General features: G+C 44.3%; 10 protein-coding genes and 2 long non-coding RNA genes across 19 annotated transcripts; 6 read left to right on the top strand and 6 right to left on the bottom strand.

The window, feature by feature from the left end:
- Positions 1-47,369: 47,369 nt before the first annotated feature.
- LOC132460011 (piggyBac transposable element-derived protein 4-like) lies at positions 47,370-49,308 on the bottom strand. The gene is made up of 3 exons (XM_060054975.1): positions 48,887-49,308; positions 48,185-48,459; positions 47,370-48,058 (listed from the first exon to the last, which is right to left on the bottom strand). The coding sequence occupies exons 1-3, from the start codon at positions 49,306-49,308 to the stop codon at positions 47,370-47,372; spliced, it is 1,386 nt and encodes a 461-aa protein (XP_059910958.1).
- Positions 49,309-54,046: 4,738 nt separating this feature from the next.
- LOC132460001 (uncharacterized) lies at positions 54,047-55,615 on the top strand. The gene is made up of 3 exons (XM_060054964.1): positions 54,047-54,354; positions 54,792-55,227; positions 55,346-55,615. Exons 1-3 carry the CDS (start codon positions 54,047-54,049, stop codon positions 55,613-55,615), a joined length of 1,014 nt encoding a protein of 337 aa, XP_059910947.1.
- Positions 55,616-55,812: 197 nt separating this feature from the next.
- LOC132465006 (protein PRRC2A-like) lies at positions 55,813-89,332 on the bottom strand. Its single transcript, XM_060061670.1, has 3 exons — positions 88,829-89,332; positions 88,608-88,715; positions 55,813-56,207 (listed from the first exon to the last, which is right to left on the bottom strand). The coding sequence occupies exons 1-3, from the start codon at positions 89,130-89,132 to the stop codon at positions 55,960-55,962; spliced, it is 660 nt and encodes a 219-aa protein (XP_059917653.1). The 5' UTR covers positions 89,133-89,332; the 3' UTR covers positions 55,813-55,959.
- Positions 57,386-61,340, top strand: LOC132464966 (uncharacterized). The gene is made up of 9 exons (XM_060061602.1): positions 57,386-57,799; positions 58,253-58,411; positions 58,928-59,522; positions 59,644-59,720; positions 59,863-60,052; positions 60,223-60,344; positions 60,439-60,667; positions 60,755-60,901; positions 60,976-61,340. Exons 1-9 carry the CDS (start codon positions 57,491-57,493, stop codon positions 61,224-61,226), a joined length of 2,079 nt encoding a protein of 692 aa, XP_059917585.1. The 5' UTR covers positions 57,386-57,490; the 3' UTR covers positions 61,227-61,340.
- LOC132464976 (P2X purinoceptor 7-like) lies at positions 61,488-62,783 on the bottom strand. Its single transcript, XM_060061611.1, has 2 exons — positions 61,948-62,783; positions 61,488-61,792 (listed from the first exon to the last, which is right to left on the bottom strand). Exons 1-2 carry the CDS (start codon positions 62,373-62,375, stop codon positions 61,612-61,614), a joined length of 609 nt encoding a protein of 202 aa, XP_059917594.1. The 5' UTR covers positions 62,376-62,783; the 3' UTR covers positions 61,488-61,611.
- Positions 66,211-87,270, bottom strand: LOC132464981 (uncharacterized). Of its 7 annotated transcripts, XR_009527398.1 has the most exons (9): positions 83,797-83,925; positions 72,737-72,815; positions 72,541-72,652; positions 72,064-72,451; positions 71,550-71,941; positions 71,266-71,456; positions 70,862-71,021; positions 69,229-69,332; positions 66,211-66,245 (listed from the first exon to the last, which is right to left on the bottom strand). XR_009527398.1 is itself a non-coding variant. In XM_060061638.1 (7 exons), exons 1-7 carry the CDS (start codon positions 87,195-87,197, stop codon positions 71,862-71,864), a joined length of 636 nt encoding a protein of 211 aa, XP_059917621.1. In that variant the 5' UTR covers positions 87,198-87,270; the 3' UTR covers positions 71,681-71,861. The 7 variants fall into 7 exon arrangements, 4 of the variants coding, with proteins under 4 accessions (XP_059917621.1, XP_059917613.1, XP_059917639.1 ...); XM_060061638.1 differs by lacking the exons at positions 66,211-66,245; positions 69,229-69,332; positions 70,862-71,021; positions 71,266-71,456 and adding an exon at positions 87,139-87,270 and having other exon boundaries at positions 71,681-71,941; positions 72,064-72,210; positions 72,332-72,451; positions 83,797-83,835; XM_060061630.1 differs by lacking the exons at positions 66,211-66,245; positions 69,229-69,332; positions 70,862-71,021; positions 71,266-71,456 and adding an exon at positions 87,139-87,270 and having other exon boundaries at positions 71,681-71,941; positions 72,064-72,210; positions 72,332-72,451; positions 72,541-72,815; positions 83,797-83,835.
- On the top strand, positions 82,643-87,296 carry LOC132465008 (uncharacterized). Its single transcript, XR_009527430.1, has 4 exons — positions 82,643-82,784; positions 82,946-84,570; positions 84,654-85,143; positions 87,156-87,296. It is a non-coding gene; the product is annotated as an uncharacterized LOC132465008 (long non-coding RNA).
- Positions 89,333-103,231: 13,899 nt separating the features above from the next.
- On the top strand, positions 103,232-105,381 carry LOC132464948 (putative nuclease HARBI1). The gene is made up of 4 exons (XM_060061585.1): positions 103,232-103,886; positions 104,092-104,207; positions 104,324-104,435; positions 104,519-105,381. Exons 1-4 carry the CDS (start codon positions 103,454-103,456, stop codon positions 104,887-104,889), a joined length of 1,032 nt encoding a protein of 343 aa, XP_059917568.1. The 5' UTR covers positions 103,232-103,453; the 3' UTR covers positions 104,890-105,381.
- Positions 105,382-113,262: 7,881 nt separating this feature from the next.
- Positions 113,263-114,809, bottom strand: LOC132464940 (uncharacterized). Of its 2 annotated transcripts, XR_009527395.1 has the most exons (4): positions 114,715-114,809; positions 114,575-114,622; positions 114,401-114,490; positions 113,263-114,315 (listed from the first exon to the last, which is right to left on the bottom strand). It is a non-coding gene; the product is annotated as an uncharacterized LOC132464940 (long non-coding RNA). The 2 variants fall into 2 exon arrangements; XR_009527394.1 differs by having other exon boundaries at positions 113,263-114,490.
- Positions 114,810-120,777: 5,968 nt separating this feature from the next.
- LOC132464930 (BEN domain-containing protein 6-like) lies at positions 120,778-124,590 on the bottom strand. Its single transcript, XM_060061567.1, has 7 exons — positions 123,800-124,590; positions 123,318-123,481; positions 122,865-122,948; positions 122,550-122,623; positions 121,985-122,204; positions 121,627-121,810; positions 120,778-121,393 (listed from the first exon to the last, which is right to left on the bottom strand). The coding sequence occupies exons 1-7, from the start codon at positions 123,969-123,971 to the stop codon at positions 121,275-121,277; spliced, it is 1,017 nt and encodes a 338-aa protein (XP_059917550.1). The 5' UTR covers positions 123,972-124,590; the 3' UTR covers positions 120,778-121,274.
- Positions 124,591-124,646: 56 nt separating this feature from the next.
- LOC132464919 (uncharacterized) lies at positions 124,647-128,763 on the top strand. The gene is made up of 2 exons (XM_060061556.1): positions 124,647-124,942; positions 126,402-128,763. The coding sequence occupies exon 2, from the start codon at positions 126,486-126,488 to the stop codon at positions 128,646-128,648; it is 2,163 nt and encodes a 720-aa protein (XP_059917539.1). The 5' UTR covers positions 124,647-124,942; positions 126,402-126,485; the 3' UTR covers positions 128,649-128,763.
- A 7,908-nt stretch (positions 128,764-136,671) lies between these two features.
- LOC132459998 (merozoite surface protein CMZ-8-like) lies at positions 136,672-137,262 on the top strand. The gene is made up of 2 exons (XM_060054950.1): positions 136,672-136,859; positions 137,005-137,262. The coding sequence occupies exons 1-2, from the start codon at positions 136,833-136,835 to the stop codon at positions 137,260-137,262; spliced, it is 285 nt and encodes a 94-aa protein (XP_059910933.1). The 5' UTR covers positions 136,672-136,832.
- The last annotated feature ends 4,783 nt before the right edge of the window (positions 137,263-142,045 follow it).

Here is a 142,045-nt window from a genome sequence, read left to right as displayed (position 1 = left end):
TCGATCCTAACAGCAGAAAACATTTCATTGAACATATAACGTACTTTTTCTGATATGAAATACCTTCTGTTCGTGTTCTATTTAAATTGGCCTCTATATCATACTCCTGCTGTGTCCGTTCTTCTAAGCAAAATTCAAAATCATATTTAGTATTTACGACATACATTGCATCCTGACGATTTTTGCTACACAAATAACAGCTGTCTGCCTCTATTTGTTTTCCCGTAAATTCGACCCACTTATACCACCTATTTGCTTTAGCTTGTCGGAACAACTGGTCAGAGGTTCTGACCCTGATGCGCCCACTGGGATCAGGTTTATACGGTTTTAGGGTCGCTGTAGAGCGGCGACCAATGCTTCTAGTTTTTTTTTACCCTCCTGAATAGTTGTTCGTTCTACAATAGTCTCTTCAAGAGACATTGACGTCGATGTAAAGATCCTTGTCGCCATAGTTTCTGAATTTGCCATTGATATTGCAGTTGCCAGTGTTTCTATATTATTCTCTTTAGACATTACCATTGTGGTCACCTCTACTTTTGATAGTACTGTTGTCTGTATTATTTCACCCTGAGCAGTCGCTGCTGTACCATTCGTTGTTAGTTTTATTATTAGATCACCCATGACTCCTGTTGAAAAATAAGCCTGTGTATGCCAGTTAGTTGTCCCATATAGCGTCTTAATTCAGTTTCCAATTGTTCCAATGGAGGTCCTTTGTGAGGCCCTCGAATGACAGGTGAAGGCATGGGTCGACCCGTAAGCATTTCATGCGGGGTTAGATGCGTCGTTCTGTTAGTTTTCATGCGATAACTCATTAGTGTCAGTCGTAGTGCATTAGTCCTTTAAGTTAGTACTCTAATTTAATTTTGTTAATCTTTGTCTTAAGCGTCCGATTCCTCTCTCCACCATACCTTGTGGTTTGAGGAATGTAGACACAGCCTAATCTTTGTTTGACATGCAGATGTTAAATCACTTGTTTGAGTGTTTTCTGAATAAACGCTGCTCTGTCGCCTGAGCTAATTTGTGACGGAATTCCAAACCTTGGCATGACTTCTCTAGTCAGAACCTTGATTACCGTAACCGCACTTTGGTCTTCTGATGGGACTGCACTCATTTAGCTGGATGTCAATCATTGTTTGCAAGTATGGTGAAGAAAAACCTTGTTTTCAAAAAAATTCATAATTCTCCTCAATACCTCCCCCCTTGCGCAATGGTCAAAACCATGCACATTAAATGATAAGCAAATCTAAGAACGTCGTTGGTGCAACCAACGTCGAAACGTGTAACCTTAAGCATCAGCAAACTGAAACCAATCTTTTGGGAAGGGAAATCGAAACCAGTATGTCCAAATCCAAAGCCCAATATGGGTGGGTTTACCATCAGCCGCCCGAAACCACGCTGTTCCAAAGTCATGCACTAAACCGAAAAAACAAACATGCATTAGTGGCCTTCTATACCACAAAGGAAAAATAAAATAAAATAAAACGCGACATGCCCCTGCAGAGTTCTTCAAGGGAAGTGATCGAATTCAAAGGAATAGCTTTAAAGAGACTTTATTGGTATAAAGTATTTTCGGTATGGTAAACTGATACTCTGAAGCAAAGAGAGATTGAAGATGTATTCTAAACACGTGCTGAGCGACTCCCAGCTGATCAATAGACCTAACCCCTGTCCAAGAGAGCTACCGGAAGTTTTTGAAGTCAATGTGGGTCTGTAGGCTGTTATGATCTGATCAGCGCGGTCCGGAAGTAGTGGGGGGAGCCGATGTGAGATAATCTTCGGTATTTTCTCGCCTGGTCTGTGATGCTGCCTTCTGTGGCTAAAGTATTTATTACAGTCTTCAGTAAGGTCTTGCTCCCCTTGTGGCTATGTATGGTATTTACGGCTTATATGTTTGGTCCTGCATCATTGGATCTATGTGTAGGTAGCTTAGATTCTTAAAATACGTAACACCCCGTTCCAAGACCACTTCTGCTGCCATAGCTGACATATCTGACTCCTGTTCCCCCTCCACCTTTCATCAGCCGGCTTTTCCTATGATGGTTGCAGTCCGTCACTCCATGATCAAGTGAGCCAGTGCTCACATTGACTCTGCCAAGTAATCGTGACTGTCCCTGATTTAGGTTGTCCCGGGCTTCAAGGTGGGATCTTACCCGTCGTTGGATAACCAGCCTTCCATACTGGCTTATTGCAGGATGCCGTACCTGGGATACGATCAATCCCCACCTATATGGTGGTATAGATCGCAAAGTGGAGGGATGGAGACAGAGTCATCAGCCACATCTGCCTTATGCAGCCATATGTGTGCGTCATGAATACACATCAGGGCGACTATAAAACAAAAGATAATTTATCAGAGTAAAAATTATTAAAGTGTTGCAGCAGTATTAGTGGCATTTGAAGGTAAACCCACTACTTCCGAATCCAATTTGACAACATAGCACGTATGACTCCTTCCCAGCAGATGTGGCGTCAACCCACCTACTGTCCTTTACTAGGGAGATGTGAAAGAAAACAAAAATCACAATATTAAAACTTGCATTTTCAATATTGGGCGACTCACTTTTGTCTTAACCGTTACTCAAAATCACAATTCTCTTCATAATCCTACCCGATTGCCCTACACTATCTATTTAAATTGGACGACCTAATTAAACCTTTTATTCTACCTATTGCTTGCATTTAATGTTCTCCATATTCTGATTCACTACTATACCAAACCCAAACCCTCTATGTTGATCTTAACTAGTTTATTCAAAACTGAATTGATACATTGTTTCTATTTACTAATTAACCATATTGTTTTATCTGAAGTGTGCTTGTGTATCCCCTTGTGTACTCCATCACTCGGAGTAGGAGAGGATTCTCCCCTACCTCGGCAGCCCTGACACGCACACGAGAAGAGGCTCACATACGCATCCTTTCTTATTTTATTTTACTTATTTATTTTGTATGACATGTCATTGTGGATAACCTAAATTAGAAATTTGGATAACGTTTTATCATACTTATTCGGTCTAATTTTTAAGTATTGCCGATTGTTTTTTCTAAATTATAAGATCACTTTTAATAAATTGTCTATTACTTATCATAATCTCGAAGGAAATATTTTATTTGTGTTGTTATCCTGGCACCTAGACCTCGTCAGGTCCAAGCACCAAAATAACATCCACCTATCCACGCAGAGTCCATGGGTTGGGTCTGCTCCTCCTTTGATGAGTCACTTTACCCTGGCGCCATTGAACCCATTGACTCCTGTGGAGTGTGGTGTGCAGACAATTTTTAACGCTAATTGCTCATGTTTTGGAGTCTAAATAATTATTCCTAAATCCTGTAATCACCATGTAACTTGCTCAGGGACACATCAACACTCAGCTAGGAGAGATGGGGATCGAACCAGCAACCCTTTGGTTACTAGACAACTGCTCTACCTCCTGAGCTAAACGACCCCAGCCACCTCTCCGCTGATTTATTACCTCCGGGTCGGTCCGCATCCGCCCTTTTTGCTTTCTATACATTCCTCTCCCTTCTCCAAACACCTTCTCTCTCTGATCCAACCCGTTGTCTCACCAGTGCTCTGTGTACCAAGATGTAATGATATATACCACATGATATTCCGACGCGATGGAGAGTCTCCAAGAACCACAGAATCACCAATCCCAGCGGTGGTTCTAGGTTTTTTCTAAAACAGTGGACATGGGTTACATACAGGAACCAATTACAGAGTACATCCAAACGCACAAATAATCTATTAGGCACAATGCAAATTCAATCTCTTTCTCTCTGTTGTCTCTCTGTCCAGCCCCCACCTGCGGGTTTTTTCATTACTTACGTTCCTTCTCTCTAACTCTCTTTACCTATCTTTATCTACTTCCTTTGCTTTCACAAATCTCCATAACCATTTTCACTTTCAGTCATCCTTTCCTTTCCTTTCTGGTTTATTCATTTTTTGGACACTCTCCAAAACTAGATTTATTAATCTTAAAAAGGCCATCGAAAGATATGAATCTCCCCAAAGAAAATTCTAACCGGAAAGCCTTCTCCAATCTCATCGTCACTTCTCGTTGCCAAATCCACACACTCTTCCTCTTCTCTCTCACTCTTCACAAATCACTTCATCTGACCCCTCTAACTTAACTCAATATAACTCTTTCTCACTCACTCACTCACTCACTCACTCACTCACTCACTCACATATACAACTTAAAATAAGAATGGAGCTATACCTATGACTTGGAGCTGTCATAGGTATTAACTGTGTGTGTCCCGAGAATTCTAAAGTTTTGGTGAATTTTCCTGTCATGGGGAGGTGTGAGGCATAATTTGGACCTACGCAAGTGTTAGTGGCTCCAGTGTGGGCCATCATTGGCATGCCTCTATATTTTATCAGAACCTGCAGTATCGGTTCCTCATCAGCTTGTTTTGTGATTGCTACAAGCTGACCCTCCCCCTGTGGATTCTCTGGGCACCCCTAGTATCCCTGTCCCATAAAGGGACCTGCCTGGTAGCTACCTCCTTGTTCCTGTCTTCCCTGATAGCTGTTGCCCTGCCCTTGCTGTGGTGGATAGGGGTTTGTCAAACAATTCCTCCTAATATGTCCTTCCATATTGCACCCATAACATATTAAAGGACCTCTGCGTTGTCCTTGGGATCCTTGTTGTTGATTGTTTCTAAACTGTCCTTGGTGTCCTTGTTGTAAATTGTTTATATTTAGGGAGTTTAGAAATAACTCCCTCCAAGTCCTGTGAACCCCACGGTTGATAGTGGACATGTTGTCCTTTGACTAGAATAGGATAATTACCTGGGAGGGTGTCGGGTGCCTTTCTTCCCCTTCGTGCTCTCCTTAGTTTCCCCCGTGACTGGAGTACTAGGGGGCTTTGTATTGATGTACTGCAGCCAGACACCTCTGTGCCTGGGTCCCCACTGACCCTCCCTTGTGTGTTACATTTATTATCTCCTTCATCTAGTGTGACTTCCCCTTTAAATTCCACGTTGTCTGTTATCAGTGGATGCATGTTAGTTGGTTTGTACGGCGGTGGCTCAAGCTTCAGAGGCAAAGGTTGAGCCTCTTCTTCCTTTGTGATTATTTTTCTGGCCACTCGTTGTAATGCGCGCCACCTCTCTCCCTCCATTTCAAACAAAGCTAGCACTAACCTTTCCCTGTCTCTCATCTCTAAGGCCTTTTTTCCACTTCTGTTAGGTTTGTAGTTCCTTATTACTACCTCCATGTCCCTACACATTATTGGATCAAAAGTCCCTCCCATGGGCCATATCGTGCTTGTTTTAGCTGTTCCTTTCTCCCATTTCTCAGAGATCCTTGTTATCTCATCTCTGAGCAATGGATTGTTTTTGCTCAAAATCTCTACCGCTGTTGGTGCCATTTTAAATTATTACTATTAATTATTATTAATTTATTTGAGTTTATCCTACTAGTTAGTTTAAATACTTTATTATCTCTAAGCTACAAATGTGAACTCTTCCCAAGCGCTCGTCTCCCTCCCGAAGGTTGGAATGTGGCCCCCACCCTTCACTGTTATCTTTAAGGCTGGCCTGCAGGCTCCTGCTCATCCCCTGTGTGTTTGCTCGTGCACGTGCAGTTAGAGTCAGCGCGATGAAGTTTAAGTCAAAGAAGATTTACACATTTATTCAGTACTTCAACAAATTAACTATTCTCTATCCGTCTAATTTATTTATGATTATCAACTACTTCAAACAAATTAACTATTCTCTGTCCGCCTACTTTATTTATGACAGAATCAACAACAAAAAAATAAACCAGGTCGTAAAAATCTCCGAGGTAACTTAATCCTAACACGACTTAAATACAGACAATAAACCGATTAATACAATTTTAATATTATATTGAAAAATGTCCGAATTGTTTGTAATTAATTGCAAAGAAAAAGGTTGACCGAGCGTAGAAACTGGCCTTTTGGTTTAAACATGAAAAGTCGGATGGATAATCAATCGACCAGAATTTCAAACAAGAACCTATTGCCACACAGCACCAAGATCAGAGTTACAGACTGGCCCTTTCTTTAGATCCAACACTGCAGCGTGATTGGAAGATTAGCGGGTCAAACTCATTCAAACGGAACGTCAAGCGACAAGCCCATTCTTTTAAAATAATGGCTGAATACATAACCATCCGAACAGATCAAGAACAAACAAGAAACTTCTCAAAACACCAAGATCAGGATTAGCTAATCACCTGAAGCGGTATCCCAACCAAGAGACTTATCTATTCAAAAAGTGCGAGAAGCCTGTTTCCTCAAAATAGCAAGATCGGAATCAGAAATTCACCATCATTGGTGCAGGATCTGCAGGTCAACTGCACCAAGATGAGCATTTAAAATTCACTAGTCAGCATCCCAAGAAAGCTCCTCAAATAAAAACGACTGAATTCATTCCCAACTGACAACTCAACTCCAAATAGGATACTGTCACAAAAAATCCTACAGGTCTGTTTCTTTCGACCTGCGGGCCTGCTGGCCCTGTCCTTGTTAGAACTTTCCACTAATTCGTTCCTCCACAAGACAGTCACAGGACTTACAGTAAGCCTATTTAACCAAAACACCAAAACACCAAATAACAACAACTCGTATCAAAATAGGGAGCCACAAAGCGTCTTGGTCATTTAGAACCACAGACGCGCGTATGGCCCATGTGCGCGCGCACGTCAATCTCTCCCGCAGATCCCCCGTATCTCTCACTCGCTCGTTTATCTATAATTTTTGTTTGTTTGATCAAAGAGACACTTTACCTGCTGCTCGGCGTTCAGACGGGGCAAGAACAGATCAAACGACTCTATCCTATATATGGCAAGACAACTTACCCTTGAGCTCTGGTCGTATGATCCGTTCGCGTCCCGTCCTCTGGCCCGGCAGCTGACGAGTCCCTATTTCATCCTGTTCGTGACGCCAATATATGGAAGATTAATCGAGATTTAAAACACTTAGACTAATTTAAGAGAGAGAGTGCAAAATAAATCGAGGGGTCCGGAGCAAGAATTGACAAAAGACTTTATCGTGCAGAAAAACAACAACGACAACAGCCTGAGTGGGTCTGCAGAGTCACTGCTTGAACATCGATCCCAGCCTTACTTTATACACATACAGGAATTTCTTAGCTACAATGGAGGTTCCCTTAATCCCAATGGGGTTTCCGCCCTGCCAATCTTCGTCTCAGCGTGTTATCAACCGTGCCCTGGTCTGAAGTCCGCATAGATTATCCTTGTTAGCCAAGATGACCCAAGGCTGAGAGGCGGAGGTCAACATGACTTGACCCCGCAGTTCCCAGGACATTCCTGTGCTCCTACCATCTGCTCTGAACTCAGACTCTGCAAGCATCATGTGTTTTCCACCATTTAAAATATAAAGCCTATTAATAATCATGGTTTACCATAGAATATACTCACTAATTTCTACCACAGCTGCCGTTTTATTTGCAGCTTTAAATTATTTGCAATGGTTAGGCTACTTGTTTCGTTTTTGTTTTTTTTAAACTGTTACAGGCCTTGGTTCGACGCGATTTAAATTGTGAGACGCATATTTATTTTTGTAAGGAAAATGTGTTTTGAATGTGTTTTGAACGTCTGCAAAAATAAATAATGAATACTCTGACTGTTTTGATGGAGAATAAGCATTACATGTTTGGTTGGTAATATTGCCGTTCATCATCAGGCCTATTCCTGCTGCAGATGCGTTGCATTCTAAAAATAGATTTGATTAAACGAGTACTCGATTGATCCTCGAGGAATTCCTTCGATCACTCGAGTTTGGAATTTACTACTCGTGACCATCCCTAGTGCTGACCTAACCACACAGGCTGGATGGCTGGACAACAAAGTTGGTTGCTGTGTGCTCAGACAGGGCTGCTGTCAACGTCAGTGTGTACAACGGCGTGCCTAAACTCCGGCAACTTGCAGCAGTTGGAGACTCCCTTGTGCACGTTCTGTGTACAGCACATACACTGGAGAATTGCGCGCAATCAGCTGATCGCAACGTTCCTTACTCTGAGAAATTAAATCGCGCTGTGGTCAGGCTGTTGCAGTTTTATTTACAAAAAGGTGGAGCAAAAAAAACTGCTGCACTGAAGAAACTGTGTGAAGAAAGTGAGATTTCCTTTGTGAAACTGGGTTTCATAATATCAGGTGGTCTGCATGGAGGCATGAAATTCTGTTAAAAATATCAAGACTATTGCCAGCCATTAAAATGCAACTGGCTTTGAGTGATAACAGTGACTTGCAGCATATCTGCACAGAGCGTTTTCTATCAGATATTGGCAACATTTTGAAGACCACATCCATTAGGTTTCAGAAGGAAAAGCTGACCATTGGAGAATGTAAGGATGAACTCATGGTGGCCATTGGACAGTTCACACTTCTGCTTGATGGTGAAGGCCACAGCAGGGCACACACTGTTTCTAATGCTGATGCTGACAAGACAAATTTATTCAGGGGGTTAATTGAAGAGTTTGAAATCAGATATGACTCCCTCAAGTCATGTGATCATTTCTTAGTATTTGATCCTAAAAACATGGCCTCAGGAGTTGCAAGACCTCTACAGTTTTGGAAACACTTCAGTTTGCAGCATTCTCAAGAAATATGAAGCCACCTTGCAACTTGACAAAGACACCACTGTGACAGAATGGATGCGCTTAAAGCCGGCAGGAAAACGCCTGGGAGCCTCTTCTGTGTATGACTCAGTCCAAATAGTAAATACAAGTAACCCAGGGCCCTGTACCACGAAGCTCGCTTAGAGGGTTAGCGAGGTATGTTGAGCTCCAAGCCTGGGTTAGTTGTACCACGAAAGTCGATCTCTTTTAGCGTCGCTGTATCACCATGGTGACTTATGCTCGCAACCAAACCTGGTCGGGAGCAGTTTTTCGGTTTAGTCTAGCCGGAGATCGGCTACTTAAATCGGCGTGCGCAGCTTCCTAGCCCCTCCTCTGACAATGGCGTCACCATTTGTGGGTGTTCCCGTGGACCCCGGCGCACTTCTCGTACAGGCGTCTCTCCGGAGACAAGGGTTTTACGGGACAGAACCGACCCCTTGGCATTGTCTGACGATATTCAGATTTCAGACTTTATTGTCATTGTGCAAACAACGAAATTGGGGTTCTACATGAGAGATACAGATTCTCATCAGAGGGTGTTCGTTATTTGATCGTCCTTTTGGACCTTATGTAGACAATGATTACTGTTGCGCATTGTGTCTCAGTGACAGAGTGCTAGAGTGGAGGTAGCGCGTCAGTCTTGAATTTCTGCGCGGGGGGTTCGACTCCCAAGTGACGGGAATTTATGTGAAGCTTAAAAAGACTGCACTTTAAGACTTTAAGGCCACGCTACTTATGAGGTGAGTACCAAACGCCATCTCCTGGTACTCACCTGAGTAACCCACTGAAAAAGTTATGTGCACCCCTGTATATATGGTCATTTCACGGATCCCTGTGAGACCAGCTTGACTCGGCCGTTGAAATGGGGATCTGTGTGTGTGCCATGTCGCTTTTTTTGAAGAAAGAAGTCCAATCCTTGGTCGCTTTTAACTCACTTTATTTGTTAAAGTATTTCGGTTAGGCTATGAAGTAAAAGGGAGGGAATTGTAACCAACATGCGTGTGAGAAAAATACAGAAGAGCTACGTCGAGCCCCAGGCTTAGGCCCGGGTCTCTCTGCGGGTCCGCCTATGTCTCTAAACTCCAATCTCACTGCAGCGCTGGTTAGGGTCAAGTGGGCGTGGCCTATCTGAAGTAGGCGTGGCCGGTGTGACGTATTGGCTACGCCTTCCTCACCTATCGAAAGGTGATGCCATCTGTGGCTGGAGTAATTATTGCAGCTTATGCGTTCGATCCTGCTTCCTAGTGTCTCTTTGAGGGAAATGCAGCTTGTGTGTTCGATCCTGCTTCCTAGTGGCTATGTGGGGGCAGCTTGTGTGCTTAAAATACTTAACAGCCACGGAATACGAGTGTCATTAACTTGCATTGGAGCAAATTCCGTTGCCATATCGCAGACAATTTCAAGGTTGGGTATGGGATTTGCGAAACGCCAGCAGATTTTGAAAACACACAACTCAAATGGTCCTACCCCCTCTCCTTCAACGCTGACTCTACCCATTCCAAGTACCTGGACGCGCAATCATGCACGAGCGCGAACACAGGGGGCCTGCCCGTAATTCCGACGCCTCATTGTTCCGACGTCTCAATGTTCCGAAAAATTTCCCATTAGATCGACATGCCACTATTCCGACGGTTCAATGTTCCGAAAACGAAACCCATTGGTCCGAAGGTCCGTTAGTCCGACTTTTCAAAAAGGAAGCGCATTAGGCCGACGGTTCAATATGCCGAACAGGAAAAAGAGTTTTATACCTCGCTCGCTCCCTATCTCTCTCACTCTCACTCTCACTCTCTCTCTCTCTCTCCAAAATACAACCTAGGCCTACATATCACATTCACGATGAATTTGAGGGCAAAAAGACAACGCTTCACTTCATTTCGACACGGTGTTGCAGCACCATGGACAGAGAGCGGAGGTCTAATTCTCAACACGGGCACACACACACACACACACACACACACACACACACACACACACACACACACACACACACTTGACTAAGTACACGGTATGAGGTATAAGTTTGACTAAATCAATGCCAGCGAAATTATTTAGGCTAAAAGCCGCACTGCAAACAGTAAACAACACCTAGGCCTATAGCCCCACACACAGCTACTAAAGACAAATTGTATTTGTTTTTCACTCACCATTTGACTTCTTTAAGGGAAAAGTATTAGTCCTTGTATAACGTGCGCTTCATAAATTCACCTCTTGTGACAGTTCAAGCCCACAGCAACAGTCTGGCTTGGTGAAGTGCACTGCTGGAACTTAGCCTACATCGTCTTTTATTTTTGGTTTCATAATCCCACATGTGTTTCGTTATCCGTTTGGTTGGGTTGGTCTCTCGGAGTTTCGTGACTCCAGTTATGCTTTATGAGGAATGCCGGGGCGAGAAGCGTGACGGCAAATGCAACATTCAACTGCTCCTCGGAAAATCTTAAATGTAAATTTCCGATTGAGAAATCAGTCAGGCTTTGACATTCAAGAACTGTTAAAGAGAAACTTTCAAATTGATCGTATAACTTGATTCCATTACGAAGAGATGAAATGTACCTGTTGTTGCGTCACTTCCGATCACGGTCCGGTTTTACTCACTATTTCTTTCAATAACATTCTAAATGCACAACTTTAAAGCAACATATTTTTAGCGCATTATTGAATTAGCTATGCAAATATTTACTCCTGAAGGCCTATATTCCCAATGAAACCTGAAGGGGCTGAACCGGAACTTATCACAAATGCAAAGAAGCGTTAACCTTGAAATATAACTTCAGTACAGTTCAGTCGAAAGGCCTAATGGCATCCATACAGCCAGGAAATCGGGGAGGGAAGATTTTAGTTCATGAGGGTTTCCGTTACCAAAAGAACAAAGCAAAGCAAGACAGAATCTACTGGCGTTGTTGGAGAAAAACCTGTAATGCCTTCATCCAAACTGAACCATTTGACATTGATGAAGCAAATGTACGTATCAACATCATACACGTGTCAAATCACAACCACCCAAATGACACAAATCTGATTGAGACCACTGCACTGACTCAAACAATGATTGAGGAAATTGAGACTGACCCTTCCAAACCAATAAAAAGGGTATATAATGAGGTTGTCAGAAATTCCCAGCAGGATGACTATGTCCCTGAATTCAGCTTGGTTCGTTCAAGACTCAACCGGAAACGTGCCTCACTTGTACCTCCAATACCAGATAATGTGTACGAGGTGCTAATTGAGGATGAGTGGGCTGAAACATGGCGTGGAGCCAATTTTCTGTGTCATCAAGACAATGACTGGGGAGTGCTGATGTTTGGCACGGATGAAAATTTTCAAAGCTCAGCAGGTGCCAAGATGTGTACATTGATGGCACATTCAAAAGTTCCCCAAGGCCCTACAAACAATTTGTCACAGTACATGGCAAGTACCTGGGTAGAGTGGTGCCATTAGTAATGTGCTTGTCTACTGGCAAAACGGTCGGCCAGTACAGACAGATACTGACTCACGTCAAGCGCAAGGTGCGGCGTGTGACTGGACACAGGTGGAGACCGCAGCGCGTAATAACGGATTTCGAGAGTTCGCTGCTGCTTGCAATTCAGACGGAACTACCCAACAGTCAGTCAAAAGGCTGTTATTTTCACTTTTGTCAGAGCTTATGGAGGCGAGTCCAGGAACTGGGCCTTTCAAGGCCCATACCAGAGGCATGGCAGTCTACAGAAATGTATTCAGAAATTCATGGCGATGGGATACCTGCCGGTCGCTTTAGTTAGGCAAAATTTCAGGATTCTGTCAACGGAAATAGCTACAGTTCGCCTTGTACAGCGCTTCCCAATGCTGGCTAATTTCATCCAGTATTCTGCGATTCACCATGTGAAAATATGTTATAAATGCTGAGTGTATGTAACTGTATGTAAACCTACAGTTCTATTTAGTAGCAATATTATAAGCTACATGCCATCAAAGGCTTATCAGATTCTCAATTAAAAATGTATGAAGATGATAACATGGCTTTTAGTGGAGGCAGGACCATACATTCCCCCCCTTTTATTCAGGGAGGGTCAGGTAAAAATATTCGTAGCAACAGGGAGCCCACATAAGTAACAAACAGTGTGGTTATCTGACGATCTTGGCATTATTCGTTTAAGGTTTTCACCAACGATGGAATGCTGCACTGCAGAGGAGACACCCATCACTATGGATTTTCCTGCGGCAGCTGAAGGATGAACAGCGTCTGGTGGAAACCACAACTGCAGCTGCTGAACGTGGAGAACCTCGGCCACTACCAAAGAGAAAGTGGAGGCGCCTAGAAGAAAGAATTGTGCGTCTGAAGCGAGAATATAACCAAGGCGTTCGCACACTGGACGAATTTTGGAATGCTGTGCAACATTCAGTGCACAATTTTGTGTGAGTTTCCAATATCGGTAGGCCTATTTGCTACACATTTCATCTAAGCCTAGATTTATAAGTTTATATTTTAATTTTTTTTATTTATAAAGCATCTTTAAGTTCGGTGTTTTATTGGTGCCAAACCTTTCTTTTTATTATGTTGTTGTTGTTTTTTAGCTTTTGTGTCTGAGAATGGGGTCTGGGAGAATAAAAAAGGTAGCTACAGTTCTTAATACATTTAAAGGTTCAGACAAAGAAAGTTGTTGGTTGTTTAGTTCCGATTATCAGAACCATAACCTGGACCATGTTATGTGTCTTTTAAGTGTAAGCTCAGGGTATAAGCATTGACTGGAGAGCAGAAACGATAGTTATGTTATTATAACTCTAGTTCTATGATTGTAGGCGTAGCCGTCTAGGCTTCGCCTTATGGGCTTGTCCCGTGCGCGCGCTGAAAATTCAAACTATGCACCTATCAGCGTGGGCACCGCCCACATTTCCCACGGTATCGTGTATATAGCACGGTGCATACCGTCGCTCATCCTCCACGCTTTTCTTTCAGCATTTGGAGGGTACAGCAGGTGGGAAACTAGACGGCTACGCCTACAATCATAGAACTAGAGTTATAATAACATAACTATCGTTCTATTTCATGTAGGCTACGCCGTCTAGGCTTCGCCTTATGGGCTAAGGTGAAGCTGCGAGCGGAGCCCGATCAATGTACTCCTGCTGGACCCCAGTCAAAACGACCTAAGTCACCAGAACACATTAAGACTCAAAAAAGCCAAGGAAGTGTAAAACACAACAGCTTAATAAAAAACAAATTCCTCCTAGATCAAGCAAGGCAATGATCAAGGGAGAAAAAAGTGAGTCTGTAAAGACTCCGGCTCTAATCCGTGCTTCATGGAACCCCTGAAAAGGAAAAGAAAAACCAGAGCAACATGGTTTCCATTAGGTCCGCTACTACCGGGCGCGGAGCCACAGAATCCGACTCTCCAATAAGGGGACTCTCTCGGCCGTTTTTAGAAGAAAAAACGGCGGGAGAGCCACACTGGCAAACAAAGCCACCTGACAATTGGCGAGCCAATAGAAAAACCTCCCGAGCCTGCTTTTCATTTGAAAAAAAAAGGTGGGAGAGTGAGACTGGTAATCAAGTCCAACTCGCCAGCCGGCGAGAGGAAATCCAACCACGCCGCTTTAAAGAACATGTCTATATTCTTAAGCCGTAAAAGGGGTCCCGGGCTCTAGCACAGAGTTGCCGAGTGAGCCCCTGGACATGTCTAACATGTAAAAACGGACAAAGGGGCCGGGGGAAGACCAAGACGCAGCCGCGCAGATGTCTTCCACCGAAACGCCCTTGAGTAGAGCCGTTGAAGCGGCCACGCTCCGTGTGGAGTGAGCTTTAACGCCCAACGGTGGAGCCAAGCCCTGCCGAGAGTAGGCTAAGCAAACACCCTCGCATACCCAGCGAGAAAACCGCTGCTTAGAGAGAGCGCGGCCCCTGCTAGCGTCGCTATAACACACAAACAACTGTTGTGTGGAGCGGAACGCGGCGGTGCGATTCACGTACATAGCCAACGCCCGAACCGGGCACAGGAGATGCAACTCCGCCTCCGCCTCATCAGAATGAGGCGGGGGGTGAAAACCCTTAAGCACAATATCCCTCGACCGAAAATAACTATTAATGTTCTTCGGGAGGAACGCAGGATTAGGTCTGAGCAACCCGAAGGAGCTGTCCTCGTTTAGCAACAAGCAACTCGGGCTGACAGACAGAGCGGTTAGCTCACCGGCCCGCTTGGCAGAAACCAAGGCCAACAAGAGTGCCGTCTTAAATGACAAGGCATCCAAGGGGGCCTGAGAAAGAGGCTCAAAAGGATCCCTGGACAATCCGCGCAACACGGTGGGGAGATCCCAGTGTGGTGTAAGCACGCGTGAAACAGGCCTAACCCGTCTAGCCCCACGCAAGAATCTCTTGACCAGTGGATGGCTGAAGATCGGTCCACCATCACAGCCTGCATGGCCAGCCGAAACGGCTGCCGCATAGACCTTGATAGTGGAGAAGGCCAAACCTTTTTCCAATACGTTTTGCAGAAACGAAAGCACGCTTCCCACCTCGCATTGAGATGGGACAGCGTGGTTCTTCTCACACCAATTAGAGAAGGCGCACCACTTCGCCGCATAGAGGGAAGAAGTAGAAGGCGCACGAGCGCTCTGAATAGTGTTGATAACCGTCTCAGGCAAACCTTTGCCCTGCAGGATCAACCTCTCAGGAGCCAAACCAACAGCCGTCCCGAGACATCGGGTGGGTGGTGCACCGTCCCGTGGGCCTGTGAAAGCGCATCCGGCCTGAACGGTACTGGCCACGGCGCTGACCGTGAGAGCGCGGCCAGCTCTGGAAACCACAGAGCTGAACGGTTCTCCGGGGCCACTAATATCAGGGACAGACCCTCCTGTCTGACCCGTTCCAGAAGAGGAAGGATCAGCTGGAGCGGGGGAAACGCATACAAGAGAGCCCGCGGCCAAGGTGTGTGTGCCAACGCATCTACCCCCAACGGGGGAAGATCCCGAGGGCTGAGGGAGAACCACCACCTGCAGTGCATGTTCTCCCTGGACGCGAAGAGGTCCACCTGCGCTGTCCCGAACCTCTGCCAGATCAGTCTGACAATGTCAGGATGTAACCGCCACTCATCTCGGCGGGGACCGCCTCGAGACATGAGGTCCGCCCCAAAGTTCTGGGCGCCCGCGATATGCAGGGCTCTCAGACTGAGGAGATACTGATGAGCCCAAAGCCAGAGCTCGACCGCCTTTCGGTGGAGAGCAGGAGACACGGACTCCTCCATGTCTGTTGATGTACGCCGCCGCCGACACGCTGTCTGTCCTGATCAGAACGTGGCGGCCGCGCACCAGGTGAAAGAAATGCAACAGCACTTTCCTCACAGCGTCGAGCTCCAACACATTTATGTGTGCTGTAGGGGGGCGTGCGCCACTCGTCTCCGACCGAGTGAGAGGGGCACGTTCCTCCCCAACCCGTCAACGAGGCGTCCGTGAAGACCACTACGTAGGACGCCACCCTGCCCAGGGGAACACCCTTGAGAAGGGCGGAGGGTCCTTTCCAATATTCCAGGTCTGGCGACACCGAACGGGGGACGAGGAGCACCCTGAGCTTGTGTCGCCTGGGGTCCAACCGTTGGCGACCAAACCACCGCTGGAGTCTGCGCATAAAAAGCAGACCCAGGGGGACCACGGGGTGGGCAGCTGCCATCAGCCCCAACAGGCGCATGGTGGACAGTGCGGTCACGTTTCTGCGAACGTGAAAACGGGAGAGCGCCGACAGGATGGCGTCTCGCCGAGCAGGCGAAAGCATCGCAGTCATGGTGGCTGAGTCTAGGCAAAGCCCCAAGTAGACTGTCTGCCGGCTGGGGAGCGGGGAGCTCTTCTCCCAGTTGATGGCAAAACCCAGGAAGGAGAGATGGTTTATCACCAACATGGTGTCCCTTCTCGCGGTCTCTTCTGAGTTGCTCAGAATAAGCAGATCGTCTAGGTAGAAGAGAATCCTCTTTCCCTGACGCCTGAGCGGTTCCAACGCCGTCTCCACACACTTCGAGAAGGTGCGCGGAGCCAGGGAATAGCCGAACGGCAGACACTGGTACTCGTACGCCATCCCCATAAAGGCAAAGTGGAGAAACTTCCTGTGGGCCTGCCGAACAGGGACGTGGAAGATCCAGGGAGATCCAGGGATCTCCCTGGATCCCTGAGATCCAGGGATGTGAACCAATCGCCCTCTCTCACACACCGGAACAATGCTCGGACCGTGACCATTCTGAACTTCCTCGTGGCAACGAATCTGTTGAACACGCGAAGATCCAGAATAGGTCTCATTTCCCCTGACTTCTTGGAAACCAGGAAGTAGCGGGAATAAAAACCTAGGTGAGACTCGTGGGGGGGAACGACAGTGATGGCCCCCTTTACCAAGAGACGTGCCACCTCTGCTGCCAGAGCCGTGCTCGCAGCCGGGTCCCGTAGCGTGGTCTCCACCAACCCCATAAAGGGTGGGGGACGACGCTTGAACTGTATGGGATGGCCCCATCTCAACGTGGTGTCCAACCACGATGGCAGAACGCACCGCTCTTGCCAACACGCATAGCGGTTGGAGAGAGGGCGAGCCGACAGCTGAGGAAGACCGTCCAGGAATAACCCGTATTCCTCTGCCCCTACCGCCTCCACACTGCGTGTGAACCAAGGGGGGCTTCCCACGAAAGGGAGGAGGCTCAGCGAGCGTAGGAGACGTACCAGAACCAGCCGCTGTAAAAACAACGAGCTGTCTAGACGTTGCGCTCGTGACCGCTGAACAGGGAGCAAGCCGTCCGGCCGCCGCACCTATGCGCATGCGCTGTCCGCAGGCTGTAGCCACAGCGCGCGGACCCGTCTCCTCAATTATAATGTGGGGAACCAGGGGACCGGTACAAGTGGCCGCATCCACGGGCTCGTAGGGCTGGGCGAAATGGAAAAAAACATATCACGATATGGATTATTTTATATCACGATAGCGATATATATCACGATATGCCCTCTTGCTCTACTGGATAGGGGTGTACTTAAAAGTGTGATCCATCACGACCTGTACCACAATTACGCAGATTTCAGTTGTTCTCTTTATTTTCAGCATCACAAGAGAAACATGTTCATTCAATTGCTGCACACAAATCAAAAACATGGAACACAGCAGAACACACTATAACGCACAGTATAATTTACTCTGAAGGGAAAAAAGTGAAGGCTACTGCACCTGTGTGTGTGTGTGTGTGTGTGTGTGTGTGTGTGAACAGACAGACAGACAGACAGACAGACAGATAGAATAAGTAAGAATCACTACAATTGACATAAGACAGCCATAAACACAGATATGCTGTTTTACAATATCTATGAACGATATCTATAAATAATTATGGACCCCTGGCAGTCACGTGACTAGAATTACCTGACGAGACGGAAACCTACAGACATTAGTTCCTAAGTGTATGGAGAGAACTCTAATAGGAAATTCGGAATAACATACTTGTGCTGTACAATCACACAGTTCATTGGTGTAAGCATATTAGTAAAAACAATAATAGTAAAACTTGCGAAAGCATAAAAGTGCATAGCAATGTCAGGCTCATACCTTGGGCGAGTATCACTCCCGTATGGTCGTCAGGAAAGTACACAGTCTGTAGACAGCGGCCGCGGAGGGTCCAGTCCATGAAGTGGATCGTTAAACTCATATAGGGCTGTGTTGCTCTGCTCATCCACATGTCAGTCGTCAAGGCATAAATCGTTGCACTACATACCTCTCTCTCCACTTCTGCCCGAGAACTAGCATACAAGTGAGGCAACTCCACTTTGCTAAAGTGCTTCCGACTGGGCATCACGTACCTCGGATCGAGTGTGTGGATGAGGTCCCGAAAGCCGTCTTTCTCGACAACATAAACGGGAGCCATGCCTTTACAGATGTAGCGGGAAATGGCACCTGTGATCTGCTTGTGTCGCTGAGACGTCTTTTCATATTGCGTGCCTTGGGCGAATGCTTCCTTTAGCTTCGGCTGGCTGTATTTCTTTCCAGAGCCTCCTGCAGTTTCATCCCTTGTTTGTTTTGATCGGAGTAGTTGGAGTTTTCCGTGTTCTTCTTCGTGATTTTTCTTCAGGTGGTAAAAGAGGTTGGAAGTATTCGCATCAGGCGCAGGAACGACTTTATCGCACAGTTTACATATCGGCTGCGTTTGTTCTGTATCAGAGGGCTTAAATCCGAAATGAAGCCAAACCACTGAGCTGCCCCCACTTTTCGGCTAAAGCGGTGTTTGTTGTGTCTGTAAAACCGTTTCGGATTGTATAACAGCGGCTGTGGTAACAGTTACACCTTCCTGCAGCGGGTCCATCATTCATTTTTTTTTAAACCAGAATTAAATTTCGCGGGCTCTCACCGTCAATCATGTCGCAAACGTATGATGCAAAGCAGCGTAACGTAAAAGAGGTGTCGTGTCGCAAAACCACGTTCTCTAAAAATTATCTTAATATTATTTTTTTACAGTTATGTAAACTTAGAGTTTGCATAGTAAGAAAAGCAAAATGTTATATTAGGATGTGAAATTATATTAAAATGTATATTAGCTGTAATAATGAAAAAAAAAGTTTATCACGATAGAAAAGATAGAGGAGAAAGGTCACGATAGACACGTTTCTATCGTCCACACGATATATATCGTCATATCGCCCAGCCCTACGGGCTTGTGCAACGAGTCTCTGATCCGTCCACGAGGCTCCAAGGATCGCCGCTTCTTAGAAGCAGGTGAACCAGAGGCCATGTGAACACGCCGTCCGACCGCCACCCTACAGCCACCGGGCTGAGGGGGGGAAAGAGGCAACATGGAGGAACGCGCCACAAGCGTAGGACGCAGGTGGCCTAAGGAATATCGCTCCTTGGGTACCATGTACTGCCGTTCAGTCTTTAATTTTTTCTTTATTAGGGAAGGAAAAAGTCGGAGCCAGCTTCCGGAACTTCCCGGTCCGTGGCGCTGCTCCACCCGTCCGCGGTGGCGGCGGCCGCGGCTGCTGCGGCACCAGGGCTGGAGTCGGAGGCGGTCCCCTGGAACGCTGGGCCCGGCCTGGACCCCGCTTCCTCCCGGCCTGCTGGTGGGAGGAGCCCGTGAGAATCGCCCCGAACCGGGAACGATTCTCACGGACAGACTGCTGGTGAGCGAGAACCTCGGAGAACCGGGGACCAAATAGGCCATCCGGCGCTAGTGGACCCTGGACCAGGCTGGCCCGCTCCCGTTCCGGCACCGCAGTGTGGGAGAGCCATATGATTCGCTGAATCATAGTTGCCCACGCCATATGCCGGCCGGCCGAAACGGCTATCGGCTGGCATAGCTGGAGGATGGCGCTGGAAATGCGGGAAACCGCCAGCCATCTTGCGGCTTCCTCCGGGCCGTAGGCCTCCCGGTCAGCCGACAAGGAGACCATGGCGGAGAAGAGCATGGCGATGTTGTTGACCGCCGCCGCAGATTGAGAGGCACAAACGAACACCCTGTCCGTTAGGCCGACAATCTGTTTCTGGAGGCGGTCTGGGGGCAGCGGCTTTTCGTTTGGGCGCCATCCGGCGCCCGGAACAGAGAAGCGCTGCCAGGGGAGGCTGAGTATCGGCCCACCCTTCCACGTTGGTGAAATCCGTGTAGGACTTCACCGGGGCCTTCAGTGTAGAAGGGTCCCCACCGGCAGCACTAAAAAAGTGCTGCACAGGCGGGAACAAGGGGCACTGGGTAACCCGTCGGGAAGACGATGGGGTGCGAAAGCACTCGCCCTGCATATCGTCCGATATGGGGGCGAGAGGCGGGGCCGGCATAGGAATTCCTTTGATGGCCGCCGCCTCACCCATGATCTCCCCGAAGAGATCGGCCATCCGGCGCGGTCTCTCTCGTTCCACGGTGGTGGCGGTTGAAACCCGGGAGTGGGAAACACCGGACGCCGAGCCCTGAACAGGTCAATGGCGTCAGCCAGGTCCACCGCAGGGGAGAAGTAGAGGTGCCTGGAGAGGATCCCTTCTTCAGACAGCTCCCGGCATGAGACACAGGAGACGGAGGGCGCCATAGCAGCCGCGGCGTGGTCGGCGCCGAGGCACCGAAAACACGCCACGTGCCCGTCACCCAGTGCCAGGGAGGCGGGACAGGAGGCGCAAAGGAGTCCTGAGAAGGACCTAGCCCCAGGAGCGCTCTCAGGTGGCCCTGAAAAGGGCCGTTTGTCCGAGGCCTCTCCCGGGCCGCTGCCACCGGCTTGGGAGATCCGTTGTTCCGTTGAAGACATCTTCTTTTAGGTAGTTCTCTAATCTGCTGACAAGCACAAGTGCTGAAAGAAAAGGGAGGATGAGCAACGGTATGCACCGTGCTATATACACGATACCGTGGGAAATGTGGGCGGTGCCCACGCTGATAGGTGCATAGTTTGAATTTTCAGCGCGCAATCGCGCGCACGGGACAAGCCCATAAGGCGGAGCCTAGACGGCGTAGCCTACATGAAATAGAACAGTCAGCAGTTCTGTTTATTACTGTTATTTTTTTGTATGGCAGTCATCATATGTATAGTTGAATAATATATCCCATAAAGATTTGACTGAATTGTTATGTCAGACATTAATGTTTTCGTCTTATCTATCTATCCATAATTAAGTAAATAAGTGGAGATAAAAAGGAATCTCATGTAGGTACTAAGATAACATAGCCTACTATTGTGGTAGAAATGAGTGAGTATATTCTATGGTAAACCATGATTATTAATAGGCTTTATATTTTAAATGGTGGAAAGCACATGATGCTTGCAGAGTCTGGGTTCAGAACAGGTGGTGGGACACAGGAAGCTACGGGGTCAAGCCATGTTGACCTCAGCCTTTCAGCCTTGGGTCATCTTGGCTAACGAGGTTAATCCATGCGGACCTCAGACCAGGGCGCGGTTGATAACACGCTGAGACGAAGATTGACTGGGCGGAAACCCCATTGGGACAAAGGGAACCCCCATTGTGGCAAAGAAATTCCTGTATGTGTATAAAGTAAAGCTGGGATCGATGTTCGAGCAGTGACTCTATAGACCTACTCAGGCTGTTATCGTTGTTGTTTTTCTTCACGATAAAGTCTTTTTTCAATTCTTGCTCCGGACCCCTCGATTTATTTTACACTCTCTCTCTTAAATTAGTCTAAGTGTTTTAAATCTCGATTAATCTTCGACATATTGGCGTCGCGACCAGGAGGAAATAGGGACTCGCCAGCTGCCGGGCCAGAGGACGGGACGCGAACGGATCATACGACCAGAGCTCAAGGGTAAGTTGTCTTGCCATATATAGGATAGAGTCGTTTGATCTGTTCTTGCCCCGTCTGAACGCCGAGCAGCAGGTAAAGTGTCTCTTTGATCAAACTAACCAAAATTATAGATAAATGAGCGAGTGAGAGATACGGGGGCTCCGGGAGAGATTGACGTGCGTGCGCACATAGGCCATTCGCGCTCTGTGGTTCTAAATGACCAAGACGCTTTGTGGCTCCCTATTTTGATACGAGTTGTTGTTATTTGGAGTTTTGAGGTTTTGGTCAAATAGACCTATTATAAAGTCCTGTGGCTGTATTCTAGAGGATCGAATTAGTGGGAAAGATCCAATAGGACAGTACAGGTCCGCAGGTCGATAAAAGTGCCTGTTGGATGTTTGAGAGTATCCCAGAGAGCTGGGTTGGAATTCATTGCCGTCGATAAATTCATTTTTATTTGAGAAGGGCTTCCTTGGGATGCTGATTGGTGAATTTTAGGTTCTTAGCTTGGACCAGTTGGACTGCAGTTCCTGCTCCATGCGGGGGGGATTTCTAATTCCGGTTTTGGCATCTTGAGAAAACGGGCTTCTCGCGCTTTTGAATAGATAAGTTTCTTGATTGGAATACCGTTTGAGTTGGTATTTTGAGGAGTCTCTTGTTTGTTCGTGATCTGGTCGAGTGTTTATGTGTTCAGCCATTATTTTGAAGGAATAGGCTAGTTGTTTGAAGCATCGTTTGAATGAGTTTAATGCCCTAAACGTGATTCAATTGAGCTGCAGATATTGGATCTGGAGGTGGGGCCAATCTTTAGTTCTGATCTTGGTGCTTTGTGGCAATGGTTCTTGTTTGAAATTCTGGTTGATTCATTATCCATCCGACTGTTCATGTGTTAACCAAAAGGCCAGTTCATACACTCGGTCAACTTTTTATTTGTAATTAATTACAAACAATTCGGACATTTTTCAATATAAGATAAAGAAATTGTATGAACCGGTTTATTGTCTGTATTTAAGTCGTGTTAGGATTAAGTTACCTCGGAGGTTTTTACGACCCGGTTCATTTTTTTGTTGTTGATTCTGTCATAAATAAATTAGGCGGACAGAGAATAGTTAATTTGTTTAAAGTAGTTGATAATCATGAATAAATTAGACGGATAGATAATAGTTAATTTGTTGAAGTACTGAATAAATGTGTAAATCTTCTTTGACTTAAACATCATCGCGCTGACTCTATCTGCATGTGCACGAGCAAACACACAGGGGACGAGCAGGAGCCTGCAGGCCAGGGTTAAAGATAACAGTAAAGGGTGGGGGCCACATTCCAATCTTCGGGAGGGAGACGAGCGCTTGGGAAGAGTTCACATTTGTAGCTTAGATAGTAAAGTATAGAAAATAACTAGTAGAATAAACTCAAATAAATTTTATTAATAAATAGTGTACTTCAGAATAGATAAATAAAATAAATAAAGTAATAAAGTAATGATTAAAAAATGCCACCAACAGCGGTAGAGATTTTGAGTAGAGACCGTCTATTGCTCAAAGGTGAGATGAAAAAGATCTCTGAGAAATGGGAAGAAAGGACAGAAGGAGCAGGCACTATATGGCCCAGAGGAGGGACTTTTGATCCAATAATGTATAGGGACATGGAGGTAGTAATAAGGAATTACATAGATAACAGAAGTGGAAAAACGGCCTCAGCAAAGAGGGACAGGGAAAAGTTAGTACTAGCTTTGTTCTTAGAGGAAGGAGAGAGATGGCGAACATTACAGAGAGTGGCGGGAGAAATAATAGCTAATAACAACAAGGCTCAACCATTGCCTCTGAAGGTTGAGCCACCGCCGTACAAACCAACTAACATGTATCCGCTGGTAACAGGCAACGTGGAATTTAAAGGGGAAGTCACACTAGATGAAGGAGATAATGAATGTAACACACAAGGGAGGGTCAGTGGGGACCCAGGCACAGAGGTGTCTGGCTGCAGTACATCAATACAAAGCCCCCTAGTACTCCAGTCACGGGGGAAACTAAGGAGAGCACGAAGGGGAAAAAAGGCACCCGACACCCTCCCAGGTAATTATCCCATTCTAGTCAAAGGACAACAGGTCCATTATCAACCGTGGGGTTCACAGGACTTGGAGGGAGTCATTTCTAAACTCCCTAACATAATTAACGGGGCGTCTAAATGGATTAGAACATTTGAGGAGCTCACAGTGGGAAAGCTAATTGCAGTAGGGGACCTAAAAGCTCTGTTGGCAAGAGTATTGGGGTTATCCAAGATGGAGTTTGTACTGAGGAATGGAGGGTTGAATATACTGGATGGAAAGTATGATGAGACTACACTTGATCATTACAGAGGGGTGTTGTGGGCCACACTCAGGAGGGAGTTCCCGGTCCGCATGGATCCTAAAAACATGAGGTCTCCCCATTGGTGACACAGAGAACCCTGCATCCTACCTGCAGGCCCAAGTAGACAGATGGCGGATGGAGACGGATGAGGATCCTGAGATCCATCCGGTGTTCTCTGTCATGTTTAGAAACTCTGTGATAGAGACACTTCCCAGCCAAATCAAAGCCAAGCTAGAGGATGTGGTTGGACTGTCTACATCAGGATCTCATAGAGATTTTAATGACCATTTAGTTCATGCAGTGGATGAATATCGTCAGAATAAACAAAGAATACAGGAACAAAGCAAAGAGGTCCAGAGGAAGCTATATCAGCTTCAGCTGGAAGATCTCACAAGGAAGGAAAGAGATAAGAAGAGACAGGCAGGTGTTTTAGAACCAGCTGCTGTACTATCGCAAGCCGCCCAGCAGGGCGCACTTCAAAACCAATATCCACGATTGGCATTTTCTCTCCCAGTACAACAGCCTCAGAGCCAACTGTCACCTACTCTACCTGTTACACATGTACACATCCATAATTATGGGAAAATAAAAATAGACAGAATCAGGGGCCCCAAGGACAGTTTAGAAACAATCAACAACCAGGATCCCAAGGACAACGCAGAGGTCCTTTAATATGTTTTGGGTGCAATCAGGAAGGACATATTAAGAAAGATTGTTTAACTAACCCTTTTCCACCACAGCAAACACAGGGTAACAGCGACCAGGGACAGGCAGGTCCCTTTATGGGTCAGGGATACTAGGGGTGCCCAGAGAATCCACAGGGGGAGGGTCAGCTTGTAGCAATCACAAAACAAGCTGATGAGGAACCAATACTGCAGGTTCTGATAAATTATAGAGGCACGCCAATGATGGCCCACACTGGAGCCACTTACACTTGCGTAGGTCCTAATTATGCCTCTCACCTCCCCATGGCAGGAAAATTCACCAAAACTTTAGGATTCTCGGAACACACGCAGTTAATACCTCCAAGGATGACAATCTGTGAATTCTTATTTTAAGTTGTATATGTGAGCGAGTGAGTGAGTGAGTGAGTGAGAAAGAGTTAGCATTGAGTTTAGTTAGAAGGGTCAGATGAAGTGATTTGTGAAGAGTGAGACAGAGAAGAGGAAGAGTGTGTGGATTGGCAACGAGAAGTGGCGATGAGATTGGAGAAGGCTTTCCGGTTAGAATTTTCTTTGGGGACATTCATTTCTTTCGATGGCCTTTTAAGATTAATAATCTAGTTTTGGAGTGTGTCCAAAAACGAATAAACCAGAAAGGAAAGGAAAGGATTATTAAAAGTGAAAATGGTTATGGAGATTTGTGAAAGCAAAGGAAGTAGATAAAGAGAAGTAAAGAGAGTTAGAGAGAAGGAACGTAAGTAAGGAAAAACCCGCAGGTGGGGGCTGGACAGAGAGACAACAGAGATTGAATTTGCATTGTGCCTAATAGATTATTTGTGCGTTTGGATGTACTCTGTAATTGGTTCCTGTATGTAACCCATGTCCACTGTTTTGGAAAAAACCTAGAACCACCGCTGGGATTGGTGATTCTGTGGTTCTTGGAGACTCTCCAACGCGTCGGGACACCATGTGGTATATATCATTACATCTTGGTACACAGAGCACTGGTGAGACAACGGGTTGGATCAGAGAGAGAAGGTGTTTGGAGAAGGGAGAGGAATGTATAGAAAGCAAAAAGGGGGGATGCGGACCGACCCGGAGGTAATAAATCAGCGGAGAGGTGGCTGGGGTCGGTTTATCTCAGGAGGTAGAGAAGTTTTCTCGTAACCGAAGGGTTGCTGGTTCGATCCCCATCTCTCCTAGCTGAGTGTTGATGTGTCCCTGAGCAAGTTACATGGTGATTACAGGATTTAGGAATAATTATTTAGACTCCAAAACATGAGCAATTAGCGTTAAAAAATTGTCTGCACACCACACTCCACAGGAGTCAATGGGTTCAATGGCGCCAGGGTAAAGTGACTCATCAAAAGAGGAGCAGACCCAACCCATGGACTCTGCGTGGATAGGTGGATGTTATTTTGGTGCTTGGACCTGACGAGGTCTAGGTGCCAAGATAACAACACAAATAAAATATTTCTTTAGAAATTATGTTAAGTAATAGACAAATTTATTAAAAGTGATCTTATAATTTAGAAAAAACAATCGGCAATACTTAAAAAATTTGACCAAATAAGTATGATAAAACGTTATCCAAATTTCTAATTTAGGTTATCCACAATGACATGTCATTCAAAATAAATAAGTAAAATAAAATAAAGGATGCGTATGTGAGCCTGTTCTCGTGTGTGTGTCAGGGCTGCCAAGGTAGGGGAGAATCCTCTCCTACTCAGAGTGATGGAATACACAAGGGGATAACCAAGCACACTTCTTCACCAACGAACGCCAATGCTGCCTGTCTGTTGCCCAATGTTGCACTTGGCCCCAGGACCATCCCAGTTGTTTCATCTCCTTCTCCACAGATCTTCTCCATGTCTCTTTTGGTCGGCCTTGTTTTCTTGTCCCAGGTGGTGTCCATCTCATGGCCACCCTTGGGATAGCGCTTGGGTCCATTCTGCACACATGTCCGATCCACATCCACCTTCTGTTTTTGATAACATTTGACAGGGGTCTCATGTCTGTTCTACTGTAGAGGTCTTCATTTGAGATTGTCCTAGGCCAAAATATTCCCAGTATCCTCCTAAGGCTTCGAGTCTGGAATACGTCTAGCTTGTGGCAGATGGTCTGTGTCACTTTCCATGATTCTGCTCCATACAGGAGAACCCCGAGGACGTTGCTCTTGAATATCCTCAGCTTTGTCTTTATGCTGATCTTTGAAGTCTTCCATATTTTTCTTAGTGCTGCAAACGCTCCCCTAGCCTTATTGATCCTGCCCTGGACATCTGCCCCTGAATCTCCATCTGTTGTTATTTTACTGCCTAAATAGGTGAATTCCTGCACCTCTTCCACGTTCATGTTATTGATGGTGAGCGGCTGGTTGGATTTTGAGTTTATTTTCATGACTTTAGTCTTGTCACTGTTGATATTTAGCCCAATCTGTTTGCCATATGTTGCTAAGTCTTCTGTTTTGCCTTGGATGTCCTTTTGGCGATGGGCTAACAAAGCAATATCATCTGCAAAATCAATGTCCTCCAGAGTTTCTGTGAATGTCCACGATATTCCTCTTTTGTTGTTTCCCTTTGTTTCTTTCATAAGCCAGTCTATGCAAAGTGAGAAAAGTAGTGGGGATAGCAAACAGCCTTGCTTGACTCCTGTTTTTATAATGAATTCTTCAGTGAGATTGGATCCACAGATAACTTTGGCAGCAAAGTCTCTGTATAGCATCTTGATTATAGAGATGATTTTGTTGGGAATTCCATAATGACTTAGAATTTTCCACAGTGCTGTTCTGTTGATGCTGTCAAATGCTTTAGCAAAGTCAATGAAGTTAATGTAGATGGTTGCCCTCCATTCATTGCTCTGTTCAATTATCTGTCGCAGTGTGAATATATGTTCTGCACAGGATCTTCCCTTTCTGAACCCTGCCTGTTCTTTTCGAAGGTAATGGTCAATTGTGTCACTTAGTCGATTTAGAATGATTCGGCTTAGGACTTTATTGGTGACTGGTAGCAACATGATTCCTCTCCAATTGTTGCAATTTGACAGATCTCCCTTTTTCGGTAATTTGACGATGAGGCCCATTTTCCAGGATTGTGGTGTTTCTTCTGAAGTCCAGATGTCCCTGAGAATTTCCGAAAGGGCTAGTGCTGTTTGATGTTCCTCCGCTTTCAGCAATTCTGCCTGGACTCTGTCTATTCCTGTCTATTCCTGGACTCTGTCTATTCCTCTGTCTATTCCTTTCCATTCTTCAAACCCTTTATGGCAATCTTTACCTCCTCTACATTTGGTGGCTCCGTTTCTATGTCTAAAAGGTCTACTGCTGGCGTGATGTTTGCCTCAGTTGCTGGGTCATCTCTGTTAAGTACCCTCTGAAAGTGTTCTTTCCAGCCCCTTAATTGGTCTTCCTCTTTTGTCATGGTTTTTCCGTTTGAATCTTTAATTGGAATGTCCGTTGCCTGAAATCTATTTATAAGTGATTTTGTTAGCTTGTAGAGTGTGCCCATGTCCTGTTTTGAGGCAGCTGCTTCTGCTTCCTCTGCGATCTTCTCAATATATGCCTTCCTGTCTGCTCTAGCACTCTTTTTTACTCCTTTGTCTAGTGCACTGTATAATGTCTGTAGCTGTGCTTTCTGTCTGTGTGACTTAGTTGTTAGGATTTTCTTCTTCTTTTCTTTTCTCTCATCAATCTTCCTCCATGTTTCGTCTGATATCCAGACCTCCTTTCTTCTCTTTCTAGGTCCTAGCCATTTCTCTCCAGCTTCCAGCAGAGCTTTGTTGAAGTTGTACAGGTCTAGTTCTTGCTGGTTCTGTAAAACTGTAAACCTGTTCTTCCCCTGGGTTTGGAAGGATTTCCTCACGTCTGGATCTTTTAGTTTTGCTACATTCATAGCTGGTTCCCGTTGGTCTATTTTCTTGGTCATTCTGAGTTTTAATCTTATCTTTGCTACGACAAGTGTGTGGTCACTGCCAACATCTGCTCCTCGTTTTGCCACTACATCCTGAAGGCTACTTCTCCATCTGTTGTTGATAATTATATGATCGATCTGGTTTCTGGTATTACCATCTGGGGATGTCCAAGTTAGTTTATGGATGTTTTAATGTTCAAAGATTGTTCCTCCTATCACTAGTCTGTTTTCCTGGCATAATGCTGTTAATCTCTCCATTGTCATTTATCTCTCCCATACCTTGCTTCCCCATGGTGCTCTCTTTACCCTCATTTTTGGATCCAACCTTTGCATTTAGATCACCCATGATGAGGAGTACATCGTGTGAAGGTGTTTCATCTACTAGTTCTTGCAGTTTATCGTAGAAGATGTCTTTTTCCACTTCCGGCGAGTCCTCTGTGGGTGCATAGCAGACTATGACTGTCAACTTTGCGAATGATGAGTTGTACCTGGCTTTAATTATCCGTTCATTAACGGGCTTCCACTCCAACAGGCATTTATGAACCTGTTTTGTTGTGATGATGGCTACTCCTCTACTATGATGGTTGTCTGTTCTTCCAGAATACATTATCTGGTGCCCTGTTGCTAACTGTCTATTTCCACTACCAGTCCATCTTGTTTCACTCACTCCTATTAATTCTAAATTATAGCTTTCCATCTCCTTTATGACTTGAGCTAGTTTCCCTGTCTGGTAGAGTGTTCGCACATTCCAGCAACCTACTCTAAGTGTTACTTTCGGTTTGAGGATATCCGCCCTCGAGATGCCAGCTTCCAGATGGGTTTGGCTGTCATCTGTCATCAAATCAGTTTCCTGAAGTGCATCTATCCTACTTGCCGCATTTGGTTCGTTGGCTAAGATTTCTGTAGCAAGCGTTTTTTTTTTTACATGGCAGGGTTGCTAGCCCTGTGCAAAACCCCCGCCAGGGGGAAGGTGGAGTTGGTTTGTTAAGGCCGATACATACCTCCGGATACGGACAGTTTCGTCCGGTCCCGGAGGTGTTTCGTCCGTAAATGGGTCCGTCGCCTCTGAGCTTACGAATCCGGAGTGCTCCGGGAGAACCGGAGCAATACCACCGGAATTCGAGGCGGCAGTATAGAGTCAAAAGTCAGACAATTTGCGAAAATAGATAGAGTAGTATAATATCTGACGTTTTGTACTTATATTATACTATAGGCCTATACCTGAAATTTTTATTTTATTGTTATTGTTCCCCTGCTTTGGCAATGAGTTGTAGGCTACAATCAAACAGGTGGGGATACCCCCTCACCAACTCGCAGATCCTCTCCTCTAAGTTTTGAGCCATTTTTTTAAATGTCCCGTTCTCTCTTCTTTGTTTGGTTTATATTCGCGATTGGTCTGACTTTTGACCATATACTGCCGCCTCGATTTCCGGTGGTATTGCTCCGGTTCTCCCGGAGCACTCCGGATTCGTAAGCTCAGAGGCGACGGACCCATTTACGGACGAAACACCTCCGGGACCGGACGAAACTGTCCGTATCCGGAGGTATGGATCGGCCTTTAGTCCTCTCCCCAAAAACCTAGAGTCTTCTCGGTAAAGGATTACAGGCTCACACCACATGAGCCCAGACAGGTTTTAGGTCGTGTACAAGCTGCCCCGGCACGTCAAGCCCAACCAACTCCTGCTGCCATGTATGTGGTAGTTTGTTACCAAGTTTGGTGCAAAATTCCCATTACTGGCAGCACAGGACAGATGCAAGTAATAGGTAGAATAAAAGGTTTAATTACGTCGTCCAATTTAAATAGATAGTGAAGGGCAATCGGGTAGGATTATGAAGAGAATTGTGATTTTGAGTAACGGTTAAGACAAAAGTGAGTCGCCCAATATTGAAAATGCAAGTTTTAATATTGTGATTTTTGTTTTCTTTCACATCTCCCTAGTTAAGGACAATAGGTGGATTGACGCCACATCTGCTGGGAAGGAGTCATACATGCTATGTTGTCAAATTGTATTCGGAAGTAGTGGGTTTGCCTTCAAATGCCACTAATGCTGCTGCAACACTAATAATTTTAACTATGATAAATTATATTTTGTTTTATAGTCGCCCTGATGTGTATTCATGACGCACACATATGGCTGCATAAGGCAGATGCGGCTGAAGACTCTGTCTCCATCCCTCCACTTTGCGATCTATACCACCATATAGGTGGGGATTGATCGTATCCCAGGTACGGCATCCTGCAATAAGCCAGTATGGAAGGCTGGTTAGCCAACGACGGGTAAGATCCCACCTTGAAGCCCGGGACAACCTAAAACAGGCACAGTCACGATTACTTGGCAGAGTCACTGTGAGCATTGGCTCACTTGAACATGAAGTGACGAACTGCAACCATCATAGGGAAAGCCGGCTGATGAAAGGTGGAGGGGGAACAGGAGTCAGATATGTCAGCTCTGGCAGCAGAGGTGGTCTTGAAACGGGGCATGTTTTATTTTATTTTACCTTTGTGGTATAGAAGCCCACTAACGCATGTAAGTTTTTCGGTTTAGTGCATGACTTTGGAACAGCGTGGTTTCAGGCGGCTGATGGTAAACCCACCCATATTGGGCTTAGGATTTGGACATACTGGTTTCAATTTCCCTTCCCAAAAGATTGGTTTCAGTTTGCTGATGCTTAAAGGGGTAGTTCGGAATTTTGGACATAGGGCCTGATTCCCAAGTGAGTATTGGTATTCTATATCACTGGAGACAGTTTAACACATTTCATACAGTCCTTCTAGTTGCAGAGTTCGCTCGTGCTAGGCTAGCGCAAGTCAACGGGCAATGCTAGCCTGCTATTAAAAACAGTCTTACCCACTCCACAGTACACCCGAGGTAAATCAATTATAACGACAGACTATAAATCTAAATGTCTGTTTATAGAATAATGTTAGAAATAAAACCAACCTTGCATTGCATTGCATTTTGAGGGAATTGCGGGGTCTCAGCAGCAGTGTTTATATTCCTGTACGTAGGCTACGGCAGCGGCGGACTGATACCTAGGTTACCTGCCGCTGTCATTGCTACAAACGCAGAGTACAGTGAACGAAGGAATTCTATAAGCGTATTCAATTAACAAGATATGCCCACGTTTGGAGGAGTTAGCGATGCATCTGCTTTTGAAGACGATTATGAGGAATTTGTTGTATCCAACGAACCGTACATGTACGAGCCGGTGTTTTGATGTCCAAGCCAGCAGCAACAAGCCACAGTTGAGTCCTTTCTGGATCTCGCACTGGAAATTGGTGGAAACTTTGTGGTGCCCATCTGTACCGTTTATTTCTACAATTTCTAAAAGCACACTGAACCATCATGTTGCCTAGTCGTTCAATTGCGCTTCTGTCCCACGCTTCTCTGTTTACGTTCTTCCGTCGTGATTCGGTTACAAACCTAACCAGCGCATAGTAAAATTCCGCTTCTGCTGAGAGAGTAGTCCCTCGATGATTCATGCGATGCAAGGTTAGTTTTATTTCTAACATTATTCTATCAACACAGACATTTAAATCTATAGTCTGGCGTTATAATTGATTTACCTCGGGTGTACTGTGGAGTGGGTAAGACTGTTTTTAATAGCAGGCTAGCATTGCCCGTTGACTTGCGCTAGCCTAGCACGAGCGAACTCTGCAACTAGAAGGACTGTATGAAATGTGTTGAAAACTGTCTCCAGTGATATAGAATACCAATGCTCACTTGGGAATCAGGCCCTATGTCCAAAATTCCGAACTACCCCTTAGACGTTTCGATGTTGGTTGCACCAACGACGTTCTTAGATTTGCTTATCATTTAATGCGCATGGTTTTGACCATTGCGCAAGGGGGGAGGTATTGAGGAGAATTAGGACATTTTTTGAAAACAAGTTTTTTCTTCACCATACTTGCAAACAATGATTGACATCCAGCTAAATGAGTGTGAAATATTTGAAAAAACAGTGTTCAACAGATGGGTAGAAGCAGTCCCATCAGAAGACCAAAGTGCGGCTACGGTAATCAAGTTTCTGACTAGAGAAGTCATGCCAAGGTTTGAAACTCCGTCACAAATTAGCTCAGGCGATAGGGCAGCGTTTATTCAGAAAACACTCAAACAAGTGATTTAACATCTGCATGTCAAACAAAGATTAGGCTGTGTCTACATTCCTCAAACCACAAGGTATGGTGGAGAGAGGAATCGGACGCTTAAGACAAAGATTAACAAAATTAAATTAGAGTACTAAATTAAAGGACTAATGCATTACGACTGACACTAATGAGTTATCGCATGAAAACTAACAAAACGACGCATCTAACCCCGCATGAAATGCTTACGGGTCGACCCATGCCTTCACCTGTCATTCGAGGGCCTCACAAAGGACCTCCATTGGAACAATTGGAAACTGAGTTAAGACGCTATATGGGACAACTAACTGGCATACACAGGCTTATTTTTCAACAGGAGAAAGACAGAGTTCCAGAGTTGGAGGAGGAGCCACCAAGGGGGGTGGAGCCGGGTGACCACGTGTATCTCAGAGTGTTCAGGAGAAAGTGGAACGAGCCCAGGAGAGAAGGACCATACAAAGTCACCAACGCAACACCAACAGCCATCCAAGTGGAAGGAAGTGCCACGTGGTATCATCTCAACCACTGCACAAAAGCCGCTCAACCCAAAGCCAGGGATGAGCGTGAGGAGGAGGAGCCAGACGCAGACACACCTGGGGCTGACCAGCTGCCCCAGGACCAGATCCAGTCGAGCCTAGAGATACAGCAACATGATGATGCTGAAAACGGGGAGCCTGTTCCTGATCCTTTACGGGTTGTGCCAGATTCCGCTGGCACAAGAACAGACCCCGAGGAGGAATGAAACCATGGAGACAACACAGACCTGGAAGAGCCAGGAATCAGGGGCTGGTACTGAAGGAAGCCTAAGAGAAACACAGGACAATCCGGCCCCAACTCACTCAGGAATAGTCAACAAGAAAGGGAAAATAGTCTTACATGCTCAGATACCACCGCAGAACCAAGTTAATGAATTTGTGTTTGCTGTTATGTCGGATAACCAACCGTTATGTGCATTAACCTTCCGCCAGAATTTTGAACATGCGCATAGGAAAAATCGGTGCGAAGTACATATCCAATTTAATCCAATGAAATGGTGTTTAACAGTAACGCCAGGAAAACATGGGGCTATAACAGAAAGTATAAATTAAATATGAGAGAATATATACTTCTTAAAGCTGTGGCTTGGCAGAACAGACAAGCTTTAGATTGGCTTTTAGCAGAAAAGGGGGGAGTTTGTGCTCTTATAGGTGAAATGTGTTGTACCTTCATTCCAAATAAAACTGCCCCAGATGGATCATTCACACTTGCGATGAACAACCTAGAGGAGTCGGGTGACTGGGAGAGGATGCTCTATGGGGAGATAGATTGGAGTGACACTCGAAAGGAGACCGGAATGTGAGAATCAGACATCAGAAGGAGGTCCTATTCTCTTAACTGGTGACCTATCCATGTGAACCACAACCATTTCAGACCGTGTGAACAAATGGACATTGGACTAATGGGTTCCAGGGCATGGTGGCTGCAAACAGAAGCAACTACGGTGCCCAAACCCCCCACGTTATATAGTATACCAGTACATGACGATAATCAGAGCTATCCAAATCCATGTAAGCTTGTTGACAATTTTAGTTTTAATTTCTATTATTTACTTATTTTTTGAAATATCATTTTTTGAGTTTCATATTTTTATGTCATATATTCTGAAATGCTAATTTTCAATGCATGCTGAAAATACTGTGTTATGTGTGAATTCTAGTTAGACATGTTAGACATTTGATAGATCTTTTTTGTCTTAAACCAGGTTGAGACTCCTGAACATGTTTAAAGGTTTTTTAACGATGATCAAATGTAGTGCAAAATATGACCCAAACGACGTTTGTTGTGATCTTAGTAGTCACAAAAGGGGAGATGTGTGGTAGAAATTAGTGAGTATATTCTATGGTAAACCATGATTATTGTTGGGAAAAATAACCTGCTGAGTACATCACATGTACATTATAAATATAGCTAACTCCTACCCTAGCCTGATGAGCACATCACATGGACACATTATAATATAGTCGACTCTTGCTCTAAACCCAACGAACACATAACACAAACATGATAATATATAGTCAGGTCAAGGCCGGAGCTGAAGGCCCCATCTCCCAGGCAGGCAGATGGTGGACACTCAGACAATGCACCAGTATCATCTCCAGAACGGGAGAGCCACATTAATTTATCACACAGGAGACATTTTGAGAGCTCTTCCCCGTTAGGAGGAACCAAGAGATACCTCTGCCCATACTAGGGGCCTGAGAGCCACATTAAATTATCACACACGAGACACTTCGGGGGGGCACTCCCCCGTTTTAATTTATCACACCAGAGACACGAGGAACTCTCCCCGTTACGAAGCTCTCTCAGGGCCTGGGAGCCAAAACACACAGAACCGCACACACCTCAAACGCACACACCTCATCGAGAGGAGGATACAGCATAAGACTGCATCACACAGGGACTCTTCACCTTCTTCTGAAGCAGACCTTCCACGGAGGCGAAGCTCCAGACGAACCATCAGCGCTGATTAGGGAGTTAGACATATTCGATTTCTCACGCTTTATGACTCTGTATAACCGCTGCCACTTTACTTAATAAATCCAAGGTCCTCGTGCCGATAGACTTTATTACCTCTCCGTCTCATTTTATCTGGTCCAGTAGCTAGACAGACCGTTTTTCCCAACATTATTAATAGGCTTTATATTTTAAATGGTAGAAAGCACATGATGCTTGCAGAGTCTGGGTTCAGAACAGGTGGTGGGACACAGGAAGCTACGGGGTCAAGCCATGTTGACCTCAGCCTTTCAGCCTTGGGTCATCTTGGCTAACGAGGTTAAGCCATGCGGACCTCAGACCAGGGCGCGGTTGATAACACGCTGAGACGAAGATTGACTGGGCGGAAACCCCATTGGGACAAAGGGAACCCCCATTGTGGCAAAGAAATTCCTGTATGTGTATAAACAGGGTTTCCCCAGGTTTGATCAACCCAAATGTAAGACTTTTTTTAGACTTTTTTAAGACCACTTCAATGAAAATTAAGACCTACATCGCACCCATTAAGCAGTCGTAAAACGCGGTCGTGCATATGTTATTCATGTTTTTTTGGAACATATGAAACATTCATGTCAATACATTAATGAATGTGCCAAAGGATAAGTGTGCACTCACCAATCAAAGAGCCAAACGGAGGGCCTAACTCAAAGTCTAGAGGCCTGATGTCTCTTAAGACCATGTACCCAGAAATTATAATAAAAGATTAAAAAAACAATACACAAAGTGATGGTGTGAAAGTGTAGCTGTATTTTTGGTTTAAATATCAAACTTTCAACACACAATATAAAATATAAACAAACAAACTCTTTTCAAATTGCTGTAGTTTCTCAGCATTCAAATTTCCTCAACCATTTCAATGAATCCACCACTTGCCTCGTTGACCTCTTTTACTAACTCCTTCGTAATGTATGGAGCCAGCCCGAACCCTAACCCTAACCCTAACCCGTCCAGACATGGTGACTAATGTATGATAGTAAGCATTATTGGCCCTTAACACTAATATTCGGAAACAACACTGCCTCAAAAGGATATTGGCCTAAGCAACACCAGTAGAGGCTATACTTTTCCCTGAACTTTTAAACGTTGCAAACGTGCAAAAACATAATTATATATTTATGTGGCATTCAGTCCAATGCTTAAAATATATCTGTGGCATTCAGTAGGCCAATGCTGTGGTAAAGTGTGTAAAGTATGACCAAGTGTTTCTTTCTGTTCAATAGATAGAACTTTATCAATCCCCTGTAGGAGAAATTTGATAATGTTTGTCCCTATAAAACAATAATGGCAACAAAAAAAAAAATACAAAACATGACGGTAACTCTAAAGTCAAACCGTCCAATCTGAAGGCTCTACTTAACCACTCCCCCTACTCACTTCCAGCAATGCAAAGCGAACAGAACTGAGGTGGGGAGGGCGTAGCTTAAGTAGTTTGTGACCGACCCAGAGGAACGCAACGCAAATTCAATGTGAACATGTATGAGGCTTTAATAAAATCCCGGACGATTTTGAAATTCCGCCCGGACACATTTATTTTTATAAGTGTCTCAAAAAGAGGGCATGTCTGGGCAAAAGAGGACGTCTGGTCACCCTTCGTAAGGGGAACCCATTTGATTCCTACCTGTTCCACTGTTAAATAGTGGCGCAAGTTGGTGGGCGCTATCCTGGTAATTTCTCTGCGTGAGAAATACGAAGTGTGGCGTGTGAGCGTGTGCATGGGTCGAATTGCGTGTCTCACGCCGAATGCGTGAGACTTGAGAGCCCTGCTTCCCCATGATGTGGCGTCTCCTCTGTGGAGGAGACTTATTATGTTTGTTGAGATTGCCGGCGCGAAAACCCAAAGTATTGTTCGCGCATACTCCAATAAATGAGACGTTCTCTGACGTTACGCAAAACCCCGATACGCAAAACGCCCCCTATTTTCCCCTTGTGTTACAGTCCGGTTGACTACGAAAACATATCCTAGTAGGAAATTTAAGACCATCTTTAAAAAATTAAGACTTGGGTAACGCAATTTAAGACTTTTTAAGGCCTTAATTTAGGAACATGAAATTTAAGATTTTTTTTTGACTTTTAAGACCCCGCGGCTACCCTGATAAAGTAAAGCTGGGATCGATGTTCGAGCAGTGACTCTATAGACCTACTCAGGCTGTTATCGTTGTTGTTTTTCTTCACGATAAAGTCTTTTTTCAATTCTTGCTCCGGACCCCTCGATTTATTTTACACTCTCTCTCTTAAATTAGTCTTAAGTGTTTTAAATCTCGATTAATCTTCGACATTATATGTATGCTTGGCTACATGTTTTCCTTTGGTCGATAATCAGGCTACTTTATCTTATTTGCATTTCACTCAATCAGTAACTTATCTTTAACTAATGATTATTTACCTTTAGCCTACTTGATGATTCATTAATACAGAAGGCCTACCACCCAGTCTGTTTATCAGTATAGGCTTACTAATCATTATTGCTTGAGCAACAGTCACTCTACTTATTAACTTATCCTATAGGCCTACCAATGGTTCCTTAGTAACTATAGCCTACACTTTTTGTGACCCTACATGTTAAGTGTTACGCCCCGTGCCCACTACCTCCGTCAGTTGACCGTTGCCCATTGACTTTGAATGGGGACGGACGCGCAATGCATTGTGGATCCGTCCGTTCAGTTGGAGCGTTCGCCACCGTCAGAAAGTTGAAAAATGTTCAACTTCTTCGGCAGCGACGGTTCCGTCATCCAATCAGATCGCGTATGCAAATTTAAGCACTGTGACGCGACTCGGGCAAAGACTACTCCCCCATCCGTCAGCCACGCCTTCCCACGTCCGTTGACTGACGGTGCAGTGGGCACGAGGCGTTACCAACGTTTCTGATAATTTTCTCAAGATCCAGTTTATCAGGGAACTTTTCGATTGTAACTTGGCCCGACGATGTGTGCAAATCTCTCAATAACAACACTTTTGAAATCAGATATTTCTCAATAACAGCTGTTTAAATCAGGTATGAAATCAGGTATACAATTTTAATACAGTCTGCCGAACTAGAATCGCCACCATCAATTTGATATCAACAGACCAAAAATAGTCGGAAAGCCTACAGAAACTATAGATAGTAAATGTGACAATCACATTATTAAAAATTAACTTGGAGCAATGATTTACTGAGGAACAATTTTTTTTGGGAGCATATGCTTTTGCAGGGAGTTCGCCGCCCCACCTGCCCATATGGACGGCACGCGCCTGGTTGAGTCGTATTGTGGTCATAGCCTAAGCAGGACACCTGAGACATGCTGCTAGTGGATTTTAAAGGTCCCATGACATGAAAATCTCAATTTATGAGGTTTTCTAACATAAATATGAGTTCCCCTAGCCTGCCTATGGTCCCCCAGTGGCTAAAACTTGCGTTTGGTGTAAAACGAGCACTAGCTGTTCTGCTCGCCTTTGAAAAAACGGAGGCTCAAGCGCGCTGATTTGGAAATCTGTGCTCATGACGTCATGAGGAATCTGAGCTCCTCCCCTTACTCTGCCTGGCCCGCCCAGAGACGTTGGCCCGCCAATGAGACTCGACCGTGCGAGCGCCACATGTGTGTGTGTGAATACACACACTGTAACGCAAGTGTTTCTTGTCGGTTCTTTGACGTGTCTTGTATTTCCACAACAGACTGTCGTGGGGGTTATCTAAGCCATGGTTGAGAAGGAATTGGGGGAAAGGAACTTTGGTTTGACTCGCTGAAGTACATGAACTGCGACATGCCGCCGGTTGCCGCGAGGCACCATCGCCCGGCAGCGGGCAGCCGGCCGCGGGCAGCGCGCGGTTCAGTCGACTTCAGGTTGATGTGAAAGTGGAAGAACCAGAGACGTCGCAGAACCCGACAAAGTCGTTTGTGATTCATAATATCGTCTGGAGGCGCACACAATATGTTATATGATATAGATATCTATGTATTATATGATATTATTTAGATATAGAGCTCCAGGACTGTAACGCAAGTGTTGTACACTTCCTTGTTATTTGGATAACCGTTCTGCTGTTGGTGTGATGGCTCATAACACGTCGGACTCTCGTCTCTGGTATTTCTACAACGAGACTCGTATTGGGGGTTATCTCAGCCAAGGTTGAGAATGAATTGGGGGGAAGGAACTTTGGCTTTGACTCCCTCAAGAACATGAACCACGACAAGGAGGAGAAAGGGATCTTTGCCGGGCAGCGCTTATGCACCTCCGCCTCCGGCGGTGGTCCCTCAGCGGGGCTCAAGCGGGAGACATTCGCCGCCAACAATCCCTTTCTCCTCCATGTCGTGGTTCATGTTCTTGAGGGAGTCAAAGCCAAAGTTCCTTCCCCCCAATTCATTCTCAACCATGGCTCAGATAACCCCCACGACAGTCTCGTTGTGGAAATACAAGACACGTCAAAGAACCGACAAGAAACACTTGCGTTACAGTGTGTGTATTCACACACACACATGTGGCGCTCAGTGTGAGCGCCACGTTACAGTGTGTGTATTCACATTGATGTGGACGTTGAAGAACCAGGAACGTCGGAGAACCCAACGCGGTCGTTTGAGATTCATAATATCGGCTCACACAGCTTTTGGCCGTGATAATATATATTATATGATATAGATATGTGTAGGCTATATGATAATATTTAGATATAGAGCTCCAGGACTCCCGTGTGTTCTAGAATATTTACAGAACACGGCTAAAGGCTGTGTGCGGCTCGCCATTGCGATACATCCACTGTAAACAGAGCGCATGGTGGCTGCAAGCTGCTCAGGGCCACACCCCCACCCTCCTCCTTGACACGCCCACCGAAACAGCGCATTTGGGGGAAGCTCAATGTGCGACTGGCTCGGAGTGGCTGTAACTCTGCACCACGGCTGAATTTAGGGAACGTCTTTGAATACTGTGTTAGTTGCCCACTAATACCTATATTAAAGAATACATAAAATAGCATGTCATGGGACCTTTAAAGAACCACATTATACAAAGGTTATCTTGATTTAACAGCAGCAGCTATTGCCATTTACGTAAGAAAATTTGGGCAACTATAGAGAAAAAAGCAGCCGCAGGACGCAGTTTCTTTAAACAAAGTTTTCCGAGGAGTTGTATGTTGCATTTGCTGTCGCGCATCTCGCCCCGGCCTTCCTCATAAAGTAGCATAACTGGAATCACGAAACTCCGAGAGACCAACCCAACCAAACGGATAACGAAACACTTGTGGGATTATGAAACCAAATATAAAAGACGATGTATAGGCTAAGTTCCAGCAGTGCACTTCACCAAGCCAGACTGTTGCTGTGGGCTTGAACTGTCACAAGAGGTGAATTTATGAAGCGCACGTTATACAAGGACTAATACTTTTCCCTTAAAGAAGTCAAATGGTGAGTGAAAAACAAATACAATTTTTGTCTTTAGTAGCTGTGTGTGGGGCTATAGGCCTATGTGTTGTTTACTGTGTTTGCAGTGCGGCTTTTAGCCTAAATAATTTCGCTGGCATTGATTTAGTCAAACTTATACCTCATACCGTGTACTTAGTCAAGTGTGTGTGTGTGTGTGTGTGTGTGTGTGTGTGTGTGTGTGTGTGTGTGTGTGTGTGTGTGTGTGTGTGTGTGTGTGTGTGTGTGTGTGTGTGTGTGTGTGTGTGTGTGTGTGTGTGTGCCCGTGTTGAGAATTGGACCTCCGCTCTCTGTCCATGGTGCTGCAACACCGTGTCGAAATGAAGTGAAGCGTTGTCTTTTTGCCCTCCAAAATTCATCGTGAACGTGATATGTAGGCCTAGGTTGTATTTTGGAGAGAGAGAGAGAGAGTGAGAGTGAGAGTGAGAGTGAGAGTGAGAGGGAGCGAGCGAGGTATAAAACTCTTTTTCCTATTCGGCATATTGAACCGTCGGCCTAATGCGCCTCCTTTTTGAAAAGTCGGACTAACGGACCTTCAGACCAATGGGTTTCGTTTTCGGAACATTGAACCGTCGGAATAGTGGCAAGTCGATCTAATGGGAAATTTTTCGGAACATTGAGACGTCGGAACAATGAGGCGTCGGAATTACGGCATGGCACCGAACACAGATGCGCGAGAGCGAGCCAGGCTAGCGTAGGTTTTCGTTAAACAACATGGCACTACATTCAGCTGTAAGTTGCACCAGATATTATAAACATTAAACGGTCACATAAATCATTACTATTTTTAGAAAATGTATGTTTGTTTCATATAATTGTATTGGAAGTCCTGGTTTTCACTAGGGTTGCCGCGGTGTGGACATATTCACACCAAGTAATACACTCGTCTCAACACCGGTATTACCGAGTATAAACGGTATAAACTTTGAAACTAGGTCAACCGCCATCTTCTCCGTCAACTCTCCTCTCACACTGTGACAGCGTCTGGCAGCGCGCCAATTCTCGATGACAGCGTCTTATAACGTTATTTATATAATATCACGGCAAAAAGCTCTGCGCCTCCGGATGGCCGTAGCGCGGTGAGCTCTCGTAAGGATTGGGCTTTGAAGGTTTGTTTACCAGCGTTGCTATGGTTAATAATAAATCGCTGTCTAATCAATACTTCATTCACTGCCTCTTCCCACTTACACCGGTAACACGGTATACCGCAGCAACCCTAGTTTTCACCCAAGTTTATGGCAAAATATCATAGCCTGTCAAAATTAGCTAGATGGCCTTAGCCTGGTCATCATAGCAATGCTTTGGCCAACACTAGGTAAGCATAGTTTACTTTGCTCCATGGCTATTTTGTTTAACAAAAGAAAAAGAGTTTTCCTTCTCTTTGCTGGTGGTGGTGGGGATGGTGGCGTCTTGTCTGCCATGGAAATTGTCTTCTACTGCGAGGTCCAAATGTGGATTAACTAGTTCTAGTAGCTACCGCAGGATAACAACAAACAGGAGCTTGCTCTGGGTCACGAGCTCTGGGTCACGAGTAATGCACGAAGGGGTCGTGCGCGGGGCGAGGGGGAGTGCAGTACGACCGTTGATTGACGTACTTACTGTCCAATGCAACTCGGTGGCTCTGGAAATCATTGGCTGGAGTTTTTCGAGCCCTGCCCGTTCCACAGATGATTGACTTGTTTAATTTTCATGTCAGTACTTCTAACTCAGTGGCTGTAAGTGGGTTATGACAAGGATTTCAAGTAATTTTGCAAAAATTGTCAAAAAAGCGAATTCCATACCCAACCTTTAAGTGATTCCGTGAAGCCACCACAGATTTTGAATTAAGCGCCCGTGGTCGACTCGATCGTTGAGACAGGGATCTGTGTGTGTGCCACGGAATATGAGTGTCACTAACTTGCATTGGAGCAAAATCCATGGCCATATCACGGAAATTGGCGTGTTTCCGTGAGGATTCCACGGATTTTGAGTTAAGTGTCCGTGGTCATTTCACGGATACCTGTGAGAGTTTGCTGCCAACCTTAATGCATTTTTCCGAGCAGATACACATTTAGACATCATACTACGCTGCTATGATTTGTCACTTCAAAATACGCGAAAAGCCATGGATGGATTTGAGTTCAGCTGTCTGTACATTCGCCGAACACTAGGCAACACGCGCGCTGGGTGTAAGGGCATTGGGCAGCAACCTGTTGGGAAAAAAAGACTTTGACGAATCATAGCGCTAGTTTTAAAATCTTCAAATATGCTATGTTGCGTTTTTTGAAGAAAGTTCCTTGGTCGCTTTTAACTCACTTTATTTGTTAAAGTAGGCCTATTTCGGTATGGTAACTATGAAGCAAAAGGGAGGGAATTGTATATAACACGTATGAGAATAATATCGTGCACTACATCGGGCTTAGGCACGGTCCTCTCGGCGGGGCTACCAATTCGTTCTGCCCTAAATCTGAACTCTGCGCTGTCTTCTATCAAGTGGGCGTGGCCTATGTGAAGTCGGCGGGGCCGGAGTGACGTAATGGCTCCACACTCCTCACCTGTCTAAAGGTGCTGCCATCTGTGGCTGGAGTAGTTATTGCAGCTTATGTGTTCGATCCTGCTTCCTAGTGGCTATGTTAGGGTAATGCAGCTTGTGTGTTCGATCCTGCTTCCTAGTGGCTATGTGGGGGCAGCTTATGTGCTTAAAATACGTAACAATCCCTCCTTGGTCATCTCAGATGGCTATTCTGCAGACATGGGGGACTCGAGTCACATGACTTGACTCGAGTCAGACTCGAGTCGCAAATTTGAGGACTTGAGACTTGCTTGACCTACACTGATAAAAGACTCGACTTGGAATGTTTTGAATAGTTTGAGTTATTGTTATTGTTAAGACATTGTTATTGTTAATGTTGAAATAACTTATGAACCACTCTCTTTACCGATTTTTAAATGTGGAAACTGGGTTAGATCATCAGATTTTTGTATGACTTGACTTGTGACTTGCTTGACCTGAGCAATGACTTGACTTGTGACTTGCTTGATTCTAACCACAGTGACTTGGGACTTGCTTGAGACTTGAAGGTTATGACTTGAGACTTGCTTGTGACTTGCACATGGATGACTTACCCCCACCTCTGCTATTCTGTACGATTTTTAAGCCATATGCACCATTTACCACACCGAAAACATAGTCAAAGTAGGAAAATCATCAACACCACCGACCGAAGTGGAAAAACTCCATAGGGGAGATAAACCACACCTCGTCCCCCCAACACTGAAACAGCATTCGCCTGGGTGGGTCTTGTTACGTATTTTAAGTACATAAGCTGCTCCCACATAGCCATTAGGAAGCAGGATCGAACACACAAGCTGCATTACCCTCACATAGCCACTTGGAAGCAGGATCGAACACTTAAAGCCCATGATGCAGGTTAACCGGAAGTTTCGATTAATGGGTACATAAAGCACTCAAAATATGTATAGCATTCATCAAATGTCTCCAAAATGGTGTTAAAGTCCAGTTTGTCGTTTTATGTAGTAACAGGTGTTTTCTAACGTTGTTCGGTGGTGACGTCACGGTGGGGAGTCGTGGTGGAAGGTAGCCTCAGCCTAGTACTAGAACTATGGCGTCTAACTGGGATGAGGAAGAGGTGGCAAGAACCACAAATGACATTTATGATGGCCCGCAGCCGTATAATTTCGAGCCTGTTAGACGTGAGAGGGCGAATGAGGAATTGCCGAGGACTGATGGCCGTCAAAGCCAATTAAATTCATGGTCAGAGGAGAATAGGTGGAGAGTTGGTGAGGTGTCCTGGTGGGTTGCTATCATTTAGCAATGCAGCAACGAGCGGTTGAGCTAGCCCCCCCCCCCCCCCAGATAACCCCTACGATTAGTTATCCCACATTTTGATGGTTGCCTACTAGCTCCACTAACAACATATTTTGCCTAGTGTTTATTTCTAAGCTTTTACCTATTCCTCCGGTGAAAGTGTTGTTGCAAACGTACCCGGTAGCCGCCGGTCACGTAGGCTGGTCATGAATTCAGCGTGATTATTTTCGATTCTACTCCTCGTGATTGATTGTCATTGACACCGTCAGGGTACCGCTTACCGAGAGAGGGAGAGTAGTAAGCGTGTCTGTGTCGCGGTGTTTGGCAGGTGTTTGTGTGGGCGGTGCCATCCCATGGAATCTGTGGTGGAGAGCTTGTGCTGTAGGGAAGTGAGTGCATTTTGGTCTCTGGTCGAGGAGCTCAGCCCAAGACCAGCAGATGTGACATGCCTAGGGTTGCCAACCGTCCCGTAAAATACGGAATCGTCCCTTATTTGGCAATTTGTTCCGTATATCCATAAATGTCCAATACACATGTCTGTCACACACACAAAAACTAAATCTAACAATAATGATCAAAACAAAACACAGATAATACTACGGTCAGCAAAATTGTCGCGGCGGGATCGACGCAAGACCCGCTCCGGTCATCTGTGTGTCTGCGCATGCGTGTGGTGGTCACGGTTGCCTAGCGACAGACACCACACACCGGCGCTGCTCACAAAACCTGCGCCTTTTAAAAATGTCCGCTACACCCGATACTCCACCACGTCCTCAAAAGCGTAAACGCTTGCAGAAGTACGGACGTGAGTGGGAAGACGCACATCCTTGGCTGGACAGCGTCAGTGGAGATGTTTACAAGGCAAGTTGTAAAATATGTCGGCGAGTGTTTTCAGTGGCGCACGGTGGGCTGTCTGACATCAGACAGCATGCAACAGGACAGCATGCAACCTTCTTCTCTGCAATAATATCCTCTCTCTCTTTGAGGAAGTTGTAAAGAAGCTGGAGAGTGATGAAACCACCTGTGTTGAGTTATATTCCATCATGGAAAACTTCAAGCAAAAGCTCACACAGAGACGAGATTAACAGTTCTATGGCTACTTAACTAAATTGAAGCTGCAGCGTCTCCGTCCACTTGATGCTGACATGGCAAGGGCAGATTTTACTGCATTCCTCAACACAGCACTCTCATATGTTGAGAAATGGTTCAACTTTTCGGAAGACTACTGGTTGTTCTCACTGCAACCTCTCTCTCTGCACCATGGCACCATGACCTTTACTGACATTGAGAGGGTGACCACCAAGCTCAACCTCATCCATAAAGTCAACATGGATGAACTTTAGGATGAATGCTCCACAGCAAAGCCCATTCTGAAGAGGCTCAAAGAAGATGCTGAAGATGAATGGAAGTCCAAAGGTGTGGCTGCCAGGTGGGTGGCTCTCTTTCGAGTAGCTGACCTGCCAAACATGCTGTCTATCACCAGACACATCCTGAGCATCCCAGCATCCACTGGATGTGTGGAAAGGATCTTCTCCAGAATGGCCAACAAATGGAGTGACTGCAGGAACAGGTGCTCCACAGAGCTCATGAGAAGTGAGCTCCTGATCACTCTCAACTTTGAGCAGTCCTGTTCAGAGTTTTACAACAGCGCTTTGAAAGACAAAGAGTTACTCAGTGCTGCAAGGAGTAACAAGAAGTACACCTGGAAAAATAAGTAACAGTTTTGAGGGGAGGAGTAATGTTGAGGGAAGGAGTAATGTTTTGCACTTTCTTTTTTTACATAAGTTTATAAGTGTTTTTGTTGTTTATTTGTAGGCCTACTGGTTTTTTTTGTAAATTTTTTCAAAGAGAGTCCCTATAGTTATGCACTTAAAAAGTAACATGAAGTTCTCCGTTTATTTAGTTTATATTTTAAAAGTTCATTGCTGCACACGCCACACAGAGATTTCATTCAAGATTTAATTGACTGCACTTTATAAGAGAATGTTATGTGGTAATAAAGCATTTCAAGATTTAAGTATGACTAATTCCTTTCTTGATCAACCCTTTACTAAAAACACCAGCACAAAATAAAACATACCACTGCTGCGGGCGCCCCGCCCCACAGGAGTCGGGCCCGTGGTGGGCGTCCCTTATTTTAATTTCTGAAAGTTGGCAACCCTACATAAGACTGTATCACACAGGGACTCTTGATCTTCTTCTGAAGCAGACCTTCCACGGAGGCGAAGCTCTGGACGAACCATCAGCGCTGATTAGGGACTTAGACATATTCGATCTCTCACGCTTTATGACTCTGTATAACTGTTGCCACTTTACTTAACCCATTTAGGCCTAAAAACGCCTGCTAAAAAGGCCTTCTTTTGCCTATTCACTTTTCTGGAAACACCCCTCTAAAACCTGAGGATTTTCAGAAAAATTAGACAAAATTTCCCACGCCTACTAAAACCTTAGTATCTCAGGCTCTATAGCAGATAGAAACATAAAATAAAAAACATTTAAGAGCTTACCTCTTTGGCTTCCATCTAAACTGTCTGCTTTGATATAATCTTCAACAGCATTCTTTTGAAAAAATCAATAAACAAAAACGAAAAACGAAAACGAAAAATCAATACAGATTTCCTTTTATTGTATTATATTATTCATTGATTTATTCATTTTCATTATATTAATTATATTTCATTAATTCATTAAAACAGTAATTGAACATTTTTTTAAACAACATTACTTCTTGATGGAACAAACAAACAAACCCCAAAACAAACAGGTTTTTTAACGTAAACATTTTATGGACAGATCACAGATCATCAAGTGCGGCGGACATGTTTGCCAAAGCACTCAATGTGCAGGGGCACATTACACTGCCTGCATCCATAGACTGTGGCACCAGGACGGGCCTCAGTGCCATTCTTCGACTGTGAGCATTCCCTACAGATCTTTATTTTCTCGTAGATTTTCTCACAGTCGTGCTGGGCTGAGGCTGCCACAGGTGCTGTGGCACACTGAGGAGCACTCCTTGCTGTCACAGGGGTGACAAGCTCCTGTGCAAGGTCCTCCAGCCAATCTTTGAAGCCACTGCAGTTAGCTCCAGCACTCCTTGCAATGATGTAAGAGTTGTAGCAGCTGACCATCAGGAAATAAAAAAAAAGCCTCCGCCACCATTTCTTGGACCGATGCTGGATTTGATAGTAGCCCACCATCTGGTCCAACAGATCGACCCCCTTCATGTGCCTCTGATAGTCGGCGAGGCATGCTGGCACTGTGACCTCAGTCTGGATGGTTCCTCCATGTCTTCTTTTGACTGTCCCTGTTGCCGTTGGAGCATGGAAGTTTGACAGGACCAGGACGGTCTTCGTGTCCTGCCAGGCACAGAAGGTCAGCTCATCCTTCTGGGATACCGTGTACTTATGCTTGGCCATGGCAGCCAGCTTTTTGGGGATTCCTTTCCTGTTGGACCGAATGGTCCCACAGGCATCCAGGCCATGATCTTTTAACTCTTCAAAGAGAGGGACCCCGGAATAAAAATTGTCCATATAAATGGAGAGATGGGACCCAAAGTATGGTCCGGCCAGATCCATAACAACACGGTGCGCAAGGCCCTTCTCACTCACCCCCCCCTTACGTCCAGTGTAGACCTGGAAGTTTGACACATACCCGGTGGAGCTCTCAGCCATGACCCACACCTTGATGCCCCACTTAGTAGGTTTGAGAGGGAGATATTGCCGGAAAGAGAGTCTCCCCTTGAATTTCACCATACTCTCGTCCACACTCACAAAGCCATTGACTTCATATAGTTCCTGGAATCGATCTTTCAGGTAGTCAAGGAACCATCTGACTTTCCAGAGCTTGTCCGAGCGGTCCACATCATGGGCCTTGTTGTCTTGCAAGTGGAGATACCTGAAAATGTACATGAGGCAGTTAGACAGTGAATAATATTGTTTTATTGTTTGACATTGAACTAATGTTGTTGTTATTGTCATGAGCTTTCATTGTCATGTATTTTTTAAATTATACATTGTCAATCATCTGACATCAGAATTATTTCCATCATCATGAGCTATCATTGTCTTTTCTATTTATTGAGTTATCAATAATCACCTACTTATTATCTATCATCAGACATGAATTATTATCGTCATTATAATCTATAATTGTCATTTGTATTTTTATGTATCATATTATTATCCAAATCATCCATTATTATCAGTGACTTGTGACATAACGTATTGTAATTAGTATCAGGATCAAATCATTATCATTGTTGTAATCATGTCATATGATCACTATCATTACGAAAATATTTCCAATATTCTTATTAGCTTACCTCCAGATGATGGCAAACCTGTCCCTTGACATGGCTTGGGGAATGGATGTTCTGAATAGCCACTTCTTTTGACGCCAAAAGTCTCTTCGTGATGGCAGTTCAAGTATCCCCATGGCCAGACACAGTCCCACGAACGTCTTCATTTCATGGATCGTGACGGGATCCCACTTGCTGTTCGAAGGCGTTGCACTCCGCGTTTGCTCAGCATAGAGGTTGGTTTGCGTTATAAGACGCATCCACATTTCTTCCGTGAAGATATGGGAGAATACCTGCACCGGTGTTATAACATCTGGCATTGGCAGCTCGATCTTTATGCCAGGTTGGCGATTGAATGGAATTTTTTCCCGCGAGTGAAAGTTGCCACTCTTCCACTCGTTGGCGAAGCCTTCAAACTCGCTCAAATCCTCTTCTTCCCCAAACATCGCTTGAATCCATTGCTCTCTTACCACGCGATCAGATGGTAAAATATTTTCTTCCAATTCATCTAATTCAGTGTCTTCGATGTCACTACCTTCACTCGAATCTGCCATGTTCGATGCCATATTCGATCGCTTCGGCGATTTAAAGTTTAAACGTCCCACTGAATAAAACATGATCCACGTGTATTTCGACCAATAGAATGCTTTGCTATTAATTAAAAAAAAATCCCAAGCATCTCGTTCGCTCACCCCAAGAATATATCAACCAATCACAGTGAGTATAACTGGTCATGTGCCTTGAAAAAGACCGCATTGCTGAAAATGACACAGACGCGTTTCCCGGTCTCAATGGTAACTACGCATAGATGCGTGTTCCGGTCTTAAAGGTAAATACACACGTATGCGTGATCCGGTCTGAATGGGTTAATAAATCCAAGGTCCTCGTGCCGACAGACTTTATTACCTCTCCGTCTCATTTCATCTGGTCCAGTAACTAGACAGACCGTTTTTCCCCTCAATTTGGTGACCCCGACGTGATTTTTTCTGAATTGAACCGCAACTGGGAAACGAGAGACGGAGAGCGGCACGACCTCGGGACCCCGGAGCACCGGACCGATTCCTGCAGTCTCACCTCGGGCCCAACAAAAGGTAGGCAGAACCTGTTGATAAAATCCAAACTCTGAATAGTTATATAGGAACCACATTAGGAGGTGAGACTGTGAGAGCGGTTCGCTACGGGATATCTCGTGGGGACGAATAGGACTGTATCCCAGCATTTCCCCATAAACCCGATTGACCCTGAACGCGTGACACATCGAATATCGGCTCGTTGCATGGTGAAAGAATACCCTCGAGACCATAGGGCCTATAAGAATCGGGCATAGTGATACAAGACTACCGATGGCCAAGTAATGGATGTGTATCCCCACCGGCGTTTTAAAGAGGGTTGTATCCCCACCAGGGTTTTAAAGAGGGTTGTATCCCCACCGGCGTTTTAAAGAGGGTTGTATCCCCACCGGCGTTTTAAAGAGGGTTGTATCCCCACCGGCGTTTTAAAGAGGGTTGTATCCCCACCGGCGTTTTAAAGAGGGTTGTATCCCCACCGGCGTTTTAAAGAGGGTTGTATCCCCACCGGCGTTTTAAAGAGGGTTGTTATCCCCACCGGCGTTTTAAAGAGGGTTAGGATCCCCCCCGGCGTTCTTTGTTGGTGTATTAAATAATTCTATGTGGTAAGAAGGTTAGAGTCCTTTATCAGGGTTAGAGTCCCTTTGCAGAGGAAACGATATGCCTGGGGCATGAGTGGCACCCAGAGGAAAAAGGTAAATGACAATAAGATAAACTAGGCTCGTTGCGTGGTGAAAGAACACCCTCGAGGCCTAAGGCTCGCCGCCCTTGATAAGTGAATCTGAGGTGCCCGAAGAAGCACAACGATTTCTTGGCCATATATTCATTGCATATGCGGGGACTGACGGACAGACACCTGAACTGACGCAGACTAGGGATAGCAGAGACCTCTCACCCCCACCTTCACGACCAGAGAGACAGTGTGTGTGTGCGGGTGAAAGAGAGAAACAGAGAGACAGTGTTTATGCGTGTGAGAGAGAGAGAAAGGCTGTGAGCGACTCTGTGTGTGCGCGGGTACGCAAGAGGCGATGTTTTTGTGTGTGCGTTTAGAGGAGACAGAGTGAGAAGTCTGTTGATATGTTTCTGTGTGCGTCTGCGAGAGACAGAATGAGAGGTCCGTTGATATGTTTCTGTGTGCGTCTGCGGGAGAGAGAATGAGAAGTCTGTTGATATGTTTCTGTGTGTGCGGCTGCGGGAGACAGAATGAGAGGTCCGTTGATATGTTTCTGTGTGCGGCTGCGGGAAACAGAATGAGAGGTCCGTTGATATGTTTCTGTGTGCGTCTGCGGGAGACAGAATGAGAGGAGCCGTGTGTGAAGTCAGTGTGAATGTGCGTTTGTGTGAGAGGGAGCGAGAGAGATAGCAAGGAGAGATAGCAAGGAGAGCTAAAGTCGGAGGACGATCGAGAGGGACCATTTTCCCTCTAAACAGTTGGAGGTAGCGATAGAGTGCGTGTTTTTCTAACAATGAACGGTTGTTTCAGGACCACGAGAAGGGACTCTGTATGGTTTTCAGGCCCAGAGTATAATCCCCTTTCCCATATGTGTAGTCCTCCCATTTGAGGTCCCCGTCCACCATATTTGAAGTCCTCTACTCCACCTCATGTTGTAGTTCCCCTCCCTAGAATTGTATGGAAGTTAGAACCTGTGAGGGTGTTTTGGTTCGGCCTGACGAGCCCTGTACCAATTTCGGTGGTCAGCTTCGTAGTTTTGTGTATATAGAAATTTGGAAAGGGGGAGCAGTATTAAAGTTATTTATAATAAAGTGAAAAGTTATTTGGGAATGGATGCGGCAAGATGGGATTGTGAATGAAGGGACAGAAGGATCGTTTTGTGTGTGAGAGATAGTTATTAGGTCTTGTTCCATGATGGGGAGTTGAGGATGTTGCATTCCAGGCTTATCTGTTAACGGTCCTAGCTGCTGCTTGACCCTAAGGGGAGTGAGGAAGGGTGAGAGAGAGAGAACACATTTCCCCCCCATTTGTCGACCTACACCATTCAGGCAGTACAGAGAGGCACACTAACACACAGTACAGAGAAAGGAAATAGAGTGTGTTCAACTGAAAGCGTGTGGTGGCCATACGCCATAAAATACCACATATCCAAGGAATGCAGGTAGAGCTCTGTTGAGTTTTCAGGCTTTGATAAATTTGTAGTTCCCTGTCTGCCATGTTTGAAGTTCTTTGTAGTCTCTGTCCATAGGTTTCACCTGAACAACCCCTCTGCTGGCCGAGAAAAGGAACTACCCATGGTTTCTCTCACACCCAGCCCCCAGAGCACGCTCGCTTTCAAGGCGTTATGGCCGCACCCAACGTGGGAGGGAGACACCCTTATCTGTTGTCTTGCACCAAACAGCACCCCGTACTGAGGAGGGAGAGAGAGCGTGTTCTCCTGAGGGAGGGAGAGAGTCACAGGGAGACAAGCAGTGGATATTCACATTATGGCAATTTTTTTTTCTTTAAGTTTAGTTTTAGTTTTGTTTTTTATTCAGGATGATGAACATCCTGACACAGTTATCATTCAGGATGATGAACATCAAAGTTCATGAGGAGGTTATAAGGACAATAACGTTGATACTTTAATAGGACAACAGTGATGATAATCTAATGCAATTGGACTAAAGAAGGTGTTGCTATTAACTAAGTGATTCATATTATTTTATTAAGTGTTTTTGTCGTTTATTTGTACTGGTTTTTTTTGTAAAATTTTTCAAAGAGAGTCCCTATAGTTATGCAAGTAACATGAAGTTCTCCGTTCATTTAGTTTATATTTTAAAAGTTCATTGCTGCACACGCCACACAAAGAGATTTCATTCAAGATTTAATTGACTGCACTTTATAAGAGAATGTTATGTGGTAATAAAGCATTTCAAGATTTAAGTATGACTAATTCCTTTTTTGATCAACCCTTTACTAAAAACACCAGCACAAAATAAAACATACCACTGCTGCGGGCGCCCCGCCCCACAGGAGTCGGGCCCGTGGTGGGCGTCCCTTATTTTAATTTCTGAAAGTTGGCAACCCTAGACATGCCTCACTCAGCATCCAGGATTTGAGGCATGCTGCCTGAATCCGTTTGTGCTGAAGATAGCATACACACATTTCAAGCAGGATCATGGTCCCCTTCAAGCCAGAACGCACGAGTATGTTAATTGTTTGTTTACTTTAGCATTATTTTTATAGAGTCCAATGAACCAACTTAAACAGTTATAGGCGACTAGAGATGTGTTGCATAGACAATAAACATGCATGAAAAAAATAAGTTTTCCAACCTACTTCCCTAGGCAATACCGGTACACTGCATACAGGCAGGCTATACGCTGGGCTTATGGAGTTCTTGGCCTGCATATAAGGAAGCCTCTACCCTCCTGTCTGGTTTCAGCCATCAGGCAACAATTTCAGAGTGGTGACAAGACCCCTCATGGCTTTCAATGGCCTCGTTTGGATGAAGAATAAAAACCATGTTGGCACGTACAACATGAATACAATTATTTTTCAGTTCAAGAATTAACTCATGCTTGTTGTGTTGCGATCGCTCAACCGCCCTTAAAATTTTATAAAATACAGAGAACACCTGGATTCATATAAAAACAGTTTATTAGGTCATCCCAAGGGTGCCATGCCGTAATTACGACGCCACATTGTTCCGACGTCTCAATGGTCCGAAATATTTCCCATTAGATCGACATGCCATTAATGCCGACGGTTCAATGTTCCGAAAACGGAACCCATTGGTCCGAAGGTCCGTTTGTCCGACTTTTCAAAAAGGAGGCGCATTAGGCCTCAAGACGGTTCAATATGCCGAATAGACCAAGGCGCAATTCCACATGTGTGATTATGAAACCAAAAATAAAAGACGATAGGCTAAGTTCCAGCAGTGCACTTCCCCAAGCCAGACTGTTGCTTTGGGCTTGAACGGTCACAAGAGGTACATTTATGAAGCGCACGTTATACAAGGACTAAAGCTGCGAACACACCAAGCGCGTACCTCGCGTACCATGTACGTGCGTAACGCAGCGAAAATGTTGCTTGACCATTTTGTGTCAAAAATGGTCAGATACGCGCGTACGCATACGCGCGTAGATGAGACCGCCCCCGCCATTTTTCTTTTGCTGAAACATGGCTGGCATCGCCAACATCGCTGCGCTTTATTTGCTGTGGGAGTCCGAGGAGTCCGAGGACCGTCGCAAACGCAAACGCCGTCGTCTTTGGGTGCACGACATCCTCCGGAGACGGCCACAGCTGGGTGAGTTTCACCACTTGCTCCAAGAACTCCGCCTGGATGACGGCCGGTTTCAGCGGTACTTTCGACTGAGTCGGGCCCAGTTCGATGACCTGCTAGCCCGGGTTGGTGCCAGGATCTCCCGTCAGGACACCAACTACAGGCGCTCCATATCAGCTGCGGAGCGCCTGTCTATCTGTCTCCGGTAAGTTGCGGTTTCATAGCCTAATTACTCTATAACAATCAGCACATTCTGTAGTCAAAAACTATATACACAACGGGGAGAAATCTTTCGGGCGCGTGTTCTGATAGTGCATACATCTATTTCCAATGCTGTCAATGCTCCACCCAGTGTTTCAACAGTGTTTTTATATATTATCTATGGTTTCAACCTAAACGCAAATCTTCATATACATGCATGTCACCTGAGTTTTATATAAACAAAATAAATAAATGCATCATGGCTCCAACATATTCATTCTTGACCTCCTTGTCATGCTTTTGAAAATAAAATAAGCTGATGCAAATCGCTAGTCAAGACATATACCTGTGCAGTGATATCAGCAAGATAATTGGCCTACATATTTGGTATACAACTAAAATTCTCAATAAGGCTAAAATAAATTATTCATGTGTTTGCAGATTCCTGGCTACTGGCGATTCGTTCCGGACGATAGCCACCAGCTTCCGGGTCGGGGCCTCCACCGTGGCTTCCATCGTGTCCGATGGGGTGACGGCTATATGGGACTGCCTGGTGGAGGAGTTCATGGCTGTGCCCACTACCGAGGACTGGAGGGTGATTGCGCAGCAGTTCGAGGAGCAGTGGAACTTCCCTCTCTGTTGCGGTGCCATCGATGGGAAGCATGTTGTTCTGAAGGCCCCTGCGAACTCCGGTTCGCAGTTCTTCAACTACAAGGGAACATTTTCCATTGTTCTCTTGGCAGTTGTCGACGCAGACAAGTGCTTCCGCATCATCGATGTGGGGGGCTATGGGAGAACCAGTGATGGAGGAATTCTGGCCTACTCGGTGTTTGGTCTGGCCCTCCGAGCTGGCGATCTCAAGCTCCCTGCTGACAGAGTACTGTCAGCGGCTGCGCAGAGAGGACCCCTGCCTCATGTGTTTGTAGCGGACGAGGCCTTTCCGCTACGGACCGACCTCATGAGTTGAGAACGCCTTCGGCATCCTCTCCTCCCAGTGGCGGATCTACCGGATGGTCATCGAAGTCCGTCCTGAGCTGGCGGAGAGATGCGTCAAGGCCACCTGTGTGCTCCACAACCTCCTCCGCAGAACAGCACCAACAGCAGCAGTGAGAGATTGCCTCCCGGTTGGTGTGGTGTTGCCTCTGCCAGGGCTGGGGAGAGTGGCTGCCAACAACGCCGGGAGAGAGGCCATCCGGATCCGCGAGACCTTCACCTCCTACTTCTCTGCAGAAGGGACCCTCTCGTGGCATGACACCATCGTATAGTGCAGTGCACAACAACCCCAAAACGGCTCTTTTAAGAGCCACCCACACAAAACAAAAGTGATTCCTTCATTATTATTAAATTGTTATTAAAATTGTTCAATTAAGTAGTGTTATTAAAAATGTATATTTGTGTCCATGCATGCTAGATCTTAAAATCATATATTGAGAGAAGAGTTGTGAGAAATATTTTATTTCAAAAATAATTATAAAAATAATAAAAATAACATAAGAACAATATAATATAAACATAACAGAACAATAACAAATGAACAGTTAACAGTAGAACAGTGACACCAGCCTAGTTCTTTCCCTGGAGAGATTGTCACCACCACTAGCTAATAAGCTTAAACAGGTTCCAAATTAAGGGTGAAATTAGAAGTGTCAAATATGACCTTACGAATTTGGAATTTAACATACTCCAGTACTTCAGGTGGCAATCTCTCCGGGGAAGGAACTAGGCCCATGACAAAGTGCTCATTCCCAGAGAGCGGGGTAGGGGTAGGCACAGCATTTTGCCTCTGCAGGGCCTGGAGGATGGCTCCCTGCATATTTGTGTTCCCCTCTGGTACCCTGGCTCTCTTCCTCTTCGTCCCTGTATGGAATGTAAAACACCATAATTTGTAAGTTAGTGCAATACTTCACAAGTGAAAAGCCTGTTGAACATGCATGTGTGTTTGAAGTGTTGTAACTTTAACTTATAGTAGTAATTAGGGCTGTCAAATTAACGCGTTAATTTCGATTAATTAATCAGGGGAGGATCAAGAAGTTACGAGAGAGAGAGAAGGGAGAGAAACAAACGGTAGGCTATGTGTCGTATAGGTGTCGTATAGGTATGCGATTAATTTAGATGAATTAATCACAGAGCCTGTAATTAATTTGATAAATTAATCCCTCGCACACGTCCTCTGCCCCGCTGTGTTCGCTCTCGCTGTCATCGCTCCCCAGCTGCTCCGCTTCCAGCGGCTCCTCCCAAAGCGCGTTTTCTCTGACGTATTCAAAAACTCTCCGGTCAACCTCACTGAAACGACCCCTTTGAGGACCACGGTAGGATTTGCGCTGACTGTTGGCATCTTTGAGACGTTGTTTAGGTGCTCGCCATCTTCTTACGTTACACTCCGTGACCCCGAACTTCTTGGCAGCTTGGCAGTTGTTACTTGACTCTGCCTTATTGACAACCATTATTTAAACATTGGCATCATAGCTCCTCCGCTGTTGTTGATTGACCTGACCCACTTTTGAGCCACTTGCCTCTAAATGCCTGTCTTTAAACACCGGTAACGGTCTGGTTGTTAAAGGACAATTCCGGTATTTTGAACATTGAGCCCCCTTTCTGGTTTGTTTATGATGAAATAGAGTGGGTGACACCGAAATTTTAACTATTAGTCCTTTCTCGGGTATTTGGCTCATTTTGAATCGCTCCTGCCTGCTTCACAATGGTTGTCTGTGTGCATACACAAACCTGTCATCCCAGCAACCCTAAACGTTCGTTTTCGAAAATGTGCAAGTAACCGAGTGGTTAGTGGCATTTGTGAAGTTAAAAAAAAAAATATCGGCGCAATATATGGTTTATATCCGTGTTAGTTGCTAATTGGAACTATTTTTTCAGATACCTCACAACCGCATATAAACTTCCGCTCGCTGTGTAACCAGCTGTGTAACCATGGTTACACAGCTGGTTACACAGTTCGACCACCTGTTGACGACAATATTCCAGAGGAAGAAGAAGCATAATAATAATATATATAGGTCTATATGTATATATATATATATATATAACTAATATAATATATAATAAGAAGAAGAAGAAGACGTTCAACTTCATTTTCTGTCGAGTTCAAAACCAAGGCATCAGCTGTGGTTACCGTGCAATCGATTATGGGAAGAATTTGTGCGGTCAGAAACTGCGGGAAGATCTCTAGAAAAAGGAGTTGTCATCGGCTTCCTCTCAACACACCTAAAAGTCATAGAGTCAGAAAGTTGTGGCTTTCATTCCTCGGGTTCGACATAAACACCCCAGTAAATGTACTTCGGGAAGCCGACCATCGCGTTTGCGCCTTTCACTTTCGGCCTGAGGACTACCTGAAATCAACAAGTCATCGAAAGAAGTGTCCGAAGAGACTGCATCTGAAAAGGGCAGCTGTACCGACGCTTTGTGGACCAACGCTAGACGAAGAAGACCTCGGGGTAAGCTAGATCATGTACAACGTTATGTTTATGATTAGTTTAGGTTGAACATCTGACTCGAACTGAAGGTTACACGGACCAAAACAGCGAGTTCGTTGTTGCTGCTTGATGTTTTTGACGATGATTCTGAAGTTAGTCTATAGGCCTACTAGTATTTTGACCTAGAATAGCGTTTTTAAAATGTTTTTTTGATCGTAACGTCTCCTAAAGAGAGCTGATGGGGTATCCACAGAGGTTAGATCAGACATGGGCATCGTACGGCCGTGATTTTGGCCGTGATATATAATATATAGATATCTATAGCCCATATTATATATCTTATATTATTATATACTCAGGCGACCATGCATAACATAATCGCTTGAACCACCGTTCAAATGGCAGTCTGAGCCATAACAACAATATTTGTGTCAGTAATGTTGATGAGATGTTGTGTTTTGCAACTTGTTACAGGCTGTTGGCGGTGTGGTGGACCAGCCTTCTACCTCCAGCATATCCTTGGTCCTCACCAGTCCACAGCCACGGCCTCACCAATCCAATAAATCCCCAAGGAAGTCCTTATCTGGCAGTTACCTTGCTTTCCCTGTGATCAGGGAGAGGCTCTCACTATCTGTAAGTTATATTGTTACTATATTGTTACCTTACTTGTGGTGATACAATGTTTATTAGGTGAGTGCTGCATGCAGCGCTCAACTATTGTATCTTCTTTCTTTCTTTCTTTCTTTCTTTCTTTCTTTCTTTCTTTCTTTCTTTCTTTCTTTCTTTCTTTCTTTCTTTCTTTCACACACACACACACACACACACACACACACACACACACACTTATTTTACATTTCTGCATTTTTAGCAATGCTTTGCGCTTTTCATTCAGCTGTCACTCTATTTGTTTTCAACCATTTCCATTTTCTCAAATGTTTACATTGTTTACTCCATTTAGACTTTTGAACTTTTGTTCAAACCCCATCACTTGATTTAAGACACACGTTTCTTTATGTCTTAAATAATCTATGTGGCTTTATTAAAACATATTTTCAACCTCACTTTGCACTACAGCACATTTTCTGCAGGAAATGCATTTTCTAGTTATCACTATAATTGTAAGTATTCCTTTGCTTCACTTTTCAACAGCCAGATGATTGTGAAACTGAGATGCTTCAAATGGACACAAGCATTTCCTCAGTCATTGAGGATGACCCAAAAGACATGAGCTTCAGCCTCAGTCAACAGTCAAGTTCAAGTGAAACCTCCAGTTCAAGTGCCTCAGAAGAGCAAGGGGAGTGGGATGAAAGAAAATGGATTGTGAACGAGTCTAGCATCATGCAACTGTTTAGAACATGCCATATATGTGCCGCACAAATCACTGATAAAAAAGTGACAACTACAGGCAGCCAACTAAAGATTGAATGGACATGTTTGAATAATCATCATGGCAAGTGGGCATCATGTCCTGATGCAAGAGGAATGGCACAGAATAACTTGCTTGTTTCTGCTGCTACGCTTTTCTCTGGAACAACTTTCACTGAAGTACACGAGTGGGCCAGCATCCTAAACTTGCAACTCTTGAAGAAATCGCAGTACTACTCCATCCAATCCGACTACCTTATTCCAGTAGTACACTTTGCATACAAGGATCATCATGAGAATCTCATTAGGCGACTTATTAGACAAAAGGCTGAAGGCGAGTCCATAGAGCTGTGTGGAGATGCCAGGTCTGACTCACCAGGTGAGTGTGTTTTTTTTCTTTAATACAATAACATGGAGGTATGGATTGTAAGATTGTTGGAAATGTTTTCCTCAGGATAGTAAGGAGGACTCACATGTTGTCACGCTATTACATTCTACAGGCTACAGCTGCAAGTATTCCACCTATTCGTTTCAGCTTCTATCCAGTAATGAGATCATTCACTTTCAACTACTACAGGTAAAACTAAAATGCTGCTTGTCCGATTTGTGAAACTATACTCTGGGTGACAGAGTATAGATAAAGCATTATTCAGTGGGTGTATTGTATTTGTTTTTTTGCTATTGCTAATTCATTCATTTCTATTCTCTTTCGTCAATAGGTAACGGAAGCTAGCAGTTCAGTTGCCATGGAGTCCCAAGGCTGTAGGAGGGGCCTCAACCATCTCATTTTCAATGAAGGAGTAGATATAGACCTCATCACTACAGACCGGGCCACATCAGTTCGGAAAATAATGAGGGAGGAATTCCAGAATGTTCACCATGAATTTGATCCTTGGCATGTATCAAAAGGTAAATAGTTGTATCAAAACAATGTAAATTGTGATTGACTCAATGACTCATCAAATCATAACCTGATAGACCTTCCATGTATCAAGACCACATATCTTGTACTGTGAAGGAGAACCTTCACATTTGGCTCACCCACATTTGTGGTAATGTGTTTCATTACTATTACACAGGCATAAAGAAAAAACTGGTAGCACTCGCCAACAAAAAGGAAAATCAGGTCCTGCAGGGCTGGATTCGGGCGATCCTCAATCACTTTTGGTTCTCATGCTCATCTTGTGGTGAGAGTGCTGAGGTAATAACCCCAATGCATAAAGAATGTATAAAGATTGCACTGAAATCCCGTCAGAAGATTATCAAATAGTCTTGAAATGTAATATATTCTGTAGGAACTGAAGCGACGGTGGACCTCAGTCCTCCACCACATCTGTGGGGAGCACACATGGGAGCAAGATGGAAGAAAGTGGGCATGCCCTCACCCTGCTCTCAACCCAGATCAGCAAAGGACAAAGCGATGGCTCCAGCCAGAGTCTCAAGTGTTCAAGTCTTTACGGAATATTGTTGAAGATAAAAGACTTCTGAAAGACCTTGAGCAGATGACTCGCTTCAAACATACAGGTATATAGCATTATGAAACAGATCTATGCAACTTTTCAACCTATGTAGTCACTCTCTCAATGTCTAATGAAACACTTTAATTTACAGGATCTTTGGAAGTGTACCACAACGTTATGCTAAAATATCTGCCGAAACGACTGCATTTTCGGTACGACACCATGGTAGCCCGAACACAACTAGCCATCCTGGACAACAATTACAATGTCGGCCGACAGCAGACAGAGACTTCAGAAGGTATTGAGATTTCATAAGTAAGCCCCTAAATGTGTTTGTCACAACTTGGCTAAGAAATAATGTTCTCTGTGTAGGACTTCCAAGATACAGTATGGTGTTCCCAAAACAGAGCAAGGAATGGGTAGCCAAGAAGATCTATGAGCCTACTAGTCAGTACTTCACACAACACCTTGTGAAACTCGTGTTGGAGAGAAGGGAGGAAAGAACACCGGAAGACATTCCACATGTCCAGCGGCCTGCAAACATTGCCACTAAGGAGAGACCCCCCAAGGAAGATTTAATCAGGAAACATCAATCCAGATTCCCTCGCCACACTGATGTTTGAAAAACCAAGGATCCAGATTGTAAATTTGTTTATATGTCAGAATCAGAATCACTTTTATTACCCCTTATTGTACAGTAGGCTACACAAGAGCAAAATTATTAGGCTTGGTTCCTCAGCATAAAGAGTGAAGTGTAGGGTGTTCAAGTGGTAGTGTTGTAAATGTGTTTGTAAATACAGTCGGCCTATGTCTACCTTTACCCATTAGGAAAACATGTTTAGGCCTACAGACACTAGTGCACTTTCTAAATAAAACTGCAACGATTTTTGAACAAAAGTTTTTTTATTGAGAAGAAATTAAAAAGTAAACGCAATGCAGTTAGGTAGGAACAGAAGGTAGGAACAGAAGGGTAAGATATACATTGGAATAAGAATAAAAATAATGAATTCAGAATAATTCCTCTATCTCACTGGGTTTAAACCCAGCATACTGTCCAGTGGGGGATGGGAACGCATTCCTAACAGCCCACACCACGCAACTGGGTAATGCAAGGCGATTTCCTCGTCCCAGTGGTTGACCTTTGAGGGCCCACTCCAGAATGACTCGATAAGCCACAAGTCGGTATTGACTGAGGGTAACAAAACATGGATAGAGCAAAGACTGGGTCAGTAACTACTAGTAATGAGACGGTGGCACCGTTTTCAAAAACATTATAGTCGAGATACATGCGAATTATACAAATTGGCATCTGAATATGAAATACATTACATCAATGTAGCTTACCTATCTGACAGTTGGCCATTCGGTCCTTCGGGTGTGGGGCGTTTCTTCCAGTTAATTTTAGGGACCCAGAAGAAAGTCTCCAGCACGGTTTTATTTAGGAGATGGCGCACTTCATTTAGAGAGATGCAGGGCGACACAGTCTCGTCGACCGAGACATTGAGGTTGGCCATACCAGCTGTGACGACAAGGTCCCACTCCGTGCAGCACCTACTTTCGTGCTCCGTCGGCATCTGCCTGCACTTCCCACAGGCACACCACCAATTTCCCGCGATCCTGGGGACCGCTTCAGCCGGAGCTTCAGGCGCCTCCGTAGCCCTGGCCTCCATCTCCCGTAGCTCCTCTTGGGTGTATTCTGGTTCATACAGATATCCTCTGCCGTCAAACTCAAAATCGAGTGCGTCCTCCAGAAGCCACCTTTCATATTCCATTTTCAATGATTTTCCCTAATCCGAGGTGCTCAAGTCACGGTACAAGATTTCAAACCAACGTAAACAGCCCACCTTTCCGGTTCGGCGGAGTAATATCAACGAGCAGTAATGAGTCTTCCAACTGAAATCAACTGGCGATAAATGTGCAATAAAACACGACAGAAACCATATATTGCGCCGATATTTTTTTTTTAAACTTCACAAATGCCACTAACCACTCGGTTACTTGCACATTTTCGAAAACGAACGTTTAGGGTTGCTGGGATGACAGGTTGGTGTATGCACATAGACAACCATTGTGAAGGAGGCAGGAGCGATTCAAAATGAGCCAAATACCCGAGAAAGGACTAATAGTTAAAATTTCGGTGTCACCCACTCTATTTCAGCCTAAACAAACCAGAAAGGGGGCTCAATGTTCAAAATACCGGAATTGTCCTTTAAGGACGCTGGACTACTTCTTCCCGGAACCAATTCCTGGCGTCACCTGCGGCCGCGAATGTGTATTGACATTTAAATGTAGAGGCGAAGAAGAGAAACTGCTCTCTGAATACTAGACCCCGAATATAAGACGACCCGACTTTTTCGGACCTATTTCGAGGGGAAAAAAGGCTGTCTTATATTCTGACCAATACGGTAGTTGAACCCCTGAAATTAATGCTATACATCTTTCCCAGCTAACGCAGTTACGTCGCCGCGACGTCGCGGTTACGTAACTTTATGACCAAACATACGTTGCCGCAACGTAAGTTTCAACGTTGCCGCGACGTGCGGGTGAAAGACGCGATCACGTTGCCGCAACGTATCTTGGCGACGTTGCTCGTCTGTAAGGGCCCTTACATAGTCGACGCAACGCTACGCTTACGCGTCCAAAAGGCTACGCGACGCGACGCTTCGGCCGCCATTAAGCGTCGAAGCGTAGCAAAACGCGTCCTCCAAATTTTTGATACGCGACGCGCCGATCCATGCAATACCAAGCGTTGTCGGTGGGGGCGATACTGCAAATATTGTACATTATTACTACTATAGGTTATATTTACAGAAGAACATATGAGAGGATGCGGGAACGTGATAAGAATGACTTGACGTCTCTTTTACTAATTATCTGTGCCAATTTATGCGAACCCTTCCACAGGGTCAAAGTGCTATTTTGATGCGCGACATCAGACAGCTGATGCGGGATTGTGAGCCATTTTAATGATCTTCTTGTCACCCGATATTCGTTCTATTGCTGGCCTTATTTGTTTTAGAATTAGCCTATTTGAATTAATTACGTAATGTTTTGTGTTCACGTTCTATGTGAAACATAAATGTTCATGTTCTGTGTGAAACATAAGTTCAGTAGCCTCTTTGAATGAATGAAATTTGAAAGCGTGAGTGTGTAGTGAATGAAAAATGTGTGCGTGTATTTTCTGTATTTGATAAATAAACCCCTTTTCTCTAATAATGTTGCCTACCATATAATTTCTGTGGACATTATGCGCTATAGCTTAAAGCCTTTGGCTGTAGGCCTACACTTAAATAATTCATTCATCTGTCAAGGCAATAGCTCGTTGTATAAACATTTTATATGGATATGAATTAATGAGTTTGACGTAAACCAAATTAGGTAACTTGTGTAACATGATAACTAATGAATCAAAAGTCATGCTTCCAAGTGACCAATGTATATACATTTATTGGTCAGTGCGCATACCCAATCGTAGCACATTGTACTGGTGGGGAAACACGCCAGCATCTGACAAAAAATAATCTGCCAGCTGCTCCCTGACAAGGGCCGGTTTTGGTGAGTCGGGAAGATATCGGATGACTCGCGAAAGGAGATCATCAAACTTTGGCGCCGACATCCGAAAATACTGGAAATGCCTCTCCTCGTCCATGCTTCGCATTGGAAGCACCAGAGAAACAAATTCCCCATCATGATCTCGTGTGGTATTTAAAGGGCGCACATACCACCGCCTACCTCTGCGCTTCATCACTCTTCTTCCGTAGCCACTTTGATCGGAACGTCACCTGGAACGTCCCCCCGCGAAAACACCGGTGACTCTGCTGCCACCCATGGCGTGAGTGGTGTATTGCATGTCATGCATTGCCCGCGACGTTCGCGTATGCTGTGTAGACTATGAAAGGAAGCGCGACGCTCGCGTCACTCACGTCGTTTACGCGCGTCGCTCGCGTCGACTATGTAAGGGCCCTTACATAGTCTACGCTTACACGTCCAAAAGGCTACGCGACGCGACGCTTCGGCCGCCATTAAGCGTCGAAGCGTAGCAAAACGCGTCCTCCAAATTTTTGATACGCGACGCGCCGATCCATGCAATACCAAGCGTAGTCGGTGGGGGCGATACTGCAAATATTGTACATTATTACTACTATAGGTTATATTTACAGAAGAACATATGAGAGGATGCGGGAACGTGATAAGAATGACTTGACGTCTCTTTTACAAATTATCTGTGCCAATTTATGCGAACCCTTCCACAGGGTCAAAGTGCTATTTTGATGCGCGACATCAAACAGCTGATGCGGGATTGTGAGCCATTTTAATGATCTTCTTGTCACCCGATATTCGTTCTATTACTGGCCTTATTTGTTTTACTGTTAGCCTATTTGAATTAATTACGTAATGTTTTGTGTTCACGTTCAATTTGAAACATAAGTTCAGTAGCTTCTTTGAGTGAATGAAATTTGAAAGCGTGAGTGTGTCGTGAATGAAAAATGTGTGCGTGTATGGTGGGACTATTTTCTGTATTTGATAAATAAACCCCTTTTCTCTAATAATGTTGGCTACCATATAATTTCTGTGGACATTATGCGCTATAGTTTAAAGCCTTTGGCTATAGGCCTACACTTAAATAATTCATTCATCTGTCAAGGCAATAGCTCGTTGTATAAACATTTTATATGGATATGAATTAATGAGTTTGACGTAAACCAAATTAGGTAACTTGTGTAACATAACTAATGAATCAAAAGTCATGCTTCCAAGTGACCAATGTATATACATTTATTGGTCAGTGCGCATACCCAATCGTAGCACATTGTACTGGTGGGGAAACACGCCAGCATCTGACAAAAAATAATCTGCCAGCTGCTCCCTGACAAGGGCCGGTTTTGGTGAGAGTCGGGAAGATATCGGATGACTCGCGAAAGGAGATCACCAAACTTTGGTGCCGACATCCGAAAATACTGGAAATACCTCTCCTCGTCCATGCTTCGCATTGGAAGCACCAGAGAAACAAATTCCCCATCCTGATCTTGTGTGGTATTTAAAGGGCGCACATACCACCGCCTATCTCTGCGCTTCATCACTCTTCTTCCGTAGCCACTTTGATCGGAACGTCACCTCGAACGTCCCCCCGCGAAAACACCGGTGACTCTGCTGCCACCCATGGCGTGAGTGGTGTATTGCATGTCATGCATTGCCCGCGACGTTCGCGTATGCTGTGTAGACTATGAAAGGAAGCGCGACGCTCGCGTCACTCACGTCGTTTACGCGCGTCGCTCGCGTCGACTATGTAAGGGCCCTAACTGCCAAGTCCGTGGCGACGTCGTGGCAACCAAAATACATACTGGCGACATTTATGCAACCTTCTTCAAAAAGGTTGCCATAACGTTGCCATAACGTTGCAAGGACGTTAGGGCGGATCTGCATGGTGCAGTCCTCATTTGCCCTTTATAGAACCCACAAAATCTAGTCTGAAATCTACAAGCCACATTAATATTTTACCTACATTTTGGCTGGTGGCTGTTGCTAATGTTGACCCCAAGCCTATTCAAAAGACAAGACAGTACACTAACAAATATCAATTTATTATATTTTTATTTCAAATAATTTTGGGGATGTTCTTCCGCCTGCCGTTCCATCCGACCCTGTGAAGAACAAATAAAAGAGAACACGTGAGTGCATTTATATTCATTTTACATTCAGTCAAATGTCATTGTACATTCAGTCAAAACTTAAATAATGTTATGCCGAGGTTACGCTAGACTCGAGCGTGAGCACGTTCTAGATAGCAGCCCAAGTGGCTATGAAAGCTAAGCATTGCCGGATAATGTATAATAGTTAGAAGACGGTAGACGGGGTCTGGCATTGCGGACGTTGCAGAGCCTTAACAACGTCAATATTCATCCTAGAAACACGAAGTCAAGCCAACTCACTTTGCACTACAGCTGCAGGAAATGCATTTTATAGTTCTTATGTTATTTAATTTAAACTTTTTAGAGTTTAGTTGATCAATATATTAATCCTGCAGTGTATTTTACACCAATACCACACCGGGGGCGAGTTTATTTTTTGCAGGGTGGTAGCGGGAAGCTCGTGAATATTCATGAGGGAACTCATCCCTCATTGGCTGGGACTTGGCTCGCTGGGACTTTGTCAGAGGGCTTGTGAAAACAGAGGGCTTGTGAAAATCACGAACGCAAATAAATGAAACGTTGTTATAAATCAACACAAATCATTGTATCAATAGTGTGACACATGTTATACAGTAGTTGTTTTTAGACGAGTTAGCATTAAGAGCTAACGTTTGTTTTGGCACTTACAGAAAGGTAGCTATAGAGTTGCCGTGTAGTAGGTGGATTGATAGGTGAAAATCAATATTAAAATTCATTTAGCCCTACGCGAAAATATTCTATGGATAGGCCTACAGATTGTATGGCCCTTCTTTCTATAATGTAATTGGTAGTGGGGTGTGGCAGAACCACTATGAACAAATATCAGAAATCATACGGTTTATTCTTATCCATCTACACCTAACCTCCAGCTCCATCTCCTCAAAGTTGACATGGGTCTGGCAAATGTTGCAAGCTTTTATAAATCCTGCCATTATGCTCACTATAGGCTACTTCTAGAAACAGAACAGAATGGAATCTTAATGGAAATATCAAGACATGGATGGACAACAATTAGAAAAAAATAACTTGGAAGCAATCACCAGCTGCCGAAAGCACTGCGATGCGCTATACATAACGTTATAAAATATAATAAATAAATGATTTACTACAGTAGCCCAGGCTGTGACACATAACAGTTTCACAGGGTCTTTTAGACGAGTGAGCTAACGTTTGTACTTACAGAAAGGTAGCTATAGAGTTGCCGTATAGTAGGTGGGTATCATGTGTCACATTATTGCTAAAATGATTCGTGTTAATTTATAACAACGTTTAATTCATTTGCCGATGCGCTATACATAACGTTATAAAATATAATAAATACAAAAAGGATTTACTACAGTAGCCCCCGTGACACATAACAGTTTCACAGGGGCTTTTAGACGAGTGAGCTAACGTTTGTACTTACAGAAAGGTAGCTATAGAGTTGCCGTATAGTAGGTGGGTATCATGTGTCACATTATTGCTAAAATGATTCGTGTTAATTTATAACAACGTTTAATTCATTTGCCGATGCGCTATACATAACGTTATAAAATATAATAAATACAAAAAGGATTTACTACAGTAGCCCCCGTGACACATAACAGTTTCACAGGGGCTTTTAGACGAGTGAGCTAACGTTTGTACTTACAGAAAGGTAGCTATAGAGTTGCCGTGTAGTAGGTGGGTATCATGTGTCACATTATTCGTGTTGATTTATAACAATGTTTAATTCATTTGCGTTCGTGATTTTCACACAAGCCCTCTGACAAAGTCCCAGCGAGCCAAGTCCCAGCCAACAAGTCCCAGCCAATCAGGGATCAGTTCCCTCATGAATATTCACGAGCTTCCCGCTACCACCCTGCAAAAAAAAAAAATCGCACACCGGGGATCATTAGCGTCATCATGCGCATGCCCAGAACCACTAGGTAGCAAAATCAGGAAGCAGAAATTGGCAGAACACGTGTTCGTCAAAAAGCAAGCTGCAGTCTGCAACTTCTGCGGGAGGTATGCAAGTATACAAAAAATATTCTCTAACGATGCATAGCTTTCTGATATATATATATATATATATATATATATATATATATATATATATGCTTCATTGGTTGACTGGCTAACTAGTTAAAACGAGCAGTGTTGGTATGGAAACGGTGGTGCTATTGTGTTTTCTCTGCAACAAGTTCTAGCTTGTTGCAGAAAGGTGTTTCGCCCAGAGTTGGTGTCGAGCCGCCTCAAAGGTTAGCCTTGGGTGTGTTCGAAACCACCTACTTGCTTACTGCTTACTACCTACTCAATACTTGGCTTACTTCTCGAATCCTTAAATAATGATTGAGTAATCCATTTTGAGTAATCGACGTTCGGAAGACCGTTCTTACTTAACCACCTCAGATGACGTGAATCAAATGACGTGTCAATAACCTACCGGCCGGGCGCCGTTAATAAATATTATAAATAAATATATAAACGTCACATTTAACGTCACAGTACATCTTCAACCTAAGGATTTGCGGTGATATGTTAAAAACAATTATTAAACAATTATTAAAAGCACTGCTGCTGCGGCTCCCCGTTTAGCGCCATTGCTTCCACTGTTCTTTTGAATAGACGCAGTGCATTCTGGGGCGGTTGAGTACGTCTCGTAAGCTAGCGATGCTTACACAAAATCTTTCCGGACGTAGAAGACATTCGGATACTACTCGCTTACCTAAAACTCGCTTACTACGTTCTGCATACTCAATTTGACGTCATAGTTAGTAAGAGTAGTAAGCAAGTACGCGGTTTCGAACACACCCCTTGTTTCGCTTGAAGAGTTGTAACCACGTCTTGTAAACAAGCTTAAAGAGTAGGACATGGATCTGCATATCATTTTGTGGTGGTGTACAAAAATATGATAATTGTTCCCTGATAGTCAGCATGTTCGCATAATTTATCTGGAGGGATATTGATTGCATATGCCTCTCTCGTTTAAACTCACCTTCAAACTTTTGGAGTGGGCTGAGGGGGCATGTTTCAAGACCTCTGCCATCAGAAGCTCCACCTCCTTCTCTTCCAGCCCCGGCTTCCATTTCATGATCGCCTCTGTAATTAGATTGAATTTGTGATCAAAAGTTAGGCATGTCACCAACACTCAGAGGGCACATTCTCAAAAATGTTTTTTCCTGAAATCTATTAATCTCTGGAGGATATTTTAGTGTGATAGTAAGTTGGAACTTGTTGCTTTGTGATTTCTTTCATTAAAAATGAATGGGATTGTATGGATTCAGATAAAGTACACAGCTAATACATTTTGGTCTGTAGGATAGAAAGAAAACTGATCAACTGTGAGGACAATAAAGATATAATTTTTTTTATAATTTTTTCTGCAATGAGGCAAACCAAAACACGACAGTATAATTCATACATATGTATATTAGTTATGCACTTCTTGCATCTGAATCCAGACAATTATGCAATATAGCATGAGTGAGAGTGGGGTTGGTAATGGATAGAACAACACCGGTGTTGTTCTGCCGTAGCCACGAGGACTTATACAACAACTCCACTGTCAGCTAATTAACTTTAAATTGTATTAAAATGTCAGAGTGGGGATGTCCGAGTGTTAGTGAAGACCCCCTGTGGCTCATGGACTGTATAACATTGTTGTGAGGCAACAGGAGATATGTCTGAACAGTCTTTACACTTAGCCTCTATCTGTACCAGCTGCATGCCTCTGTCAATTGTAACTGCATGATGTGTACAGATGTGTGATGTCAAAATGACTTGCACTATTTTAATTCCCTATCAGGTTTAATTCAAATCCAGTACTGTTGCATTTCAGCAAAAGCACAAGGGTGAAAGTCTTTGGTCCCCTTCAACTCCTGAGCAACAACAGCAGGTAATACATTAAAAATATACCAATGATAAAGGGCTTCTGTTAAAGAAAGTACACTCAATATATGAATAAATAGATGTGATGCACTGAAAGCATTCCATTAACAACACATCCTACAATATAAAGACAAAAAAGCAGCCAGCCTGTCACGTTACCAAGGTCAGTGATAATGAGGATAGGGATGGGCATTCGATTAAATTGACCACACTGACCACTTTTGTAACTGCCATATATACAGTACATTCGGATTGCATGATAGGAATAGATATATTCCGATTAGAAATTGAATCGGATCAGAAGTGTCCATGTAAACGCGGCTAATCTAAATATAATTCTCTGATCGGAATAGAATTCCATGTGGAATAGAATAGGTGGTGTAGTCGGCTATAATCGACATGTATACACTTATTCAGATTAGTTTGGGGTGGGTGCGGCTACTTTTTAACTTGGAGAGATGGCATCAGCAGTTGCAGTAGTTCGCAATTGGTCCGTCTGTATTTCTCTGCTGAACAACAATACGAATGGTAATTGTAAAAAGACACACCATGTGAAGATAGTTTTATCGATAAAATGTACGTCATCGACGAAATTCTTAATGATCAATTAGTCGATCGTCGATTAATCATGCCCATCCCTAAATGAGGAGTCTTTGGAAGAAACTGATCACATCAGCTAAAAGGTGTAGAAAAATAGCTGAAACAGCTAAATAGATTTGTTTGCACATATTTAGACTTACGTCTGATGGTACTGCCCACTGCTGTGCCAAGCAGTGGCATCTTCCCCTTCTTTCCCCTAAGGCTGTAGCTGCTCCAAACAAAGTTTGAGGCCACAGAGCGCAACACCCTCCTCACACACTCCCCAGGATTGGACCCCCCAACTAGGCTCAGATGGGAAATCTAAGGAAATCAAACAACCATGGTTAAGGCAAGTATTTGCATTGTATTTTTCATGTGGTGTTGGTGGTATTTTCTTTTGAGGGGGGGTAACCAAATTAAGGTATTTGAAGATGGACTCATCTCTAACTACTTAGCTAACGGGGAACTAAAGATGAAAAAAGCTAAATGGCAGGGCCATGTGGCACACTTGGTGGCATGTGTACAATATAGCATAAAGTCACTATACCATTATTCGTACATCTACCATTTATTTTGTGAAATCTCTATTTTTAAGGTGCTCCTCGAGTTCCTGTAGTTCGGCCTGAGTTTGCGCCTGCAGTAACTCGACACAAGCTTCCCCAGGGTCCCCATGTCGATTTGCCCGTAGCAATAATAGAGCCTCTCTCTGATTCTGCTCAACAGTTTCAAGCTTTCGGAGCAGAACCTCCAATGTCGCTGTAAAAAAAATATGTTGAGATGAGAGGAGTGTATTTAGTAGAAGTTGGTGTCATTTGCATACAGTGCAATACAGTTCAATACATGTATTACCGTTGATATTCTTTGCCCAGATTGGTATGGTTTCTCTCTCTCTTCGGTCACCTAAGTAATGTGTATAAAGCATAATGTGTAGGGTTAGTATAGACAGATGACTGTCATAACCTGTTGATAAGAGTTACTAGTTTGGTTTTAACCACCCTCTCCACCCGCCACTTTACCGTCCCCAGTAGAGATAGGCAATGGCGTTTCAAATGAAGATGCGATTGAATCATCTGCAGAAAGTACAAAACAATAATTCAATGTAATTTTTTTGGTTTCAAACTCTTTGTTGTCTTGGCTCATAGAATTACTGTTATGTCATCATCATTCGTCATCATTCCCATACATAACTTTACCATCATTTTCTGTAAAAACGTCTCTTGCCGGTGAAGGAGGGGAGTAATCTACAGAAAGAACAAGATAAGAATTTAGGTTATGTGTTTTTGTTTTGAACCATAGTGTCTTCTTGACTTCTATACAATTATTTGTATTTGTTTTTAACCATCATTCCCTTGCAAAACTTTACCGTCATCAGTCACAGGGGGTGAAGATATTTGTAGTGGGCTACGCCGTGGAATGGGGGATTCTATCTGGGGTGGAGGAGGAAGGGAAGTCCTGAAATGTGGACCTTGTCCTGCCTTTTTCCCATTTCGTTTCTTTGTTTTCTTTTCACCTGAACAGAATCATATTAGCCGAACGTAAATAACAGTGTTACATGTTTACACATTGTTTAGAATTGCTGCTTGCACTTTTAACACTGAGTTAATACAGTACACAAGGATGTGCAGATATACCGGTGTGAATAAATTTTTGGGGTTTGACGATGATGCGCCTCCCTTTGTCCTCATTTCCTGTCTCCACACAGGACTTTGTCTCCGCCCTCTTGTTCCTCCTGACGGCCTGATCCCAATCATCTAAACAGTCAGGGGGGCCAAAACAATTAGAAATTACACTCTTTTAAATGTGTTGCACACCACTTGTTATTTGTCGCCCATTAACACACCTGTTGAGGAAAATATTTGTATTGGCCTTTTTAGCCAGGTTTTAGGATCGAGCAAATCTTTGTCCTTTGCCCTCTGTGTGGGCTTGTGGAGTGGCCAGTAGCTGCATGTCTTCTGAAATGGAAAACAAAATAGTTTAGCAGAACTTGCATAGAATTTTTGACATGATTGACATAAAGGTTTTTCGCATGTACTTACATCTCCCTCTTTTATAATCCAATTACTGGCCACTATGCCAACAGTCCTTTCCCCCAAAAATTCGACGATGCTATACATTCTGTAATCAAGAACAGAGAGGTTAATTTAATACAGTAAAGAATTATTGTGTCTGTATAAGAAATTGCAATGATAATACACTGAGCAAATGACAACATACTGCAATGTCATGAAGAATGGCCATGAAGAGGATTTTTTCCCCAACAGGAATCTTGATTGCCTTTCTTTTCAGGTTGTCTTTTTGGATCCATCTCAAAAGGGTGTCATTGTTCTTGTACTTCAGTACTCCGATTAATGTGGAGTCACAAGGGACACTGAAAAGTGGTTCTGGGTGCTGGTATACACGGCACAGCTGGCTTCCATCCCTCTCCTCTATGACCTCACAGCATTCGCGGCGATTCAAAATAAAAGAAGAATTGGACCTCTGCCTACCATGCTCCATTGGCTGTCCAGCACATTCCTCAAGCCTTTTCACCACTTGTGACAGGGGGCATCTTCCACTCCTTACCATCCTCTTTATTTTCTTGAGACAATTTTCAAATTTAAAAGCGCTACAATTGTCCAATCCTCCAAAGGTCACGGCATCCTCCACAATGTGCAACATTGAGTGCACGTTGTAGACCAGAAACTGGTTACCATAAAGTTCTCGGCCTCTCTCAACAAAGAATCGGAGGAGATCAGCATATCTCCAGTGTTGCTCGACCAATGCTGGACTTACAAGTATGTTCATTGCCACACTGAATGTCATGAAGTGGCTGAAAAATTCATCTTTAAGGACCCCCTTCAGCACAATCTTTCCTGTATATAACATAAACTGCCTATGTTCCGTTGCCTTCCATCTCTCAAGCTCTTTAAGATCTCTTGGTTTGCGAGCGAAGCTGGAAGGGATGTGTGGACGGAGGTTGGTGAGCCTGCTGCTGACCTCCTCTATTTGGGTGGCCGACATCTTCAGGCCCTTCACTCCTCTGCACCACATGAAGAGAAGCCTCTTCATTACACCCAAGCATGCCTGGTGCATGTAATCGATGGGAAATGCACTGATCATGTCTATGGGCAAATCCAAAAGCGGGGTGCTACCATGATGATGCTCGCCCTGTGTCTGTTGGCGGAAGGAGTCGTCACTACGAGCCACCACCTCTGTGTCTTGGTAAGTAACCTTCTCATACCACTCACCCCTCTGCACACACCGGTCACACCCATAATAGCCTGTGCAAAGTTTTACATTCTTCACAAAGGCCTTTGCAGGAGCATCGCACACAAAACATAGAATGTGGAATTTTATTGTTTTGTTCCTATGTTGCAGGCCACTGGACAGGAGGTTGTTGATGTAACAGGGTGTGTTATATCCTTGAAATTATAATTACACAATTGCCTTTTGTTTTTCTGTATTACCTGAAGTTTAGCTTTCCATGCCGCCTTAAGCTCTATTTTATTTATTTTTTTGATTTGGCTCCACCTCCTACTATACTCCCGCCCACATTCCAGAGAACCCGATAAGTTTCCCGCGCCCCCTGCCCTCTTCCCTTTGTTGCGATACCCTTGGGAAGAGGTGTGTACATTTATATTGTAATCAAATCTTTGACCATCTTATAATTTATCATTATTTATATTAGTTATTTTGATTATATATTGTTTAATTGGAAGTCTGGGGTTTATAATCATCCATAGTTATTAGATAGATTTCTGTGTTATGGGGAACTTTGTGTTTGTAAAAGCATATGTACTAGCATATAACTGACCCTCGTGTAGTCATGCTAGTTCCCCTTCCCCCCCTGTGTGTTTCGTAGAGTTGGAGTAAGGGCACAAGGGCTAAGGAAGCTATTTGTTTATGTGTGTATTCAGGTATGTCTTTTATTCCCTTTATTTCAATAATTTCTGTTGTAATATTGTATGTAGTTGTTTGCCTTTGTTGCGATACCCTTGGGAAGAGAGTTGGAGTAAGGGCACAAGGGCTAAGGAAGCTATTTGTTTATGTGTGTATTCAGATCGAATAAATGGACGTCGGAGTGCCCGAGTCCAGACACATCGTAGGTCACGTCATTCATTAAATAGAAAGAAACACAACGCAGAACGAACCGGTCACACTTGGTGCCGTTTGACCCGTCGGATCGCCGACCATCATCGCCTGCCTGGTCGTCGGGGTGCGCCCGCCGCTGCCTGCCCTGCTCTGCTGCTCGGCCCTATCTCCATCGTCTCCTCGCCGCTGTCGGCCCTGCCCCTGCCCCTGGTATTATAAGCGCTGAGTGCGCGTGAGGTACACGGTAGTCGTTAAGAGTGCTTAAAGGGGAAGAAAATACTGCGCTATTTTGCAATAGTTGGGTGCGTAAGAAATAAATAATTATATATATGTTTTTTTTATATACATATATTTTTTTCTGTCTTCTGTTTTACATTGGGGTTATTCTTTGGAAGTGTATTGTCGTGTTTAGTCTCTCTTGCTGTGTGTATTGGGGAAGGGTATTGATTGTAGAGGTTTTTATTTTATTTTGTTATGTGTTTTGTGCAGTTGTTTTAGTCACCAAGACTATTATTTTCTGTTAGATTTATTTTATTTATTTTTTTTGTCAGAGGGTCAAATATCTCGTTTTGTAAGATGTCCAGTGGGGATTCTTTCAGTGCAGATATTTTGGCTGGTCAGGGCCCTGTTGGGCGTAACGTCACTTTTGGGTTGGGGAGGGGCCAGAGGGTCACTCCATTTGGGTTTGGGAGGGGTAGGCCGGTAGCCCCTGGTAATCAGGAGTACTCTGTTGACCAGTCAGAGTTTAGTTTACCAGTAGGTCCCGCCGCCAGCTCTACACCCATGGCACCCATAGCCCCTCAGCCTACCCAGGTTGTTACCGTAGAGTCATTGGGTGGCCTAGTAGCGGATTTGGCCAAACAGATAGGCGATAGCATTATAGCCAGCCTCAACACCATGCACCAGCCCAGTAGTACTCTGCCCCAGTCCCCGGGCCACCAATCCCTTGGCATTACTGATCCATCACAGCTGAAGGTGATTGTTCAGTCAGACCCTAGAGCTCCACCATACTTCAGGGGTGACCACACGGATACATTCTCCATTCATGAATGGGAAGACATGATGAAGTGTTATCTGGGTAGGATGAAGTGCAATACGCGCACTGAGGTGGTTGATTTGATTATGGCGAGACTGACTGGTAAAGCGAGAGACGTGGTGAAGGTATCTCTTCGCAGCCACCCTGAGTTAGATTCTAGTGAATTCCCGACAGCTGTATTTGACATTCTAAAGCGCAACTTCAGTGAGCTTACGTTCTCAAGCCTCCCTATGAAAGACTTTTACAGCACTGCCCCGAGGGCTGGTGAGGACATGATGGATTACTGGATCCGCCTTAACAAGGCTGTTGATGTCGCTGATGAGTGCCTCCGTAGGCGTGGAAAGGGCGTTGAGGACCCTAGTACTGAGGTGGTCATGATGTTCATTACCCACTGCTCTGACCCCGGTCTCGCCATGTCGTTTAAGTTGAAGTCCCCTGAACTGTGGACCGCAGCGGAGGTTCAGGAGAGACTGGATGATCACATGACGAGTCTGAGAAGAAATACAGCTCATGCCCAAAATGCAGTGAATGTGTCGGTGTGCAGCCAGAGTCCTGTGGCTGTGTCTTCTCATCGTCCCCAGCATAGTGAACCACATCAGGCCCCTTCGGTGATACACCAATCACTGCCTCATCCTGTCTCTATCGCTCCTGTCTCTGCCCATTGCCAGCCTCAGTCAGCCCACATGATAATGAACCCGCCCCAGGCCCCTCCTGTGTCCCCCCTCTATCCTGCTCCAGCTACTGTCCCTGTTCCCGTCACTGCCAGTTCCTCTGGTGTTGAGCTTGGTCCTCAGCAGGTGGTCGCTATGTTTGACAGAGTCCTCTCTATGTGTACTGCTTCTCTTGCCACTGGTCAGAGGGGTCCTCGTCGGAACGCCCGGCCACAGAATCAGCAGAGTTCTCTGTGTAGAGTATGTAGCTCTGGGGATCACACAACCAATGCGCACTGCAGGTTTCATAGGCTGTGTCTCAACTGCTTCAGACCGGGTCACTTCAGGCATGAATGCCCCAATGCCTCCCAATCTCCAGCTGTGTCGACAAGCCGTCCTTCCAGCGCACCTTTAAACTAGCCAGCCCACGTAGAGAGAGGGATAGCGTGGGCAGTGATGGAGTAACCCTCATTGGAGAACGAGATTTGCAATCTGTCTATGTAAATAGTTGCAGCCAGCTTTCTGAAGACAAGACGGTCATAATGGTGGGGTCGCAGAGAGTGGACAGGGCTAGTGAGTTGTTTTATGCTCCAGTGTCAGTCGGTGGCCAGTCTATATTGAAAGGAATGTTAGATTCGGGCAGCATGTCATGCACGCTTAATGAGGAGGCAGAATCCAAATTGAGAGCTGCCGGTGTTCTCCCTTGTCCTCATCCTGTGCCTGGTAATGTGGTGCTGATTGGTTGTGGTGGCCTCACTACACGGCTGATGTCTATGGATTTAAGTTCATTGTGCCGACATTCGTTGTTCCTGGACAGAGAGATGAGTTCATACTTGGGAGCAATGTAATCAGACCTATCATACAGGAGATGAAGTCCACTGAGAGGTACTGGGAGCTCATCTCCTCCAGTAGCAGTGACCCAGAGTGTGAGCAATTCCTCCAGCTCCTGAGCTGCGTTTAACGGTGGTCGGGCCCTGAGCTGCCGAGTAAGATAGGCACAGTGAGGCTGAGGCAGGCCGTCACTCTCCTTCCTCAGCAGGAATATGTGGTCTGGGGGAAGTTGCCGAGCAACGCTCCTGTGTCCCCAGGGAGCACTGTGATCGTGGAGCCCACCTCGGCGCGGTCAACCCCAAAGAATATTCTGGTGGGGCGTCTCGTGACACCCATGTGGGGGGATCGTTGGATTCCTGTCAAGGTCCTGAACCCCACACACAGCCCTGTGACGCTCCGCCGCAATGCCAAGCTGGCTGACGTCTCTCCCTGTCTGGCTGTTGAGGACCTGCCCATCACTCAAGGTCTGTGCGAGACACAGTCTGATGTTTCTGGTTTTCCTACTCCTTCGAAGTCCATGCTTGATCCTGTGCAGCTGCTGAAGGATCATGGGTTAGCAGACATAGACATTGGTGGCTGTGAAGTGTCTGCTGATTGGAAGAAGGAGCTGGCTGAGCTGTTGTTAAAATTTCAGGATGTCTTTTCCAAGGGCAAACTAGACTGTGGGGAGGCAAAAGACTTCGTCCACCGTATCCACCTTTCTGACGACCGTCCCTTCCGACTGCCCTACCGTAGAGTCCCTCCTGCTCATTACCACCACCTGAGAGAAGTACTGTCTGAGATGGAGATGAAAGGTATCATCAGCAAGTCTCTGAGTGAGTACGCCTCTCCACTAGTCATGGTGTGGAAGAAGAACGGGGACCTGAGAATCTGCACTGACTTTCGCTTGCTCAATGCAAAGACCGTCAAGGACGCCCACCCACTGCCCCATCAGGGTGACTGCCTTGCCGCCCTTGGGGGAAATGCCTTTTTCAGTACCATGGATCTGACATCAGGGTTCTATAACGTCCCTCTCCATGAGTCTGACAGGAGATTCACAGCCTTTACGACACATCTGGGCTTGTATGAATACAATAGGCTCCCCCAGGGCCTGTGCAACAGTCCAGCGTCCTTCATGCGGATGATGCTTAGCATCTTCGGGGACCTGAACTTCTCCAGCCTCCTTTGTTACCTGGATGACCTGTTAGTCGTTGCTCCCTCTGAAGGCGAGGCCCTGAGTCGTCTGGGGGAGGTCTTCTCCCGGCTGAGGGCCAACAATCTGAAGCTGGCTCAAAAGAAGTGTCACTTTCTAAGGAAGTCTGTGAAATTTCTTGGCCATATGGTGGACAGCAGTGGCGTCTCAGTTGACCAGGAGAAAGTCAGAGTTATCTCTGGTTTCAGTAGGGAAGATCTGATGAAAGCTGATGGCTGCACACCATCACAGAAGAGGGTGAGATCTTTCCTCGGAATGGTCTTGTACTACCAACACTTCATCCCTGGGTGTTCCTCCATCGCAAAGCCCCTCTTTGCCCTGACAGCGGGCCAGAAACGCAAGGGGAGAGGCACTGGTGGTACCAGGAGAGCTGGCACCTTCCGTGAGCTGACTCCACAGGACTGGACCCCTGTCTGTGAGAAGGCGTTTGATGATTTGAAGAGGGTGCTCCTCGATTGTGTGGTGTTGGCTCACCCAGATTTCGATAGGCCATTCATCCTCTCCACCGATGCTTCATTGGATGGCCTAGGTGCAGTCCTTTCGCAAGTTCCTGCTGGCGAGGAGAAGGCCAGGCCCATAGCGTTTGCCAGCAAGTCCCTCAGTCGCAGCCAAGCAAATTATCCTGCCCATCGACTAGAATTCTTGGCTCTGAAGTGGTCTGTGTGTGACAAGTTCAGCCACTGGCTCAAAGGTCACAAGTTCACTGTCTGGACTGATAACAATCCTCTCACGTACATCATGACCAAACCGAAGCTAGACGCCTGCGAGCAGCGCTGGGTCTCTAAGCTTGCACCATACTCTTTCGAGATCAAACATATTCCAGGGAGACTGAATGTGGTGGCTGATGCCCTCAGCAGGGACCCCTTTGTGAAGCCTCTGAGCCAACGTCTTCTGTCTGAGCCATACTCCGGGCTGCTGGAACAGGTATGTGAAGTGGAGGAGGGATGTGTGCAGGACTCATTCCGCCTGACATGTCAGCCTCAATCATTAGGGAGCGTTGCTCCTTGTGCGGCCGTCGATGTGTCCATGTCAGAGGATGACGTCTCCTCTCTCCTCTCCTCTTGTGATGACTGGGACTCAGCACCGAGGCAGAGGGCTGCTTCTATGAGTGACCGCTTGAGCTCATTGATCCCTCCTGGCCAGGATTTGTTCTCCTCTCTCTCACTGGCAGACCTGCAAAACCATCAGCAGCAGGATTCGGTCGTTTCGAGAGTATTCAGCTATGTAGATAGGAAGCAGAGACCCTCCAGGCGTGAGCGCTGCAACGAGAGCCAGTGTACTCTGAGGGTTCTGAAACAGTGGGAAAAGCTCACTATACTGCATGGAGTCCTCTACAGGGTTACCAGGGATCCACTGACAAAACACAAGAGGTTCCAATACATCCTGCCTGAGTCCCTGAAGTCACAGGCATTGTCTGGTGTTCATGACCTGGCTGGTCACCAGGGTCAGCCTCGTTCTCTCTCTCTCGCCCGTCAAAGGTTCTTCTGGGGTGATATGGAGAAGGATGTACGCGATCATGTCCGTAACTGCCACAGATGTGTTCTCAGCAAAACCCCGGAGCCCGCAGCAAGAGCCCCTCTGGAGAGCATTAAGACCACTGCCCCTCTAGAGCTGGTTTGCATTGACTTCTGGTCAGCCGAGGACAGTAACAACAAGTCTGTGGATGTGCTAGTGGTCACTGACCATTTCACCAAATTAGCACATGCTTTCCCCTGCAAGGACCAGACGGCGAGGAAAGTGGCGAAGAAGCTCTGGGACAACTTCTTCTGTGTCTACGGCTTCCCTCAGCGTCTCCACTCTGACCAGGGTGCGAACTTTGAGAGCGAGCTCATCGCTGAGCTTCTGGAGCTGGCTGGTGTCAACAAGTCTCGGACCTCCCCATACCATCCCATGGGGAACGGCGGCACAGAGAGGTTCAACCGCACTCTGGGCAACATGCTACGGTCTCTCCCTCCCAGATCCAAACAGAAGTGGCCCCAAATGGTCCAGACGATGACGTTTGTCTATAATTGCACAGCACATGAGACAACTGGCTTTGCGCCATTCTATTTGATGTTTGGGAGGGTCCCTCGGCTGCCGGTTGACCTCCTGTTCAAGAATGTCCTCCGTGACGAGACAGTCTGTGACTATGATGCCTATGTGAAGTCTCTGGCGAGCGACCTCCACTCTGCTATACTCCTGGCTCAGAAGAACTCTGCTATTGAGCAGAAACACCAGTCTGACCAGTATAACAAAAAGGTTAAGGGTCTGCCTCTCTCCGTCGGTGACCAGGTTCTTGTAGCAAACAAGGGTGGCAGAGGGAAGCGTAAGCTTGCTGACAAATGGGAGCCGGTTGTTCACACGGTTGTGGCCTCCAAGCCTTCTCTCCACGTCTATAAGATCAGGGATCGAGTCGGACATGAGAGGGTGGTGCACCGGAATCTCCTGCTCCAGGTCAGCTTCCTCCCCTTGGATGAGAGTCTGGATGCCCTGGGCGTCGGCAGTCTGAATGATGGCTGCCCCAAGTCAGACTTACCTGAGTGTGAGGAATCAGCAATTGAGACGGACTGTGGTGCAGCTGATCCCACTATGGCTGATTCGCTCTCCTGGGTCAGTGACGGTAGTGATGACCGTACAGCTTTGTGGGTCCGTGAACAGTCCCCAGTCAGGGATGAGGATGACAATGGCAGTCGTGACTTAACCATTCTGATGGTCCCTCCTGCATTGGATGGGCTTGCTGGTGCTGTTAGTGTTACCCCGTTGTCGTCCCCCTCCTCTGAGCCCCATGTGTCTCCGGTAATTGATGCTCATCCTCAGGGTTCTCAGACAAGTGATCGCCTCACTTCAAGATTTGGGAGAGTTATCAAGCCGGTCTTTAGGGTGATAGAGTCCATGGCACAACTGGAAACGATTCTGGGTGTTCGGCCAGTATCCACTGTGATCCATGTTTGAGCTTATGTGACAGGTGTCTCCTGGTATTACTCATGGCGAGTGAATTATTAGTGTTTTTATTTATTTGTTTTATTTGCCCAGTCCGAGTATGGCCTATGTATGTGTGGTGTAAATGGCACTTCAAGTTGTCTATAGTGTTCCCAGGGGCTTAGCTAACCTCTGGGTGCTCTTAACTCTTTATTGGGTGGCACCTATTGCCGAAGTCGTGGTTTTCTTGTGGTCGGTTTACAGTCCGGTCTGGGCAAGTTTTATTTATGGTTCAAATGTTTGTGTAATTCTGGGGGGTGAGTGTAACAGGGTGTGTTATATCCTTGAAATTATAATTACACAATTGCCTTTTGTTTTTCTGTATTACCTGAAGTTTAGCTTTCCATGCCGCCTTAAGCTCTATTTTATTTATTTTTTTGATTTGGCTCCACCTCCTACTATACTCCCGCCCACATTCCAGAGAACCCGATAAGTTTCCCGCGCCCCCTGCCCTCTTCCCTTTGTTGCGATACCCTTGGGAAGAGGTGTGTACATTTATATTGTAATCAAATCTTTGACCATCTTATAATTTATCATTATTTATATTAGTTATTTTGATTATATATTGTTTAATTGGAAGTCTGGGGTTTATAATCATCCATAGTTATTAGATAGATTTCTGTGTTATGGGGAACTTTGTGTTTGTAAAAGCATATGTACTAGCATATAACTGACCCTCGTGTAGTCATGCTAGTTCCCCTTCCCCCCCTGTGTGTTTCGTAGAGTTGGAGTAAGGGCACAAGGGCTAAGGAAGCTATTTGTTTATGTGTGTATTCAGGTATGTCTTTTATTCCTTTTATTTCAATAATTTCTGTTGTAATATTGTATGTAGTTGTTTGCCTTTGTTGCGATACCCTTGGGAAGAGAGTTGGAGTAAGGGCACAAGGGCTAAGGAAGCTATTTGTTTATGTGTGTATTCAGATCGAATAAATGGACGTCGGAGTGCCCGAGTCCAGACACATCGTGGGTCACGTCATTCATTAAATAGAAAGAAACACAACGCAGAACGAACCGGTCACATTGACATCCATCACCATGTCTTCCAGGAATTCCAGATTCTGTGGCTTCGAACCTCCACAAGTCAGGGTGATAGGGAAGACTGACACTGGTTTTAAATGGACAGCACAAAGGATGGGCCACATGGTTCTTCCGGAGCTCGTAAACAGAGGTAGCCCATCTACGTTGAAGGAAAGGTCAACACAGTCAGGGACCTGGTCTGCTGGGTATCTCAATCGAGTCTGTTGCAATTTGTCCTTGATAGGAAAATGGACATACTCCATACCAGACTTTGAAGTGATCCTGACCTCCCTGGGTGTCTTCAGGAGTGTCCTGGTGGTGGAAGGCAGGTCAGTGTGTCCGTGACCTCTCAAAACTTTCAAAAGGTCATCAACAGCGTTGTGTTTCACCTGAAACTGGCAAGCCCAGCTAGCGAGGTCAGATGCGAGCGATGCCGGACGCTGGTCGGACGCCTCCAGGTCATCCCCTAAAACCTCTTCCTCATCATCAGAGGGATCAACATCCATCCAGTCATCGAGGTCATCCTCCAAAGCAGAACGATCCTCAAATGACTCATCCAAGTCCAAGGAGTTGTCCATGTCACCAACAGGCGCAAGAACACCGGATGGACTGCTGGACAAGCTGGCATCAGCCACATGGTGTTCTGTGACACAAACACTGGCAGTGCTTTCAGCTATCCTATTCATCACTTGTTTAGCAGATCTCCATGAACGGAGGTACTGCCTTGCCCGTAACTGTTTTTCCTCACTCATACTGTGAAATAAAATGTTTCACATTTTAACGTGTGATTGAGGTTTCAATACATTCTAGCCATAAACTGTCTTATAGCAGGCTTCAGACCAAAGATTTGTGATGCAAATGCGGGCTTCAGACCAAAGATTTGCGATGAAAATACATGCAACAGGGTTCACACCCATGCAACCTCTATCAACATCACCACCGTTTCCATAACGACACCTTTATTATACCACTTGTTTTTACTAACTAGCTTGCTGGTAACGTTAACCAATAAAGCTGTAGCATACTTGGCATACTTGTTACGCGACTGATGTTTTGCAAACAGTAGCGTTCCTCACGCAAAGTGGATAATTATTTTCTCCTACTCTCCTAATAATATCGTGAAGCCTCTGCTGGCCTTGACTGACGTGAGTGTCAAGACGTCATCAGCACTGAAGTAAAAGTGTTCTAAAACCTTGTAACTGCAATACAACTGTCTTATGACGACTTGCAACGTTCAATTCACGCTGCTGCAACTTCTATCTACAACGGTTTTGTTACGTTGCATTGTGAATCTTTGTTCTGAATTGGCTTTTTAAGGCTGACAAGGCTTTATACACATACCTGACAAGAATGAGGTAAACGGGGACTGGAGGGAATGATCTATGATGCAAAAAGAAATGCATAGGAAATTAATGTAATTGTGTTAAACTTTTAAACAGTACAGTTCATGATACATATACAGTGTGAAACAGGACTAGGCCTAGGTTTTGTGCAGGTAAAGAAGAAGATGGGAATGTGTAAATTCATCTTAAATCAAAACTGAAAGGTCCTACAAAACATTGGGCCAGGTGGTTTAATGGCACCATATTCTGGCTTTGCATGACCTTTATATTGCAATTGCAAATTGCATCTCAAGTTCAGGATTACTATTATTAGCCTATTATAGTGATTGGTGGATTTCTTTAAAATTGACTGACAACAAGTGATGTCAAGATCTCTGGTCGATTTTTATTTCATTTTTTAGAACATGACGTCACACAAGCGTCAATCGAGTACTCGTTCATATTTCCTCCTAGACTGGGTATGATATATTTTTTCGTAGGATAAGTCCCGGATTCTCGCCTCTGATTGGTTAGAAGGGCTCTCCTTTAAATCGTCTTTCGATTAGTCCTAGCTGTTTGCGGGAGTTTATGGTAAGGATTAGGGGTTAACCCATTTGAACTACGCCAGTTGATCGCGCCTCTTGTGCTGATTGAAGAAATTGACGGCAGCCTCCCCAGACCGACGCACAATCTACGATTGCCAGGCAAATTTCCTCCCATTCCCGCCAACACTTCACGGTGGGGACCCAGACCTACTGATACGTGGTCGTTTTCGCTTGAAATCCTCAATAAGGTAAGTTAAGATTACCATTGGTGGCATTTAGTCTGCAGACAGAGGGACACATAGCTAACCAAATGCTTATGAACTTCTTGCAGTTTGGTACAACACCTTCTGCCAACTGCTACCTATTAGATTTCGCTACCTACTTCGGCGCATGCGCATGACATGCGTAAAATTGTAAAATACACATACTATACCCCTGAAATCTCCAATAAAGACATTTTAATACAGTATACAATTATGCTCCCCATATTCTTATGTCAGGTAGCGTATTTCATCTGTAGACCAACTGCCTCTATCAAACGATGCTCCCACTACAGAATCACGTTATTGTACACCACTAACCCCATGTACACTAAGAATATGGGGAGCATAATTTGATACTGTGTTATTATAACGTCTTTATTGGAGATTTCAGGGGTACAGTATGTGTATTTTACACCAATACCACAACGCGGAATCCATAGCGTAATCATGCGCATGCGCAGAACAGACCAGGAAGCACAATATGATCGGTAGCAGAAATTGGCAGAACACCCTGCTTGACGGAGTAAAAGAAGACATGGCGAGGAACGGAAAGCTACGGTAAGTAGATATCGTTTGCTTAGACAAAGCTGTTTTTTCGCGCCTTGTAGTGCTAGCACTACCATTGCAAGCTCGTGCAACAGCATTATAGTTAAAACAAATAAATGCAACGTTACTACTGCACGCGACAGAGGCGGGTGCCTCTGCCTCTTTGTTGATTCCCGCCCGATTTCGTCGATATTAGCAAGTTGTGGTCATTGCACATCCAAAAGGCAAGCAAAATTAATGCCATCTTAAAACTGTTGAAGCCCGTTAAATCATAATTTACCCTGAATGACAGGATAAATGTGACATCAAGTTACAGAGGCTACAGCTGGCTCACAATGGCATTTTATAGCAATGCAGATAGCCCCATCGGCCTGTTAAGTTGGCTAAGTAGCCTGCTAAAGTTTACACTATTCTTGCTGTCTTCATCATACTTCGTGGTGTTGACTTAAACAATTACTAGACTTGAATATTTAGTGTAATTTGCCTCTGCCTATAAGCACATATCATTTGAGTAACATTAGTGTATAACTAGCTAGTTCATTAGCTATTAGCACCGCCTAGCTAACGCCTGGATATCGTTGTCATGGTAGTACTATAGCTAATTTAAGATTTTGCGAATGTTATCGTTATCAGAATGGTCTATACTACTAACATTAAAAATATAAACATTGGAAATAAATAGCTACTTCAAATTAACTTACCGTACCTAATAATTCTAGTAATAATAGATTTTCGAAATTCTTCTGTATTCTTCTGTATTCTATCTCTTTTCTCTCCTGTCTCAAAACCCACAAAGACAAATTTGGAAGTACAGGGTATTTAACCTTCTTTATTGCACGAGACCTCTAACTTTGGAAGTACTGGTTTTAACTGTCTTTATCGCACGAGACCTTTAATGCCTGGTTCTATAAACGCCATCACATTCGCGGGGGCCGTATGGCCCCCTTGCCAGCGGTACTTTTTGCACAACTCATAATTTGTTGTGTAATCTACGGCTGTTCTAACAACAGCAATACAAAATCATCACTTCGTTTTTATGGCATACCAACCAACAGTGAGTAAACGGGAAGGGACAGAAACTGAGGATTTGAGCCAGCGTTTCAACCTTGTTTCTGTTCCAGTGTTCCTTTTGCGTCACGTTGTGTGATGATATAATATACAAACCCAAGTATTTGGGTTTATAATACAGTAGGCCTATATAATAAATGATGGGGTCCTTCAGATGAGATTTAAAAGTATCGAGATATATATGGTATATTGTGAAAAAAAAAATGCCTCATCGCACAGCCCTACCAATATGTGCCCTTCTGTGGATTAATTGATTGTAAACTAGGGAACGAAAAAGCTTGAACTGATAGCAAGATCCAGTATGAAATTAGAGTTTTAATTTCAGACATGTTAGATATCAGCCTTTAAGGCATTCTGTTATTCAATTTCATTTTAGTTCAATTCAACCACACAGAATAGACCATCGTATTGCAATGTACTGTGTAAATGCAAAAAAACAAATACAAATATTAAAATAAAACGTTGACATTGAGATTCTTATTTCATGGTGTCATAAATTATAACAATAGAATTACAACAAAACAACAAACTGTAAAAGAAAGTGTGGAAATGGCGCCATCGAAAATCTTTTATTATTTTTTCAATTTTTCTTTTTAAAGCAAAATAAGATTTAGGTAAGCATAGACATCGAAAAGGAAAGCTTGCATTAACAATGTTTGGTCTCCTCTTTGCCAAGTATTGCAGAGGGCAGCATGGAGATTACTTGGTCCCTTCTCACATCTTGTGCAGCTGTGAGCTACAGGCATAAAATCAAGACCGATTTGGTCAAACTCAGTAAACTAGACACAATTGTTCTTGTATAGCTGTCCTCACACTTTTTCATTTCGCTTGATATGTTACTCAACTGCTCCTCGTGTGTGTGTGTGTGTGTGTGTGTGTGTGTGTGTGTGTGTGTGTGTGTGTGTGTGTGTGTTTGAACAGAAAGTATTAAATTAGTACCTTTTTTCTTTTTCCAGGGACCGAACTGAAGACGCTGGGATCCACCATTTAAGAGACATCCGGAATCAACAGGACATCTTCACAACCCTGACTCGGCAGCGACAGTTGAGCCAGCCTCTCTGCAGCTTAAGGACAACTTCAGCTTGATCGAAAACTGGGGGGCATTCGTATAATAATAGGATAATCTGGTGTTTTAAGGTTTATTAGACGGCGGTTTAATTAATGCATCAAAGCAACACAGCACTCGTGATCGTGGGGTGGCTATCTGGGCCACTCGACATCAGAACCTCGAGTTTGCAGCCTCAACAAAACACCCGTGATTATATCATTGCCCAACCCCACTCTCACTCACACAATTTCAAATTGCAACGATGACCTTATTTCAGCCTTGGTTACCGAATACTAAGATTAAACTCAGGTTGATTGTCAGTTCAGTCTTATCCTGTGGGTCAGGCACTGCTGTTATTTTCTTGTAACTTAAAATTGCTGGTTGACCAATGTAAACCTTCAATGTGGTTTGTTCACTTGAATCCGTGAAACGCATGAATTTTACTTCAAATGTTTTGTTAATAGAAAGAATTGTCGTGATTTGGTCCCTGTATATGCATTTGAAATAAATGATTCATCAATTCAGTATCTGAATATATTTCATTTCTATTTTTCAACAGGGTCAGAGTTTGTGGAAATTAGAAATGTTATGTAGTTCTGGATGGTCAACATAGTTGAGCACAAATATTTGTTGTGGGAATTGAGTCATCACTAAGTAGTAAATAAACAATAAAAGTGGTGACATTTTCTGATTTAACCTAATATTTGTGTTGGACACAAACAGCCAGTGTAATTCAGAAGTTTGACATCACGGTAAGTAAATGACCACACCACTACGTAGCCGTGACATTACTTGCGTTACCAAGTGGCAACGTTAGCAAATGACCACACCACTACGTCGCGGCAACGTTATTAAAAGTACCAAGTGGCAACGTTAGCAAATGACCACACCACTACGTCGCGGCAACGTTATTAACAGTACCAAGCGGCAACGTTAGCAAATGACCACACCAGTATGTTGTGGCAACGTCACTCACGCTACCAAGCGGCAACGTTAGCAAATGACCACACCAGTACGTTGTGGCAACGTCACTCACGCTACCAAGCGGCAACGTTAGCAAATGACCACACCACTACGTCGCGGCAACGTTATTAACAGTACCAAGCGGCAACGTTAGCAAATGACCACACCACTACGTTGTGGCAACGTTATTAACAGTACCAAGCGGCAACGTTAGCAAAATTACCAAGCCACTACGTCGCGGCAATGTTATTTGTTTACTTTATGGCAACTTCCTGTAGGCAACGTCGTGGCGATGTTGCCACAACGTTGCCAGGAGGTAATGTTGCCATAACCAAATGGCGACGTATAGGCAACGTTGCCGTCTGGTCGTGTGTTAGCTGGGTTGTCCTGTACATACCGCTCTGTGGTCTTGGGGCAGGGCCAGCCTCAGGGACAGGTACAGCGGCAGGGGCAGGAGCAGGAGCAGCATCAGCGTCCTCTGGGTCTGACTCACTGCTGGGCTGGTCTATGTTATTGAGAAAGAAGACTTGTTTTTTTTTGCTTGGAATCGTGCTGCACTGTAAACCGTTCGTGTGGCCATAATACAGAAGCTGTACGTGTCTTCACTTGTCAACAAACCTGTATTGTGCGATGGCCCTGCTGCTGCCTCCTCAAGCTCCTCATCTTCTCCTGCCCCTGACAGTGAAGTCTCTGGAGCCCCGTCCTCCTCTACCTCCTCTGCCCCCCGAGGTAAGTTGCTGCTGGTCTCCCTCGGGGTGACAAAGGGGTCGAGGAAGGACAGGACCCAAGCAAATTTCCACGTGTCCACTCTCCCTGCCGCTGACCCGCTCTTTTTTCCCTCCTTTTCATTCTTTTTGTGTCTCATGTACCTGTCCCTGAGTGACTTCCACTTCCTGCGACATACGTCCACTGACAAGAACATATATACATATTAAGTTGTGCAACCTGACAAGCGGGACAGTCTGTTGTAGTAGTATCACTTAATATTACTGCTAACTGGTGCTACCGCTAACCGGCGCTAACTTTTTTCATAGTAGAACACAACCGATAGCTGAAGCCAAGCAAAATACACACACACATTATTCACTGATCTTACCAGGAACACCAATATCCTCTGCCACGTCGACCCACGCCCTCTCTGTTTTATTCCTGTCCCTGTACGACACCATCGTGGTGTCGTACAGGACAGGACGGCCGCACACGGCGACGATGATATTTTGATCCACCTCCATTTCTGTTCGTGTAGTGTCTGTAGTGTTGATCAGCAGAGAAATAGTCCGCCAAGACGTTGAGGTTGCTTAGTAACCAGAGACTCTGTCCATGCAAGTGAACGGAGCGTTCCCTCTTCGTCATAACTATCAAACCAAACATCCTTCACATTCACCGAGCGAACATTATGAAAGTAAAATGCACATTTCTCGCTAGAAATGTTTCCATAAAAGCATTTAATGGCGTAACTATGTTACTATTTCCACACAGAATAAAGAAAGATGTCAGCCGTATGCTTCTGTCCAAGCTCACTACTCTCTGCCAGTGACGTCGTGTCAAGCTCAACGCTGATTGGGCAACACGGCTAATCGTCATGCGTATGAGCGTAAAAAGTTCAATTTTTTGAACTCTTGAAATGTACGCGATATACGCGCTTTACGCGCGTATAGCGTGTAAATATACGCGCCTCATACGCGCGTAAAATGTTGCTTATACGCGTATTGCGCGTAAACCAATGGTTCCCTATGGAAAAAATGGCGATTTCATACGCGAAGTATGCGAGATACGCGTCTGGTGTGGCCGCACCTTTAGTCTGAGCAATCTGGTCATCCTTGGGAAAGGAAACAAATTGATTGATCAGACTGCCCAGTGCCATGGACACAACCTTCACCACATTACTCACAGTGGATTTGTCCACTCCCATATAGTCTCCTATTACTTGGTAGAAAGTCCCACATGCGTAAAAGCGCAGTGCAATTAAGCACTGTTCCTCCACGGACAAAGCATGACTCCTTCGGGTTTTGTGTTGGAGTGTTGGTCTAATCAGGTCTGAAATGTACTTGATGTCATCTCTCCCAAAGCGAAAACGTGCATACAGTTCATCTGTGTGTATTGCTCAAGTGGTTTGGCACGCTCAGCGTACACCCTAGCAGGGTGCCTTCTCCTATGGTACCGATGAACAATACCCGCCATCTGGATGCCTCTGTAGGTTAAGAGAAATGTGTGCGAAACATGATGTGTTTAAGTGGTCAAACCAATTAACCAGCAACAAGCTAATTACTAGAAGCCTAATTGATCACAGGCCAAAGCAATAATGCCCAAGGCTTATAAGATCAGTGGAGAAATCATGGAGACCAAGGAGTCAAAAGGGCCTAATTTCACTGTGGCAGAAACGTACGCACTACTGGAGGGTGTTCGGGCCAATTTTGCCACAATAGTAGGTGGTTTCAGCTCGGCAAAGGGTGGGGAGGTCACCAAGAAAGGTAAAGACATCATTTGGGAAGACATTACCAACCGAATCAATGCCTTGGGGTCTGGCCAAAAGAGGACCTTAAAACAAGTAACACTGCGCTGGAAAAACCTGCGGGCCAAGGCAACCAAGGACCTCAGTGAGGCAAAAAACCCTCGCACTGGTAACAAGCCATATAAAAGGGGTGAATACACTGATATGGTACAAATATTAAAATAAAACGTTGACATTGAGATTCTTATTTCATGGTGTCATAAATTATAACAATAGAATTACAACAAAACAACAAACTGTAAAAGAAAGTGTGGAAATGGCGCCATCGAAAATCTTTTATTATTTTTTCAATTTTTCTTTTTAAAGCAAAATAAGATTTAGGTAAGCATAGACATCGAAAAGGAAAGCTTGCATTAACAATGTTTGGTCTCCTCTTTGCCAAGTATTGCAGAGGGCAGCATGGAGATTACTTGGTCCCTTCTCACATCTTGTGCAGCTGTGAGCTACAGGCATAAAATCAAGACCGATTTGGTCAAACTCAGTAAACTAGACACAATTGTTCTTGTATAGCTGTCCTCACACTTTTTCATTTCACTTGATATGTTACTCAACTGCTCCTCGTGTGTGTGTGTGTGTGTGTGTGTGTGTGTGTGTGTGTGTGTGTGTGTGTGTGTGTGTGTGTTTGAACAGAAAGTATTAAATTAGTACCTTTTTTCTTTTTCCAGGGACCGAACTGAAGACGCTGGGATCCACCATTTAAGAGACATCCGGAATCAACAGGACATCTTCACAACCCTGACTCGGCAGCGACAGTTGAGCCAGCCTCTCTGCAGCTTAAGGACAACTTCAGCTTGATCGAAAACTGGGGGGCATTCGTATAATAATAGGATAATCTGGTGTTTTAAGGTTTATTAGTCGGCGGTTTAATTAATGCATCAAAGCAACACAGCACTCGTGATCGTGGGGTGGCTATCTGGGCCACTCGACATCAGAACCTCGAGTTTGCAGCCTCAACAAAACACCCGTGATTATATCATTGCCCAACCCCACTCTCACTCACACAATTTCAAATTGCAACGATGACCTTATTTCAGCCTTGGTTACCGAATACTAAGATTAAACTCAGGTTGATTGTCAGTTCAGTCTTATCCTGTGGGTCAGGCACTGCTGTTATTTTCTTGTAACTTAAAATTGCTGGTTGACCAATGTAAACCTTCAATGTGGTTTGTTCACTTGAATCCGTGAAACGCATGAATTTTACTTCAAATGTTTTGTTAATAGAAAGAATTGTCGTGATTTGGTCCCTGTATATGCATTTGAAATAAATGATTCATCAATTCAGTATCTGAATATATTTCATTTCTATTTTTCAACAGGGTCAGAGTTTGTGGAAATTAGAAATGTTATGTAGTTCTGGATGGTCAACATAGTTGAGCACAAATATTTGTTGTGGGAATTGAGTCATCACTAAGTAGTAAATAAACAATAAAAGTGGTGACATTTTCTGATTTAACCTAATATTTGTGTTGGACACAAACAGCCAGTGTAATTCAGAAGTTTGACATCACGGTAAGTAAATGACCACACCACTACGTAGCCGTGACATTACTTGCGTTACCAAGTGGCAACGTTAGCAAATGACCACACCACTACGTCGCGGCAACGTTATTAAAAGTACCAAGTGGCAACGTTAGCAAATGACCACACCACTACGTCGCGGCAACGTTATTAACAGTACCAAGCGGCAACGTTAGCAAATGACCACACCAGTATGTTGTGGCAACGTCACTCACGCTACCAAGCGGCAACGTTAGCAAATGACCACACCAGTACGTTGTGGCAACGTCACTCACGCTACCAAGCGGCAACGTTAGCAAATGACCACACCACTACGTCGCGGCAACGTTATTAACAGTACCAAGCGGCAACGTTAGCAAATGACCACACCACTACGTTGTGGCAACGTTATTAACAGTACCAAGCGGCAACGTTAGCAAAATTACCAAGCCACTACGTCGCAGCAATGTTATTTGTTTACTTTATGGCAACTTCCTGTAGGCAACGTCGTGGCGATGTTGCCACAACGTTGCCAGGAGGTAATGTTGCCATAACCAAATGGCGACGTATAGGCAACGTTGCCGTCTGGTCGTGTGTTAGCTGGGTTGTCCTGTACATACCGCTCTGTGGTCTTGGGGCAGGGCCAGCCTCAGGGACAGGTACAGCGGCAGGGGCAGGAGCAGGAGCAGCATCAGCGTCCTCTGGGTCTGACTCACTGCTGGGCTGGTCTATGTTATTGAGAAAGAAGACTTGTTTTTTTTTGCTTGGAATCGTGCTGCACTGTAAACCGTTCGTGTGGCCATAATACAGAAGCTGTACGTGTCTTCACTTGTCAACAAACCTGTATTGTGCGATGGCCCTGCTGCTGCCTCCTCAAGCTCCTCATCTTCTCCTGCCCCTGACAGTGAAGTCTCTGGAGCCCCGTCCTCCTCTACCTCCTCTGCCCCCCGAGGTAAGTTGCTGCTGGTCTCCCTCGGGGTGACAAAGGGGTCGAGGAAGGACAGGACCCAAGCAAATTTCCACGTGTCCACTCTCCCTGCCGCTGACCCGCTCTTTTTTCCCTCCTTTTCATTCTTTTTGTGTCTCATGTACCTGTCCCTGAGCGACTTCCACTTCCTGCGACATACGTCCACTGACAAGAACATATATACATATTAAGTTGTGCAACCTGACAAGCGGGACAGTCTGTTGTAGTAGTATCACTTAATATTACTGCTAACTGGTGCTACCGCTAACCGGCGCTAACTTTTTTCATAGTAGAACACAACCGATAGCTGAAGCCAAGCAAAATACACGTACACATTATTCACTGATCTTACCAGGAAAGCCAGTATCCTCGGCCACGTCGACCCACGCCCTCTATTTTTTGTTCCTGTCCCTGTACGACACCATCATGGTGTCGTACAGGACAGGACGGCTGCACACACAGGACGGCTGCACACTCCGTCTATCTGCCAGTGACGTCGGGTCAAGCTCAACGCTGATTGGGCAACGCGGCTAATCGTCATGCGTAGGAGCGTAAAAAGTTACATTTTTTGAACTCCTTGCGTAGGTGCGTTAGGTGCGTATATACGCAGCTAAAATTTTGCTTTAGCGCATGTAACGCATCTACGCAGCTCATACGAGCGAAAACCAATGGTTCCCTATGGAAAAATTGCAGATTTTATACGCGTCTTACGCGGGTAACGCGTTTGGTGTGTTCCCACCTTAATACTTTTCCCGTAAAGAGGTCAAACGGTGAGTGAAAAACAAATATTTTTTTTATCTTTAGTAGCTGTGTGTGGGCCTATATGTGTTGTTTACTGTGTTTACAGTGGGCTTTTAACCTAAATAATTTCGCTGGTATTGATTTAGTCAAACTTATACCTCATACAGTGTAGTCAAGTGTGTGTGTGTGTGTGTGTTCTTGTTTTTGCGACCATGTTAAGACTCGCGATTGTAAAAATACCTTCCATATTAGGACTTGAAGACAAAGTTGGGACCTAGACCATGGTCCTAAGAAGGAAAAGCTGTTGGGGGGGGTTGTAATGACATGCTTATATGTCTGTAGGAACTAGGGAATGAAAATGTAGAAGTCTTCAGAATCTTGTGTTTTTGTCAAAGTGTGTGTGTGTAGGGGTTGATTCCTGGTTGACTCCAAAGTGGAGACCCCAAAATGGGGGCCCCTCTGGTTATTTAGTGGTACTGCAGTGTGTATGAAATTCTGAAACCACACCCATTCCACGCCCATCCTCTATGCCACTCCCAAGTCTCAAGAAGTGTTGTCTTTGGAGGTAAATAGGCATTACTATGGAAGCCCGTTTCCGCCACGTAAAAGAAAAAAAATGCAGGTCACAACTCATTATTTTGAGATAGTATCTCATTATTTTGAGATAGTATCTCGTTATTTTGAGATAGTATCTCGTTATTTTGACATAGTATCTCGTTATTTTGACATAGTATCTCATTATTTTGAGATAACTTCTCAACAGGACCAGACCAGTCATTGTAGCCTAATTGTAGCTTATCCATAGGTGCTACATATAGCCTATTATTAGAGTAGATTAGCTGGAGATGATGAACTCGATTATTAAAGATTATTTCAGACGGAGGTATACAAATGCTGAAATTTTGGCTCGATTATCTATGGAGCACAACATAAACATTAGTAAAATAACTCTAGAAAGAGTGCTTCATAGGAATCAGCTGTGGCGAAGACGCAATAAGGCGGACATCGGAGAAGTAGCTGATTTCATACATCGCCAATTACAGTCCTCTGGCCAACAACATGGCTACAGGTGGATGCAACAGAAGTGTTGGATGGCAGGGATCATCACGGACAGAGAGACCGTTCGTCTCTTGCTGCGTCAAATGGATGGTGGTGGCGTGGATCTCCGTGCACGGCACCGTCTGAGACGTAGAGTCTATGTCAGTCGTGGCCCGAATTATGTGTGGCACATAGATGGATAAGACAAATTGAAGCCGTATGGGATATGCATCAGTGGTTGCATTGATGGGTTCTCGCGAAAGATGATCTGGCTAAACACCCACTCAACTAACAGCGACCCACGTCTTATAGCGGGGTATTTAATTGATTCAGTGATGCAGCATGGTCGCCCATTGAAAGTGAGATTGGATCACGGGACGGAGAACACACACATTGCCGCAATGCAAAGTTTTATGCACGGCAGTGAAAACGGCATTTCCCCAGACTGTGTCACTCTAGGTCCAAGCACGGGGAACCAACGTATTGAACGCTGGTGGTGTACGTTGCGGAGTGAGTGTACTCAGTTCTGGATGGACCATTTCGACCAGTTAAAGGCTGGTCGAAAACACACAGCATCACTGTGTGTTTTGGAATCTTGTGGATAGACAGTCATTTCAAATGTTGGTTGTATTCTAATTTCATAGCATTGTGAGTGTGTGTAAACTTGTCTGTCTGTCTGTCTTAACATCCATTCATCTAGGAAGAGCCAGAGCCACCTCCTCTAGAAAGGACAGACAGCGTATTGTCTGTCCTTTCAGACAATACGTGTGGTGTTTGAATTCTTTGACATTCAGAATAACTGGTGATGTAACTCTTTATATATATATATATATATATATATAAAAATATTAGCATCAACAGTGTACAGTACAGAAGGTTTGCAGAAAGGCTGTAGTAGTTGAATGATTCTGGTTACTTTACCAGGTCAGGGTTAGTAACCTGCTTGTCAGAAGGTTTGTGACAAAGTTGTTAGTCTGAGGTGTTGGCAAGTAGTCTATTGTTGGGAAAAATTATATATCTTTTTTACAATTCAAATGGTTGGTTTCATATCAATTTAGTTAACCAAGAAGATGCTGAACATTACTGAGACTGAGTCCTCCAGTAGTGAAAGTGTAAGTGACGAGGACAAGGAGTATGTCCCTCAAACATCTGAGGAATCAGATGGCTCCTCTGATGAAGAGCCTTTGAAAGTGCCGGTGAGTTACTTTAAATGTGTGAGAACCTTGAATGTCTTACCTGCTGAAAGGTATGTGTCTATATTGTCTTGTCACATGTGCATGCACAATTTACAGTTTACTTTTGTTCTTGCCGATTTGCTTTCAAGAGTCCACCCAGAAAAGTGTACAAGAGGGTCAGACAACTGCCAGAGGAAAGTGAAAGTGCAGTGGAGAGTAGCAGTACTTCCGTGGTTGTAATGAACGTAAAAAAACTGAAGGATGGGACAAAAAAGTACCATCAGAAAAGAAACTACTGCCTTTTTTGTGATAAATGTTACCCAAAGCTTGCGCGCCATCTCGAACAGAGGCATGCTGATGAGGCAGAAGTGGCCAGAGCACTGGCATGTCCAAAAAGATCTAAGGAAAGAAGGCTGCAGTTAGAAAAACAAACAATCCAGTGGTGCCAATGCAGATGCCTCAGACTATCACCACTGTCCCAATTGTCAAGGATTTTTCAAAAAGAAGTTCATGTGGAAGCATATGAAACGGTGTGCTCTTTCACAGAAATGTGGTAAAGCTAAGCCAGGAAAAACGCGAGTTCAGTCTTTGTGTGCATTTCCTTAGCCAGTTCCTGCTGGTGTGACAACCAAAGCATGGAAAATGATAAGTAACATGTGCCAGGACAAGATCGCACAGGCAGTTCAAAAAGACAGATGCATAATTGCTCTAGCACAGCAAATGCTAAACAAGAAAGGAGCGTCACAGGATGAGCATATCCGCGCAACACTAAGAGAGCTTGGAAGATTATTGCTGGCTGGACAGGAGGTCACTCCTCTGAAGAGTATTGAGCAGTATGTCATGCCATCAAATTTCCATCATTTAATCAGAGCAGTAAAGGTTGTTGCAGGTTATGACGAGAACACCAACACCATCAAAAAGTCATCTCTGGCACTAAAACTGGGACATAGCATAAAGAAAGTAGCAGACCTTGTTGCATGTGAAGCCCTCATATCAGGAAATCAAGGCAAAGCAAAGCTGATTGAAAACTTCCGCGAGATATATAGAACCCGGTGGAATGAGTTCATTTCTGCGTCTGCTTACCGAACACTGCAGGAAGCTAAATGGAATGCGCCTCAGCTTATTCCATTTACTGATGACGTCAAAAAGTTGCACCTTCATCTGGATGAGAAACAGGAGGAGTACTCCAACGTACTTTCCGGTGACCAGACGCCAAGAAACTGGACCAATCTCGCCAAAGTGATCCTTGCCAAAGTTATCCTGTTCAATCGGCGTCGACAAGGAGAGGTTTCCAAGATGTTGTTGACGACCTACTTGTCCAGGGTGTCAACACCTGTACATGACGACATCGCTCATGCCTTATCGGAGGTGGAAAAAGTACTATGCAAATACTTCTCCCGCATGGAAGCAAGAGGGAAAAGAGGAAGGAAGGTGCCGGTGCTATTGACCCCTGCTATGGTCAAGTCATTGGATCTGCTTGCAAAGGAGAGATCAAATTGCGGGATCCTACCTGACAATGACTTCTTATTCGCCAGGCCTGGCAGTGCATCTCACTTAAAGGGGTCAGACTGCATTCGTGTCTACGCAAGAGAATGTGGAGCTGAGCAGCCGCAGACCCTCTCTTCGACGAAACTCAGAAAGCAAGTGTCCACCTTGAGCAAGGTGCTGAACCTTACAGACACCGAACTTGATCAGTTGGCGGAGTTTTTAGGGCACGACATAAGAATCCACAGGCAGTATTACCGCTTGCCAGAGGGGACTCTGCAATTAGCCAAAATAAGCAAAATTCTGATGGCATGCGAGCAGGGAAAGTTGGCAGACTTCAAAGGGAAAACATTGGAAGAGATTACCATAGAGCCCAGAGGTAAGAAGTGTAGGGTGTAGGGAAAATGACCATGTCCATGTATTGTGCTTATTTTGGCTCATTTGTGTTTTGACTGTTTTCCAGAAACTGTTCAGACAATAACAAGAGTTGGATGATGAAGAAGAGAGTCTGAATGAAGAGTCCATTGAGGAATTTGGATTTGACTGTAAATAATGTATCAGTAGTGGATAGGAAGAGGTCTTTACTGAAACAGAATAACAACAGTAGAAGAGAATGGAAATGTCAATATTGTCTACATGATTGATTACAATCTTCTAAGTAGATAATAATAATAATAATAATACATTTAATTTAGAGGCGCCTTTCAACATGAACATGATACCCATGTTGTTTTTTCAGGATCCAGCTCATCTGTGAGTCGTATGACAAGTCAAGAAGATTATGGTATGTACTTGGAAACAGAATGATTGTTTTTTCATTTCAGGAAGTTTCCTCTAGACTCATCGGTGCCACCGAGCCAATTCAGTGCAGATGTTTCTGGTAATGTACTGAAACAATTTATATCGTTTTGTCTTATGTTTCAAATAATAACTGCATGCATTAATATGTAATTGGGGGTGGGTGATTTCAGGATAAGGAAAATATCTTTAAAAAGTGTGTTCTCTAATTTACTACCGCCTAACCAAAAGTATTTTTAATGCAAGGTTAAGGAGCAGACTTTTAGTCAACCTCTTAAAGAATGGTGGGAAGCAATTTATTTTGCTTCTGACCTTTGCTTCTGACATTTGTTTTAGTATTTAATATGTTGTTAATTATTAAGTAGTTTTGATTGGCTGTAAATTAACTAGTGTGAGGTTGTGGATAGTTAATGAAGGTCTTAGGCTCAAAACTGTTGAGGGACAATCTTCTCTTCTCGCTTTACGCACAGGCCACAATCTTGCCATGGTCTGACGCACAGGCCACAATCAGAGCACAGGTTGAGAAGAAGCGAGACTACAGCCTCCCCCACACAACTACTCTGCCACTATCTGACACACAGATAGCAGACAGCCCACAGACCTTGAAGAGAGACAACAGCCCGCCCGACGCCATCAACACTGTGCCCTCCCCCATCGCTGATGCTGGCTTGGCGAGGAACGGCCACCCCCCTCCTCTGCATTCCCCCATCGACGATGACCTCCAGCCTCATCTCTCCCATAGCCACAACAACAACTCCAGCTCCGATGTCTCCCTTTGCGATTTTCCAGCCGAATTTAAGAAACTGGAACATGCTGGCATCAAACTTGCATCTGTGTCAATGATAGCATCGCCACGTCATGGCCGCAGGCTGCTAACACTGCTAACACCCAGGAGGATGGCGCCCCACCCCCGCCCCCGTACTGATAGTAGTCCTGAGTATTACTGAGACAAAAAAGGGTTCAGCCGTAGACACAGTATAAAGGAAGTTTCTCATAATCTGCTGAACCCAAGGTTGCCTACGTCAAAGCAGGGCAACTTTCGCATTCATGCTGTAACCACTAAGAGAGTAAACAAAGGGAAACTTAGACACACTGCTAACCTCACAAATCTCATATCTATTGCTAACCTCACAAATCTCATATCTATTGCCTCCAAACCAAAAACAACCTTAAAGCCTATCAACAGCCCCATCAGGATGGCTCTACTTAATGTGAGGTCTCTTAATAACAAATCATTTTTAGTTAATGATTTTATTACCACTTCCAAACTGGATTTTATGTTTTTAACTGAAACATGGCTGGAACAAAATAACAGTGCAACCGTTCTGATAGAGACAGCCCCTCCCGACTATAACTTTTTTGATGCATGTAGATCTGGAAAAAGAGGTGGAGGGGTTGCTGCTATATTTAAAAATGTATTTCAGGGGAAACAGATGTTATTTGGTGATTTTCCATCGTTTGAATACCTTAGTGCTGTATTGAAATGCTCCCCCAGAGTTCTCCTATTAATTATTTACAGGCCACCCACATATTCTGCAAATTTTTTCGATGACTTCACAGAATTATTGTCTAGCATCTCCACAGAATTTGACTGTCTAGTTATAACTGGTGACTTCAATTTTCATACTGATGATTTGAATGACAAGTGTGCAAAAAAACTTTTTACCATTTTGGACACATTTGAACTGTCTCAACATGTGAAAGAGGCTACTCATTGTAAGGGGCACACTCTAGACCTGGTTATCACAAAGGGCCTCAATGTTTCTGATCTCTCTGTGACTGATCCTTCCTTGTCTGACCACTTTTGTGTTTTCTTTAACATACATTTTATGTTACTAAATCACTTCCTGGCATCAACTGGTTGCTATGACACCTTCCAATCAGGATTTCGACCCCTGCACAGCACTGAGACCGCCCTTATTAAAGTTGTAAACGACATCCGTCTTAACACAGACTCTGGCAAAACCTCAATACTAATGCTACTTGACCTCAGTGCTGCATTCGACACTGTAGACCATACATTACTTCTGGAAAGGTTAGAACACTGGGTGGGGCTTTCAGGCACTGTCTTAAATTTGTTCAGATCCTACCTACAAAATAGGAACTACTTTTTTTCCATTGGTGACTTTGTATCAGAATCAACCAACGTGACATGTGGAGTCCCACAAGGTTCGATCTTAGGACCCTCTTTATTCAACATCTACATGCTCCCACTAGGGCAAATCATGCAAAATAACAATATTGACCATCATTGCTATGCTGATGACACGCAAATCTATGTATCGCTATCACCAAATGACTATTGGCCCATAGATCTGCTGTGCCAGTGCATTGAGCAAGTGAAGGAATGGATGTGCCGAAATTTCCTTCAACTAAATGAGGACAAAACAGAGATAATTGTATTTGGTTCTAAAACGGAAAGGCTTAAAGTAACCCAACACCTTCACTCTCTGTCCCTGAAAACCTCAATCAAAGCCAGAAATCTAGGGGTTATCATGGATTCAGATTTACATTTTGACAGTCACATCAAATCAGTTACAAAATCTGCATATTATCACCTTAAAAATGTAGCAAGACTTAGAGGGCTCATGTCCACCGAAGACTTACAAAAACTTGTACATGCCTTTATCACTAGTAAGCTTGATTACTGCAATGGTCTCCTCACAGGTCTCCCAAAACAAACTCTGAGGAAGCTTCAGCTTGTTCAGAATGCTGCTGCTAGAGTTCTAACAAAGACCAAAAAATTGGATCATATTACACCAATTCTGAAATCGTTACATTGGCTTCCTGTAGGTCAGAGAATTGATTTTAAAATCATGTTGCTAACCTATAAATCCCTACATGGTTTAGGCCCAAAATATTTAACTGATATGCTTCCACTACATCAGCCTTCTAGACCACTAAGATCCTCTGAGACCAATCTGTTAATTATCCCCAGAGTAAACACAAAACATGGGAAAGCAGGATTTAGTTACTATGCAACAAATAGCTGGAATAAACTCCCAGAGGATTTAAGACTTGGCCCAACTCTGAGCACCTTTAAAACAAGACTTTTATGTTTGCTATAGCCTTCTGCTAAAATCTTAAATACATTGCACTTTCTAAAAAGCTTTTTAACTTTGCCTCTATTTTCTATTTTAATACTAAAATGCCTTTTTCTATTTTACCCATTTCTTTGCATATGTTTTTCTTTTACTTATCTATTATTTTATTTTATTGTATGACAATGTTTATATGTGAAGCACTTTGAGTCTGCCTTGTGTATGAAAAGTGCTATATAAATAAAGTTGCCTTGCCTTGCCTTAATCTCTTGCACTTTTCCTATGTCAGAATCAAGTTCATCTTCAGAACTTTTGCTGCAGCCTTCTGACTCAGGTATTGTCCTCAAAAAAGTGCTGTAAATTAATTTCCTTTGAACACAGAATTTAAAGTAAACAGAATTAATATGAAATTCACTTTTCAGAAAAACTATTGTGCGTATACTTAGGTTATTCTTCCTTGTTTTTCTAGACTCATCAGTGCGACCCCAGCGCTGTTCCACCCCAAAACGATCATCAGCTTTTAAACCTTCATCTTCATCATCAGACAGCAGAGGTATTTTGGGAAATGTCTTCCTAAGAAGGTCTGTATTTTGCACAATTAATGTATATGGACATTAATTATCTTTCCACTATTCTTTTCTCTACATTTTGTCTCAGTCTCACAAAGATCAACCAGTTCAGCAGAAAATAAGCCTAAAACAACTCATTCAGGTATGGAATGTAAGGGTTCATGTCTGCCTTCATGGTTTCCTGTTAGTTAGATAATTCTAACCGCAAATCAACACTTTACAAGTTAAAAAGCTGATAAGGTCTTTGTCATGAGTGCTGCTATTAAATACTATGTTACCTTGGTGCTCTTAGGCTTAGGAATTGCAGACATAGATTGTGTAAAAAAAAAATAGAGACACAGAAAGCCTTTAATTCATTTTTTGTTTTTGTTGTTTTGGCCTACTCAACAATGCGTCTGAGCAATTGAAATATGGTTGTCACTCAAATTTTAAAGCAGGTGAATCACATGATCAATAAAATAAGTTAAATCTTAAGTAAACTGTAATGTTGTTTCAATAAGGACTAGGTAAAGAAAGTTCAGTAAGGTTGTTGAGCAAGAGAGAAACGTTTGTGATCATGATTTACAAGTGTTATCTAAATGTTGTGTCTTTCAGACCCGGCACCAAGTTCCCAAAAAAAAAAATGGAGTGACAAGGAAGTTGCTGCTGTGGAGTCGCAAATGGGAAGGTACTGACTGATTGATCTGATTCTAACTTTTTTCTTGATAAGTTGCCCACTTGCCCACTCACTACACGATAGTTGCGTTTCAATCCAACTGATGCGAATTAGTGATGCGCATCCGTGGTAATGCACATAAATAAAATGTGCATTAATCACCGTTTCCAACACCTGTTGACAGGGACGTTGGAAGTATTTTCTGACGGGGAATGGTGTCAGTGGTGGTCCGGGCGTAAATTTTGACATCGGTTTACTATCTGTCTGTCTTGTTGCTTGTATGTTGTGCATGGGGAAATATTGAAGCTGTCTCATCCTATCCTAAGGTTCATCACTAAGGGCACAACCCCCGGAAAGGAACAATGTGAGGAGTGCATCAGAAGGTGTCCTGAAGCGCTCAAGAACAGGGACTGGAGGGCAGTTAAGTACTATGTCCGGAATAGGATTGTGTCTCTCACAAGGAAAACATGAGGACATGTTTTGTCAGGGGGGGGTGGGGGGTGGCAGGACATGTTTTTGTTGTTGGTCCTCATCTGCTCTCCAGGGCCCTGTACCATGAAGCTCGCTTAGAGGGTTAGCGAGGTATGTTGAGCTCCAAGCCTGGGTTAGTTGTACCACGAAAGTCGATCTCTTTTAGCGTCGCTGTATCACCATGGTGACTTATGCTCGCAACCAAACCTGGTCGGGACCAGTTTTTCGGCTTAGTCTAGCCGGAGATCGGCTACTTAAATCGGCGTGCGCAGCTTCCTAGCCCCTCCTCCGACAATGGCGTCACCATTTTTGGGTGTTACCGTGGACCTCGGCGCACGTATCGTACAGGCGTCTCTCTGGAGACAGAGGGTTTTTCAGGACAGAACTGATCCCCTGGCATTTTCTGACCAAATTCTTTATGAGAGATCCAGATTCTCAGCAGAGGGTATTCGTTATCTGATCGACCTTGTTGGACCGTATGTAGGCAATGTGACACAAAGAAGCCGTGCACTTACTGTTGCGCAGTGTGTCTGTGTTTCCCTGCGATTCTTTGCCACGGGCACATATTTACATGCAGTTGGTGATGCGGAACGTATTGGCAAAAATACGGTGTGCCGTGCAATACACAAGGTTGTAGCTGCGCTCAATATTTTGCTCCATAGGTTCGTGGCGTTTCCCAGCTTCTTGCCAAGTGAAATTGTCAAGGAAGGATTTTACACACTTTCAGGTAAAATAAAAGCTCCTGAGTGGAGGTAGCGCGTCAGTCTTGAATTTCTGCGTGCGGGATATTCGGCTCCCAAGTGATGTGCATTTATGTGTAGCTTAAAATGTCCCAATTCTTATGCCATATGGAATAGGACTTATTCACAAGGTTACGGAATAATGCCCTGTGTACACGTTTGCATTTGTAACATTCTACATAATCCCTTTAGGATTCCCCAAACTGATTGGAGCTATTGACTGTACCCATGTCCCCATCACTGGACCTTTAGGGGAACATGAGGCTGACTTTGTGAACAGAAAGTCAACCCATAGCCTCAATGTGCAGGTAAAGTAGGCCTATTGGGCTATAGACCTATATGGGTAGTGAAATTGCAGGTAGCCTACTAAAACTGTTATATGCTTCATAATGGCCAACTATTGTAACAAAAATGCCGTTTTCAGATGACTTGTGACCATCAACTCATGGTTACCAGTGTGGATGCCAAATGGCCTGGCTCGGTCCATGACTCCCGTATTTTTCGGGAGTCAAGTCTTTGCCGACAGTTTCAGGAAGGTGTGGCGCAATAGCCTACACAAGATCAGTAACTGTAAATGTCGATTAAGGCACTGATCACATTTTTCTTTCTGATAGGCTAGGTTATGATGGAATTCTTGTTGGGGACAGAGGGTATGCCTGCATGCCATTCTTAATGACACCATACGGCGACCCACAGAGTGAATCGGAGGCACGGTTCAACAGGGCCTTAAGCACATGCCGGGTGAGGATCGAGATGACCTTTGGAATTATCAAGGCCCGCTGGAACTGCCTCCGTGGTTTGAGGGTCAAGCCGGAGAGAGGAAGCCAAATCATCACGGCATGTGTGGTGCTCCACAATATTGCATCAATTCGGAAAGAGAGAGCCCCACATGTGCCATTGGTGGCAGATGATGTGGTGGACCCCATCACGGTGGATCATCCCACAGGAACGGCGGTCAGACGGGCCATCACTAACCAGTTTTTTGGTTAGTTTTTTTGTTTTGTTTCGTTTCCCTCTTTGAAGGATGAGTTGTTGTTTTTTTAGGGCTGGGCAAGTCAACGCGTTAAGTACGCGATTTATTTAACGGAATTATTCCAAATGGACGCACGTTCTCTTTTGGAGCCTTTTTTTTTTCCCCATTTAGATTTTCCAAGGTCTTGCCCACAGAATGTCAACATATCAGAAATGATTTTCGTTTAGTTACACTTGCAGGGTCCTGCCTTTACAATTCCCTAATCTGTGGTGTTCAGTAAATGTCAAATTCAACCCACACTGGGTGAAACTCTCTAGATCACTTGGTCTAGTTTTTGCTTATTAAGTAGGCTACATTTGGTATGAATGTTAATGTGTCATTCCATTTGATAATCTCATAACTTCATTGTGACTTTTGTTCAATAAATACAATGGACGGAAAAACATTTGCTCTTGTTCAATTATTTATTAGCCGTCGCATCGCCATGCAGTTGCTGTGAAAGTAGGAAAAATAACATTTCAGTAGTCAGTCGAGCTTCACCAAAGAAAATCTAATAAATAGCCTACCCTCTCGAGGAGCTGGATCTCGATCTTAAATTTTTTTTTCACCAACACTTTGATGTCGTTGTCCAGCTCCAAGTTGCGCTTGTACAGCGCCCTTATAGTGTCTGTTCCAATCTAAAGGAATTATGGGTTACAATCGTAATTCAGTTACCATGGTCAAAGCCTTGTGGCGCACCTTACAAAAGGAATAACCTAAATAAAAACCTTGTCTGTCCCTCGAGAAGGCCTTGAGAAGGTTGAGGTGGAGGTGGAGGGCTCATCCAATGCCATTTCCCTCTATAGAATAAATGAGTCATGTGAAACAGTTACAGCACTGCTCGGTTGAGTTTCCCCATTGCGATGGCTCTTTAGAAAGTTCAAAGATGGCCCCACGTTCAGCGTAGGCTACATTAACCTTGGTTAGTCAAGTGCCGTGTTGTCCATTATCCCTTACATAACCGCTATGTCAGTGACTCAATTAGGCCTAGGCATTTTTTAATCTACAAATTCATATTATAGCTGTGAGAATTGTTACGAAAAATCACCTCCATAGTCGCCCTGGAGTCACAGGCCGACAGTGTTTCCTGCAAGAATCAGTGACACCTATTATAGGACATTCTTTCAAAAAAATTAAACATTTAGAAGAATACCCGACACTGCTTTGATATAGGCCTAGTTATATACCTCTGATTGGAGATTAATTGTCGGCGGCTTCTCCAAAACAATGTTTGTACCTTCAACTAAAAATGACACGATTAATTTACACTCAATCATTTCACATTTGATTAGCAAGACAATTATTTATGTCCATTGCCAATACATGAATACATACTCATTACAAACGGGTTCGATGTCGAGGCAGTGGGGTCAGACGACATCCCCCCATCCACTCCTACCATCATTTCTCCCATAAAGACTCGATCACTGATAAGTATGAACAGGATTTATTTAAATAACGACATGGGAATATTTTGCATGGTAAATCTTTGGCATGAGCCCCGTCACTGATCCAGGGTGACGTGCGGACTCGGCGTATCCTGCCAGGACTAGCAGGGGCGGAGCCTTCCCCAAAAGAGAGGACGTAGGCCTACGCCGGAAATAGGTGATAACTCGGCATGTCCTGCCGGGACTGGCAGGGGCGGAGCCGACCCCAAAAATAGAATAGCGAAAGGGGGTAATGAGACCATACATACCTGCGTAGAAGTGGACAAGGATCTATACTGCTTCTGGAAGATAAAAGGCATACCCAATATACGACATTAAGAGTCAATCATACATACCGTAAAACGATAAGCTTAAAACCGTCAGCGAGATCGATGAATCACGTAAAAGCAGTTGACATGAAATGAAACGAGATCAATTAAAATTTAGAGCACTCTGCAGCTGTTACGCAGCGAGCCACGAGTGCTTTCGTGCTGTACCAACTGCCGTGGTCGATTCACTCTCCGGGGTCGCTGCGTGACCTGAGTGCTTTCGCGTTGAACCACCGACGTGGTCAACGAACTCACGAGTGCCCTTGATGTGCCACCGACGTGGTCACGCACTCACCGGTGTTGTTGCAGCAAGTATTGTGAACTTCTATGTTGAACACCGACGTGGTCAACGAAATCACGAGTGCCCTTGATGTGCCACCGACGTGGTCACGCACTCACCGGTGTTGCTGCAGCAAATATTGTGTACTTCCGTGTTGAACACCGACGTGTTCAATGAACTCCGAGTGCCCTGCATTTGAGTGTTTGATATTATGCCACCGACGTGGTAATTAAATTTGCATGTGCCCGAGTTGTGCCCACCGACGTGGTCAACGCACTACCAGGGTTGCTGCAGCGAACGTGGAGTTCTGTGTTGTACCGCACCGACGTGCGCAACGAACTCACGAGTGCTTGAGTTGTTCCCACCGACGTGGGCAACGCACTCACCGGGGTTGCTGCAACGAACTAGAGTTCTGAGTTGTACCGCACCGACGTGCGCAACGAACTCACGAGTGCTTGAGTTGTTCCCACCGACGTGAGCAACGCACTCACCGGGGTTACTGCAGTCAAACCATGAGTATTAGATAACGTGCCACCGACGTGGTCATACTCACGAGTGCCCGAGTTGTTACCACCGACGTGGTCAACGCACTCACCGGGGTTGCCGCTGCAACCTTGAGTTTTATTTTCCTATTTACGCCACTGACGTGACAGCGAACTCAAGAGTGTTTTCTAGATGATCCACCGACGTGGTCACACTCGCCGGAGTTGCTGCAGGTTAACCTGAGTTATGAAACCGAATTTTGCTTTATGAATTTAGTACCTGATAACCACCACCGCCGGTAGTTGCAAATAGTGTTGCTTTTGGCAATGAAAATTATGACTAAGTCGTCATCAACAAACCTTTATCGCGTGAGAAAAACGAGACTGGACGCAACGTGGATGCTGGGCATGTGACAATAGCAGTGATTAAATGCATAGTACAATATAGTTGGCGAATAAACCAAGACAAAAAAGTGTTTTACGAAAATAAGACTGCTAAAATGTCTCTTCATTTTCGTTGACCTAAACTAGGCAATAAAGACTTATAACGTTATTTTGTTCGACTGGAACTTCAACTGTTCCAGACATAGCATCAATTTTCAACCATTTACCTTATTTAACAAAACTACGCACTTGTAACTTCGATAATATCTAAATGGAAATACGATAACACTGGAAAGAGTATGAATGTAACTAAAACTAATAAAAACTAAAATGACAGCTTGACACAAGACTAGACCAACACTAGAAAGGAAACAGGCCACCAAAAACAGCTATGGTTGCAAACGTGCAAAACCTGTCTTAACCGACGTTAGAGAGCATCGTGTGCGCTTGAAGAAAGAACCTTGAATTCGACCGGATGTAGGACGTCGAGTTCTGTGTTGTACCGCACAGACGTGTGCAACGAACTCACGACTAGTGCCTGAGTTGTGCCCCAGTTGTGCGTTGACGTGGTCAACGCACTCACCGGGGTTACTGCAGTCAACCATGAGTATAGATAACGTGCCGCCGACGTGGTCATAGTCACGAGTGCCCGAGTTGTTACCGCTGCGCTTTGGTCAACGTACTCACCGGGGTCGCCGCAGCGAACCGAGTTTTATTTTTTCCATGATATGCCACCAACGTGACACCAAACTCAAAGAGTGTTTTCTAGATGATCCACCGACGTGGTCGAACTTGCCGGGGTTGCTGCAGGTTAACCTTGAGTTATATAGCCGAATTTTGCTTTATGAGTTTAGTACCTGATAACCACCACCACTAGTAGTTGCAAATAGTGTTGCTTTTGACACCGGAAATTATGACTAAATGTCGTTCGACAAACCTTTATCGCGTGAGGAAAACAATGCTGGTCATATGACAATAACTATAATTAAATGCGTAGTGCGATGTTGTTGGCGAATACAAACGAGACTGGAAGTGTTTTACAAAATAAGACTGCTAAAATGTCTTCATTTCCGTTGACCTAAACTAGGTGATAAACTGTAATAACGTTTTGTCCAATCGGACCTTCAACTGTTTAAGACATAACAACATCAATTTTCGACCGTTTACCTTATTTTACAAATCTACGCACCTGTATCTTTGATAATACCTAAACGGAATTTCAATATGTTGCATATTCTTGAAGAAAGTTGTCCAATCCCGGGATGCTTTTAACTGACTTCATTTATTATAAAGTCGGCATGTTTCGGTATGGTAACTGAAGCTTAACGGAGGGAATTGTATCTAACGCGTGTGAGAGGAAAATACCGTGATCTACTTCGAGCCCCCGGGCTTAGGCCCGGGGTGGCTCTCTGCCGTCTACCTATTGATCTCTGGCCTCTCGAGTTCGAAACCACCCGCTAGAGAGGACGTCAAGTGGGCGTGGCCTGGTGGGCGTGGCCGGGGTGACGTAAAGGCTTCGGCTCCTTCTGTGGTGGAGCAGCCTTCAATAAGGTCTTGCTCCCCTTGTGGCTATGTGAGGGAAATGCAGCTCCTTAAAATACTTATCACATATCACTAGAAAGAGTATGAACGTGTCTAAACTAATAAAAACAAAAGTGACACCTTGACACAAAGACTAAAACTAGAATGGAAACAGGCCGCCAAAAACAGCTGTAGTAACAAACGTGATAAACCTGCCTTAACCGACGTTAGAGCATCGTGTGCGCTTGAAGGAAGAACCATGAATTCGACCGGATGTAGGATTCGTAAGCTGTGGAAGACCGCCTTCCCAGCCGTTTGATAGACGCGACCGGCAACCCTTGTTCAGCAGCTGTGGTTGCCGCTCCAATCCGGAAGGAGTGGCCAATGTAGGGGGGATAGTGGGCCGCACCCTTCTACCACCGTCGCGAGATTGACTCTGAACCACCCTTTAGTCATTGGCAGGCCGCAAATAAACAGGTGATTCGGGGACGTGCGTTGCCGAAGCTTGAGATAAAGGAACATGGAAGCGTAAGGACAGAGAGTTGTTGATTCTTGAAATGATAATAGTAACAGCTGCTCCTAGGCTATCGCTTTTAGATGAAAAATGCCTTGCAGAGAAGGTGACATCAGCGAAAGTCAGGCCCTGTGTAGGGGAAAAAGTCTGAGTAGGAGACGTGTACGCATAAACCCAACGCATAAATCCGAGAACGCATAAACCCGTAAAACGCATGAACCCGTAGAACGCATGACCCGTAGAACGCATGACCCGTAGAACACATGAAGCCGTAGAACACATGAACCCGTAGAACGCTGTGAGAAACACTGACTCGAGTAATATGTTAAAATAAGGATGAAAACTCCCAGAGAGAGCACACTAATCTATTCAAAATATCGAGTGAGTTGGAGTGGCCAACACACATAAATAATTGTAATACACCAAAATTGTTAACTGACATACATGGCTAAACAAGCAAATGAAAAATTAAATACCCCGTGTAGGGGAAAAGTCTGAGTAGGAGACGTGGACGCATGAACCCGAGAACGCATGAACCCGTAGAACTGTGAGAAAACACCGTCTCGAGTAATATGTTAAAATAAGGATGAAATCTCCCAGCTCTGAGAGAGCACACTAATCTTTTTTAAATATCGAGCGAGTTGGAGTGGCCTACACGCGTAAATAATTGTAATAGGCCTACACCAACATTGTTAACTGTCATACGTAGCTAAACGAGCAAATGAAAAATTAAATACCAACGCGACTGAAGCTATTAACAATAAGACTATAAATAATCATATAAAATGATACCATAATGTACCTGTTCTTTGTCTTTGGATCTTTTGAATAAATTGAAGGATATGTGAATCGCATTGCGAGCAGAGGAACGTGAGAGTTAGTGAGCAGCAGCTGAACCAATCTAAAAGGCCCTTAGTCAATAAAAACCTTTTAGTAATAATCAGTTACCACAGTGCCTAAAACCCATCAACTTCATTCATGTTAAAGTGAAGGGAAAAACCTCAGACACAAGGAGTTAACCAAACAGTGCACGGTATAAAGATAATTATGAACCTTTGATTGCGAACGTAGAGTTCTGTGTTGTACCACACCGACGTGTGCAACGAACTCAACGAATTCAACCGGATGTAAAATCCGTATGCTGTGGAAGACCACCTTCCCAGCCGTTTTGACGCTGCTTTGTTATCGCAAAACATGGTCAGACGTTAACACCGCCATGCTTTGCCCCACAGAACGCTAGCTGCTGCGATAGGGTAAAGCTCGAACAGCGCAGACGACTCTGACCCGAGGGCGAACGTACCAGCTTCGATTGGCCATCCCTCAGCAAACCATTGCCCTTGGAAGAAACCCCCTAACCCAACCGAGGGAGCTGCATCCTGAAGCTGGACTGGTAGAGCTGTGAGAGAAAATACGCTGCGGGGGCTAACGCGGGGACTGCAGTAGCCATGGTAGCAGGGCACGTGCAAGGTGCGTAGCCTGTGAAGGCGGAGGAAGCCGAGCCTGATGGTTGCTGGAAGTAGAAAGGCGCCGTGGCGACCGACGACAGCGGGTTGGGGCCTGGACCCGTCCGGGAGTTCCGCATGGCGTTTCGACGGCGTCCATCCTGGCGCCAATGCTTTGCACCAACTCGGCGAGGGTTTGTAGAACCGGGCGGATGTCCGTGTTGGGAACTTGTTGGTGGTGTTGTTGAGGATACCGGGGACCGAAAAGAACGGCTTTCTGCGCTCGCTTGCTGGGACCAGAAGTAGTAGGCCGACCAGCACGAATCCGAAGTTATGACCTCTTGGTGTGTATTAACCGACGTAGCAACTAAGCGACGAGATATGCGAGATAATCAGAAGCACAGTAAAGCAGCAGCATGCGTCAAACGAAGACCTGAGCAGCAAAGACATATGTTAGACTACTCTTTATAGAGCAGGTGTAGGCAGGTGATTGGTAGTTGGTGATTGGCGGCCAGCCGCGCGTGATTTGAGTCCTCCTGGTAGAACTACCAGCAAGCTTAACATTGGCCGACCTTTGTTGTTGGCGAGAGCCAACTCCTCCGAGATGGTGAAGGGCGGTGGAGCGGTCCCCCTCCCAGTCATATTAATTTTTGTTTTATTTTTATTTGCTACAGGTAATCAACATGAGATTAAAGGTTGGAGCCTAGGCCAATGCAAATCATAGGCTAGATTCACCTGAAATTATTAAAATGGATGCTTACAACTTACCACATTGAATTATGTTTTTATATTTATTTTTCACTTGGGCCCATGTTCGTAGGTGCGTGCTGGCACCACATCTATGGGGGTAAAAGGCATGATGATAGGCCTACATGATATTTTTTAGACAATATGCAGAATCTTTTCACTTACGCATTAACACGGTCGGCTATTTTTTGCCAGCACGCAACCCTAGCCTTATTATGGGCAACCGTGTTCCCCTTGACTGTAATTTGCTGTTTAAATTCCTCGTACGAATTCATAATTATGCATTGCTCGTCTTGAGTGAAATACACCGCTCTTGCTCGATCCATTTTGCAGAAGTGAGTCAAATGACGCGAGAAACGCCCCTTTTATGTGAACGCGCATTGAACCTAAAGCGGAAAACCTGGTTCAACTAATTGAATCTAAAGTGAGCTTCGTGGTACCACTTAACTCTGATTGCGAGTTGCGGCTCTGTCGAGCCAGGTTTTCCTAAGAAAGCCTGGGTATGTTCAGCGAGTTTCGTGGTATAGGGCACAGTCCCCATGTTTTTGTTGTCGGGGGGGGGGGGGGGGGCAGGACATGTTTTTGTTGTTGGTCCTCATCTGTGGGGTGTTCCACAAAGCCGGTTTTATCACATAACCGGGTAAGTTAACCCAGGGTTTTCGGTAACCCTAGGTTTTCCGTTCCAAAAGGATCACGGTATGTTAGTTGCTATAGCAACATATGCTCTGAATCAAACCTGCCGGTTTAATCACATAACCGGGTAAGTTAACCCAGGGTTTGTGGTAACCCGAGGTTTTCCGTTCCAAAAGGATCACGGTATGTTAGTTGCTATAGCAACATATGCTCTGAATCAAACCTGGTCTGAGCAGGTTTTGCGCAGGTTAAGTTCAAAGATAACCCGGTTTTGCTCAGGGTATTTAAACCCGCGTTCACCACAGCTTTTACGTGATCACAATGGCATGCCCTTTTGACGAGAGGCCGATTGATATCGGAGCGCAAATAATTCGTGCCATTCACAGAGAGAGATTAATTAGACAATGGCTCGACATATTGTCCTTTCCGGAGGACTTTTTGCTGGAGAGATATCGTTTTTCACGTGATTCTTTGCTTTATTTAAATAACCTTCTCCAACCATACATTGCAAATGTGACCAATCGTGGATCTGCCCTCAGTCCACTCCAAACAATTTGCACAGCTCTCCGTTTTTTTGCGACGGGAAGTTTTTAGTACAGCGTAGGAGATGCTGAGCACATAGGCAAAGCCACGGTCTGCCGCTCAGTACGTAAAGTTTGTCTTGCGCTGAAGCGGTTGTTGCGGAACTTCATCGTATTTCCAGGCCATAAACCCACGAGACGCATGAAAATGGAGTTTCACCAACTTGCAGGTCAGCATTATCTACTTTACGTGTTCCCAAATGGCACCGAAATTATCCTCGTTGACTTTTCATCTGGGTGTTTTATTTCAGGATTTCAAAATGTAATTGGGTGCATTGATGGCACACAAGTGCCCATACTGGCCCCATCTATAAATGAGGCTGATTATGTGAACAGGAAAGGCTATCACAGTATAAATGTTCAGGTAAGTGTACACTGCCTATATTGGATATTTCCAATATCTCCATGGTTTGTTAATCGCTGTCGATCTTTTTCTTTTATCACTAGATGATATGTGATGCTTCCCACATGATCGCCAATGTAGAGGCAAAATGGCCTGGTTCAGTCCACGATGCAAGGATGTATCGTGAATCCAATTTGAGTCGTAAATTTCAAGAGGGTGAGTTGCATTCTGAACATATCATAGACCTCATATAATTGTGCTTGTGCAAGATAGCTCAAAGTTTGTATTTGATCGCAGGGCAATTCGATGGGTGGATCCTAGGAGATCGAGGGTATCCATGCCTCCCGACGCTCATCACCCCGTACCCTAATCCCGCTCCTGGACCACAGACGACATTAAACCGGGCACACAGCAGAACCCGCGTTAAGATTGAAAACACATTCGGGATATTGAAGTCCAGATTTCAATGCCTACGTGGACTAAGGGTTTGTCCGGAACGGGCATGCGACATAATTGTTGCATGCGCCGTCCTCCACAATATCGCCACCCTGCGCAAAGAGATGCCTCCCCCCTTTGACCCGTTCCTCGAGGAGGAACACATTCCCCAAATGGATTCAAGGGCTGGACAAAGGATGCAGGAACACATTTGCCAAAATCACTTCAATTAAAAAAAACAAAACACCAAACACTGTTTTTATCAATCATTTTTATTCTTTAGTTGCTGAGGGAGGAAAAATAATATAATTAGACATTGAATAGCAATATCATGTCCGCGTTGAATTTCTGCCCAACCTCCTTTTTTTTACCTCTATCAGCAGCTTCGTGTACTCCATTTGCAAATCAGCCTTAGCGATTTCCCGCTGAAGATGAAGTCGATATAATTCTTTAGTAGTCAACTGAAATAGAGGAAAATATTGTTTTAACATTCAAGCGACATACTTGGCCAATAAATTAAGTGAGTAGCCTAGGATATGTCTTACATGCTGATATTGCGACCCTGATGTACCCGCCGCTTCCTCGACCACAGTCTGTTAAGAGACAAGTGAGTTTGAGAACACTGTTAGTTTAGTTGAATCGTCAATAATGACTTGGAACTGGCAAGAAAAAGCGAGGCCTATACCTCAGTTCTTTCAGACCCATCCATGGCAATATTTTCATCGGCCTCCTGTCATACAAAGAGCAATTATAGGCCTATTGGCTGAGTATTTTGAGATGCGCTTACAGGCGCATCTCAGGCCTACCGGACTTACATAAACTGGAGGATTCGTCGCCGGCTCGATTAAAAGCAATACTCCGTCTTGATCTGTGAAGTTGATTAATTAGTCACGTTTTGGAATAGAGCCACATAGGCCTATACAGCAGGCATACAACAAACATGGGGTTTTCTACCCAGCTACAAAATAACATTTGGAACATTTGCGCTATGACACACACACGGCTTGCATGTGTTCGCATACAAAAAATGAAATAACAAAAGAAACTACATTCAACCAGTGGGTTGACAGTGGACGGAGATGGCCCCGGACTATCGGAGGAGGTACCTCCAGGTATCCCCTCCATGCCAGGGCGCCCTGCATTAATGGTTAGAGCCAGCTCCTCAACCGGGGTGAAGGTAATTGGAGGGCCCGATCCAGTCTGCCGACTGTCGGCCCTCTTACGATTGGCTTTAAAAATAAAAAAATGGGCTATTAAAATACAGGAGGAGTGACAAATAGGCCTAGTCGTGGTAGTCACGTTTTTCCCAGAACTCACATGTGTGACTGTGTCGGAGGGGCAAGATGGCGCCAGTGTGTTTGTCGGCCTGCCGTCAGCTCCTACCTGTCCGGTCGGTGTCCTATCTGTGTTATCTGTTTGTGTTCTCTCTACTGTTTCTTTGGCGTTACTCCGATGCAGCATTATGGACTTATGATCGCCAAACATTGATGCGCATCAAAAGCGCTCAGGAGTCTCAAACTCTTGAGTGTCCTCCTGCTCCACACAACAGACGTCATCCCAGATTCATCCACCCTTCCACCCTTCAACAGACGTCATCCCAGATTCATCCACCCTTCTGCGGATTGTATCCACCAGTGAGAATCAGGAGAGAAATTAGTTTCTCCCTCGCGCAGCCACGGACTCGCCAGCTCTCCACTGTCTATGCAGGACACAGTGACCTCTACCTGGCCCGGCGTTCGTGGGATCCCAGGTACTCCTGCCATCTGTCCGTCGCTCCATACCGGACGCAGATCCCCGCCAGTCCGGCCCGACCAAGACTGCGCGTCCGAAGCGGCGGAGTGAACCTCCAAAACATCCGACCTCTGGAACTCACTCGCTGTCAACAGGTTTCTGTGTTTTCTGCGAAAGCGGCCCTGATTAACTGCAGGTCTGTGTCAAATAAGACGTTCATCCTCAACGACTTTTTCACGGGTCATGATCTGGATTTACTGTTTTTGACTGAGACTTGGATTGCCTCTGGACCCGGTGAGTTATCTGCTTTTGGTGAACTCTGTCCAAAAAACTGTTCCGTCATTAGCACCCCGAGATGCGTTGGAAGAGGTGGCGGAGTAGCTTTGGTATTTAAAAATCGTTTAAAGATTCGGACACTGTCTACTGGGAATTACTCTAGCTTTGAGCTACAGTGCGTAAAAATAGAATCCACTACAACTCCGTTGTTCTGCGCATTGGTTTACAGGCCTCCCAAGCCAGATAAAGACTTTATTAGCGATTTTTCTGACTTTCTGTCGCAATTTGTACCATTACATGACCGTCTGCTGATATTGGGTGATTTCAATATCCATGTCTGTTGTCCAGGCAGACCCATGGTCAGCGAATTCTGCCACGTCCTGGATTCCTTCAGTCTTCTCCAGCACATAGACAAGGCTACTCATGTACTCGGACATACTCTTGATCTTATTCTCTCCTATGGGATTTTTATTGACAAATTAAACATCGAGGACGCATCGTTCTCTGATCACATGCCTATTGTGTTTGATATCACTCTATCTAACCCCATGTGTACAGTTAAAACCCCAGGCCGTTTTTCCCGTTATATTAACTCCCACACTGCAATCCAGTTCTCTGAAATGTTCAAAAAAACTGCATTCTCAACTGCTGATCGGCTTCCCTCCAACCCAGATGAATTGATTTCCCTCTTTCATTCCTCTTGCTCAGACATCTTAAACTCTGTAGCCCCCCTTAAATACAGGCGGCCCAAATTGACATCCCAACAGTGGTTGGATGAACCCACCCGCTCTTTTAGACAGGCCTGTCGGAAAGCTGAACGAAGATGGAAGAAAGACCATCTTACTGTTTCTTTTGACATTTTTAAAAATGCACTGGTGACTTATCAGGCAGCAGCCAAAAAAGCCAGAACCAAACATTTCTCTGATATTATAAATAAAAATTCCCATAGACCCCAAATTCTGTTTGGTACCATAAACTCCATTATCAACCCCCATGTATCCCCAGATGCTGACGCATCCACTGACATCTGTGAAAAATTCTTAAAATTTTTCACTGAGAAAATTGAAAACATCAGATCCCAGTTTAACCCCTCCCCATCTGACATTACGCCTGGCTGTTCAGGTGCTACAGTCATTTTTAACACATTCAAACAAGTTTCTTTAGAGGAGCTTAGGGAGATAGTCTCACATATGAAACCCACATCTTCCCCTCATGATGTTGTCCCCTCCCATATCATTAAGGACACTTTTGATACAGTTGGCCCAAGTATTCAAAACATCATTAACTCCTGCCTAGCTTCTGGCACAGTCCCTTCATGTTTTAAGCATGCTGTCGTCCAGCCTCTGCTTAAAAAACACAACCTGGATGTTAAGTGTCTAAAAAATTATCGCCCCATTTCTAAGCTTCCTTTTATTTCTAAAGTGATGGAAAAAGTTGTCCTGTCACAACTGCAACCTTTTTTAGATTTAAATGAAATATCAGAACCTCTTCAGTCAGGCTTTAAAACTCTCCATAGCACTGAAACGGCTTTGTTAAAGGTGACAAATGATCTGTTACTCACATTAGATTCTGGTGAAAATGCTATCCTGGTTTTATTAGACCTTAGTGCGGCCTTTGATACTGTGGATCATAACACTCTTCTGACCCGCCTTGAACAGTGGGTTGGTATTAAAGGCACAGCCCTCGATTGGTTCAGCTCCTATCTGAAACATAGGACTTTCTCAGTATCCATCAGTCAGTTATTTTCATCCACTGCTCCTGTCTCCTATGGGGTCCCACAAGGGTCCATCCTTGGACCAGTCCTTTTCGGCCTGTACATGCTCCCGCTAGGGAACATTATCAGGAAACATAACATCTCATTCCACCTCTACGCAGACGACTCTCAGCTGTATCTTCCACTGAAGTCTAAGGACTCTTTACAACCTCTCCTGGACTGTCTGGAGGATATTAAAGGCTGGATGGCAACTAACTTCCTTCAGTTAAACAGCAATAAGACAGAAGTCATGATCTTTGGCCCTCCCAGATCAAAACACACTCTTGTCAGCAACCTAGATAACCTTGAACCTTTTGTCAAGTCCCATGCTAGAAACCTTGGTGTCATCCTTGATTCAGAGCTTTGTCTTGACAAGCAAATTTGTGCTGCCGTCAAAAACAGTTTTTACCAGTTACGCGTAATTGCCAAAATCAAACCTTTCCTGTCTCCTAAAGACCTTGAAAAAATCATCCATGCCTTCATTACATCACGGCTGGACTATTGCAATTCCTTATACATAGGCCTACCCCAGTCCCTACTAAACCGCCTTCAGATGGCCCAAAATGCAGCTGCAAGACTGCTGACGGGCACTAAAAAACATGACCACATCACACCAATTCTTGCCTCCTTGCATTGGCTTCCTGTTAATTTTAGAATTCAGTTCAAGGTTTTACTGATTGTTTTTAAAGCTCTTAATGGACAGGCCCCTAGTTACATTTCTGACCTTATCCATCCACACCAAGCCCCCAGGTCCCTCAGATCATCTGGCAATGCTCTCCTCCATGTGCCTCGGTCAAGGCTCAAGCGAAAAGGTGACAGAGCCTTTGCAGTTGCAGCGCCACGGCTGTGGAACCAATTGCCCCTGGACATTAAAAAAGCTCTGTCCATCTTTGTTTTTAAGTCTAGGCTCAAAACTCACCTTTTCACTCTATCCTTCCCAGCTTCCTAACCCTCCGGCTGTTGCTCCATCTGTAACTCTGTATATGTCTCTTGTTGTCATTGCCGTCTCTGTTCCTGTTGTCATTGTTTCTGTTGATCTGTCTGCCTACTGTTGCTCGTCTCATATTGTAATTATTTGTTTACTTATTTTTATTTTACTTTATTTTATTTTATTTATATCACTATTATGTACAGCACTTTGGTCAGTGAAAGCTGTGTGAAATGTGCTTTATAAATAAATTTTACTTACTTACTTACTATGATATAACAAATATGTAGGACGATGGTGGGAAAAGCTTACCAGCTTGTACAACGTTTTTGTATTTCATTTTTACTTGTTCCCGAGTTCGTTTGGGGGCCGTCGGATTACATCTTTATAGATAACAGATTATGAATGTTAAGAAAGCTTAACTGAGATAGGTAATGAATGGATTCATAGTTCAAATATTTAGGATAGTGCTTTTACCATGACACTATCAGCTATCCTCTGCCAGGCTTTATTTCTCATTATGGCAGATGCTTTTGTGTTGCATTTCCTCATTATCACTCCCTTTTCCTCATCGTAACTCTCCAGGAGAACCTGGAGGTCGAGATCTGAGAAATATGCGGCCCGTTTCGCCATATTGATCGGTAATTCCATGATCCATACATCACGTCTTTATAGGTTTGGCGTGGACGCGCACAACCCTGGGTTAACCAACCGCGAGTTGATTGAACCAATGCATAACCGCTGCTGTGGAACCGAAAACTCTGGGTTGGTCGGCACAGGGTCAATCAACCTAGAGTTCAGCGTTAACTCAGTGTTTGTTTAAAGGTCCCATGACATGCTATTTCATGTATTCTTTAATATAGGTATTAGTGGGCAACTAACACAGTATTCAAAGACGTTCCCTAAATTCAGCCGTGGTGCAGAGTTACAGCCACTCCGAGCCAGTCGCACATTGAGCTTCCCCCAAATGCGCTGTTTCGGTGGGCGTGTCAAGGAGGAGGGTGGGGGTGTGGCCCTGAGCAGCTTGCAGCCACCATGCGCTCTGTTTACAGTGGATGTATCGCAATGGCGAGCCACACACAGCCTTTAGCCGTGTTCTGTAAATATTCTAGAACACACGGGAGTCCTGGAGCTCTATATCTAAATATTATCATATAGCCTACACAGATATCTATATCATATAATATATATTATCACGGCCAAAAGCTGTGTGAGCCGATATTATGAATCTCAAACGACCGTGTTGGGTTCTCCGACGTTCCTGGTTCTTCAACGTCCACATCAATGTGAATACACACACTGTAACGCAAGTGTTTCTTGTCGGTTCTTTGACGTGTCTTGTATTTCCACAACGAGACTGTCGTGGGGGTTATCTGAGCCATGGTTGAGAAGGAATTGGGGGAAAGGAACTTTGATTTGACTCGCTGAAGTACATGAACTGCGACATGCCGCCGGTTGCCGCGAGGCACCATCGCCCGGCAGCGGGCAGCCGGCAGCGCGCGGTTCAGTCGACTTCAGGTTGATGTGAAAGTGGAAGAACCACCCATATGAAAGTTTACCATGGTAAATGTACCATGGTAAACTATGGTACATTTTGTACCATGGGATTTTTGACAAGTACCACGGTAAATGTACGCTGGTAAGGTACCATGGTAAATGTACCACGGTAAGTTTACCATGGTAAATGTACCTTGGTATACCATGGTATACCATGGGATTTTTGACAAATTTACCATGGTACCTTTACCATGGTACATTTTACCATGGTACCTTGTCATGGTACATTTACTATGGTAATTACCATGGTACATTTACTATGGTAATTACCATGGTACATTTTACCATGGTACCTTTACCATGGTACATTTTACCATGGTACCTTGCCATGGTACCTTGCCATGGTACCTTTACCATGGTACATTTACCATGGTACCTGGTCATGGTACATTTACCATGGTAATTACCATGGTACATTTACTATGGTAATTACCATGGTACCTTACCATGATACCTTACATTTTACCAAAGTTTACCATAGTAAGTGTGCCATGCCATTGTACAAGGAGTGGTAGCTGTCAGGTTGGCTCTGTATCATATGCTTGGCAACAGCATCATAGAACATTTTCCTGCACGACTTTGGTTACGTATAAGCTAGGCTTTACGTAAAAAACACAAATGCTTAGATACAATGAATCGTTTTATTTAATTATACAACTCAAGAGGACCAGAATAAAAAATACATATAACCTCAACCAATGACACAAAGGTTATCCATTTTCTACAAAAAAGATAAGCTACATGAATTTATAAGTTCCTCCCTATATGACCAAATATATTCACAACCGTGCAATATTTAAAACAAAAGACAAACCACACATGAACTGGTGCATTAACATAAACATGATATTCTATCAAGTACAGTTGCGGTATCAAGACTATCACAGATGTACATGTTGTGTCCTGTTTGAACTCACTGGCTTAGCTGTTGATATATAAATGTAGTACTTACAGATCGAACTTTTCGCTAACATTCTGATTAAAATCTCCATATATAGCATTAAGTCCGGTCAGACTTATCTTTACGCCGCAGAATTTTGGCTGCATTAGACAATTTTTCCCTCATGAAGCGCCTGATGTCAGCTTCCGCTGCCTCGGGGAAGACCTTGCGTGCTTCAGCTGTGCATAAAAAAACAAAGATTCAGTAACACTGCCCCTTGTAGACATTGACAACTGAATGCAAGGATTAATTAACACAACCATTTTGGTGGTTCATGTATTTATATATATTAGTCACAGATCACATGCGAGTACCACCAACACAAATAGCATGTTTGGGATATCAATGTTACTACAGATAAAATATGTCATAAGGTTAGCGAAAATAGGTAAGAAAGGCAATTGCTAATTACCAATAATTTCCATGACATGGTCACGAGGCAGTGCCGCCTTGACGTTGGCTGCCTTCGTTGAGGATAACCCCGACACGCTGTGTGTCGCCATATATTCCGTAGAGTAAATCCCGTGCATGAGGTCATTCACAAATTTTTGTGCCGAGGTCCGTGAAGATCTCGATTTCACAGATTGAGAGATGATCTGAAAAAAAGTCTCCATGATCTAGTTTCCTTCCCAACATATGACCATTTATGGAACAACGACAAGATTATGTCAACACATAGTAGATATGTATACTATACAAGTCCTGCAGCTAGGAGATGAGTATTATTATTCATAAACATAGCCACACAAGAAAAAAAGTTAAATACGTACCACAGAATCATTTGAGGCAGATTCATCTTCATTGGTTACATCCAATGGTGTTGATGGTTTGGCCGTATTGGCCGCAATAGGCGGTTGACACCTTCGTGCCTGCTCCACTGAGGGCGCTGCCGATCTCACCAGCATCTCTGCTCTTATGCCCAGAATCTCTTGTCTGATGCCTCTCACTTCATTCACCATTGCCTGCATTTGTCGTACTGCTTCAGCACATCTGCATACGTAAATTAATGTTGCATTATTTACTTATTTCGTGATGATATACAATAAATCTGTTACCCTTGCTAATATCCATGTCTGGTTGGTCAAATAACCATTCAATCAATTCCATGCACCATATGAAAGGAAACCCATACTACTGATATATGTGCTATGGTATGAACCAGATTAGACCACAATAATTAGTTCCTTTTCTGAGACAAAATTACTTAAATTATTATGGTAATGCATATATTATGTTTGTAGCATTCAAGGAGTCACCCTACATTAAATAATAGATATTTCAGTAGGTGCATGGCATCAAGTAACCTTTAATTAGCAAGTCTTAATTTCTATTTACCTTTTGCCACAAGGAGTCTCAGTTGAGCGAGATGGGGTCTCAGTTGCAGTTATGGCAGAGTTGTCAATATCCAACTGAAAGATATGAATTTCATTTGCAAAAGCCCAGTTAAAACTAAGTGATTGAAAATGTTTGCAATAAATAAAACAGGTTTTCATGAACCATATTTTAAGAAATATTGATATAGATGTATATGCCTCTGAGAATAAATGATCTACAATAAACAGTTATTCATGTATTTATACATAGGACCACTTGTATGTTAATTCCAAATGTTCACCATATTCCCTATACTAACATAATGAGAAATCTCACTTGTGCATTTTTGTACTTCTGCAAAATACTTTTGCTGGCACTTTGTGCAGTTGATGCCTGCTTGCGTTTTGACTTGGTCTTCGGCTGCAATAAAAAAAAGTAATTAACATATATAATAGCCATTATTGCATATGCACCAGCATTTAAATTGCTTCTTATAAGATTGTTATTACGATAAAGGATACCAAAACACTGATAAAAAGGATAGATAAATAAGCTTATATCAGAAGTAATAATAAGATATAAGATAACTATGAGACTATTTGACCATTTTGTTCAGATTAGTTTAAAAAAAAAATTGGTCGACAATTATTAAAGCTATATACTTTTAATAATGTTTGGAATATTAAATCAACACACTAAATTGTATATTAAATGCAGAATGAACTACAATACATATTTAAAAATGTTAATTAAAATCTGCATAAGAAGATTCCATGGATACCTCATTACCTCGGCCACATGCTCATCATTTCCATCCTCAGATGGCTCCACGTTCTTTGAATTTGGAATTTTTCGCCTTTGGCCTTTTCCACATTTAGATGTAGGTGTGACTGCCACATCCAGAAGGCCTAACTCCGCTTTCTTCCTCACTTCGACCAGTTCTCTCCTATCCTCTATTAAATCGGGATTAAATAGAAAGAACATCAGATAATGCTAGTCGTATGCATATAAGTCATAATTAACTTCCATTTAATAAAGTTGCAACAAGCTTAGCTGCATGAGAACTAGATCTAGGCGATAGGCCTAGTAGATGCATATATATGCATGCATAGGTGTAAATTATTTACGGAAATTACTGCACGAGCACACTGCAGTAAATCAATAGATAGGCCTACATCTAACTGATATAATTAAGTAGGCCTATATACGTTACTGTTATAAGTTACTATTGGTCCAAATAGAACATGATTGTATGTGATTGTCAGTCTTACCTCCGGTTGCCATTATTTTGGCCGAACAAAGTTTAACTTTTCCATTTCGTTCCCTCCATCGCACGACATATTCTTGTGCTTCATTCTGCTCGTCAAATTCTCCCTCAATCCAGGAAAGCTCACCAATGTCGACAGAAAAATCATCAAAGGCAAAAACAGCCAACATTACCATCGTGTTAATATTGATAGTTCTTCAAGTCAGACTACTTTGAACCGCGACCGTTAGTGCTCCGCTGCGAAAGGCCGCCACAATATTTAAAAAGCTCCACTCCGGATAAGCGGTAGGTCCTAAAACTCGGAATCACACGTGATAATTAGCGGTCTAACAGGATCATGCAAAAATGAATATGCAATTTGCAAACTGACTACACTCAATAGCTCTGTGAGTAATGGTCCAAGCGCGAAAAATCAGCATTTGATATTCAATATTCCGTATCGTACCAGATTTCATCGCACATGCGCACACCTGCGACCGGAAACTGGAGTGCGATCCAGAACGAGGATTGCGTCAAGTTGATTGAGAGGAAAGAGCAATGGCGACCTACCTGTAGTTGTTTTTAAGAGTGGGATCGAGAAATGGATCGTGGGAGAAAGATTCCGCCATCTTATAAGTGATATTTATCTGACGAATCACAAGATATTCCTCGGACTACTGAGTTATATCGAAAGCTTCCGAAGTCGGCGAGGACGGAACCGACGTCATCGTCAGATTCTGAAGATGAATTACACGGGTTGCCGCCTGCGTCTGCATCAGACATTTCAGAACAAGAACTTTCAGAACAAGAACAAGTTGTACAATGTCAAATAGAGTAAGTATAAGTGGAAAACAATACTGGAATAAGTTTGATAAGCGATAAGAAAAGGAGCTGAGAGAGAAAAGAAGAATGCAGAATAAGGCTATTCTTCAACTTTGGTGAGACATAAGCGATAATGATTATGTTAACAAGATGTGAATCCTCTTCAAAGCAGCAGTGTTCATAAGCCAGATAGAAAATAATGACCAAGCCAATATAGCCATGGAACCTTGCATTAATACTAATCCTGATATTTCATTTCCAGAATGCTCAACAAGAAGAATATGACGGCGCAGAGCAATATATAGCAGGGGATGGCCACGAACATGGACAGCCTGGCTTTCGTCAGGTTAGTTAATATATATAACTTGTCTGTTATAACAAGTAATGTGTAAAAACGGGTGACTTTTTAGTTTTACTTAGAGAACCATATCAAGGTGTAGCGTGCCGAGGGTGTAAGTGGCCAAATCGTATTGCTGCCACGAAAACTGTAGCGTGCCAAGGGTGTATGTTGTAATTACACACTGCTCTGGGGCCCACACCGTAAACTAAACACAGTATACGGTGTGGGGCCCCTACCCCCCCCCTCCACGGATTTACCGCGCCTGTGCTGCCACCACATACAAATGTATGATCAAACTATCAATATAATTGAAATATATATGGCATCAGCCTCTTGGTAAATATACTGATAACTATAATTCAAAGAACCACTATGGTCACAAACTGAAATATCACTGTACATGCTGCCTCAAGTCTCTCTTTACATTCAATATATCCTCTAGTTGCCTAATTGCTGGTCGCATAAATCTATTACAGTATTCCTCTTATCCCCAAGCTAATTCTTTACATACCACTGCTGATTCCTCTCAATATACCTCCAAAATACAGCTCTCTGACCTAGACCTCCAAGACAAGCTTATTCCCACATTTTACCTTCCTGATACTGCACAAATACTTATAAAAGAAAATAGCAAAGACTCAAAGAAAAGAGTAAAGAGGTGCGCTGCTGCTGCGCTAAGAGGAGAAGGTTACTAAAGAGGTGTGCGGATGCTACGCTAAGGGGAGAGAGGTGCGCAAACGTTGCGCTGAGAGAGTGTTAGAGGTGCGCTGATGCTGCGCTGTCCCCCCAACTCCAACTGGCTTTCTGGCTTGATGTAGGGCCTTTGATAGCCACATCCGAGTGACGCTACCCCTAAACTGACCAATGAGCGAAACTGAAATGAAAGAAACTGTATTCATACACTTTAAAATAGGGCCAAGATGCTCATCATTATCCTTCGAACTACTGGGGAAACTTGCTACATAAAGAAAAAAGATGCATCAACTATTCATAAATATACTGGGGATAAATACTCGAATCCTCTAAATCTTCTCCCGAACTTGCTCCAACTTCTTTCCTCTCCTGGCAGATGTTTACTACGCAATCTCACCCACGCGCCCCCTGCCGTTGTATTTCTTCCTACCATTATGCTAGTTCCCATATGCCGTGCTACTTCTTATCATTCCGCTAGTTCCCCTATGCAAATTCGCAACAAAGGCATGGCATTGATTCAACAGACCCCCACCAACTGCAGCACCTTTCAGCCCTGACCTAAATGGTTATAATTTTTGGTGATTGATCTTAGTTACTGTTGTGCAATTATATAATTGTATAATTGTATAACACTTCTTAACAATATCTATAATGCAAATTGTTATGATCTGTATATGGTATAACAATGATTTTTTGTGTAGCAAGTATTGGATAAATGACAATTATCAGCATAATACCTATTAAAGTGCAATATTTGTTGATGTTTTTTCAGGAGAAGCTGTTTGATGAAAAGCACTTTGACGCCAACAACCCTGTCTTTGAAGGAGCTGATGTTTCAAAGGGACAACTGCTAGCGATGCTGATGGAGGTGTGCCTAAGGCACGGATTATCTGGTGTTGCCATGAAAGACCTTCTCGATTTGTTTAATACCGTCATTCCAGGATGTGTTCCCTCAAGCAAGTGGTACTTGGACAAAGCTTTCTTCAATCTGTCCGACAAGGCAGAGTTGCACTTCTATTGCACGGACTGTGTAGGATACATCGGCAAAGGACCAGACTACCATTGTGAAACTTGCCTGAAGCATTGGCACAAGGAGGAACTTCTCAAATCTGCAAGTTACTTTCTGGTGATGCCTTTAGCCGATCAGCTCAAAAACATCTTGCCACAGTCGGCACTGCGGGGCCACTTTCGACATGATGAGAGTGTAGGAGACATAAACACAGGAAAGCTATACCAAGATCAGGGTGATTTTATTGACAATCCAGATAATGTCACCATATCTTTCAATTGTGACGGCGTTCCCGTTTTCAAATCTTCGCAGTATTCTCTTTGGCCAATACTCTGCACAATAAACGAGCTGTCACTGGACGAAAGAGGCAAATCCATTATGTTGCATAGTTTGTGGTTTGGGCGGCACAAACCCCGGGTCGACACCTATTTCGCTCCGTTCATTGCTGAGCTCCAGAGTTTACATGAGAATGGTGTAGCTTGGATCGATAGTACTGGCCTGCAGAGGAATAGTAGAGTGCATGCACTAGTTTGTGTCTGTGATGCTGTGGCGCGGGCCATGATTCAAAACTTTAAACAGTTTAACGGAAAATATGGATGTGGCTTTTGTTGCCATGAAGGTGAAGTTGTTGACAAGGGAAAGGGGCACACCAGGGTGTATCCTGTACAAGCTGATATTGTACCGTTAAGATCCATGGCGAGCACAGTTGAGTTAGCCGAAAGAGCAACTGAGAGCGGCGAAGCTCAGATGGGTGTAAAAGGGGCGAGTCCTTTGTTTCTGTTACCTTCCTTTGACTTTGTCAAAGGATTTGTACCAGATTACATGCATTCTGTGTGTCTAGGAGTCGTTAGACAGTTTACCAACCTGTGGCTTGATGGCAAGTATAGTGCCGAAGAATATCACCTACTCCCTGACCAAATGAGACAGATTGACAGTGCCCTATGTGAGATCAAGCCCCCAAGTGAAGTCCGGCGAAACCCAAGACCGCTTTTTGAGAGAGCCTTTTGGAAAGCCACTGAATGGAGAGCGTTTCTGTTGTTGTATTCCCCAGTTGTTATGAAAGACTTTCTACCCAGGAGGTTTTACAAACATTGGATGCTACTTGCATTTGCATTACATATTCTTCTCTCCTCCGTGACAACGCAGGATCAGGTCAACTGTGCAGAACTGTGTCTGGTCCAGTTTGTGGCACAGATTCCTCAACTGTATGGCATCGAACACTGCTCATATAACTCTCATTTGCTTGTGCATCTGGCACAGAGTGTGAGGGACTGGGGGTCGTTGTGGGCCAACTCTGCATTTGTATATGAAGATGCAAATGGGAAGTTACTTGATTTGTTCAATGGCACGCAGGCGGTACCTTGTCAGATTTTTAAGTACTTCTTTGCCCAGCAGAGGTTAATTCGTTCAGGAACTGCAGTGTTTGAGGACGCACCAAGACCAGTCAGTGAGCTTTTTTGTCGATTAACCGGTTTGGATTATCTGACGAAGGCAGGAACTGTCATTGCCAGGCACATAGTGATGTTGGGGAAATGTAATTACAGGCAGTTATCTGCGTGTGAAAGAGTTGCACTGGAAAATAGATTCCCATTAAACGATTATCTGCACAATATTCCTTGTCGAATATTCAAACGTTGTGTTGTATGGAAAATGTTACTGACAACCCAAGGCTACGCAGCTGGCTACAAGAGAAACAATTCTGTAATTGCAACAGAAGGAACATATGGGTTGATAGCTTCTTTTGTAGTCTTATCCAAAGTCTGTCAATGCGAACAAGATTGTTCATGCTCTGAGTTGCTTATATATTATTATGAGTTGTCTCCGACGCAAAACCAATTTGTCGTCTATGACGGTGATATCAATGTCAATGTGTCAAAGTTCCTTGTTCAGGTTGAGAACACTGGACGTTTGATGGTGTGCACCTCAAGGGAAGTGAAGGCCAAGTGTACTCTTGTGGAACATGCTAACCGTGTTCACGTTGTAAAAATGCCTGCATTTGAAAGGGACTAAAAATAAGTTTCTCTGTGATAATCTACACTGCTCATTCGTTCATATATAGTTATTCTATAGAGAGTCTTCGGTCAAATTGACAAAACTTTATGTTAGTAAACTTCAGAGTAAATTTTTAACTTATTTTATTAACATATGATTCAACAAATGGTGTACAGGAGTAAACGGTTTAACATTTAAAATGTAATTTATATTATTGATTGTGTTTTGTTCTTACCGTGCCAAATGTTTGCTTCCACTACATTGCAATTTGCAAAAGTGTAAAAGAGAATTTCTAATGAGGAATGTGAAGCCAAACGTATTGTGCACGACTATTTTATAATGTTCATGTCCTTCATATGACTTGTCTCTTAAAGTACACTGATTTTAATCGTACATGAAGCATACATAAGTGGATGATATGTTGGTATCTATAAGTTATCGCACATGAACGTTGATGCTGTTTAAATAAATACATCAATGATCAATTGTACATCTTTATAAAATGTGATTTGCTGTGTCTCCAAAAGTATATTCCTTTTTGAAAGAAAATAAATCATTTATAATTGGATATGCTTGTGTCTTGATGTTATTACACATGTACCGTTGTGCTGTTTAAGAAAATACATTCATAGTAAAAGTTCCATGTAACATGATATTGTGCATTATGGCAGGGACTCTTGTTTAATTTCGACAAACATTCTACATCATGCGTGATATATTATCAGGACTTATATCGACTTTCTGACATATAGATCTAGATCTTCAGATTGTTTTATTCAAGAAACTCTTGGTTTCATTATCTATTTTGTGAAGTAAATCCACGCAGATTATTTCCAAGTGAAGTGTATTCCCTTCGATGTAACATGTCATACACAAAATGGTGTCGAAACTGGCAGCATCCGATTTGTTTTGAATATTTTACATTTCCAACATACCATATGGCATACTGTGGTACATTAAGCCTAAGTACCATGGTACTTAGCGATGTACCATGCTTTACCATGGAACATTATACTCATGTACCATGGTACACGATGGCATCGAGCAATGTACCATGATATACCATGATACAGTAAATTATGTACCATGGTATACCAGGGTACTAAGTTATGTACCATGGTAAAATTTCACATGGGCAGAGACGTCGCAGAACCCGACAAAGTCGTTTGTGATTCATAATATCGTCTGGAGGCGCACACAATATGTTATATGATATAGATATCTATGTATATGATATTATTTAGATATAGAGCTCCAGGACTGTAACGCAAGTGTTGTACACTTCCTTGTTATTTGGATAACCGTTCTGCTGTTGGTGTGATGGCGCATAACACGTCGGACTCTCGTATCTGGTATTTCTACAACGAGACTCGTATTGGGGGTTATCTCAGCCAAGGTTGAGAATGAATTGGGGGGAAGGAACTTTGGCTTTGACTCCCTCAAGAACATGAACCACGACATGGAGGAGAAAGGGATTGTTAGCGGCGAATGTCTCCCGCTTGAGCCCCGCTGAGGGACCACCGCCGGAGGCGGAGGTGCATAAGCGCTGCCCGGCAAAGATCCCTTTCTCCTCCTTGTCGTGGTTCATGTTCTTGAGGGAGTCAAAGCCAAAGTTCCTTCCCCCCAATTCATTCTCAACCTTGGCTGAGATAACCCCCAATACGAGTCTCGTTGTAGAAATACCAGATACGAGAGTCCGACGTGTTATGCGCCATCACACCAACAGCAGAACGGTTATCCAAATAACAAGGAAGTGTACAACACTTGCGTTACAGTCCTGGAGCTCTATATCTAAATAATATCATATAATACATAGATATCTATATCATATAACATATTGTGTGCGCCTCCAGACGATATTATGAATCACAAACGACTTTGTCGGGTTCTGCGACGTCTCTGGTTCTTCCACTTTCACATCAACCTGAAGTCGACTGAACCGCGCGCTGCCTGCGGCCGGCTGCCCGCTGCCGGGCGATGGTGCCTCGCGGCAACCGGCGGCATGTCGCAGTTCATGTACTTCAGCGAGTCAAACCAAAGTTCCTTTCCCCCAATTCCTTCTCAACCATGGCTTAGATAACCCCCACGACAGTCTCGTTGTGGAAATACAAGACACGTCAAAGAACCGACAAGAAACACTTGCGTTACAGTGTGTGTATTCACACACACACATGTGGCGCTCGCACGGTCGAGTCTCATTGGTGGGCCAACGTCTCTGGGCGGGCCAGGCAGAGTAAGGGGAGGAGCTGAGATTCCTCATGACGTCATGAGCACAGATTTCCAAATCAGCGCGCTTGAGCCTCCGTTTTTTCAAAGGCGAGCAGAACAGCTAGTGCTCGTTTTACACCAAACGCAAGTTTTAGCCACTGGGGGACCATAGGCAGGCTAGGGGAACTCATATTTATGTTAGAAAACCTCATAAATTGAGATTTTCATGTCATGGGACCTTTAACCTCCGTTCGTGGAACACCCCACTGCTCTCCAGTCCCCATGTTTTTGTTGTCGGGGGGGGGGGCAGGACATGTTTTTGTTGTTGGTCCTCATCTGCTCTCCAGTCCCCATGTTTTTGTTGTCGGGGGGGGGGGCAGGACATGTTTTTGTTGTTGGTCCTCATCTGCTCTCCAGTCCCCATGTTTTTGTTGTCGGGGGGGGGGGGGGGGGGCAGGACATGTTTTTGTTGTTGGTCCTCATCTGCTCTCCAGTCCCCATGTTTTTGTTGTCGGGGGGGGCAGGACATGTTTTTGTTGTTGGTCCTCATCTGCTCTCCAGTCCCCATGTTTTTGTTGTCGGGGGGGGGGGAGCAGGACATTTTTTGGGTTTGGCAACATTGCATTTTATTTGCATTTTTATTTTGTAAAAGTCAGTTGACTTGAAATTACTGTACTGTACTGTAAGTTATTGCACTCTTCACCGAGCCAAGTCAGTGCAGATGTTTCAGGTAATGTACTGAAACAATTTATATTTTTTTGTCTCATGTTTCAAATAATAACTGCATGCATTTATATGTAATTGGGGGTGGGTGATTTCAGGATAAGGAAAATATTCCAAAAAAAGTGTGTTCTCTAATTTTCTACCGCCTAACCAAAAATTTTTTTAATGCAAGGTTAAGGAACAGACTTTTAGTCAACCTCTTAAAGAATGGTGGGAAGCAATTTCTTTTGCTTATGACATTTGCTTCTGACATTTGTTTTAGTATTTAATATGTGGGGGGCACTGATCTCAAAAAGAAACTGGATAGCGCATCGCATGGTTTCAAAGTGAGGCCACATGCAAATCGTGGCGGCCATTTTGTTGGGACCACTTTCCTGCCTGAGACCAATGATTATGACGGGCGATTAATATTAACAAGAACATGAAAATACACACTGGGAATTTATTTGTTACTTGTTTATTTGTGTAGAGTGGAACAAATAAATTCCCACAGTGTGTATTTTCATGTTCTGGCTTGCAAATATCCATTAAACTTGTGATTATAAATACAGTTATTGAAATAAAGTTATTGAAAGCTACCAATGGGCCAGGTTCTAATCATCAACACTAATAAAATACGATAGAGGAACAAGTTTCAATATTTGTATTCAAGCAAACACAAGCTCTATAACAAGGTTTATGAAAACTTGAAATTACTATAAGGCTTAATATGCAAATTCATTAAATATCTTATCTATAATATTCATCGCCCGTCATAATCATTGGTCTCAAGCAGGAAAGTGGTCCCAACAAAATGGCCGCCACGATTTGCGTGTGGCCTCACTCTGAAACTGTCAGAAACCATGGGATGTGCTATCCAGTTTCTTTTTGAGATCAGTGGTGGGGGTGGCAGGACATGTTTTTGTTGTCGGGGGGGGGGGGGGGGGGGGGGGGGGGGGGGGGGGTTATAGCATTTTATTTTAATGTTAAGTCAGTTGACTTGAAATTACTGTACTGTAATTAATGCACTCTTCAATCTTTATTTTGAACAGAAAAAGTGTAATAAAAATACAGTTTACAAAGCACAACAATATAATGTCTTTAGTGGTAGTACTAACCTGGTCTTGACCAGCCCCTCGTTCTACACTATCGTTTCGTACAAGGATACAAGGATGTTTATTTGTCACACGCATATGATTACTAATGTAAAGAATGCAGGGAAATTGTCAGTTCCTGTCAGAGTACAGTACAGAGGGACTGGACATTCAGGTATTGAAAAACGATTGTTTACTGGAGGTGTTTACATTCAAAAAGACTGGATCAGCCCTTGACTGATAGCCTGTAGTATTATTGCGCTGCCTCACTCTGTTAGCTGACTGGCCAGGTCATGAATTCTCCTGGAGGAATCCAGGTCAATGGCTGAAATCCCAGACGTAGCTACGAAGGGAGAAGATAATCGAGCGGAATTGCGTAGGAAGGCTTTGGCCAGGCTATGGTAGTACAGAAATTAAGGTGAGATAACAGTTACATGGTCAGAAAACTGTTTAACTACAGATGAGGGTGGATAATATTCATAATCCACTCTTTGGTCTCCACTTGGTTTTATACACACACTTGTTTGCCCCGCCTTGAGGGGCGGCGACAAGAGGTCCTAACATGCTGTCAAAAAGTGAGGTTTGGTTTACATGTGTGTTTCCACAGTTTCAAGTGCACATGATCAAACTGATTTTTTTCTGAACCTAGTGATGTCACTTTTACCCCTCTATGTTGACAGGAAAGCAGGGTCCTCAGAATGATTGGCCCTACCTGGAGTCTTAAAAAGGTCACAAATGCAAGACTGTGAGTGTGTGTGTGTGTGTGTGTGTGTGTGTGTGTTCGTGCACGTGTTGAGAATTAGACCTACGCTCTCTGTCCATGGGGCTGAAACACCCTGTCAAAATGAAGTGAACTTTGCTCTCCAATATTCATCGCGAACGTGATATGTAGGCCTATGTTGTATTTTGGAGAGAGTGAGAGAGAGCGAGGTATAAAACTCTTTATATGTAGGCCCAGGGCTGTAGTGGAGGGTAAACGCATGGAAACGCCGTTTACGCACCTCTGGAATTTAGGAAATAGCGTTTACGCACCTCTAAGTGGCGTTTACGCACCTCAAAGTGCCTTGTCTTGCGTTATTTCTTGAAGAAAGTGGTCCAATCCTTGGTCGCTTTTAACTCACTTTATTTGTTAAAGTAGGCATGTTTCGGTATGGTAACTATGAAGCTTAAGGGAGGGAATTGTATCTAACGCGTGTGAGGGACAATATCGTGAGCTTCAAGCCCCGGGCTTAAGCCCGGTTCTCTCCGCGGTTACCTATAGTCTCTGTCCTCTCCACTTCAAATCACGCGCTATATGCCCGTCAAGTGGGCGTGGCCTATGTGACGTAATGGCTCCGCCCCTGTCTAAAGGTGCTGCCATCTGGGGCTGGAGTAGTTATTGCAGCTTAAGGCGAGGCAGGTGAATACGATTTTTTTTTTAACTTACAGATATCTTTATGAAACTTTACCGGTTGATTAGCCACATGATTAGAAGAAGAAAATGCATTGGAAGTTTTCTGTAATTGTATGTTAAGATATGCTAATTAGGCTATATCTAATAAAATATGCGCAAATATGCATACATTTTGAAACGAAGAATCGGACCATTGGAAAAAGCCAGGCTCAAAATTATTTTTTCATGTTGTTGCTATATTAAATATAAAAATATTTACAGAGGGGATTATGGATATCTCCTTTCGTTATCCAGTTAATCAGAAAATACTGCCAATGCCTTAAAAATATGTATTGCCGCCCTATTTTTATGGATAAAATGTCATGTAAATCAGGCCAAGAATGATATATCAACATATCCCACTGTAAATATCTTCATATAGTAGCTGAGAATAAGATTCTAAAGTTTGGTGTATGTAGGTGCTACAGATTCCTTGCTTGGCGTGTGAGGAAAAACTCATTTTGAGAAAACGGCCTTTAAAGATTTTTATGGCAAAACTAAAGACGATTACATAACAAAACTCAAACATTACACAGCATAGTTCCCCCAAATTAATGTGCAATCTACATCTCCATGCCAGCACCATATGTAGGGCCCTCCTCTATCTCCTGCTGGTGTCTTTTCACTTTTCTGGCTGTGCTTACACTTTTACGTTTCCGCTTTGCACTTGCGGAATGGACACTATTGGCTTTTGATATTCGGACCATGTCATCAACTTTCATCCGATTGACAGTAACCACTGTACTCTGAAGCCACAACTTCTCCATCACAGCCAGCATAGCAGAGGCACCCTCATTAAAAGTAGAAATGGCCATACTGGCTGCAGCCTCAACCCTGGTTTTCCCCACAAAGACTGTCTTTGGACATCGGGCCCATATTACCGAATTGAGGCATTCGTTGGCATTCTGAGTGCCTCCATGCTGCATGCGTGTGAGCAGGCTGTCACTGGACATCCGGTGATACACAGGGATGAGTTTCTGACCCACCTCTCGTGATAAAGATTTGCCTGCATGAAGCCGATGGCTGTCTGGATTTTCTCCATTCTCCTCTGCTCTCCTGTACCAACACCAGGTTGGACTACATCTAGTGTGCATTGGAGTGTCATCACTGGACATGCAGTGGAGGAGACCTGCCCATATTTGTACCTTCATTACATCGACTGACCCTTGGTTATTTAAAATAGCTCCCCTGTAAAAGTTCTGCAAGGCTTTGCATTTCTTGGCAGTGAGCTTACCCTGACCTTTGCCCCCTAACTGAGTGCCTTAGCACTCAGATTCCTCAGAGCTGTGCCCATGCGCTTGTGCGCGTGATTTATGCACTCAAGCTTGGTTATTTCATGTCCAGGGTATGGGTTGAGTTCAACCACCTGCCTGAATGCTGCACTGTCCCCATCCGACAGCATCTCTGTGTAGCGCAGTTGATGTTGGGAGACAGACCTGGCCCACATCCTCTTGGCTGCCTCCTGCTCCATGGCCTTACTTGACCCTGAGAACGTTTTTGCAGTCTACATGGGTCTCCTTCCAGCTTTCAAACTCTTCCTGTGTCATTTTACCATCTCGCCTAGCACTCTCTCTCAGGGTACAGGCGTGGCAGTAGGAGGATAGCACCTCAAAGTCCAATACCAGTCCAGTGAGGATGTCGATGCACACGCCAATGCCGTGGCGGGACGTGAAACCTCTCTTCTGCCATGTACCATCAAACGACACACTGATGTTGATTATGGCATTCTCATCCTCCCTTATTATGTCAGCCACATCGGGATCAATCTCGGAGTATGCCTCCCTGATCTGGTCCCTGGTTCTCTGCATTGACTCCAGACCTCTCTCGATTTCTGCCACTAAAATGATATGTATAATGTTATCACTACCATTTCTGGTTATTTTCATTTAGTCTGATTTTATGATTTTTTGATGAAATGCCACTTCATTTGTTTTTATTATATACTCACACAAAGACTTGCCATAGCCTACCTGTCACTGTCTTATCGTGTCTCTGGAAAGTTTTGAGACACAAGCCAGGAATCCCCAAAATCTTGCTTATCTTTTTGAGCGCTGCATACCCCAATCCTAATTCGTGAGCTAAAAGCACCATCCTGATATTTACATCAAATGCGACGTCACCTCTAGTCTCCTGGGGCCTCATGTACTAAGACTTGCGTGGATTTCATACTGAAACTTGGCGTACGCCAAAACCCAGAAACTGTCTTACGCACAAATAAATTCAGATGTATCAAAGTGTGCGAACGCATGGATCCAATCACGTTTCTTTTGTACATCTCAATCAACGTGGAATTGAGCGCACATGCCGAGGTGCCAAACTCCTCCCTGTCCACGCCCTCATTTAAATATGCAATTTCATTTAAATAGGCCTCTGGACCTGAGATTCACCTCTTAATCCGATCACCTGGCACCATGAACAGAGGCAAAAAACGAAACTTCACGGAGTCCGAGCTCGAGATTTTGCTCCACGAGGTAGAAATGCGCAAGCATATGCTATTTGGAACCCTGTCAACAGGGATAAATGCAAAACAAAAGAGAAGTGAGTGGGAGCGTGTTTGCGAGGCCGTCAAGGCAGTGGGGTCTCAGCAGCGCACACACACAAAAAAGTGGTCAGACCTCAAGGTGGAGGTGAAGCGGAGGGTTTCTGCCCACCGCCGAAGCGTGACCGCAACAGGTGGGGGGACGGGAGTGGGGGAACTCTCCCCCTTCGATTTGAGAGTGGCCGCTTTGATCGGTGACACAGCTCTCACCGGAGTGGTGGGAGCCCATGAAGGGGACACCGATCATCCCCAAGGTAAATATGCTGAAGTCATAAATGCTGTAATTATACTGGTCATACAATTGGCTGCTTACAATACACATAAGTCGTGCGTAAAGATGCCAGGATATTAAAGACTTTGACTCGTGTTTATTAACTTAAATTTTTTATTTTTGAATAGACAAGCAAGGAGAGGGCACGGTTTGCTCCGTCGGCCCCGGCGTCTCCTCCGTCGGCCCCGGCGTCTCCTCCGTCGGCCCCGGCGTCTTCTCCGTCGGCCCCGGCGTCTCCAGCCCTGGCGTCTCCTCCGTCGGCCCCGGCGTCTCCAGCGTCACCGCTGACTCCGGTTTCTCCACCGGCTCCGCTGCACGCGGTGCCTCAAATTCATCTGCTGACCACCCGACCGGCCGTGTCCTCACCCGATCGGTCACACTCCTGACCGATCGGCCAGCTCCCGCTGGAAGGCCCCTGTTGCCAGGAACCCCAGCGTGGTCAGCACCTGTGTGGGCACGGACAACCCCTGGCTCCTGGCTGTGTGGCGCTCTAGGGCCGGCCGCAGCTCTGCACACAGCTCCAGTAATACTGGCCTGGGGAAACGAAATCGGCTCATGAGCCAATCATCATCATTTGCGAGTAAGTCCTCGCGTTCCCTAAATATACGTTCCCTTCGGATTTGACCATTTGCGATGTCCTCTAACAACGCTAACGCAGCCATTTTTAAAACAATTTTCTTCATCCATTGCGCATGCTTTTATAGCCACCCATATAATTGCAAGGTGTGTTAATTGTTCATTAGTGTGTCTCTGATGTGCAAATCACTCTGATGAGTCATTGTTTTCACCTTTTTTCCCAGTTTCCCAGCGTCACCTCTAAGTGTCGCCAAAGGAACAATAGCTGTAGAAACGTGCGTACGACAGCTCTGGAGCTGGCGTGGGGACCGCACATTTTTACGGTCATTTCACGTTTTGTACATCTGAACGTGAGAGTGGAAAAGGACGTACGCCACGTTTTTGTGCGTACGCAACCTTAGTACATGAGGCCCCTGGTGAAGACGTGTGGATGTAAACACACTTTTGCAGTATTTGTCCCGTTCACACAAACTGCACTCAAGCAACAAACTATTACAAAATCCCTGATTTTGTGGATCGATTTTAATTTGCAAGCCAGATCCAGTACAGTGTGGACAAATAAGATCACCTATTAGCTTGTTCAAGCGCGCAACATGAACTATGAGCCACTGCTGAGTGGCATATTGGTCACTGCGCGATCAGGACTCTGCTGTTTCAATTTACGCAACGATGCACTTTCCGGAATGTCATCGTCTGATGTATTGCTTCCCCTCTCAATAGACTTTCGCGCAAGTGCCAATTGCTTGGCTCTTTTCTTTGATGCTTTAAATCGACGTGCCATCTCGAAAAATGAATGTCCCACGGAAAGCTAACCAGGAAGCGTGAGAGTATACCACGTGATACATTCGAACCAATCGTCTTGTCGGAAATCGAGTCCAGCCAATCAGATATCAGTTTTATGTTGTACAGCAGATCGAGTGCTTTCCAACGATACCACGGAACACATATGACAGAGAACGGCTGTCATTTGAAACGGTGCGTAATAAAGCAAACTTTTGGTGAATCTTCTGTAAAATTCAGAGGCGCAAGTTGACAAACTATACTAAAACAAACACCTAAATGTTTTGTTTTGACTTTTTTTTTCTTTTGTATGAAACATTACATGTTAACGGTGCAAAATAGCCCAAATATCAAAATTGACCAGTGACTGAAAAATCGATGATTTTGCCTGCCGTGTCTCGCCTTAAGTGTTCGATCCTGCTTCCTAGTGGCTATGTGAGGGTAATGCAGCTTGTGTGTTCGATCCTGCTTCCTAATGGCTATGTGGGAGCAGCTTATGTACTTAGAATACGTAACAATCCCTCCTTGGCCATCTCAGATGGCCATAAAATAAGATTTGTAAGTCATAAGCACCATTACCACACCGAGAACATAGTCAAAGTAGGAAAATCATCAACAACACCGACCGAACTCCATAGTGAAGATAAACCACAACGCGTCCCCCTAATACTGAGACGGCATTCACCTTGGTGGGTCTCATAGGAAATACAGGTCATTGTCAACAATACAACAATAAGCATATGGATAAAAGCATTCATAAAAATCCAAACTAATACTTCTAGTTACATGTGACAAAGTTATAAAATTTTCGTTAGCATTAAAGTGAAATGTACAAAAATTAGGCGACATATATTTGCAGCATGCATTGAAAGTAAAAAATACAAAATCATTTGATGTAATAAAAATTAAAAAATTCGAGATTATCTGTGGGTCGCATGGATTTGGATGGCTCAGGGGATCTTCATGTATTGGTGCGCTGGTGCATGTGGGTGGTTTTGGACATTTTTGTAGTCGCCGCTCTTGTTTCCTCTGTCGCCATCGGGACCTGTAATTCATGAACCAAAGGCTGGTCCCTCATTGTCAAGGGCTCGGCTCACATAGAGAGGTTACTTTCACATCATGTGAGCCTCCTTCAGGCGTTCAATCGTCGTCGTGTCAGCAACAGGAAACCTGTAAACAACTGTCTCAAAGAAAATCAACAGTCCCATTGTCAATGCAGTGATACAGAAATAACGGGTTGCACTCGCAACCAAGTAACACTACACAATAACAAACATAACTTGGTATGGTTGTTTAAAAATTTGTTATTCAAGTAAATCCGGGATATTAATTATTTTATATACAGGCGCTACTACTAGAATAGTATAGGTGTTGACTATTCTACATATAACAGCTGGATAGGGTCGGGCCCCTCAGGTGATGTCTCGTCCACTTTCACCGGATCATATCTGATCCCCATGTAAGCCTAAATGGCACTTGGCGCTTCTGTAGCGCCCACTGCTGTGGTGATCAGCCGATGCAGTAGCCCTTCGTGCGCAGGGAATACAACGGCAGCCGGCTACAATTAACGCGGTTACTGCCATTATTCCCGCGACGGGCACTGACTGGAACATGCCTTTCCACCTCCCAAACATATTCTCCATCCATCCTGTGAAAGGGTCATTAATGCCAGAGTTCTCTGCCAATTCGAACCTGAGGGATTGTAATCATGCCAGCGCCCTGGCCACCAACCCATCCGGAGCTGTGTTATTGGGGATAAAAGTACAACGTGTCGTCCTTATCATCCCACACACCCCTCCTTGCTCTGCCAATAGCATATCTATATCTATATATACCTTTAACCTTATTCGTGGAAAACTGTACGAACTGTTGATTATGATACATATTAATTTATCCAAACAATATTTTTTCTAATGGTGGACAACCAAAATGGAACCGATTCAAATCCTGCCGTTATTTGATTTCCTCATGTGACTGTTACTCCTTGCTCGGCGGACGTAGTTTGTAGGCTCCGGGTGTGTCTGCATCTGGTTCTGGAACTTTGTGTTCTATTGTAGAAATACAGACTTATGTACTGGAGTTAGCAGTTAGTTGTTCAAAAGCATATTTCCTTTAATTCTATTTTTAATTGTTCTAATGGAAGTCCCTTATGGGCCCCTTGAAATTGTTGGGAAAAACGGTCTGTCTAGCTACTGGACCAGATAAAATGAGACGGAGAGGTAATAAAGTCTATCGGCACGAGGACCTTGGATTTATTAAGTAAAGTGGCAACGGTTATACAGAGTCATAAAGCGTGAGAAATCGAATATGTCTAAGTCCCTAATCAGCGCTGATGGTTCGTCCGGAGCTTCGCCTCCGTGGAAGGTCTGCTTCAGAAGAAGGTGAAGAGTCCCTGTGTGATGCAGTCTTATGCTGTATCCTCCTCTCGATGAGGTGTGTGCGTTTGAGGTGTGTGCGGTTCTGTGTGTTTTGGCTCCCAGGCCCTGAGAGAGCTTCGTAACGGGGAGAGTTCCTCGTGTCTCCGGTGTGATAAATTAAAACGGGGAGTGCCCCCCTGAAATGTCTCGTGTGTGATAATTTAATGTGGCTCTCAGGCCCCTGGTGTGGGCAGAGGTATCTCTTGGTTCCTCCTAACGGGGAAGAGCTCTCAAAATGTCTCCTGTGTGATAAATTAATGTGGCTCTCCCGTTCTGGAGATGATACTGGTGCATTGTCTGAGTGTCCACCATCTGCCTGCCTGGGAGATGGGGCCTTCAGCTCCGGCCTTGACCTGACTATATATTATCATGTTTGTGTTGTTGGGTTAGAGCAAGAGTTGACTATATTATAATGTGTCCATGTGATGTGCTCATCAGGCTAGGGTAGGAGTTAGCTATATTTATAATGTACATGTGATGTACTCAGCAGGTTATTTTTCCCAACAAAATGTAAGTGAAAGCATGATTTACAGTATCTACCTTGATTTAATTTCACACTACATCCCTCCTTGCGCATTGCTTCAGCCATGCGCATTGAATGACAACCAAACCTAACAACGCTGTAGTGCAACCAAGTTGAAGTTCCTTTCCTTAATCATCTGTATATAAACCAATCTATTGTGAAGAGAAATGAAAACCAGTATACAAAACCAAAGGTCGATATTGGTGGGCCTATGCAGCCGTCTTGAGACCACACTGTTCTCAAATGCAGTAAACCGTAAACGATACATGAGTCAGTATACCTATGTGCCGCAACTTATCAGAGTTAAAAAATATCATACCACGAAACGCTGCCGTTGTATCAAAGCGTTACAGCAGCAGCAGTGGCATTTGAAAGGTGAACCCACTACTTATGAATCTAAATTGAGAACCTAGCATATAAGTTCCCTTCCCAGCAGATGTATCGCTAATCCATTTCTTATCTATAACCAAAAAGATGTAAAAGGGAAATAACAATGATAAAATTTGCATGTTCAATATCACTTCTGTGTTAACCGTATCTCATAACAGTTACCTTCATTATACTACCCGATTGTCCCACACTAACTATGTATATTGGATGACCTAATCTTCATTTATTCTACCTATTGCTCGCATTTGATGTTGTCCACACTTTGATTGGGAGCGTGTCTATGTTCCCCGGGTCCTATGTTCCCCGGGTCCTATGTTCCCCTCTTTGTATGAGACTGGGGAACATAGGAGCCTTTTTAAAAAAAAAGGGTCCTATGTTCCCCGCTTTTCCCAAAAAGGGTCCTATGTTCCCCGATATGTATGCGACCGGGGAACATAGGACCCTTTTATGTTCCCCGGTCTGTTACTTTTTCCACCATTACTG

Source organism: Gadus macrocephalus, chromosome 1 (genome assembly GCF_031168955.1).
Source record: "Gadus macrocephalus chromosome 1, ASM3116895v1".
Lineage (NCBI taxonomy): Eukaryota > Metazoa > Chordata > Actinopteri > Gadiformes > Gadidae > Gadus > Gadus macrocephalus.
Note: the sequence above shows the minus strand (reverse complement) of the source record. Positions and strands in the feature narration are given on the sequence as shown.

Bases quoted from the DNA above. Each gene is read 5' to 3' on its own strand.
- LOC132460011 (XM_060054975.1), bottom strand. From the start codon at position 49,308: ATGTTTGGGGAAGAAGAGGATTTGAGCGAGTTTGAAGGCTTCGCCAAC. The intron at 48,460-48,886 runs GTAAGCTAATAA...GTACATTTTCAG, and splicing joins AGGTTTGCCATCATCTGGAG to GTATCTCCACTTGCAAGACA. The intron at 48,059-48,184 runs GTAAGGGGGGGG...CTCTCTTTGAAG, and splicing joins CTTCCAGGTCTACACTGGAC to AGTTAAAAGATCATGGCCTG.
- LOC132464948 (XM_060061585.1), top strand. From the start codon at position 103,454: ATGGCGTCACCATTTTTGGGTGTTACCGTGGACCTCGGCGCACGTATC. The intron at 103,887-104,091 runs GTAAAATAAAAG...TAATCCCTTTAG, and splicing joins AGGATTTTACACACTTTCAG to GATTCCCCAAACTGATTGGA. The intron at 104,208-104,323 runs GTAAAGTAGGCC...TGCCGTTTTCAG, and splicing joins CCCATAGCCTCAATGTGCAG to ATGACTTGTGACCATCAACT.
- LOC132464981 (XM_060061630.1), bottom strand. From the start codon at position 87,197: ATGTCTCTTAAATGGTGGATCCCAGCGTCTTCAGTTCGGTCCCTGGAA. The intron at 72,211-72,331 runs GTATATCTGCAC...GATTCTGTTCAG, and splicing joins CCAAAAATTTATTCACACCG to GTGAAAAGAAAACAAAGAAA. The intron at 71,942-72,063 runs GTAAAGTTTTGC...TTCTTTCTGTAG, and splicing joins ACCCCCTGTGACTGATGACG to ATTACTCCCCTCCTTCACCG.
- LOC132464976 (XM_060061611.1), bottom strand. From the start codon at position 62,375: ATGGAATATGAAAGGTGGCTTCTGGAGGACGCACTCGATTTTGAGTTT. The intron at 61,793-61,947 runs GTAAGCTACATT...TGTTACCCTCAG, and splicing joins AATGGCCAACTGTCAGATAG to TCAATACCGACTTGTGGCTT.
- LOC132459998 (XM_060054950.1), top strand. From the start codon at position 136,833: ATGAAGGGGACACCGATCATCCCCAAG. The intron at 136,860-137,004 runs GTAAATATGCTG...ATTTTTGAATAG, and splicing joins GGACACCGATCATCCCCAAG to ACAAGCAAGGAGAGGGCACG.
- LOC132465006 (XM_060061670.1), bottom strand. From the start codon at position 89,132: ATGTTCTTGTCAGTGGACGTATGTCGCAGGAAGTGGAAGTCACTCAGG. The intron at 88,716-88,828 runs GTTTGTTGACAA...TCAATAACATAG, and splicing joins AGGGCCATCGCACAATACAG to ACCAGCCCAGCAGTGAGTCA. The intron at 56,208-88,607 runs GTATGTACAGGA...CATTCCATACAG, and splicing joins TGCCCCAAGACCACAGAGCG to GGACGAAGAGGAAGAGAGCC.
- LOC132460001 (XM_060054964.1), top strand. From the start codon at position 54,047: ATGGCTGGCATCGCCAACATCGCTGCGCTTTATTTGCTGTGGGAGTCC. The intron at 54,355-54,791 runs GTAAGTTGCGGT...ATGTGTTTGCAG, and splicing joins CGCCTGTCTATCTGTCTCCG to ATTCCTGGCTACTGGCGATT. The intron at 55,228-55,345 runs GTACTGTCAGCG...CTCTCCTCCCAG, and splicing joins TCAAGCTCCCTGCTGACAGA to TGGCGGATCTACCGGATGGT.
- LOC132464919 (XM_060061556.1), top strand. From the start codon at position 126,486: ATGCTGATGGAGGTGTGCCTAAGGCACGGATTATCTGGTGTTGCCATG.
- LOC132464966 (XM_060061602.1), top strand. From the start codon at position 57,491: ATGGGAAGAATTTGTGCGGTCAGAAACTGCGGGAAGATCTCTAGAAAA. The intron at 57,800-58,252 runs GTAAGCTAGATC...AACTTGTTACAG, and splicing joins TAGACGAAGAAGACCTCGGG to GCTGTTGGCGGTGTGGTGGA. The intron at 59,721-59,862 runs GTAAAACTAAAA...TTTCGTCAATAG, and splicing joins TTCACTTTCAACTACTACAG to GTAACGGAAGCTAGCAGTTC.
- LOC132464930 (XM_060061567.1), bottom strand. From the start codon at position 123,971: ATGGTAATGTTGGCTGTTTTTGCCTTTGATGATTTTTCTGTCGACATT. The intron at 122,624-122,864 runs GTGAGATTTCTC...CATATCTTTCAG, and splicing joins AGAAGTACAAAAATGCACAA to TTGGATATTGACAACTCTGC. The intron at 121,811-121,984 runs GTACGTATTTAA...ACTTTTTTTCAG, and splicing joins CTGCCTCAAATGATTCTGTG to ATCATCTCTCAATCTGTGAA.